The following is a 143,273-nucleotide window of genomic DNA, read 5'->3' as shown; positions in this document are numbered from 1 at the left end:
TTACGGTAGACTTTAGAGTTAGATAGGCGTATTAGTGGTATGGTTCAACCATCACAGGAGCCTTTCATGCTCAAAATGTTTTAGACCTTTTCCAGATCAACAAACTTTCAATGCGCTGTTGTCAAAGAATGGAAGTAGAAGCAATAATCTGGCCCACACACTGGTGGGGCTGATTAAAAATCTACACAGACCTCAGCAATTGATCATCTTCCCCTGCAGTGCTATAGATCTTTCACAAAATGGAAGAATCGCGCGTCACTACAAATGCATATATATCTAGAAGTGCTGTGCGATGATTACCTCTGAAACCTGGCTAAAAGAAACATGGACGCCACTAAGAGCAGAAAAGAAAGGCTGTGGATACAGGATTATTGTCCAACACTACTCCTCGTGATCTTTAAGCCCTGTTGGTCCTATGGAGACCTTTTTAGAGCTTACTGTAGTAACTCTCACTTCTTTTTCCATCCCTCGTAAACATTAACACCAGCACAGCTCTTACCCATCTGCCATCCATATTAAGTGAAAAAAAACCAGCACAGTTATCCTGATGGCGTTACATTGTTACAAGGATTTCTCTTCCACTTAAGCATGCTTTAAATATAGCTTCCAGCAGAAAAAAGGTACAGCCTACTAAAACATAAGCTGTGCTTATAACATTGCATCTTTCTCCTCACTTGGACCAGTCCAATCGTCCCCCTCATGAAGACCCCCAGAACTATACCAAGGGGAAACCAACAGAATCTGCCCCAGGAAGCCCTCTCTCAGCTCAAAGACAGCTTCGAGTGGAGTCATTGGGGATCTATTCACACATTATCGAGTATTGTCTGATCTTGGGTCTTCAGAAAAGGAGGATCCAATATGATATTCTCCAACCAAAACCCTGGATTACCACAGATGATAAAAAGATTCCTCAAAAAACAGTAATGCTGCCTTTTAGTCAGAGGACAATGAGCCGTAAAGAGCTGCTTGACGTTAAATGGGGAGAGGCATCAAGGGGCAAATCCCGCACACAGAAGAAAAGTGGAAAACCATCTGTCGACAACAACTCACACAGGATGCGACGAAGGATTAGAAAATTCAATCAGCTGCAATGGAAGCGAGCGCCTCATTGACTTAGTAGCTGGATCCCTTTGTGTCACAGCACAGTTAAAAAGGTTCAAAGCTCTTTGGCAGACCCGCTGCCTTGACCACATCCTGGCTGCTCTCGCTTCTGTAGGGACATGACAATGAGGCAAATGCTGACCCAACACAACCAAGAATACCAGATCTGATGCGATGAGATGAGATGAGGTGTTCAAAATGTTCTGGACGCCATCCCCCAGGAGTTTGCACAGAAATGTTATATGACCCCGTGTCATGCGGAATTGTATGTCTTCACTTTAAACCTCAAAAACAAGTTTATGGCCAAAGCAAATATAATCCATTCCCACTGATGCCAGTTGTCATGAAAGGCGTCGAGAAACTTATCTGACAACTCAAACAAACCAGTGTCCCAGTCTTGTCCCAGCGTCATCTGTCACAAAAGCAATACACTAGTCTACTCTAAGCAGCCCGTAACTAATACCTATATACAGTATATCCTAATACTTTTCATTTCCTACAGTTCAGCATTTAACACCATCATGCTAAACACTGTAGTCAACTAACATCCATCTGCAACTGGATGATGGACCTTTTCACAAGCTGCTCTCAGTTGGGCCTCACTTCTTATCCACCCTAACAACCCAATCATCAGTTTTATTCTCATGGAACACTACAAAAAAAGCCAGATGACTTCTGCTGGCTTTCCACCACATTATTGCATGGACGGAATTTACTTCCCACTCAGTTTCTAAGAAATGTAGGGCACCGTTTTAGAAAATCTCCTTGTTTTGGTTAGAAGATGAGAACATTTCTTCAAACTGTGATGTGATGATGTTTCGAAGGACAGCTTCAGGTCACATTTGCTAATGTTCTGTATTTAATGTGAAAATACAGGTAATTTTTTAAATAACTGCAGCTGCTGTGCAGAGTTCTGATGAAGGCATTATTCTATTGCAATCACATAAACAGTGTGAACACTTAATGTGTGTGTTTGTGTGTGTGTCAGCATGAGTGAACAGGCACTGGTGCATGTCGCTCCACCGTCACGTCAGGACTCGGGTCACCAGACGGCTCTGCACCGGAGTGCCATGGTGGGGAACAGCGACACCATCGCCGCTCTGATTAAAGGCGGCTGCGCTTTGGATCTAAAGGACAAGGTGGGTGGCGGAAAGTGGCGTGGTCATTTTTGTATTTTGTAAGATGAGAGGGTATGACGTGATTGATCTGTCCGCATCTTATCCAGGATGGAAACACGGCACTGCACGAGGTCTCCTGGCATGGATTTTCCCAGTGTGTGAAGCTGCTCGTCAAGGCTGGAGCTGATGTACATATCAGGAACAAGGTTGAATTCTCTTTTATGATATTAGGTGTTATTCAAATAACTAATTGAAGCTATTAATAAATCTGTAAATCAAAAATTGGCCAAATTGCCATGTCTGGATTGTGAAGCGACAGACAATCACTAGAACAGGGGAATATTTGTGGATGCACCAATTTACAAATACTCACATTAGTGTGAGTGTTTTTGAGTTTGTGCATTGCCCTGTTGTCACTTTTTATATTTCTTCATGATGTTTCTGGATGTCCTTGTATTCCATGTTATTCTAGTTTCAGCTTGCCGTTCCTCCTCCTCTGTGCTCGCTCTACTGTGCTATTTATCTGAATCTTTGGATAGTTTTTTTTTTTCTTCATTTTTATCTTCTTTAAATGTCACCATTGATCTGAACTATTTACTGAAGTGAAGTTTTCATTATTTAATCTAGTTTGCTACTAATAAGAATGATACCCACAAAAAAAGGAGAGAAACTTTTATTGAAGTATTCCAAAACAACAATAGTTAAAATTGAAATTTCAGGAATGTAAAAGCAGTTATGAGAATAAGAAGCTAATAATTTGCATTAATCGGAAGTGCATGTTTCACAATCACTGATCTGACACTATTACCTGTGATGAAAATTCTTTTCTGATCTGATCTGATCTCTACATCTGCACATAATGGTTGCCTTGATAGTAATGGAATTGTCATGAGAACGCCTGATTACAAATCTCTGATCTGAACACCACGTGATTTCAATATAATAATGTCTCGTCTTTCACTTCAACCAAAACGATAACTGTGACTCAGATTAGATTGATATCGCCTGGCTGTTTTTTTTTTTTTTCTTCTCCTGAGATAGGAGCCTTGACATAGTCTTTATGGCTTTCAACGACACACCTGTACATTATAGTAAAGCTGTCTTTGTTCTGTGGTAAATCTGGCATGTTGTTTCAGGCGGGAAACACAGCACTTCACTTGGTTTGTCAGAACGCACATGTTCAGACTGCTCAACTTCTCTTGCTTGGAGGAGCCACACCAGACACCAAGAACAATGTGAGTCCTCTTCTGGGAAACTAAATCCCACTGAGCGCCCCGGTTGCTTGATACTGATCAGCAGCTAATGATTTCACAGCGCACTTCATCCATCATGCTGTTATTTCGTCAAACATTGAACGATGACCTCTGCTTTGGTTCCAGGTGGGCGACACCTGTTTACATGTAGCTGCGCGCTACAACAACTGGACCCTTGTGAAGATCCTGCTGAAGTCACAGTGCTCTCTGATCGAGACGAACCAGGTTCACCGTTTATGATCTGCATAATCTTTAGAGGGATCCTGTGGTAACCAAGTCATAAAATAGCATTCGTTTCTTGTAGGGGAATAATCCGCATTTCTACCTGATGTGTCTCGATGTCAGCATGAACTAGTGTCTGCAATGCGGCAACATATTTTTCCTGACCTGCAGCCGGGCTTTTTTTGTTTGTAACTGTTGAAACTCACTTATTTAAAACAGATAAATTACTCGACACTGATTTGCAGTCAATCTTCTTTGTGGGAGGATAAATAGACTATCGGAAAAATACCTCCCACAGAATCTCTGGATTTATTTCATTTACCACTAGTATGTACACTGCGCAACGTTCTGGAATCCAGAAATGCCAGTGATGCTATTTTTCTTAAATAGAAGGTGAAAAGGTATTAAAAGTAGCAAAGACAGGGCATTGTTCCATACAGTGTCAAGAAAATTCAAAACAGAAATGGTCAATAGAGAAAAATAATTACTGTTAAATTGGTTTCTCAAAAAAAAATAATTTTAAAAAAAGCATTCAAAACAAATTAACTCACTGTTGATGACCTAAACTTTTAAGACAACTCTGTCAATAATATATGGTTTTCTGCATCAATAAGGATGTTCATTTTTAGAACATTAGTAAAAGCAGTTATTTAAAAAAAAAAAAAAAATAAAAAAAAAAAATAAAATAAAAAAAAAAGAGAGAAAATAACATTTTGCGACAAATGTCAGAGATGCACCACAACATTTCTGTGGTTATGTTTTCTGGACAATTTAAACCCAAAGTAAACTCCTCCAGCCCCAAGGACAAACACCAATCCAGCATCACATCCAAAGAGAGAACTGAAGAGAAACGGCTGGACTGCAAACTACGAGAGACAGTCCTGCTGTTGCAGGAAGAATTCCTGCAAATCTGATTGAGCCTGAAAGCATCACAAGTTTGAGGTTCCCAAGGTTGTCGAAACCAAACTATCGCGACTGGACACAATTTCTTATTAGCATTTATCGGCAGACATGTTTTTCATTTCTGTACTTCAGCGTCGTCGAGACACTGAGCGCTAGTGTGTACACAGACGTTTATGTGCAGCCCCCTACAGCGAACTGCTGAAAGGCAAAAGCGTAAACATTCATCACACAGTGCTTCACTGTCTCTGTGTTTGCGTGCGTGTAGGGAGGCGACACGGCTCTCCATGTGGCTGCAACTCTCAACCATAAGAAAACAGTTCAGCTCTTACTGGAAGCAGGGGCTGATGGGAAAATCAAGAACAGAGTAAGTTATTGAGCTGGAATTTGAAGTCAGCCTGTATTAGGTTTATTGATTTTCTTGTTTGTGGAAAAATCCACCCAACTTTGCCGTTATGTTTCAAACGCATTGTGGGACGTTCCTTTGTCGCATGGGTTCCTCTACCAGGCGGGGAAAAGCGCTCTGGACAAGGCCAGAGAAAACGACCACAAGGAAGTGGCACTCCTCCTTGCACGATCTCCTCAGGTTGGTGTTTTAAGCAAAAAAAATAAGCTGTTTTTAAAACATTTTGTTCGCAAAAAAAAAAAAAAAGTTTATTGGCATAGAAAGTATATGTTGCAAACTTTTTAGGTGCATCGCTTCCTGAGAGGAAGAACAATTGTGAAACGAAAGAAAAGACTGGTAGCAGATCACAGGACTCAAGCACAACCAGACAAAGTAAGAAAAGCAATAAAAGGAAACTTTCCAGTGCAGAGTTTATCGTGACGAACGTTCAGATGTTTGTTGCAGTTAATGGACTGCAGTTTTGACATAACATTTGAAGTGGGTTTCACGTAGTGATCCTTGACCTGTGTTTGCCGAGCAGGATGAAAGCTCCGTGGTAGAGGAAGCGCCAACCGATGGACGAGTAGAGAGCCGAACAGCAGTGAAAGTGAGAGTGCATCGGCAACACCCGCAGCAGCATGTTTACCTCAAGACCCCCGCCAGACGTCTGCTCAGCCGCAGCAGAGCGAGGAGAGTCAAGGGGCAGGTGGTGAACACACACAAGACGCTCCGAGGATGATTTCATGTGACAGACAGACCTGGAGTTTGGGGGTTGCCTTAAAAAAAAAAAAAAAAAAGTCTCACACTTGATGGGCTCTGTGCAGACTTTTTTTTAAAAAAATTTAATTTATTGATTTGACTTCATTGACAGAAACAACTTGTGTGGATGCCTTTTCTTATTTCAAGTAAATTTTTAAGTCAAAAGATATCCTTAGAACTAACTTTAATGTAAGTGTGATAGAGAAAATTATGATAAAATAAGCTTTAATGTATGAGTGCAACAACTATGACCAAAAGACATTTCGAATATTGATATATATATATATATACATACACACACACATTTGAAATTTCAAATAAAGAGCTTCATACTTTGACAACTCCTAATATTGGACATAGGTCAAAATAAAAGGGCCACATACACCTCTCTTGTCTTGACTAGTAAAATAACAGAGCACAATTCTTTTGGAATATCACCAGGAAAATATGAGCTCAAGAAAATGAGCAAAATTCAAAAACATATTTACACAATGCACTGGATTGTCAATCCTATTATAAATACCTGATTTTTTATTTATTTGGTTAAGTCTGAAATCCTTCCTGACAATGTGACTCCTTCACACTTACATGGGCAAAATCTTGCAACATCCAGCTCAGATATTTTCACAAACACACACACTCTTGCTTACGTCAACTGAGGATTGCCGATATGGTTGTTGGCGAAACTTAAGAGAAGGGGGAAAAAAGACTGAATGCAGAGGGTTCAGAAATTCTGAATAACTTATTTAAAGATATCTAAATAGCAGATTCTGAAACTTGATTCTGATTTATGTTAGAGTAATCGTAGAAATGTACATGTTGCTTATCGAAAAGCAATGCAATGAGTGTTTCTTAAGAGTGTTTCTTTGTCAATTTTAACGCATAAAATTGACAAATGTCAACACTGACGATTCGCATCTGTGTTGCGTTTGGCTGAGAGGAGAACTCAGGTGTTGGTGGAGAGGGAGATCAACGTGATTCCAACTAAAAAATGGCCAAAATAACAAAGTTCTTTAGAGTACAGGAGAAAATGACTGGGGCTCTGTTAAGCAGGACACAGGCTGATACACTAGAGAAGTACCCAGACAGAAACACCAGCTGGACACCCACTATATATACACCCCAGCCAACAGGTGAAGACAATCAGGTGAACATCAGAGAGAACAGCGATCAGACGTGAGGAATGGAAGTCAAGGAGCCTGAAATTAGTGACAGAAGCTCAAAATAACTCAAGAAACTAAACTCGAACCACGACATATCTGTGAATTTAGTAAATGTGTAGTATCATCGGCAGATTGATGATAGTGGAGGGATTTGTTCTCAGTTTCCCTGTTGGTGTTCAGCTCAGGAATAAAGTAGCAAATATCCTCAATTTAGCAGAATTTCAAGACTACTGCTCGACCTAAGTACATAATTTGTTCGTCCATCTTGGCTTGGATCTTAGTTGTTCTTAATGGAGAATTTTACACTGAGGTGAGCAACAACAACCAGATAACCACGATTAAAGGTCAATTCTCAGCTCCTAATCACATATCAGGTGAAAATCCTGAAACTGTTCATTAGGTAAGCTTATGAGGAACACCAAATAATGCAGGTTTTATGTAACAAGTTGTCTCGTTTGTCAGGTTTTAAATGATCCGTCTGAAGGCCAGAAGGATTTCCACGTTCAGAAGGATCGGCTCTATCCTGATGGAGGGGACAAGCCCACTCAGAATGGGAAAACCTATCAGCTTTACACTCTGTATCGGGACCGGGAAGGAAAAATCAAACAGGTTTCAGATCACTTCTTTTATGAAGAGTGTTTTAGGTCTCAAAGCATGGAGGGAGTCTTGGTGTAATAAAATAACCACAGCATTTCAGGACTTCTTGACTCATTGATTGAACTTTTAAAATAACAAACACATCGACTGTAAAAAAAAAAAACATGATGGACAGTGACTTGTGACTTTTCTTTCAAGGCACCAGCCAGCGGGTGCCACTGTAAGCCCGTGCTGAGGAAGCTGGAGGAGCAGGTGAAAGCAACGCAGGGAGAGATGAGGCTTCATATCCTCAATGTCCAAGAGGAGGTCAACAGTAGGCTGGGCAAAATGGACCGCCGCAACCGGCACCAGGTCTGCTTCTACACTCCACTGAGCCAGTATCAACAGTAGAAACTGTATTTTTTGCGTTTACTTTAATATTTTTCACAACGTTTTCATTTTCAATGAAAGTACACCTCAAGCAAGTTTAAAAAAAAAAGTTGAACTTGGAGTAGTAATTTTCAGTGCTCTTTCCACCTCTATTCCTTTCATGTTTCAGTTCACTATAAGAATATCCGGCAATAATGTGTAAAATATACATTTAAAGCACATTGTTTGCATTTTCTCAGTTTAAAGAATAAAAGTATTGGCTGCAGAAATACACATTGAAATATGCAAATATTGATACTAATTGTGGATGTATTCCGTACCAATTTCTAATTTAGAAAGTCCCAGAAAATGTAAATAGTTAAAATGTTAAAGTCCTACATATGGATGCAGAACAATGATTTGACCAAAAATTTGCCATAGACTGATTTTTTTTTTTAAACACTTGTTTGGATAGATTAAAGTGTTGGACATCCTGAACCAGGAGAGGGTGTCTGAAGAGAGGACGAACATGATCTCCAGGATGGAGCAGAAAGCTGCCCAGGTCAGACAGGAGGCCCAGTTGGAACAGGTATCACTTCAGACTTCAGGTTTTATTTCAGATTGGGCCAGAGGCTCAGTTATACTTGCTCTATTAGTTCAAAGTCTAATAAAAAAAGAAAGCCACAGATTTTGTTATAAATATTGGAATTTTAGTCTTGAATACCTTTGGTATTGTGGGCAGAAAGGCATAAAAACAAATAACAAAGGTATATTTACAGTCCATAACTCCTTTATAGTATATCCTTTTGGCACACAGTTTGGCCCGCTGGAAGAAAAGTGTGACAGTTTTGTGATTTACAAGACCAAGTCTTGGCCAATTTAAGACATCTGTAGGATTACATAATTACTTGTGTTTTCTTGTATTTATTTATTTTTTAATCATTAGATTATTATAGATAGTCTACCTTTAATCTCGACGCATTGACTCTGAGGACTCCATAAGTACAATGCTGAGCACCACAAGACCTGCTGAACTAACTAAGCATCTTCTTTTGACCTCACAGCAGCTGTGTTTTATATCTCCAGCAGGCAGCAGTGAGACATGAACTGAAGAAGTGGTGTGTGTCTAAGGTCAAGGACTTGGACGTCCACATCTCAGCTGAAGCCCAGTATTACAAGCTCCTACCCTCACCATCAATGGAGCGCTCTGTGGTGGAGGCTCAACTCGAATCTCTCCCCCTGCTGTCTGTGTTCTCTGGCGACAGCAGCACTTCGCTGGCTACCTATGTTAACATCCTGCCGTCCAAGTCCAGCCACAGTCTGAGGGGCCCTGAGCAGGAGCAGACACCCAGCGGGACGTATTTTGAAATGAAAGTGGACAGGTCGCCAGGTATGTGAAGAACAGCATGTACATTTTACCTGCGATATTTAAGTAAGTACTGGCACTTAAACAGCTTTACTCACTTGGTGAATCTCGTAATGCTGTGAACATTTTGTTCTTTTCTATGACATAGCTAGACAGAGATCCACCTCAGCTCTTTGTAGGCAAAAGAGTGTATTGATTATTTTCACAGATCAGTACATAGTTAGACAAGGTGACGTGAAAACACAAACCATAAGCTGCCTTGGTCAAAAACGAGGAAAAAGACAAGATAACAAAAGGTAAGAAAGGCTGGAACAACTCATCAGACCTTGTAAGTCCCTGTTCTGAGACGTGATTTACAAGGTCAGATGTGGCTGAAAACCCCCCAACAGCACACTGGTTAAAATGAATAGAGAAGTGTGGCTGGTGAGACAAGACACAGGTGTGCACATTCAGAAGGAGGGCAGCTGATAATCAGTGCAGGACACACAAGGGGGAAAACAAGTCAAACCTGCCCTGAAACAACGTGGACTTTTAATAAATTAAGTGCAACACTGCCACAGAAAGAAACAAAGCCAGAAAAACAAAGATAAACACTTGACAAATATTTTTCCAGTGATATGACCATAAACAAAGAAACAAGAAACAGATCAGTTCATTTGGTCCGTGTACTTGATTTGTTAGATAATTGTGCAATTAAAGAATAGAAAGGGAGATCTCTTCTTTGCAGGCATTGCACAAATTGTTGACAGAGTAATTTCTGTCTTTTATGTTATTGTCAAAGGGAAAGGGCGGGCTGTGAAACTATAAAATGTGAATAAAAATACCTCAGTTTAAAAACAGTGATCAGGGTCATTGCTGATGCAACTTAAGAAACAGTCATCAACAATATGTAGTAAAAGTAGAATCCATTCACCATGCCATAAAAGGTGAATTAAAAAACTAAAATTTTGACCTTTTTTTTAATGTGTGACAAAGAAGTTGAACTTGACAGCAGTTTCTGATAACCAATAATGCAAATGGTTCAGTCGCTTGTTATAAATTCTGCCAGCTTGATACTGCTGGGAACTGGGATAGTTTCCAGTTGGGGAAGTTCCATTTCCCAGTTTACTGAGTTCAGATAAGAGAGACAAACAAACAATATAGTCAAATCAAGCAGTGCAGCGTTTTAACTGTATCCACCACAAATAAGCTCATCGTCATATGCATCAGCCAAGAAGTGGATGAAATATAGCACTGGAGGTATGGTTTTTTCCCCACACACATTTCCACCAATTTTTATACAACTGTTATTTTTTGTGTGAAATTGCTGGTATGAATCTTAGCTTTGCGGCAAGCGGGAGTGGTGTTATGTATGTCTACGAGCGATAAGTGAAAAATTACTTTCTTAACTCTTACTAAAGCGACTGCGTTGTTGAGTGACCAGGTGGACAGCTTATGGATGCAACTTCCCACATTACTCAGGGACGCTCCATTAGCTCGTTTTTATTAAGAGAGTTTAACTCGTATGGCCCAGCCAGAAAAGACCAATTTTACACCAATGCATACAGAAAAGCTGATTTGTTGGAAACTGCTTCTAAAAAAACCAAACTAGAATGGACAATAATTTATTGATTCGTATTTCTCTGATCTCTCCCTTCTGCCCTCAGATGACTATGAGAACACGGCCCTGTTCCCTCCGCCTGCCAAAGACTCATCAGGTATCCTGCAGGAATCTACTGACCCCCGATGGCAGAGTCCAGGAGTGCAGGGGAATCCCATGGCAGCTGTGGTGCCTCTGTTTGAGGAGGGATTCTCAAGCAGCAGCAGCCAGTCCAGCATCAGCGGCCAGAGGCCCCAGATGATCCCATCACAGGAGCAGAGCTGTGGCACACAGCGCCGGAGAGGCTTCAGAGGGATGAGGATGCGTAGCTGCAGGCGTGCAGGGATACGTGATGATGGCACCAAAACACTGGAATTCTTCATTGACCGTCCTTCTGAACCCACATTCAACCAGGAGAGGAACAACCTCCATGCTATGGAGGTGGGCAGGAAACCTGACATTCAAAAAAACAAAAAAACAAACCATAATCATTCGACAAAATCTGATTTGGCTTCTCATTTAAACTGATCCTGAAACTACTAAAACTGACTGCACGTGTGCTGCTATCCCTCTCTGTCAGGTGACGCATCGCTTTTTTGAGACGGTGTCTACTCAGTTGGAGCGTTGGTGTCAGAGGAAGATCTTGGAAGTGGAGCAGCAGGCTGAACTCAGAGCCCAGCAGGACAGGAAGGAGCTGCTGCAGAGAATTGGTACACTGGAGGAGGAACTTCAAAGGCTGAGAACCAGTGAGAACATGGACGGGCAGCTTTCACACTGACAGTGATTAATGCTGCAGTGATGCTAAAAACTGGGGTCATGCAAATAATACATGACGAGCAAGTATATGGAATACCTGGGGTGAGATGAAGAAATGCACGTGGAATTGAAGATTAGTTTTGTATCTGAGCAAACCTCAGTTTATAGTTGTGAAATTAAGATTTAGAAAAAGAATAATTCAAACCCCCCTGTCTCCCCATCATCATATTGTACCTCATAGTTAGACTTTGAGACATTTGTAGAGGCCCCGGTTGAAGCCATAATTTATGTCAGTGCCTCTTTCATGCTTCAATAAAACACCCTTCATCCCTCCAAAAGAGCAGGAAAAGTCGACTACTTTGAACAAGCCTGCGATAGTGCGAGAGGAATTGGATGTCAAAGATTTCTGTGTATTGACACCACTACAGGAAGTGAAAGTCCTCTCACCCTGTGAAGGAGGTGACAGGGCACCCGACATGCGGGTGAGCCGAGGTCTGGCGCGACCAGAATGTCAGACCAGACAAAGTCCTGCCTCTGCTGCTGCTCAGCTTTCAGTCTGCCGGCTGGGTGGAGCTCCCGGTGAAGCTGGTTGTGTAACCCAATGATTCTGGTGTGACATCTGGCATTTGGCCTCAGCGGCCACAGCAGCAGCTTCTGAAGGGAAAATCAAATCAATGCTCCATTGACTCTGTCAGAGCGCGATGGAAACCTAATTAAAGGCCCTACAGGCACAGCTGGTCATTTTATGCAGCCAAGCAGCAGCGCTTTCAAATCAAGCCAGTAATATGTACTACTGCTTACACTGAGGGAGGGGGTCTGTGCACATAGACATGCTACAGGAGGCCTGGGGCGTTCACTTTGAGGGAAAAAGTGACAAATATTTTCACTTAAGTTGCACAAAATGCTTTCACGTCGATGCAAATGTGTAATTGTTTCATTAGGTTTTGAGGTTGTTTATTTCTTTAGCTGCAGAGTGATAAATTCATTTAGCGAAACAATGTTGTGATACACGCATTCTGTAAAAATATATTTTAAGCAATATTAATTAAGTCAAAAACATTATGAATATTAAGTGGTATGTTCATGCCTTTTGCGGCAGTTGTTCAGATAATGTGCAGTGCTTATTTGTCAGCATTGTCACCGGTAACGGCCTTGGGAAATAAAGGTGATTAAACTGGAAAGTACCAAACCCTGCAGTGTGTAGCCCTGAAGCTAAACTGTAGAGTTCACAGAGTTCCTATGTCGGGCCATCATGCAGCGCTCAACACTCTACATATGACCTTGTTGCAGCGGCTGTGCGTTACAGGACCAGTTGTTTGTGACCGTTTCCACCGAAACAGCGTGTGTGCTGAGTGTGGAGTAGAAGTGGTGTGTGGATGGATAGCCGAACCAAATTGTGTAATCCTAAATAATCCTTCACTGTAAACTGTTATTTAATTGAACTTGTGAGGTACTTGTGTGTTTGGATGTTGGATGTAATGTTTTTTTGTCTACTCTATGAAGAACACTATGTGTGTGTGTGTGTGTGGGTGGGTGGGGGGGGGGGGGGGTGCTAAGGTGGGTGGAGTGCTTGTAGATACAGCTGTTACATGTTATTACATTATATGTGTTGGAAATGGTCTGCTATGGTTGTCTGCCATCCTCGACACCTGCTGCAGGTCCTTCCTGTAAAACATCACAAGGCACAAGGCAAAGCATTAATCTGTTCATTATCTACTGTTATCATAGTTTTATTAAAATAATATCATAATCATTGTTGATTTTCTTTATAAAAAGGTCAACACCAAGGCACAAACACTTTCTTTTTCTTTTTTTACAATGTGCATGGAACGAGTTCACGCAGCAGGGGAGGTAAGTCAGGCATGCATGCATTGACAACAGACATCTCACACACACACACACACACACACACACACACACACACACACACACACACACACCTCAATATTACAGGGTGGCCCTGCTTGTGTTGCAGTGTCCGCATTGAACCAACTTCACTGACCTGAATTTAAAGCCTCCTTGTCAGCTCGCAGACACATCCGAATGTCGGGGGTACCGAATAATTCAGGGTGTTTGTAAAACACCGACTATGAACGCATATCACAGCTCTCTGTCACACTGGGTGATATTGATGGCGCTGGTTGGAGTTGGCACTGCTGGCATGGGAGAAGGGAGTGGGGAGGGGGCTTTGTCCCGTCGGGAGGCAATCGATGCTCACATCCTGTGAACCCTACATGTAACACGGGAGAGCACTCCCAGCACACAGACAGCCACAGAGCACACAACCACCCAGGGAGACAAAGACACCCGGGAGCAGAGGGATGTGGACTGCGGTTTGCGATCAGGATAAAAGAATCTCCAAAGCCCTCAATGGGGTAGCCACACAGACGCTGTCAACTCGTGAAGGATGATGGAATGAACATGAAGAAGTGTACCGAGAAGCCAAGAGGGAACTCCTACCAGTGATATGTAAGTGCTGCTGGTGGATGACGCATTGAGTGGAGTCATGTTGTTATGTCATGCCCTCAGAAACGTGCAGTGTTTATTTTCAGGAATGACAGTAAAGGCCTATTTCATGCTATTATCGTCAAACTCATATTTGATTTTTTTTTTAAAGATCTTATGAAGGAACTAGCTCAATATTGGGATGTTTTTATGGAAAACTTTGCCCAACATTTTATTTGAAGAAGATTGAGACATAAATTAAAATTTGCATGTCTGAAATAGAATCCATGTGGCTTCACATGGAGATAATGCACCAGTATTTTTAGACTTCGGTTCCAATTCGATAAATTCTTAAACCCATCTAAAGTTGTCCTTTAAAAGACATCAGTTGCCTGCTCACAGCTGTATTTGTATTCCATTGTATTTTTTTTGAAAACTGCAAAAGGCAAAACAATTTTATAGTATTGTCAGTGTTCTGTGTTTTTGTCTTTGGTCTGGCCAGGCCTGTGCTGGGACTGAGCTTGCGTTTAGATGTGTGTGATTGACAGTTTTCTCCAGCAACGTCTGATTGGACAGCCACCTTGTTTACAAGGTTATTAGGGGGCGGTTACAAGCAAATATGTTGTCAGTTTACTGACAAAGCTGCTTGTTGAGTTTGGATGGACGTTACATCCATTTTTAAACCGCCCTGTCCGTCTGTTGATGTGTTCGGTGTCAAGTTAGGATTACATATTATACATTTTATGATTCATAGCCTATTGTCAATAGTTAAACGGCCATTTTCACAGGGCTAATAGAAACACAAACACACACACACACACACACACACACACACACACATGACACCTTCAGGCAGTTTTGAATCACCCACTAACTCAACATGCATCCGTTTGGATTATGAGATGGAGCAAGAGTACTCAGGAAAACAAAACAAAAAAAACACATGCAAGCATTATAAGAACCTACAAACTCCACACTGAAAAGCCTGGAGCACATCACCACGATACATTCACTTCAGCAGTTATTGGATTTATCCAATAATTTTGTACCGTGAGCTTCATTTTTGTCAAAAAACTATTCGAAACACTAAAAAAACAAAACTGTTGCCCTGGTTGACTTTCACTTTGAAAAGCATGAAAAGACTTGAATAGATTTTTCACACATTGTCACACATGAAAATACTCCCAAAACAACCCCCTGAAAAGGCATTGTTCTCTCACTAATGTCTTTTTTTTTTTTTTTTAACAAACATCATACTGAGTAACAGCAACTTTATATTGAATGGAATAACTGGGTTTATTAACCTTACTTCATATTTTTTTAAGATTTCACTGAAAGTGACCGGCGCTATCGTGGTTTGTTGTAGTAGTAATATGTTTGGCCCTTCATTTGTTTACTTCACTGTCATTCAGCAAAGCTTAATTGAAGTATCTCTTGTGTATACCTCCACATTTTACCTTCAGGGTTGAATGGAAAAGTTATTATTTTTTTGGTTTGATTTAAAAGTTGAGGTATAAATAAAACCTAAATTGATATGATAAAACACTGTACTAACAATCGACAACAATATCTAAGGTCAACTTGATAAACTCCAACATGAAGATTTTAGAATAAACATACAACAAAGAACTATGAAGTACATTTGCAGCAAAAGAACAAATCCTTGCATGAAGTTCACAGATTATCACATTGTTGTATGTAAACATAATAATGCATACATGCATAGTAGAGATATGTGACATACTACATGACAACATACTGTACACTAAGGAAAGGGGTTTTTTTTCACTTGAAATTAAAGCTGCATATATATTATATATTTTTGGGGGGTGACTATCCTCAATAATCCAATTTGTTATTGACCCTAAAACTGAATGATCTCTTACAGTTATTATCAATATGGAGGTGTGCATTCCAGCAAATTGCCTCTTTAAGAATGCAGCAGTAACAGCAAATGAAATATTTAAACCAATAATGTGATTAATGATTGAACTGTTAAACTCATTCCACAAGATCATTAGTCTACAAACAGCTAATCTATAGCTTTCAGGGAACAACAGTTCATGCAAACTCCACCGATTACATGATTCTGATGATTCAGTCAGCCTGACTGACTTCAGGTGCAAAATGACAGCAGCAATTACAATGACATAAAAAGGTTTTGACTTTCGTGTGAGTTATATAGACTCGAAGGAAGTCAAACTTGAGACATCACAATGTATATGTGATGTGCTATAGAGCTCTAAGTTAATTTGACATTTTTAAGCAATGCAGCGTACGTGCAGCTATAGTGCATTAGCAATAGTATCTCTGAATAATGAATTTTGAAGTAGAAGTGAAGTGTGGAGATTTTTTTTTTTCCTACGAGCATCATTCAATTCATGGGCCAAAGCTATAAGTCATAATGTGGCATCTGCTATATGCGGATGATATTGTCCTCTTGATTCAGTTGCATGAGGGCCTTCAGCATCGACTAGAGCAATTTGATGGAGCACTATAGGTCTGATTTACCAAGATCCTTTATAAAACATACTAAATTGCATGCTCAAGCACTTTTTTTGAATTTTGAGGTTGATCAACTACAAATAATAATGTGATTGTCTTCACACGCAAACAGGAGCATTTCAATGAGGGTTTCATATACATTACATCATGTTTATGTGCTTTGAAATATGTTAGATATGGAGTTGGACGTCTTGGTGTTGTTATCAAACATATTTGAACGTTATAGCAATTACATTTGAACTTGAGGATGGGGTTGGGGGTTGGGCACCAAGTGAAGCCCATGGGGAAGAAAAGCAACACATAAAATATATTATAATATTGTCCACAAATAAATAGTTCTGAGGATCCAGGTGAAGAAATACCTCTTGACGTAATAATAAATGGATGAAACTGTTTTCATATGTTCTCAATCACATAGTATGCAGTAATCTGGCTTATTTAAAGTTATTAGGGGAGGGATCCTGAGCTTGGCAGCAGATTCAGTTGCTGTATGAGAGCTGTGCAAAAACCCAAAGTGTTTACTAGTTGATATGCACTCCCAATTTCACATTATAATCAAATAGAAAAATTGGCAAAAAGATTGACGTAAGTGATGGAAGTGACCAAAACATTTTTTTTTTTTTTTTTTTTTTAGGGCGGTGAACCTAACTCTTCATGATGAAGTTAGAAGGTACCTTATGTGAAAGAAGTTCATTGTAGAATTTGGAGATTGTTCGGGCATGTGATCAAGGTGCTTCACTAGACACATCCAACTAGGATGAGACTTCAAATTTGTCACAGGAGCTGCTGGAGGATTCTTTTGTTTGGTCTGGGAAATTCCCCCAGGGGAGGCTTAACGAATTCTTGAGTATAGGAGTGTCTGTACATCTCTGTTCTCTATTTTGGCAGCCTAACGATTCATCTTTCAATCTCTACAAACGCTTGTCTGCCAAATGAAGTCAATTGTATTTTTAGTGTGAGAAAGCAGTGCAAACCATTGCATATATATGGTTTGTACTATACAGCATATGTTTAATCTTGATGAGTTTTATAGTGTGCCATGTAAATGAAATAAACCATGATAAATCTATGAGCAACCCGCACCTGATCTCTGGCTTTGTGGTACAAATAACCTGTATTCGCTTGCTGTGTCTCCCCAGTTTGAGTATGTGGCAGTGAAGCTTACCATGGGTGACTGGAACCTGCTGGGCAGCATCCTAGAAGAGGTCCACATTCATTCCACGATCGTGGGCAAGATCTGGCTCACTATACTCTTCATTTTTCGCATGCTGATCCTGGGAGCTGCTGCTGAGGATGTATGGGATGACGAGCAGTCCGAGTTCGTCTGCAACACTGACCAGCCAGGCTGCAAGGCCGTCTGCTATGACCGTGCATTCCCCATCTCCCTCATTCGCTTCTGGGTCCTGCAGGTCATCTTTGTGTCGGCGCCCTCACTGGTCTACATGGGCCACGCTCTCTACTGCATCCGAGCACTGGAGAAGGAGCGCCACAGACGACGCGCCCAGCTGAAGGAGGAGATGGACGATGCCGAGCTGGCATTGGATGAACACAAGCGCATAGAAAGGGAGCTGAGGAGACTGGACGAGCAGAAAAAGGTGAAGAAGGCTCCCCTTAGAGGCTCTCTGTTGAGAACTTACATCATCCATATCCTTACACGCTCTGCGGTGGAGGTCTGCTTCATCCTGGGCCAGTACACACTCTATGGAGTCCAACTGGAGCCCCTCTTTAGATGTGAGAGGCAGCCTTGCCCAAACAGTGTAGACTGTTACATTTCCAGGCCCACAGAGAAGACCATCTTCATGGTCTTTATGATTGTCATAGCTGGAGTGTCCCTTTTCCTAAACATTCTGGAAATATCTCACTTGGGCATCAGGAAAATCAAACAGACACTGTTCAGAGAGAGGTACACAGAGGATGACAGTCTAATTTACAGGTCCAAAAAGAAGACGTCCTTACCACATCTATGTGTAATGAGCAATGCATCACCACACAATGGGCCTTTGACTCAGACCTTCAAAGTGATTCCAGAGGCAGACATGAAGCCTCCACATTACAACTATGGGCTGAAAGCCAACCAGGAGGCAACAAGACACAATAGCTTGGCTCATCTGGGACTCAGTCAGACCGGCTATATTGTCCCTCAGCCCAGGATGCCACTGCGGTGTGGCCAGAACGATTCAATCCAAACCCTGCACACCACAGAGGTCCACACAGCCATACTGGACCATCATCAGGCCTGGACTTCTGTGGAGGGCAAAGCAACAGGCCTCGAGGACACTGATGAGGTCAAATACTCTCACCCTAACCAGTTGGAAGCTCTGTTGACCAGCAGCGCCTTAAGGCCCAGTGCTATCCGAGACTGCGGTGAAGATGACAGAAGGGAGTCAATGGGGAGTGAGCGCCTGATCCCGAACCCCAGGAAGACCAGCTTCATGATCAGGCCACCATCCGAGAGCCTGTCCTCTATGAGCCGCTCCACCAGTCAATCCTTACATTCGTCTGAGGAGTCGGATGAACTGGGCTCCCTGCAAGGAGACATGCCCATGATGCCGCCTCCCGGAGGCCGGAGAATGTCAATGGCAAGTACAGAGCAGAAGATGTCTGACCCACATAACACAGCACATCAATCCACCAATATTCACTCTTTTGAATCACAAACTTATAAGAGTTAATTTGCTAATTTGCTATTCATTGGTTATTGGGCAGTCTGTGTTTATGCAAAATTCTCAGTTGAACTGAAGAGAATAAGTGAAACAGTTCAGACGCTACTTAAAATAAAGCTCTTAAGTTTTGACATGAAGGCAATCGAACACAAAAAAAAGTTCAAAGTAAAAGTAAAATAAAGTAAAAGCCAATCAAACACAAAAACATGCAATATGACTCGAACTTTATGTTAAAAATCGATTGAAAGATTTTGTTCACCTACGGCTACTGTGATATTTAGTAAAAGTACTATATGTTATAATACTCAAGCACAGGTACAACGTAATCCTCACATATCACATTGTAAATAGCAGGTATTTGGTTCAAAGCACCTAGATAAAATTTCTATGTTCATCCACATTTCTCTAGCAAACCATAAATTATATAAAAATAACTGGCTAAAAAAAGTTACCTAAAGTAGGCAATTTCTATGTTTGCGAATCAAAATGTTTTAAAATGAGTGTACTCATTAGTAACTTTTAAATCTATCATAAATTACATATATACCATTTGTACTTAGGTCTTAGTAAAATGACGTTACCTGCTTGACAAAAAAAAACAAAGTAACAGTACTGGTTGCCAAAATACTACATATTTAAAGCAATGTGAGAATTTGTCAGCTGATGCATCATAATCTAGAAGAAACTATCAAAAACACAATTGTGTAAAGCAAGTCATATAGGTCAAATAGGTTAAAATTTTTCGCGAATTTGAATGTGAAACCTCTTTGAAACAGCTGCAGAACTGCAATGAGCGCTTGCAGGTATTTTTGCATAAGAATTGCGAATCGTCAGTTGTTAGGTAGATGGCATTGTGCATAAAATTAATCTATCAAAGGTTGAATATTCTGTTTAACAGTACAGACCTGTGGAGACCATTTCAACATTATTTTCTTAATCTTTCCGTTTTCAAACTTTGAACAATTTTCCTCTTTGTCCTTCCAGAGTATGTTCCTGGATATCTCCTCTATCATGAAGAAATGAAGCTGGCACGCCGTCAGAGCTGTGTTCCACGGTCACAAAACAGGGGATGAACTGTATCAGTGATCCAGCCATCAACATTGATCCACATGCTCCGGTCACATGGTGCTGGTAAAGCCAGAGAGTCAGCCATGATGAGGCCAAAGCCTGTCATGTTTAGGAAATGAAGCACCTTACACTGTCTACGTGGTGGTACTACAAAGAGAAAGGTTTTTAAAACTGTGGACATTTTTCATTGCATTAACTGATTTTTTCAGATTGTGAAGAAAGAGCAAACACTCCTAAGAGGAGATGTTTCTGGACTTTAATGCTCTGTTTCTAAAAAAAAAAAAGGAAATCAATGGCTTGATTAGAATCTGCCTGTATGTATATAGTCATTTATATGCAGTCATTTCATTTAAAATGTGATACTTTATATTATATTAACATTAAATGCTTCATAAAAAAAAAAACTAAAAAAAAACAGCGATCATTTTCCAATGTATATTTCATGAAAACAAAGGCACACATCACAAAATGTTACTTTGTGGAATTCTCATGCTTTTCACTTTTATTTCTCAACAGAAAAAAATGGCCTTGACAAAATGCTGTAATTTTTTTCTTATTTCATATCAAATAAGCAAGACATAACATGTTGCACAATATTTACAAAAGTCTTTACAAAACACAGGTTATCGAACATTCAAAAGGTTAAAAAAAAAAAAAAAAAAAAAAAAGGAAAGCAAATCAAAACTGCTGCATCTGCACTGAACAGTCATGTTGCAGGAAAACAAATGAAAAGATGTAAAAAAAAAATAAAAAATAAAAACTGGCTCACCAAAATCTACAAATACAATGTAACCACTGTATAAAGTTAGAAACAATGCCACGGAAACGGTCTAAATGTCTATCATACAGTCCTTACCCTAAAGATGAGGTATGCTGAATCAGCCAGGTAGATAAGTGTGAGTCTGTGTAACTGAGCCATACAAAATACTTCAATCTGATTGAAGTGGCCCCGATCAACGCCTTTCTGGCCGGCCGCATTAAAGAGATACTTCCTGTCATCTGCCACTCTGTACCATCATTGGAAAGTGAAAAAAAAAAGAAGAAAAAAGAAGAAAAAGAAAATCACCCCCCAATTTTTTTTTTGTTTTATAGTGCTCAAAGTTTGCACAGCAAGTGCAAATTCAAAGTTGTCACATACATGTGGGAACTTTGACGTGAACCACTTCTTCTCCATCATCTGCCTCAACTACAGGCAGGGTTATCTATTCCTCTTAATTGTGGTTAATTGCTATCATTCAGAATTTTCATTAAAAATGGCACATGTCTCAGTTTTTTTTAAACACCACACATATAAACGTTGGGACACGTGTGTTTCGGTAGATGATTTCTTGGTTGTAACGATGCCTCTTTGCAGTAAAATTTACATAATTAAAGATTTACCTAACTGAGAGAGGATGGCATTCTCAACTTCGCTGCTCATCCCACAAATGCATATTCATTAAAAGTGTGGCAACTTTAAAATCAAAATAATCAGGCTTTCCAGCTTTCCAACTTAATGGCTTTGCCGCTAAGAAATAAGAGTCACAACGAACAAATTATCTACAGTTTCATGCAGAGCTTTTGGAACTGAAAAGATTCAAAACATTTTAAAAGGAAAGCATTTGAACTGCTTTATTTCTGGCCTGTGGCTTTAGAACAGACAGAGAAATAAAAGTTCACAATGCGGTAGTTTTGATTATCATGGCTTTCATGTTTAATATATATAAAATAAGACAAAAAGGGTTGCAATATTTTAAATTATGTATAATAATCTAAAACACTACATGGTCGTTTCACAGGTTTGGATAAACCAAACTGTGAAAAATGTACTTTTTAAATTGAGACGCACCTGTATATGGAAGAAAAGCAGATTTATGAATGGCAAAAAAAAATGCCCCCCCCCCAAATAATTCCTAAAATTTCTCATGACTTTAAAAAGAGTGCTCTTTTTATTTTATTTTTTTTACATTTTTCAAATATGGACTAAAACTAAATGAGTTCTTTTCACTAGTCCTGTGCAGTTCTTCAACTAGAAATAAAACAAAGGTATTTTGAGTTTCACTCATTCTGCTGTTGTTTGCAAACATGAATGTTCTCTGTCAGATGCGCTGAAGTTTTGTGCACATTGAGCTCCATGCCACCAAAAGATCCGATGCCCTCTTTTGATTTTGTTTCAGCTTTTTCTGATTTCCTTGAGCTCAATTACAGATATTCATTGCAACAAGACAATTACCCCCACCTTATTCAAGAGCACACTTACATTTGGCATATGGTAAAGTCTACTAAGATGTATTGTATAAGCATGACCTCTGAAATAAATACAGATATATGACCATGGATCTGTTAAATAATCGAATGCATCCCGATGTATTTCGGCTGACGATTTGGTAATATCTTTTCTTTCAGATTTCACATTTTCATTGTTCCCTGTGTAATATACCCACGAGGATACCTGATCGCTTTTTAGCGAGGGTGCTCCGAAACAAAAACCATAGGTTAAATAAAGTGATACTCTTTGCATTTCTCTCTGAGGAACAATCTCATTTAAATACGGTGGCCAGCAGAAGGATTACATGTGTTTCAGATTTCCCCATAAACAAAAACCTCAGTTCTCTTACTGGATAGTTTGGCCTTTTGTAAACCTCTAAGGCAAGAAATTGTAGCTGCTCCTGTTAGATTCCTAGTTTTCCTCATAAAATCACAACTTATATAAAGAAAGTAAACTTTATCAGTCTTATTTATCGTTACAAAAAAACCCCCAAAGTAACAGGTAGTACAGAACATTGTAAACATACTCACACACTAAAGTAAACAATATTACAACTTAAGTACTTGCACATAAAGGATTTTCCCCATCAGCTAACCAACTATAAACAAATTGCAACCATTAGGAAATGGAAAAAAAAAAAATAATGAAAAAAGATAAGTGATCTACACTGATCCGCAGCCCAACCCGCAACAACAAATAAATAAAAAACAAAAAAACTTCCTATTATCGACTGTGAATGAGCTGAGCAGAGTTCTTGGGTGCGTTCACACCACACGCTGTTTTCCTTCAGTGTCCTGTGGAAATATTGGAGCGTCTCTGATCCACTTTAGTTGTGAAACTACTCCCTCGAACAACCTTTAATTTCACATGCTTTAAACCAATATCTGAGAATAATAAGTGCAATTATTACCGTCTTAAAAAAAACAAAAAATTGAAAATCTAGTTTGACTAGTTCTCCTTCATCCTGTTTGATCCAGCAGTCAGACAGGGAGAGCGTGGCTCGGCGTGGAGCAGCAGAGTGATGGCAGACAGCGGCAGCAGACAGCAGCAGCAGCAGCACTCACCCCTGCCACGTGCCTCACCATTGACTTTTCAGCAGATGAATTTGGCATCTCTTTAAATCAATAATGTGCCAGCGTGTTTGTTTAGAGCCCTCATACCGTACACTGTTGAGGATGTGTTTCGTTGGGAGCAACTGATCGCTGGCTTGTAGTGTTTCTACAAATTTACGGGCGACGTCGGAGATTTTAAGCTGCCGCGCGCAAATGTGCACGTATTACTTTTAAAAGAGGAACAGCGCAGTTTATCGACCACAATGGGAAACAACATGAAATGTGTCGGGACAAGTTAAACTTGTGTTTAAACCAAGGGGTCACCGGTGGGGCAAAAACAGTTTGTGTACAAATTACTGCAAAAACATCTATGTTATTTCTCAATAAAAGTAACTGATGTTTCTAATTTATTCAGTGTGGATGGCACTGTCGAGAGTCAAGAGAAGCAGACAACACAACTCGAACACGAGTGACGCAACAGCAGCGTCAAAAACGTGTATGTAAAGTAGATAGAAATAACGTTTCCTTCTAAACAAAGGAGTTTTATTGGTCAATTAAGTCTATTTAGTATCAGAAGTTAAAATGTGAAATGTTAAAATGCCGTTCATGTTTCTTTAAAAATGTAACTTACAAAAAATTGGGAAAAAACATTGGGAATGGATATATCCTTATTTTTTTATTGTCCAGTCAACCGCAGATCATATCTGGCTTCATGTGGCTTTAAATGAATTTTAGAAAGTAGTGACAACTAATATTTATTACTGTAAAATGTGTTTTAAAGGCCAGAGACCTGAGCAACTTTCCCAATTAATTGTGACTGGACTGGAGTGTGTCCAAGTAACTCTCGACACAATGAGACTGGGGACGCACAGTGTCAGTGAATCTGTCTGCTGCTGAAGTCCTGCTGCCTAAGTTCACTTTTTAAATTAATGTCTGTAACACTTTCGATATATAGCGCATCAAATGTAGGTCGTTTTGCTCCACTGTGAAAACCCCCGCTGTAGAAAAAAGAATCAAAAACAGTGGAAGAGAGTTGGAAATTAGTTAGAATCTAATGAGTTATTGAGAAACTTTCGTCCTTATGTTGCATCTGCAAGAACAACACACATCATTTCTTTCCGTCCAGAAAGCTGAAATCGGTAGAAACTCCAATATTTTTCTGTCGCCATCGTTCCTCCAGGACACTGAACGTACGCAACTGAGCCGATCCAACTTGAACCAGCTGAGGAAATGTGTCAGCGTGCTCGATCTTAAAAATAGAAACGCACACCAGTATGCTCCTTTCCTTTCAACCGGACTCAAGATTTAAATTAAGTGCCATACGTCGCAATGCGTCCAACACAACACCAGGCGTGGCCTCTTGGAGGTCTCAGGCAGTGCTATATGTTTCACTGTAGCTTTGTCTTTTTGCACAAAGTGGAAAAAGGCAGAAGAGATGTGTAGAAAAAAAACCCCAACAAATCATCCAAATAAGTGCGCAAAAAAAAAGAAGATAAAAAGTCTGACGCCCCAAAAAACTAAACAAAAATGCTTTGCATAATGACCATTTGATCATTTCACCGAATGCAACCTTTTACAAATACATACCTTTGGTAACATTTTACTTTAAAGTCCTGTGTCAATCAACAATTACGGGATCGTTTGAAAATGGTGATCCACATACATAAACTGTTTTGATGTTGTTTTGATGTTGAACAGCAGTTGTTCTTCGTACTTGAAGACAGTTCAGTTTTTCCGGTGGCAGAATGATTTGTGTGCATATGTGTGGAGGAGCTACGGTATGTAACCCGTCTGTGTGTTAAAGAGTGAGAATATGTCAGCAGACCTTTGAGTAAACAATATGAACTGGGAATCAACATTGACGTTTAACTCCAAAACAACTTAGGCAATTAAACACTTACAATAACTGTGCTCATTTTTCTTAAGTGAAATAAAACGTATGTTATAGCTGAATGCAACATAAGTGAATTACAAAAACACAATAAGGTAGCAGGCGCAACGGTTGTGAGGCTTCATATGAGGCTTCCTCCGGTCGTTCTTTATTCGACTCGGGTCAAAATAACCTCTGACAATATATTTCATAGTAAAAATGTAGAAGGTTCAGCATTCAGCCAAAGATAACGACTTAACATGATGAAGTGAGCCTCTATATCAGTGGATAATGTATTAATTTCACGTGTTTCTTTGTCCAGTCTGCAATGTAGAAGTGTATTATTAGTATTATGAATGGAAGAATCTTTTTATCATTGATTTGGAAGTGTGGCTACAGAGATCAGTGGAGGGATATCTACTCCACACCAGCAGTTATTTACATCCTGACTGTAAATGTAAATGATCAAATGTATGCAACGATGCAGACTTTGGACGAAACGCAGAATACAGAGTGTGCTACTTGCGGGGGTAACTACATGGCAGTTGTTGCTATCTTGGGGAAAGTTTTAACAGAATACTAACTGAATTCTATCATGACGATGTGGAGTACCAGTCAAAGGTTTAGACATTAGTGATCCAACTGACTCTCCTTTTCATCCGTGTTTGATTTGTCTACGACTGCACCTGAGGATACTTTCGAAGTTCTAGAAATGTTCCATATTGACGGATCATCATGTCCTAAAGTACAGACAGGCTGGTGTTTCACTTTTCGTGGTTCTTAATTTAATGTGGATTTGGAGAGCGTCTGGAAAACACAACTTAAATAAACTGTAACAAGCCCACCTCTGAAAACCACCACAGATGGGATCAAACACATTAAGAAGGCATGAAACCCCACAAATTAACTAAGGTGTGTCCAAATGTTCAAGTGGTACCATCTGTGTTTTCTCACGGAACGTACAGACCTGAGGTTACTTTTACATCTAACTATTAGACAGACGGAGAACAAATGTAAAGCAGCTCCTTGAGTGAATTTGAACTGACCGATGCGGAAAATCAAAACCGACTTCAAGTGTCAGAAAATTGGCAACGGTTTGCACTTTTGTAACTGTCAAGATCAGGCAGGACTGGAAAGTAAAGTGCGTGTACGTGTTGACAAGAATATTACTGTACATTCTGTAGATTTCCTGAGTTTATCCTCCCATGATGCACGAGAGAGGGAGGGGAGCAGACAGGAAGAAAAAGTCCAATGAGACAAAACGAAAGAGAGGAAGAGAGAAAGACAGAGAGAGAAAGAGAGAGAGAGCTGCCAGTGCTTTAGTTTCATACCAGTCCAGAAAATACCTGTTGAACAGTATTGCTGATAAGACAACATTAGTGTCATCCATTTAGAAAAAAAGACAAAAACATTTTCAAAAGGGTGTCGTGTGTTTGCCAGCAGTTTTTTAAGCGCAGTCCTGTCCATCCTGCTCCCCTGTTGTGCATTTCGCAGTCATTTCCTGACAGAAATCCACCGTTACAGTGGGGCTACATACTTCCTCAGAGGATCTGAGCGCAGGGGAACGCTTTCGGTTCTTCTGGCTTAAACCCGACGCCTCCCGCCCAGGCTGCCTGTCCTGCGGCAGTCCCCGACGAGCACCCACCTCGGACTGACGAGCGGCCTCACTTTGCGACGCTGCAGGCGGTGTGTGCTGAAAGGAGCCGTCCTCGGACGAAGGCGACGGCGGGCTGGAAGTGAGGTCGATGCTGGTGGAGGCGGGAGGCGGCTGGCCGCCCTGCACCTCCAGACACACTTGCTGGGAGAGGAACGAGAGGTTCTGCCACAGCTCCGACATACAGATTTTCAGCTGGTTGCGCTCACTCAGCAGCTTGTCCTTCTCACAGACCTGCCGTGGATTAACAAGAGAAATGATGTGTGTCATTGTAGATGGAGCAGCATCCTTACTTCACGCCACACTGGAGGAGGATAGCTCCATGGTATAATGATCATTTGCAAACATTAAAGAAGCACAAAAAATGGAGAAGAAATGGCATATAAGTCGATAAGTATTTTGAATAGCCTGGAGAGATAGTTTGTTAATCTATAAAAAATTCCTTCACAAAACTCGAACTGCCTACTATTCCTCCTTAACAGAAGAAAACAAGAACAACCCTAGATTTCTCTTCAGCACTATAGCTAGGCTGACAAAAAGTCACAGCTCTCTCGAACCTCATATCCCTTTAACTTTGAGCAGTAATGACTTTGTAAACCTCTTTAATGACAAAATTCTAACTGTCAGGGATAAAATTAAAGACTCACTGCCCGAAGCTGTCGCAGACCTACCAGCCACATCTTTAGATTTGTCAGTGGAGCCTGATTTTCAGTTATTTAGCTTCCGCCCTATAGAGCACTTCACGTTATCCTCAAGGATTGCATGTCCCTCTGTCTGAATGGATGTGTGGGCAGGAGGAGCATTAGATGTTCATTGAAGGAGCCAGATGGAGAACTAGCTATAGTAGTAAATAAGGACATAAAAAAGAGGCCCTAAGACAGAGCCTTGTGGAACCCCTTCAAATGCCATTGAGGTTACTGTGTGATTGTAAATTGCCTTCAACCGTATGTGTGTGTGTGTGTGTGTGTGTGTGTGTGTGTGTGTGTGTGTGTGTGTGTGTGTGTGTGTGTGTGTGTGTGTGTGTGTGTGTGTGTGTGTGTGTGTGTGTGTGTGTGTGTGTGTGTGTGTGTGTGTCCTACCAGTTTGCGGATCTCACTCTCCAGGTTCTGGATGCAGTCCAGCTTTCGCTTGCGGCAGCGCTGAGCAGCGATGCGGTTTTTGCTGCGGCGGCGGATGTCATGGATGAACTCTAGCTGCTCTGACGTCAGTTTGTGCATCTTGATGAGAATCTGGAAGTCGTTGCGCGGCAGATTGATGATTTGGTCCACATGGAAGGGCAGTTTGACCTGAAAGATACCCAGGGGTTTGATGTCAATCCCATTTTCCTACGATCATAATTCATTGCTTCCTTTAACAGAATGACTACACACCTATCTCTTTAACATCAGCTTAACTGACTTTCCAGTTATAACAGTGAGAACACATTAAGCAGTCTGTTGTACTTTTACTCACTTATTTTTTAATAAATGAAATTTCAATGAAAAATTTTCTTTTGTTACTGCAATTTTCCATACAAGTAGGTAGGTAAAGATACACATTTTTAACACTAAGAGTACTTAAAATGAGTACTGTTCCAGCAGTATAATTTTACTTTACCAGTACTGTTATAAAAAAACAACAAAAGTACAAATGACTCTTCTCTAAAACTCCTAAGAGTATTAGTAATTTTTTAATGCATTGAATTCCAATATCAAAAACAGGTATTCCATTCTACTAATCTTTAGAAAGTGTCTACTTTTGAATTACATAGACACACAAAGTATATACAATGACACAAATATAAATTCATAAAATCAATTAATGAACTTGAAAAAATGAAGATCAAAAGGGTTAATTTTAATAAAACAATTGTGTATGTACTCAGTCACAACTTCTGATTTTAATGACAAAATATCAATTATACTTAAGGCTGAGTAAAGTTACACACTTTGTCATTTGTGAATTCATTTGTTAGTAATATTGGCAGTATTCCAATATTACGATGTCCATTGTTGTTGTTATCGTGAAATTTGTTGCAATGTGGTGGAAAATCCACTAGGTGTCAGAATTAGTCAGCACTAGTGGACATACTGTACAGCTCAAACACAAAGAAAACAGTATGAGCACTCATGGGGGCGAGTAGTGCTGACAAGACATCTCCAACATCTCCATACAATTCATTTCAGTCTCCACATGTATGATTTGATTAGCTCCACATACTTTTGGTGAAGTAACTTTTTAAGGAAGGACCATTGCAGGTATTTTTGTGATTTCTGCCAAAATTCTCGGTAGCTGGTTTCTTTAAAATAAATAAATAGATTAAATAATTAAACACCTACTTACTGAAATGACTTGAGAAAGGATTATACGTGTGCTAAATGCTTCTTTGTTTCTTCTCGACAAAATTGCATCAGAGGAGACTGAGCAGCTCAGCTCTGCACCGCCAGCAAACAACCATGACATCATTCACTGCTCTGACAAAGGAGGAGAGGGAAAAGGCAAGTGTGTGTGTGTGTGTGTGTGTGTGTGTGTGTGTGTGTGTGTGTGTGTGTGTGTGTGTGTGTGTGTGTGTGTGTGTGTGTGTGTGTGTGTGTGTGTGTGTGTGTGTGTGTGTGTGTGTGTGTGTGTGTGTGTGTGTGTGTGTGTGTTGCCTGTCCTCTACTCTATAGACAGCTATATATAGCTCCATGTCTCTCTGCAGTCACATAATAAGGTTGGAATGACAAAGTGAGCCTTGAATGGTCATAAATCCCCTCACCTTTCTTCCTTTCTCTCCTTCTCTAGTTTCCATTGTAACACTCTTTCTATCTGTTTCTAGCCTCCGAGAGCCTTTACTTGGAGATGTTGTTAAAAACAAAGCTTGTTCACATTGTTCACATTTGCATTGTCATCAAATTAAAAGTACAGTAGATAGATAGATAGATAGATAGATAGATAGATAGATAGATAGATAGATAGATAGATAGATAGATAGATAGATAGATAGATAGATAGATAGATAGATAGATAGATAGATAGATAGATAGATAGATAGATAGATAGATCACATCAAGTTCAGCTCACTCATTCTTCATAGTCTTTATGGCCATAAGAATGACTCCATCATCAGATATAAGGGACAATTTAAGTGTCATTAATAGTGTGTGTAAGCTGCAGTTAGTCTGCTTAAAACCATGATTAATAACTCCATCATAGTCCAAGCCCATTTCGGACTAAAATTTAGCGACCAAAGGTTCTACAAGCTGAGGTGACAAAGCCCAACATGGAGAGCTTTTTAATGTTGCACCGCCTCTTAAAAATATCAAAATGGAGTGAAGAAAACTACAAAGAAATCTCAAGGGTGATTGTTGGATTGAGCTAAATGTAGCAGATCTCAGGTCAGGAGTGGCAGATGGTGGAGGGAATGGGGACAGGACACCTTCCACCTGCGTACAGAGCACCCCAGGGTGTCTGTCAGCCCGCTCCATGGGCAGGACAACTGGGTCAGAACAAAGAAGTGGGATAGACCTCTCCTACTCCTACCCCCCCCCCCCCCCACACACACACACACACACACACACACACACACACCACACAGCCTCACTTGTGCCCACCTGCTAACACACATTTATTCCTAACTGTCAAACACGAACCTTGAGCTTTATACAACTGTAACCTGTCTCCCACAAGAAAAAGTGGAGCCTGACTTCTGCTTTCAGACTTCAGACAAAAAGAGTAAAACGAGGACCAACATACACACTCACTGACATTTGCTATTGTCGCGGATGAAGTAAGTGACTGCCATTTTGCAAAAAAGGGCTAAAAAACTGGAAAGACCTCTTCATACATTTCAATTTTAAGAGTTTCCAAATGATAAGTGGAGCTGACTTATAAAGCCTTTTTCCACTGACTTAACAGCCCACGAAGCACTTTACAACAATAGTCATATTCACCCATTCACACACACATTCACACACTAGAGGAAGTGTGTCTGCCTCCCACACAGAAGGCACTAATGTCATCAACCTGCTGTCATCTCATCTCATATTCGGTCATATATTGCATTTAGACATCACCTTAGCAACCGTAGAGGTTAACAATGAGCTGTTCATTGAGCTGGCCAGATGAGAGGTTTGCCACTGCTCAGAGGTTCAAGGAAGGATACGTGATCGTTAAATGATAAATTTCACTTGATAAAACCTCTTGAGTATTGCATCTGTGGCTATTGTGGCTCAGAACAGCAATCGCCAGCACAACGAGAGATATTTCTGGAAGATGTAAGTAGAGTAACTCGATATTCTCACAGACGAGGGCCATAAGCGCTCGGTAAATCTGTACATTGGCAATAGATTGTCATATAGAAATATATTCTGAATGCCAGCATATGATGTTTCATTGCATAACGTTTTTGGGGAGTTTGAATTGAGAAGGAAGTCAACAGTTGCTGAGCTGTGACTCAGTCAACACACTAGTATGTTCAAATTAAATGGTTCACACACACATACACACACACACAGAAAAAAAAAGTCAAAGGGCAAGTGAAAGTTCAGAGTGTTATCACTTCAACATTACTCTCACAATTTAAAGTGATGGGCACACAGAAAGTATATACGTAAAGCAAAGGACCGCACTAACCTCAGGGCCGGACGCCCTGGAGAAACCACTCTCGCTGTCTTCCTCCGAGAAAGAGCAGGATTCATCACTGGAGTTGCCACCACTGGCACCAAATCCTTGTTCACTTTTGATGTTGGTAAAATCCTGAGAGAAAACCGTCTCTCTGCTCTGGAGGCTGCTCTGCTCCACCACCCCAGCCAGGCAGTGAGGCAGACCAGAGATTGAGCCTGAGTGTGGGGATGAAGGGAAGTCAAACTGGGGAAGGCTGGTAGGTGAGCTACTACTGGCTTTGTCCTCTGGGAAAGAGAATGAGGAACCATAGCTGGAGACTTGGGTACGGGGTTCAAAAAGAGGGGGGGAATCTGGCGAGGGCTTGATGGAAACTGGGCAGCTGGTTGTGAGGCATAATGGATCGGAGGATGGGGAGTCATCTGGCACCAGAGCTGAGACTTTATCTTTGAGTTTCTCGTCCACATATGTTGGGGCCGACATGTGCCGCTCGCCCGTTGCGGAAGAAAAAATGACACTGCGTCTGTCGAGCTCCCCTTCATGCTTCGAAGAGGAAGCTTTGGACATGCTTTTGCTAATGCCCGTCAGTGCTGCTGGTATGACATCGGCGACGTCGGCCTTTGGATCAAACTGACCCAGAGATTCCTTCTTCCGCTGCCTATCTTTGACCAGTTCCCTGTAGTGGTTGAGAGACAGTCGGTTGGTGAGTAGCTGCTGAATGGTGGTGCTTGGCATTCCGCTGAGATCAAGACCGCCCCTCTGGAGGTAGGAACGCAGGCAGGAGGAGTTTGAGTCTTGGCTTAAGGAATGCTCGGCGGCAACTGGGACCCCTTCCACTTCCAGCTCCATCTCCAGCACCTCCTCAGTGCACAGCTCTGAGTTGCTACCATTCCGTTCGTCTCCTTCTTCCTCGAATACGAAGCACTCTTCTTTGATTCTGGAGGATGGAAGTAAAGTTTGTGGAGAAGCTCTGCTGTCGGCAAATTGCGAGTTCACAGGGCTGATTGAGGTATGGTTGGCCAGAACTACATCATCACTTCCATGATGGTTTTCTCCATTGTGCTTGCTGTCGCTGATCTCGTACTGATACCTTGTGTATTTAGGACATTGAGGGAGTTCAGCATGAAGTGGAGGAGTGCTGGCCACATGATTGGTCAGCTGCTGCCTTGCTTCTGAATCCTCCAGAGATGTTTCAACCGAAAATACGGGATCGTCTGCTGCGATGTCCTCGTCATAATCCACTTTACCTTCGCTGGCTTGTGGGCTGTCCTTCTGGAGCTGGGCTTGAAGAAAACGAAAGCATGAGTCCTCCAGGTTGTGAACACCCAAGAAGTTGGCACACAGAATCACTTCATGGATGTTTTCTCGACTTAAAACCAGCTTGGCAGTGTAGGCAAACTGGAGTAGTGGTGCAAAACCCTTGGCTGTAACCTGTAAGGTAGAGTAGAAAGCAAATATTACTAAATGAGACAAAGCAATAATCAAACACAAAATGACAACATTTTCAGGGGACTATAGAAGCTGATTAGACCAGAAAGAATCAACCGTGGCTTTTCTTATATATTGAAATGAACATTAAAGGAATGTCATTGAAAACTAATAACATGAGATGTTTAAAAATGGGCTCTTTATTGTGTTCAGTATGAAACAAACTGGCCCAAGGCTTTGATTTGAGTACAAAAGTAATATTAGATTTTTTTTATAGAACATCAACAATCAAAAGTCTGAACTATAGTAACTGAACTTGTGTTTTTTGAAAGGTAAAACTGAAGTTAGATTTTAGCTCTAAAAGGCCTTATTAAAAACTGTAGCTTGGACATTCACTGCTAAAAGGCTTCCGGCGACACACTTTTAGGGATAAGATGGAAATTAGTAATAAAAACCAGCAGTTTCACACCGCAGGTCCGCGAACACTTTGGTGAGGTGCCAGAAATCACATGAAACAGCCAGAAGCTTAGCCCGCTCTGGGATTTTTCAAAATTAGATTTGCCGATCTAAAAGGAAACCGTATTAAAGACACTTTTCAGGAGCTACTTGCAGTCACAGTTATCTGCCCGTGGCTTTTATTCAAAGGCTAGTGCTTTTGTTTGTTGGCCTTGAAGTGTTTGGCTTCAGCGAAACATTCTGGCATATTGGAGAGGGCTCCAATGGAGAGGAGGGAACCAGATAAAGAAAAATGTTATTTAGAAACTAAACCCACAAAACTCTACTAAGTGCCAGCGTATTAAAGCAGCATGGCCTTTGTTGACCTGCTAACACTAATTTGCTTAGCAGGGAGCCACAGTGACTTCTTGTAATTTATGAGTCGGTGACAAAGCAAGCGGCACAGAGGGTGTGAAATAAAACCATGCCGGGGGTGTTTAAGGGAGGGAGTTTGATTTGTAAAGTGCTGGAAGCCTGTGAGACTGATTACTGTATAAGGGTAGACTCACAGAGACATATTAATCAATATGACAGATCTGGGGCATTATATGGTAATACCAGCCAGTGGGTTCAGGAGCGCTTCCCTGATCAGCCCCGGAGGGTGAATGGAAGTGGCAGCAACTAACACGGCATCTCCATTAATATTCATGGCCAACATGTGTTCAGAAATTTATCAATTTGTGTCAACCCTACTCTATCCATGTGCTCCTTTCTCTTGTGCCCCATTTTCTTTTAATTGAAGGTCAAGTGAAGGACTCTTCTGGCCTCGCTTTGCATGCTGGCCGACTTTGACCAGATCCTCACAACTCAGGCTATATAAGCTCTGAACAGTATTTTCCTAATATTGTTTTACTAGAAAAACGTTTGTTTTTCACTCCCTGAATTAGTTATTTTGAATATCAAGCCTTGCATTCAGTCTTAAGTTGGTCTGACTCAATGCTTGACTCAAGCTCACCTCTGTTCAGTTCTTCATAACCAGCGACTGTACAACAGGCAGCATGAATAGAGTGAATCTGGAGTATTTTCTCTGTTAGTAAAGTGTTGTAAAAATGTTTTAAAACCTATTTGAGTAGAATAATAAGGCTGAAATAGTCCAAGCTAAGAGTGGATTGAGCACCTGCAACAAAAGGGTCCTATGGAGTGGTGAGTTTTTTCCCACAGTGATTTTATTTAGAGGGGAACTGTATGGACGGTCCTCACATTTTTCCCACTCAAGTAACATAGGCAACATAAAGAGTTTGGTTTCTGATTATAAGGTGAAAGTGTGAAACCCACCGGTGGGCCTTTGCCCCTTTACCTTGTCTGGCAGGGTTATGATGGGCTCCGCCTCTTCTGGAGACTTGGTGTGTCCGAGTAGGGCTTGCAGAAAGTAGCGGCTGCTCGCCGCCAGGACGGCCCTGTGCGCCCGCACCTCCCTCCCCTCCACCAGTATCGTCACATCGCACAGGATGCCCTGCCGCCGCTGCTCCTCCAGGCTCAGCAGCACATTGGAACAGTGGACCTTGGATTCGTACACGTAAACAGGTGCTGCTGCCACCTCACTGTCCAGCTCCTCGTCTGCCGACATCACTCCCTCTCACACCCTGCACAGACGAGAGAAAGAACAGAGCATTAATAACAAGCTGCTTTGGACTAAAGGAAACAAAATCAAACTTTCCCCTGTGGTCAGTCGGGTGAAGCCGCAACATCGCAGAGATTGTTTTGGCGCCATTTCAACAGAGAACGATGGAGAGGAGTTGGATTGTTTGGTTTTTGAAGATATGTGCATCCACTAAGAACCAGGGGGAAAATCAGCAGTGGTTTAGGTATAAAGATGCATCTTGAAATTAATCCTACATTTGAAATGAGCAAAAACATAATAAAAGTAACTGTAATTCATGCATACAGTGTATTTAAAAAATGCTAAAATTTACAGTCTGTGTCTCGGCATGAGGTATATTATTATGCTTTGTTTTACATGAGAAATTCTAATAAATTTGTTTCTTTTTCAATTTTTTTTTCATTGGATTTAACAGCTTAAGAGACTGTTGGACGCGTTGCACCATCTTGTGGTTTAACCTGGTTTTGCAAGACAGATCAGGCTGTGGCTAGCTGGTTAACTTTATTACATTTCTCAGCAATATCATGATGATTATTGGGAAGATTTCTTTTTTACTAAAAATATTACACACCACACTGCACCTTTAACTACTCTTTGGCCGTGTCTGCATCCTCATTACAGTAAACAAGTTCACTCTGATCTCTAAATAAGAAATGGCTTTTGGAAAGCTGAGGGGCTTGTCTCCCTCCCAACCCAGCTATTATAAGACGCCAGTATTATTTTAATAGACAGGACAAAGACAGGAGGGCATTTGAAAACAGGTTTATCACACTGACATGCATCGACTGCAAGAATGGATTTGTTGGGTTTCTCTCTGTTAAAGGCACAGAGGCTGTGTTGTATGTGGCGCGATATAAATAAAGCTGAAATGAATTACAAACATCAAAATGTATACATTGTACCCATACACAGATGTATATTATGGAACGGGATACAGGTTCATATAAAGTGCCGCAATTTTCCATTGATTGCACGGAGCCCTATCCAGAGGCTTTTCATTGTGTTTCACTTCCATGCTGTAGTACATAAAGCCCCCGACACAGACAGCTGAGCATGCAGTCTGTCTGTCTCATCAGCCAGCCCTGGGCTGTGTGTATGTGTGTGTGTGTGTGTGTGTGTGTGTGTGTGTGTGTGTGTGTGTGTGTGTGTGTGTGTGTGTGTGTGTGTGTGTGTGTGTGTGTGTGTGTGTGTGTGTGTGTGTGTGTGTGTGTGTGTGTGTGTGTGTGTGTGTGTGTGTCAGCAGGCAGCACACACAGTGGTTGCTTTCTGCTGATTCATGGCTTTTGAATAGGCTCAGCCCTGCACTGGGGGCTTGCTGGAGTAGTAGCAGCACTCCCTGGTTCTTCTCCCTGTGGCCCACGGGCCAATCATTCCAGCATTGTAGATCATCTCCTGCATCCCTTAAGGCTCAGACCATTCTCTCTTTGTGATACTTGCAACCTTTTCACAGCCAGTGTATACACCATTTTTTTCTCTTCCTCCTGCTGTGAATGAAAACAAAACCTAATTTAATAATAGAAAATATCACATGATTGCTTTGCTTAAGTATTTGCTGTTTTGGGATTTAACAGCCCATTTGGCAACCTTTTTTTTTCTTTTTCTTCCCTGTTCCTTTTTGAAAACAGTATTAGTATTGATATGTACTAATTTGTCGAACTGTGATTGTACATCAAAGATTTATCCACGTGTCCTACACTGGAGTCCATGCAAGTGCTTAATGTGCACCTCCTGTGTGCAGTCAGAACTGTCGTGATAGTGAACATTTCTTCATAATGTATTAGGTCCAAACTCAAAATCTACTGTGTTTTACCTCAGGGAATTGAAGTGTGGGAGAAAAAAACCTCAACACACTCTGGGGGGAAACAGCCGGTATCTCTCCAGCAGAGAGCTGCTGGATGAGCTCCGCAGCTGCACCAGCAGATCCAGCTACCGTCAGCAGCAAATCTTGGCCCACAGCTTTATCAACATGCTCAGATACTCGGCCAGCACTGGGCCTACCCATCCACCAACAACTAGCCTTCCACCACCAGACCCAAACCAAAGCTCCACCACCAACAGTAACTGCTCAACCGAAGAAAACTCAAGAGTAAAGTGATTTCAATTTCTTCTCAGACTCCCATTATGCCCCCTTAGGCAAAGTCAAAAGCGAAATCGGATAGGGAATACATATCTTGAGCACAGGATTCTGATTTGCAAACACAACAGAAATGAATCTGCACCTCTGAACCAGAATTTGTTTTTTTTTTAAGGTTTGCAGTATTTACAGATTCTTGCAGTTCTATGCAGTCAGACTCCTTCAAAGTGTCTGCTGGTTGTTCGAAATAAAATGGACTATTTGTAAAGAAAGCCTCGCAGGAACAAAGAAAAACATCATTGCGAGTTGCTTAAGTCAAACTTCAGGGTGTCACTTAAACTCCTTCAGCAACTGGATTGAAGAAAAAGGTTTTAAAAACAAACTACAAAACCTGAGGGGATTTCAAAGCAACAACTTAACTCCTAACTCTTTGCGCCCTCCACTGTTTCAGCATTCTAGTTTTTACACACAATACCTTTTTTCAACCGCATTTTTGTTGAAGCTCCACAAACCCTTGTTACATTTAATTATTCATACACGTGTTATTTCTCGCATTTACAGCTGAACCGAAGCAACACTATTCGCATGACTCGGTGCGAGGGGAGAAAGCTGAGCACTACCCAATTACATCAAACTACTGAAATTATGTAGAAAAATCGCATAAACACTTTCCACATTTTATATTTTCCCCGTTTCTGCTTTTGTGTCTTTGACAGTGAAAGTTTGACTTCTTTACGTCTTGCTTTGTTCTCCCTCAACCCTTACTGGATAAATTGTTCAGAGACAGTTGAAGGGCTTTGGTAAACAAGCTATTGCGAGTGGTTTCATCATTTTGTCTGGGCTGTGCTTTAATGTGTGTGAGGAGAGGATGGCATGTTTAAGCAGCAGCCACTGCTGACAGGCAGTTAACTGGTATCCATAATAATCTGTGATTACAATTGAATGAAAGAGGGCAGGAGAACAAACTTTTCAGAGTGAGAAAGCACTAAAGACACCAATAATATTCACTACAAACACAAAAGTACTACACCTTGCCAGAAGGGCACGATTAAAAGGTGATAAGAGGTACAATGATGAAAGACTGAACTGTTCATTGGACAGGGGAAAAGGGGGAGTTTACATGTTCTCCCACAATCCCCAAAAAATATTTGCTTCCGGTTATTTGGTGACTATAACATTACCTGTAGAAGTGAATGAGCGTATGTATCCCTCTAAGTGGTGGCTTGTCAAGGTGCCATCCTGACAGTTAGCTGGGATCAGAGTCAGCGCCCCGAGACATTAAGTTGGATACAGCGATATTGAAGATGGATCGACGCTGGATTGACGCTTGTCTAAAATGATTACAATTCTCCTGTTTCTTCATGTAATCCCAAACACAATTCATCGCTGGATCTGAGGGGGCCACATCACCTCTAGGAATCCTAAGTAGAGTTTATAGTCTACGATAACACCTAATAACATTGGTTTATATGAATTGGATTACTGTACACTGCTGCGATGTGAATCTGGAACTCACCAGATGTTAGGCTTGTGTACCAGGATTGAATGTATACTGGGCTCATATACATCTGAGACACACAAACACACACACACACACACACACACACACACACACACACACACACACACACACACACACACACACACACACACACACACACACACACACACACACACACACACACACACACACACACACACACACACACACACACACACACACACACACACACGCACACACCTCCCAACAGGTAGAGAAGTGGCCCTAAGGAGTGAATAATTCATCACATGCCAAACCCAGGCAGGGGGGCTCCCCTATAAGCTGTTACTACATGATAGTATTAATCAACACAAATATTTCACCAGTTGCACTCCATGCGCTTTTCAATGGATGTGCGCAGTTCAGTATACTGCTATGCCCTACTTTCCTCCCGTTTTCTCTCCTGCCCTGATTATGTCTCATTTTCGTCTCATGGTATCTGTGGGGTATACTCTGAGTAGTGCTTCTATATTCACTATCTGTGTGTGCATGTGCATTGAGGTACCTCGCTCACTGGGTCCTTGACATTTCTGGGACTAGTAGTCCTCTTTGGAAAAATACACCACAAGGGTGTGTGGGGGTGTCCATTGTTCCAATTAGAGAAAATAAAATGGTGAATTCTGATTAAACTTTGTTTAGTTTTTTTTAACGTTGTTACGCTTACAATTTTATGGAAACTAATTCAAAGGAAAGGTTTTACAGTCATTCATGGTCCATGACGAAGGTAATGGAACACTGAAATAAAAGTTACTGGAATAAAGGCAAGAAATATGAAAGTAGCTGCTTTTTAATAATTCAGAAAAAAAATTTCCTCTTTGATACATGCACTTTAGCTGTAAAATACATTTTACTGTACACTCGTAAAAATCGGAGTAGTTGAGTCACAGATCACAAAATTCTTGGCTCACATTAAGTCAGTCACTGCTTTTAAGTAAGAGTGATATATTTATGCCACGGCTCGACTAATCTACTTCAAGAAAGCAAAAAAAAAAAGTAATCCCAAGACTCTTTCCAGCTTATTTTACTGAAGTAAAAATGAATACTGCAGTGGTGCTTGCTGTCCACTCATCCATTCATCTTCCATACCTGGTTTATGTTACTTGGGCAAAAGCAGCTCACTACACTCATAATGTAACCCAACAAGCATATTTTTGCATTGCCGGTGGAAATTAATACTTGCACAGAGAGAACATATAAATAAAAAAGCAGAAGCAAAAAAAAAATAAAAAAAAACATCTCTCAAAAAATTAGAAATCAGTAAAACTTTCCCTTCGGTCAATAGATCCTGGACATGGAAGTATAACAACAATGACATCAGTGTCTGCCATTCAATAACGACTCTTTGTGAGGAGGCAACTCGGTGGAAGCTCTCACTTTCACTTTGCTCATTGTGTTCCTAATAAACGACCTCTGAGGTCACCGTTAAAGTGTCAGCTCAACCCCCGGCCTCCACCGTCACCGACGAACTCACATGCCCATTGTTATTTGAAGCAGCTTTTAGTGCGGATGAAACCCCGACATCCCTCGGGCACGTAGCCAGCTCTCCTGAATGAGTAAATATATGTCAGAGGTCCACAACAGATGCGTGTGTGTGGAGGGAAGATGACCTGGTGTGGGAGTGAAGAAGCATATGTAGTAAATGGGAAGAAGAAGAAGAAGAAGAAGAAACATGAAACATTCATGGAGTCAGGTCATGCAGTTTGTGTTTATAGGAGTAGAAAAGAGTGAAAAAGGTCTGCTTGTTGGATGTGCACCCGCGTGCATGCGTGCGTGCGTGTGTGTGTGTGCCTGTAGGATAAAAGGTGAAGATATTGATGAGGATTGAAGCAGCACAAGAACTAAAGTACATAGGTCAGCTATTCAGCGTCTATAGATTGTAACTTAATCTCCGCTCCAACACGCACACACACGCACGCACCCAATTCGAGCAGCACTAATGCGGCACTTTCCAGTCTAATCTGTCTCCATCAGGAGGCCATTTGTAACTGAGAAGAGCCCTTTAACTATTTGAATGATGGGATAAAACAAATAACATTTTCCTACTATGCACCAATCACACAAGATCACTGACTCTACGAAACATAAGATTACCTACGATAGTGAACCGGGACTATGACCTGCGCCTCGATTGTGTATTGTAGGAGTCTCTGCAGACTCCTATGTGACTCATCACTGTGAGCGCAAAGGGTTTTCCTCCTGGACCCGTCAGAGACGCTACACGGGAGAGACACACTGGTGAGCACCGCTATAGAAAAAAGCAACTTCACTCGGAAGTTTCACCGGTTCATTTTTAACGTAATTAACAGGAGAACAATTCCTAAGAATTAAATGAATCTGTAACAAAACAGATGAAACAGGCATCCCATGTATTGTGGAGGTTTTCATGGGGCTGTCAGGAGGACTGAATTAGTTCAGGATCAACGAGGAACTGACCACAGTAGACAGGAGGTTCACTAAGCAGCTAAAGGTAAGAAGATCTGCGGCTCGACAAGTGCTTTTATCACCAAACTAACCTGCACTGGGCTGACTGACTGGGATTACTGTACTGTAAGTTACTATATAAAGCAGCTTTATCAAGCAATATGATGTACTGTATCGGGGACAAATGTGTTGCATCCAAAGTGTGCAATAATGCACTACTTTGTGCTCTCGGTAGCCAAAATGAGTCATAAATGCAGAGCTGTTGAGCAAAGGATTATTTTGTCTCCTTCAAGAGGCAACACAGTGTGGGCGAGAAAATATGAGAGCACATGTAGGCTGATTTACTGTCGTAAAGTCCCAGAGAGAAAATCTGACATGATTAACATTACATTTACAAAAATACGGAAAATTCCTGAAGTGTTTCCAAAGTTCTGCAGCACACGAAAACCAGGAGCGGCTTCACGTCACTGGGAATTGGACACACGACACAAAGTCACACTACGGCACCGGCTTGAATGACTCAGATGTTGATCTCATCCTCAGACCCAGGGCTGTCCTGGATATTTCTTTCCCATGGTCCTCTGCAGTATGCTGTTTTGGCGTAATGTCACTCTCCTCATGCCTCCTCTCATTCTCACAGTGAATATTGTGGTGACACCACTGCCCTAAATTAACACAAAAACCAGAGAGAAGTCAGTCCCATTCCAACAGATTTGATTTCACTATTGGAGAGTTATGGATGTCACGAGAAGAGGACTTTCCTTCCCCAGGGAGATCGTCAATGGTCATCAGTGCTTCCTGACATGTCATTCTCTCCTTTGAGCTCGGAGGCTGGGCTGACATCACTGTGCCTCGGGGTGCCAGGGAGAGAGTAAATTGGATCAGGCTCGTCAGGTTTCACAGAAAGCGAAGCTAGGTTTTTGCTGTGAGTCATGTTCGGGATGGGGATTCTGCTAAAATTCTAATTCACTACCCTGGGAAGGCAGCCAAGCCAAACAGGAGTGAGTGAAGAGACGGGCTCAAAACAGAGAAGCTACAGATGTCAGCCCTCAGTGGTTCCTCCGGTGGATGTACCTGATACAGCCAGCAGCCGCATGACAATTAGCAGCATGATGTGTCATCCGGACCAAACGCAAGACATATTTCTTCAATCAACACTTGGCAGGTGTTTTCAGCAACTTTGCTGATGAATTCTACCAAACAATCAATCCAGTATATAGTTAGAAAGCTTATATCCAGCCTCTGTGCAAACATAAAATGCATAAAAGTGTCAGACATCACATTGTTACAGGGGCCGGGACTTTTCTCATAAATGAAGTATGACCACAGTCATGAAAATACTCAATTTGAAAACCTGCTTTTATGCAACTTGTATGAATGGTTAAGTTACAGTAGACTTAACAGTCTGGAGATGGATGTCCTCCAGCTCGTGTTGAGGGGACCCCCAAGGCACTCACAGACCATCTGAGAGATAAAACCCCCCCAGCATGCATGTCCCAGTTGGACGCCCTTGGTAAACCTCTAATCTGGGGACACGAGCCAGACGCCTGAACCACCTCAAGAGAATCCTCTCATTGTGAAAGAGTAGCAGATTTACTTTGAGTATCTTCAATGGATGGTCGAGCGCCGTGTGAGGCTACGCCACCGTGTGATGAAAAGAAATCCAAACGCGAGCGGTTCAACCACGTTGAGTCACAAATACATCCTCACTCCTAACTTTGTTTGGGTCCAGGAGCTGAATAATGTCAAGAGTATTCTCTCATTCATTCAAAATCATCTTATTTACAAACACAGTCATCAACACATATTGTGACTAAACCTCACAGTGGATACCATCATTGACTATTGTGAGAACAATATGATTTGCGATATTATGTTAACGTCTTTATTCTTATAGACATGCTCTTCTAAAATACAGTCGTAATTGGTTGCTTCTAATTCACACAAACATTAGATTAGGCCACATTTTTATGAATTCAATTCATTTTTTTGTCTCATCCCATGGGCATTGCAGTTCAAACCAGCAGCAGAAGAGGTTGACTTTTTTGGTTTTGGTCAGTTTTTCTTGATTATTCATGAAAACCAGCCATGGAATAATTAAGGCTGCAAATCAAATGTTTTAAAAATGCAGTTATTTGTGAGTTAAGTGCACACGGTTATTTCATATTTGATATTCTGTTCTGAATTTGCAGATATACATACAACATGTGCCTCATACAACACATATTTTACAATATGTGACGCACATGTTCATTTTGTGATCACAATAAACCCGAGATGGTGTTGAGTAGTACTAGTAAAGATTTCTTCAAAAAATTGCCCAAATAATGTCATTTAGTTGTCTCTAGGCATGACTAATCAATCCAAAAGTTTCTTCGTGTAGCGCAACACAAGTCAAACAAATGCACCTAATCAAACTAAAGTGCTTCTAAAAGCTTCTTGTAATGTTGAGCGATAAGCAGATCTTCAGCAAAAATATCTCTGAAACTGATTCCAGGTGAAATATGTTAATTTCATAATAAACACGCTCGACTCACACCTCTGAAGAGAGAAAAAAACAACAACAAAAAAAAACCCTGACACATTGTCATGAGGATTATCAGCTGGAAAACAACCGTTCACTGTTTTCCATTAACGAGTGATGGAAAAATAAAGACGTCACTCTATAAATATAGATTGTGGATAGTTTACACTCAATACCTTGATCAGTCCTCTTTTCACAGAATTTCCTTTATATAACGCTGGCACCGCTGTTGTGGCCCAAATCCGAGCACCGCTGTACATCAATCTGAGAACATATTTAATACAAAGGTTTAAAAGTGGCAACATGTCATACACACCACACTGGCCATTTAGTAGGAGATGGCAGTGTCTTGTAATAGACATCTGATTTATACACAACCAAAGTCAGCACCTTGGAGTTTGATGCTACATCAACTCTACACGCACCTCCACGAACTCCGATCGGATACTTTCATTAATGGTAAAATGCTTTTTGGCAGAGCTAAGCCTTGTAAAAAAGAATCCTTCAATCCATTACCAAAGCAGTATAAAACTACAAAACCATCAAAGTGGACTTCTCTTTATATACTCCAGGTCCTAATATCCTGTAACTACAAGCCCACACAGCGCCTTGCATTTCTATGTAGAGTCTGAGCCACATGGTCACAAAGCATGACAGAGAGCTTGTTTATCACTTCTGGCGCTGTAAATCCTTCATAGCGCACAAACGCTAACTGCATCACATCAAAGCCAGAGCCATGTCCTCCATTTGCAGACATGGAGATGAATGTGAGCGCCTGGTAATCTGTCTCGACAGGTGGAACCTCCACAGCATCCAGGAGCCTTTGCAGCTTCGCTGGCAGTGTTGCATCAGCCCACAGTCGGCTTCAGAAGCACCGCTCAGGACAACACACGGGGCTTTGTGACAAAATACTCAAGCGGGAAAGTGTTTGCTGTCAGTCGAGGAAAGATTTTAAGACTTCACGAGGGAGGCTCGTAACTCTTTACATCACTGGAGGCATTGGCGGTCCGACTGATTAGCCTGGCAGCTCTCCAAGAAAACAGAGCCGTCAGTGTGAGTCGGTGATTGAATGCTGAAGTTTTCAAGGTGCCCAACGTTTGTCCTTGGGATTCTTGGTTGTAGCCTTGCTGTGTGTTTTGAATTGGAGTCACTGTTTTTCGTCTCCCTCCCTGTTTCTGCTCGTCATTTCTTTATTCACACCGTGCATTTTCTCATCTCAGTTTACGACTTCCTGCGTCGAGTTTACGAGCAGTCCCCTGCTGCGTTTCACCTGCACCTCTACAGACGTCACAACAAATTTTAATTTAGTTCATTTTCTCAAAGTGACAAGAGCAAAGGTAGTTTCAGTCTGATAATAAACTGAGATGCACCACATGAGGTTGCATGTCCACTTCGTAGTTCTAACAAGAAAAAAAGTTCTATGATTTGCCGAGGACGAACAGTGAACTTTCAAAAGTAGATCTACAAGTTCATATTTGTTTTTCTGCAATATATATCGATCAAAAGTGCAGCAACATTTCATGTCTCAGACCACAGGAGTTTCATACAATAAATATAGGGTCACTGCTGCAGGATGAAGTACTGAAACAGCATTACCGTAATTTCTGGATTTTTGAGCGCACCTGAATAAAAGCTGCTTTGCTTACTGGGAGTTATATTTCAAAAAATAAGCTTCATCCATACACTCACTTATTATAACACTTTGTCTAACTTAGGGGGCTTGAACCGATCGCAGCCGGCATTCGGTAAAAGGCAGTGTACACTCTCACACGACAAACACACATTCACACTTAGAGTCAACAGAGAGACACCAACTGAACTAATCCCATGCCTTTGTGCTGGCAGGAAACCGGAGAACCCAGAGAAAACCAAGGAAGAACATGCAACCCCCACAAAGAAAAGTCCCTCAACCAAATTTGAACTGCAATACAATTGGATGAACCAAAGCACCGCCAATTCCTCCGACGGCGTTCATCTGTTAGGTTCATTCAGAATTTAACCATTACTCACTTGATGTGAGACACTCAGTATGTGGATCCAAGCAATTTCCCTAAAAAAAAAAAAAACAGCTGACCATAATCTCACCGTCTGCACCAATCACCATCAGCTGTGCCAGATGGTTTGCCAGATCCGTGGCGAGTTCATGCAGCAGACAAATGAGAAACAAACGCGGGGTTTCTGGGCAGTGAGACCAGCGAGTGTCGACGAGACAATTGTGTGTGTGTGTGTGTGTGTGTGTGTGTGTGTGTGGGGGGGGGGGGGGGGTTTGCAGTTGGTAATCTGGCTTGAATTTGGTGAAGATTGCAAGACATGCTGCGCTGTTAAGAGTCTGATGTCAGATTATCCTGTTGGCACACTAACATCCTTCACACTGCGAGGATACGAACATGCTCCTGTTGACAGATTGTGCCCTCATCAGCACTCCTCAGTGTGTCACAGGTCCCGACAATAGCTGCTGAAAGCTGCTGGAGCGCCGCAGCAGCAGCAGCAGCAGCAGCAGCAGCAGCTCGCAGCGCTGCTGTCAAGACTTCCACGTCAGAAATGCTGCCGCTCAGTGGAATTAGAAGATGGTCTTCTGCCACGACACATTTACCGAGAAGTGACACGTTTTATTGTTGCGAGGTGCGAACAGATGGAAGCGTGAAATATTGAGGCAGCAACGGTAAAAAAAAGGAAATGTTGATCCTTTTAAAGTATTGCTTGGAATCTGTTGCTACAGGAAATATGTTGCCGAGGCAAAAATCAACCATTTATTCGTATGACTTTATTCTTTGTCTTCATTGTATTGTTTTGTATTATTTCGGGTTGCTGCGGGAGCTTTCACATTGTTTGAGTGTAAAGCTATTTGACATGCTTGTTTTTCCACAAAACTGAAAGAAAAAAACATCTACCGGTATACAAATATTTAGTTTCACTTGCAAACTAAAACTAGATCATTTGGGATGTTAAAGTTATTTTAAATCTGTTTATTAAGGCAATTTTCAATTGCTCTGTCTGGATAAGCAAATTACTAATTACACTTATTTCAACGTTTGTTAGTTATTGATCCAAAAGTCGTCATATCTGCTCTCTTTTTGCACTTTTGCACTGAGCCCCTCCAGCTGAATGACGCCCCAAACACACGTGATGATCAACATTAGACTTGCTGTGACTGAAGGTACACAAAAACACTAGGAAGTAAAGCGTATGAATGGAGCGAGCTTTTTCAAATAGTGAACATATCAAGACAGATCTTTAGACAGACAGAGCAACCCGTCAAGGCGAAATTCCTACAGACAAAATGAAAGACATTGAAAGAATACTGCCTTCTGCAGTTTTCTGATAGAAAAAATAGAAACATATTCACCCTCTAATGCATTTTCAACCTTGTAACTCTGAAACCTGGAGTTTGATATGTGAAATCAAAAAGCCAGTGAACATGAATGTAGTCTACAACTATTAACTATTGTCATCCACACTGACACACGGCTCAGTGGATGTTACAGGAACATGTTTTATTTTTTTTCTAGAGCATTAAGCACTTCACCTGCAACCAAAGTCATTGTAGTTGGAAAATTCCATAAATGGCATGGAAAAAAACAACAACAATTGTATCCTCTTAACATCCAAGTTCACTGGATCTGGATGTGAAGAATCAACGAGTGCAGACGGTGAAAGCCAAAATTGATTATTTGGTACCACTGAAAAGGGTCGGTGTCTCTGAAGAGTTATTGTCTTAGTGAAGGACTTCACAAAAGCTTCATCTCCAAACCGCTGGGACTCTGAGTTTAATCTGAAATCCGAATTCCACATAATGAGACGGTCTTGATTATGTTTTTAGAAATTACAAAAAAAATGTAAAATTGTTTTAGGTGATTACTTCCTGCAAACACAGTGGAATCACAGATAGAGGTGCATCTCAATGTGTTAGAATATTATTGATAAGCTGATTTATTTCAATGATCAAGATTAAAAACTAATAAATGCCAGAAATAAATAACCATACGTATGATATATTAAATTTGTCTTTTTGAACTGAATCAATGTCATAAATCCACTTTTTAATGATATCGTCATTCATTGAAATGCACCTGTACACCGAGGGCAAGACGGTGCTTGTGTGAACGGGCAAATCGCCACAGTGGGACGACGCACATACAATCTGCGTGAGTCACTGAAACCCAACAAGGAGATGGTAAATGGCTACACCCATGTTTTGAAGGTGTTGCTGAATTTCTATCTGAAAGGGGACTTTTCTTGCACTTGTATGACGTTGCGAGGCTGAAATCCACAAACAGCATTCCCACATGGGTGTTTCCCCGGTCCTGTGGTGACTGCAAACCTCCGTCAGCCCGCTGGCTCAAAGTCTGCAGCGCCGCAAAAACTTTAATGTAAAGCAGGATGAGTTTCTCAAAACATCTGCGAATGAAGATGTTTTAGATTTCATGGTTCGATGATTCAAGACATGAATTATTACTGCAATAATAGCAGCTGCTATTGTGTTGTGGTAGTCTCCTATCCAACACTGTGGAATTGAAAAGGTGCCACACTTCAATAAGCTCACAGGATCGAGAGTCTATTGAAAAATATTGAAGGTCCATCGACGATCCTTGAAACTCCTCTGAATGAAAGATTCTGTCCCTTTGGGGGGGGGGGGGGGTCCCTGAGATTGGAGTGGCTACTCAGTGCAAATGAGGAAGTGACCTCACGACACTCTCAACATGAGAAACATCATTGCAACTAAACAATCAGATATTTCAGCTTCCAGAACATCTGATATCATTCAGGTACTTCAGTGCAGATTTATGTTGACGTTGTAAGAAACGTTTGTCGGTAATGTTGAGTTTGAACTGTAGTATTTACAATATTCAGCCCCCTACCTCTTTAACTGCAGCCAAGATGTTAGAAGCGTTTCTGAAGAGATGATCCAGTGCATGCACCTGAATAACATCCATAGGGGCCACTTCTAACAATCCATGGTCTTGAACTTGGGTGTGTAGATGTCTTTGTTTGCAAATACATTCACATGATTGGTCTTTATTAGCAAAAACATGCATTTGAAGATAATTGGTGATTTAAAATCACCCAATGACGGGGAATATGTGTGTGTACGTGCGCGCAAACTGTACTTAACTGTAGCACATTTCCAAAGCGGTTTAAAATATTGACTTAAAGACTGAGAAAGATCAGCATGTAACAACTAATAAACTGTAAATAATCACGTCATCGCTGCTGCGTGCGTGTATATGCAGACAGAGTAACTCTAACCTTTTGAACTATTGTTGTACGATCACATAATCAATGGGAAAATTCAGACGTAATCATTTTGAAAGCCGGCTGCCCTTCTGTGTGTGGCTCAGTCGTGGAAACAGATGATTACAAAGAGGCTATTTTAAAGACTGAATGCCTCCGCGTAGATGAAAGCAATACAGTTCACACTCTTCACAGGAAGCCAAACACCAACTGCTTCCATTCAGTAATACCAGTCTATAGATAGATTGAACACAGACCGACGCAAATGGCACTTGATCTGTTTATACCAGATCGATGCCCGAACAGTCATTCGCCGTTTTGATTCAATGAACAATGCCACTCCAACAAAACGCTAGACAGTACAGAGATCCTATTTCTTCAGTTAATTAATGTATTATAGTGATGTTTGTTTCATCTTTCTTTGGACGCCACGGGCTCCCTCGCCCTCTTCATCACAGCACAGCAGGATCTCTCGGTTTGCTCCTATGTGCACATGATTTTTCACTGTGAATCATTCAGCTGAAACATTCTGAGCTTGCATACACGATGTACATTTAGCTTATTAATTAGCAGGTCATACTGCCCAAGGACAGCAAACTTGATGTCATATTTCACTTCAAATACTAGGAAATGACCTCATCAAGTACAAATACAGCGGATACAATTGCAAAGCCAGTCCATGCTTAACCCTGTATATATTAATATTTAATATTACTTATTCAACTTTATTCTGCCGTATTGATATTTTCACTTCTATGGTTTTTATTATTCTGCGTGGAGCTTTACGACAAGAATTTCCCTCTGGGATCATTAAAGTATTTTTTCATTCTATTCTATTCTATAGGGCAATGCTATAAACAGATCAAAACAGTGCCTCAGACAGAAAGATATCTGCTCATGAAATTCAGCGGTGCTGTAGTGCATTTTTTAATTTACACTTGTAACATCCTTTTTTCAGCTCAAGAACTGAGGCCATTGTTTGATACCACAAAGAGGAGACGCTTAAATAATTCATTAATACCACAAACACACAGGAGAACAACTTTCATCCTTCACTAAATATAATCAAACCCATCGCAGGTGTTGTTGTGGAAATAAAGGGACCGATCTGGTGCTGTCGGGGGACACAAATACTAAATGTTGCTGTTACTGTGATTACGCAGTTATAACCAAACATTTACAATGTGGTCGCACGGCTTAAGCTTATCTGGACAGACAATCACACACACACACAAAGCTGTGTGTGAGCAGTGGAGGGTGGAGGAAAGGTCAGGAGAAGCAACGACTTAAAACTGAGTCATTGTCATTGCTGACAATAACACTCGGCTGAGCTGAATTTGGCCATGGTCCACCTTTTAAACAATTAGCCCAATTAAACCACCATCAACAGCACAACATCATCTGCATACACACGGTCTGACGTAAAGAGGAGGGAACAAAGGAAAAGTCATCTGCTCTGTGATTGGTTGCTTGATTGCACAACTAAAACAGCAGCAGTGATGGAGAGTAAGAAACATCGCTGTTATTCTTGTCATCTTTTGAATGAATCACCGGTCGAGGCTTAGGTTTGGTTGTGTCCCTCTACAGTAGGACCATGTGACTGGTGTGTGACCAATCATGTAATAATGTGAACCAATCAGAAAGGCTCATCATTTTCATAAGCGTCCAACCCAAATTCCACAAAGAATTTCTGAGTGTAATATTAATTTAAAAGAAAAAAGACTTATGTGACATTGTATATCTCATTGCATCACCCATCCATTACTTTTGTCTCATTACTACCATTAAATATTCAAAATCAGTTGCATTTACTGTGCAGTATTTATTTTCTCGATTATGTTTGCATTCAAGGTTTCTATCATTTTCTCTCTCTCTCTATATATATATAAGTTAAAGTGTCCATGTTGTAATTAAACAATGAGAAATAAGAACAGAGATTGACTTTGGAAAAGCAAATGTAATAATGTGATATAATCTTGATTACACCACCACAGGAAACATGAATGGAGAGATTCCATCAGACATCAGAGAGCCTCTATAATATACCTGCTTATCTTGCTGATGAATTTACTTATATAACCGGCTGAGAAATGAGACATCAGACATTATTTACGGGACACCATGGGAGCATCTCAGCTGCCTTTGCTCTAGAAAGCTGTCTGCAGCAGAGGTGCTGCTGGTAAATATTTCATTGGCTTCAGTCACCTCTCATCTGCTCTGTTCAGCTCAACTGTATGCAAACCATAAAAGAGGGGAGCGAGAGAGACCGAGAGAGAGAGAGAGAGAGAGTGGGACAGAAGTGCTTCATACACTGCTGCTGCTCATCCATTAGGACTAAAGAAGGAGGATGCAGAGGAGGGGAGAGTGGCTGTTTTGCAGAGCCCCGGAGGATGAAAGGATAACAAAGAGCTAATCTGTTCACAACAATCCAGGTTCAACAATGGCTTTAACGAGTGCTACAAACAGTGATTATGTACACGGTGTAAAAACCAAAGAGAGAGAGCGAGAGAGAGAGAGGGAGAGAAAAAAAGACTGGAGTTACTTGAATGTAGCACAATTTCTACGTGCATGGCTATGCATGTGCATAAGCTGAGGTTGCAGAAGAAAAAAGAAGAAGGGGAAAAAATAAAAACCACACTGGTGAAGCCCAGTGTGATCTAACCTTTTGTATTTGTAGGAGAGTGAAACAATGTGGGACGCATCAGCGTGCAGGCATCATCCCTGCCTTGTTGCAAGATGTTTACTGAGGCGGCTCCGGAGCGGTGCAGGGCGGGAATAAGGGGGTGGGAGGCAGGGTCCTTTGTCCCTCTCAGCCCCCTTCCTCCCCCGGCATGACAGGAGCTCGATCCCTGGCGATGGCAGCGTTTTTGTTGTTGTTGTTTTTTTTGGTCTTTCCGATCAGTCCATCCACAAAGTGCGTTTTCACACAAGAGAAACGATCCAGACAACAAATGACAACTTCCTCGTAGAATCAACGAGCGCGTGTGGTCTGTCAGAAAACCATCACACACACATTCACACACACACACTGTCTCTGCCTCTACTGTCAGTGTTTGCTGTTTTTTTTTTTTTTTTTTACTTATCTTTAGAAGAAAAAACAAACAAACAAAAAAAAAAATCTTAAATAATCATCCGCAGCCTGCACGGGGGCACGCGTTTCTCGCGGAACGCACATTTACGCACAAACACGCCGCGTCAGGTGGGCGCACCTCCCGGAGGAACCGTGGCCAGAGCAACTCGGATAAACACAACAAGAAGCGGGCAGACAGATTAGTACGAGCAAATCCGCTGCTGACGAGAGGTGGTGGTGGTGGGGGGGCTCCCTCCTCCTCTCGTAGCCTGCTTTATCCCCGGCGTAGTAAAGGAAGAAAAAAAAATCCCAGCGGCGGGGACTCACCCCCTTTTTCTTTCCTCGCTCGTCTTTCAGATCCTCACAAACAGCAGCGGCTCCACATCGCGATTCACCGTCTGCGCTCCTCCAACGGCCGGACCCCCGCTTTCACTGGACCTGGGGCATCGGTCGGTGTGTGTGTGCGTGTGTGTGTGTGTGTGTGTGTGCTCACACGGCGTGTGTGTGTGTCAGGATGAAACGCCTTTTCTCCTCCAGGAGCTGCATTGTTGACATTGGCTTCCTGACGTCATGCTGCTGGTGCTCATTCACAACAGCTGCCAGCCCCCCCCCCCCAATGCTCTGCACAGTGCCCCTCCTCCTCCTTCTCCTCTTCCTCCTCCTCCTCCTCCATCCTCCCTGCTTACAACACCCCCCACCCCCATTCCATCCTCTCACTACACCCCCTCCTCCCCCATCGACACTGCTCATTTCACCCCTCCTCCTCCTCCTCCGCCTCCTCCTCCCATCGCCCCTGCTCACAACTCCCCCTCTGGTTTCGCTTAAGTAACACGTGTTCCAGATCATTTTATCCCTATAACAGGCACATATCTTATTAGACAATGCATATTTCTATGTAAGAACATTTTTGACAGACTCTGTTGAGCTTTTATACATACATACATTTATTATTATTTTTTTTTAATCCATTGTAACATTTATTCATTTCAGAAAAGATCTCCGGCGGGCCACGAGGTGGACGCTGTTTCTGGTTTTCGTAATGAAACCACACACACATGCGCGCAGAGAACAATACCCTACGAAACTTTAACACAATCGAGAGTACCCAACGTTCATATCGACGGATGACAAATGAAACGCTATTTGGGGTGGATCTCGACTATAAAACTAGAATATGGACTCGGGGTCACGATGACGCTCCGGAGGCAGCCATGTTTGTTAGCCGAGCCTGAGCAGAACCAACGTGTCAGAACTCCATGGACTCCGGCTTGCGGCTTCACTCGCCTAAGCTGCACTGCCATCGTAGTTATTTTAGTGAAATGTGCTTACGTGACGTGTCTATGTGTAAATTACAAATATTGTCCGGAGATGTAAAGAAACCACATCAAGCAGCAGCAGCAGACGAGAACCGACTGACTGCTTATGATGTTTTAATCCTGCAATATATATCGCAACACGAAAAAATACAGGATTTTTACCAGATGCACTATATGTAAAGCCGCAGTGCTGCCATCTTGTGGACGATAAATCTGCACTGATCTCACCTATCTTTGTGAATGTTGTGAAAGTATGGCTTCCATCTATGCTTTAGAGACGGATACACAGGGAAGGCAGGGAGACCACAGGTGCCGCACATGAGTGCTGAGCAAGGGAAGAAGATGATAGGATAACTGGAAACATGAGGTGAGACACACACAGGGGCAGGCAGACAGAGACCTGGCACTGGCTTCATAGTTACATTAAGTAACTAACAATGAAGTTCAAACAGGTTGTTCAAAACTTTCATTCAACAACTGGAATAGTTTTAACAGGAAGTCTCCTATGAAGCAGCCAGCATGGTCGGATGTGGCAGTAGCTCTTTAGTCCTTTTGAATTTAGGCGCCTCGCAAAAAAGATAAACTGCTTTTTATATGAGGTGGAAGTTCAAAATCCTAAACTATTGTTTCACTTTTCTTGATGCATTTCACATGAAATGAAGAAAAAAAAAATCTATTTAAGACAAAACACCGGAAGTGTTGCCTTTTTTTTTTTAGATTGAAATAATACCCTAGTGGTGGAAAGTATCGCGCTTTTATGAAGCAAGTGAATGGAGAGCGCTTATTGAGATGACACTTTTATGAGCACGCTTGGAAACAAACACAAGCAGATACTTTATCAGGAAAAGAACTTTCAGAATGCATCGCCTCTTCTTTCATTTGCCAGTATCACTTCCCCCCAAAAATACGAGTCCCAATGCCTTTTGCAGGCCCATCAAACGTAAAACGATCATTATTTAGCACCAATTCCCACTTGAGACACCAGTGGAGCAGCATGTTACATCAATGGGAGCCAGGAGTGCAGCTGTCAGCCACATCTGGCCAGTCAATCGTCTCTGGTGTTTTCCCCTTTCCTAATAAAGTCTGCTCACGGAAATTATATTTGCACATATTCAAATTTATTTGTAAATAACTTTTGAGAGGCCACTTTTCTAAGAGAAATAAAAAAAAAGGATCCATGGGGGTGAAAACAAGAAAAACTCTTAATTTGAAATATCTGGTAATTCCTTTCGTAACAAGTATAATTTTTGGTTTTGCACTGACGCCTTGTTTGATTTTCACTCATCTATATTATACGTTCAATTAAAAACCATTCGGAAAATGTGTTTTTAAACGCTTCCTATAACAAAAAAAAAAGCACACAAAAAACAATGTTGGGCAAAGAAAATGGTACCCATAACCCACATTTCTGTGTAGAACTATGATAAAGCTGCAAAATCCTTATTATTTTCCCTCACCTAATCAAAACATAACATATATACTTCTGTATAAAATTTAATAGGATTGCAAATTACCAGGGGAGGCTCTATAAGCTCGGAGCAGCTGAAGACAGTCAGTCACATTGCATTAATTCACAAAGACAAGTAAATAGGATAGAACAGAGAGAGATTCCAGCGTCAAATCACAGCGATGCGATATACCATGTTTGCGACGAGCTGAGACCATTCTGACGAGGACAGTAGGTATGATATGGTTTCAAATACAAAGTATAATCCTGCCGGAGCTGGCACAGCTTTCGCGTTTTATCAGTTTGCCACAGACAGGCACCTCTTGGGCCTCATTCTGAGCCGCTGAATTCAGATCAGCCCACATTCTCAATGTCAAGATGTTATAAATAGCCAGAACTGATTCGTACTGCTCCTCTGGCAGCTAAGATCAGTGCAGCAGGGGGGGACGTGGTGTACTCAGGGATGGATCCATGAGTAGCCTAATATGGTTGGAATCACACCAAAAAATAAAATAAAATAAAATAAAATAAACAACCTTGCTGGCTCCAGCATATAAAAATATGCAAGCATTGAATATATGTTCAATCTTACTGCATACAGTAAAACCACTGTCCTCCTCCATCACTTTGATGAAGTACATGCCTCTACAAAAGAATGCAGTGCAATGCAGAGTGAGCCATTCATGCACTCAAATACAAACATTTACTACCAATAATAGTTCTCTTTTGCACACTTGACGTCTAAGAAATGAGACCAGGAAGAATCCCCGGGAGCTTGTTGACCGTTTATAACATGAATGGACGTTTTTTTTGTTTTGTTTTTTCAAAGAGTGTTTCATTTTCAGCTTGGTAGCAAGTAAATGTAGTTTCCCTGAAATTTAGATGAAAAATGATACGATCAATAACATTGCTTTACTTGTGTCGCATTTCAAAAGATGCCAGGATAAAGGTTGATTCAGGCATTAAATCTTACCTTCCCCCGGTTGTCTTTTTCTTTATTACTGCTGCTTATTGTGAGAATGTGCTCGGACTCGACATTAAACACTTATAAAAGCCTGCACTCCAGCAGGATATATAGGGATGGCATTTTATATTTTCGTTCCCTCTCCAGTTGCCATGGTGAATCGTAGTATCTGAGCTCCATTGATGATGGCTTTTGTTATATCCATCCCACACGCGCTGAACTCAGAATGAACGAACGAGCCGGGTGATACAGTCACTCTGGTGAGCTCTTCTGAGGAGAGATTTCCATCTCAAAGTTTCTAGGCTGCAGTCTGACTTTCTCAAACCGACATTCATTAGAAGTCAGAGTTCCACACTGAACACAAACTGAATATTGCAACGTGCAAAAAAAAAAAAAAGAAAAGAAGAAAAAAAAAAACACACACATGTACTCTATTCAAATGAATACATCTTTTACACTGCTTCATCCAATTCAGGGTCACAGACACAAAGAGACAGACAATCACCCAAATTTGGCTACAGGCAATTTAGTCGCCAATTAACCTCAAAAGGAGTTTTTCTTTTTTTTTTTTTTTACTTTATTGGGACTGTGTGAGGAAACACACACTCCATATTCAAGGCCCGGCCCACAACCTTCTCGCAATGACACAAGCGTGCCAACCATTACATCACCATCACACACACACACATGTTCCATACAGTGGTTGAGAATAAGATCTATTTTAGGGATTGCTGTGGTTGTTTCTAGAGAAACAGGCTGTCGGTTGGGGGGTGGAGGGGGGGGGTGGGGGGTGGAAGGGGGTAACCTGTGTTACAATATATCAAGTTTAATTTGTCGCCACCTTCGCAGATGAGGGCTGTTGAAGTTCTGCAGACAAGCAGAAAGATGATAAATCTCATATTCCCCGCAACGTCGCTACAGTCGGCCTCTTTTTAAAAGACAGATACAAGTTTCTAGTCAGGTGCTGATCATGACAGAGCATGGCAGGTTCAAAGACAGCTCAACATATCATTCTCTCTCTCTCTCTCTCTCTCTCTCTCTCTCTCTCCCCCCCTCTCTCTCTCTCCGTGTGTGTGTGTGTGTGGCCAAATCACCACAGAGCACATTGCACTGTTGTTAAAAGGAGTACTGGGATCTATAAAAACCACTGCATTGCTATGGAAACTGCGGCTTCGCAGTCAAGTGATTTCAGGTTTTCGCTCACATCTTCAGTGGGAAATGACTTCGAACATCAATAACCCGCCGTACCGTTGCCGCAGCGGCTGATAACGGCTCTCAGGACATATTGTTTCACCTAATTTGCTTCCCAATTTCCCCCACAAATCAAAACAATGCTCCCCATTCATTCACGCGGACCCGCGTCTCCTTACAACGAAACGATCTGTTTGAAGATGTAAATGAAGCTGAGCATGAAATGAAAGATTATAATGGCCTCGCGAGAATACAGCAGTTTAAGTCTTCAAATAACTGGAATGAAACTCGAAATGCATCCGTCTTTTTTTAGTTTTGAAAAGTGTGGTTCTCAAAGAGGCTCATAGTACATCGTATTTGTTTGCATTTTACCCCCCCCAATTAAACCCATTAATGTGAATATTGTCTTGTTGCTTTTGTTTGTCCACCATATCTCAAGGTGTGGTCATGAGCCGGTTGGTTTTTGCATTTGCTTCCTGCGGCAAAGCTTGATTTTAATTTAATTTATTTTTTATTTCCCCTTTAGTTGTGGTATCTGGACAAGCGGGGCCTTTGAGTGGCTGCAGGAATGTGAGCCGGGCACACTGAGCGTGGGCCGGCTGCCTGCGCGAGTGGGAGGTTCAGCCGTGGTGCTGCAGACAAAGCGGTTTCTCTGTGAGCTCGACTGCCCCGTCACTATTCCTGAACTCGCCCAGACCCCCCCCCAACGCGCACGCTGCACATGCCTGTGGTCCTGGTGAACGCTCGTGTTCGACGGCAGTTGTGTAACGTCTTGCACCGTCCCGTCAAATAGGATGGGAGCCCGGGAATAATATAAAATACATGGAGATAGCACAGCTGGGAAGAGACGGCGGTACAGAAGATGGATTGTTGAGTAAACGCAGTTTAAAAGTGGAAAATTAGACCAGTATATAAACAAAATTACTGAAAATATCACCATAGATAAATGCCACTAACATTTTGGGACCAAAGTAAATTGAAATGTAAGGTTAAAAAAAAAAAAAAAAAAAAAAAAAAAAAAAAGAAAGGTTCTGAGGTCAGAGTAACAAACAATTGAAATCGTTTTTAAATCCACAGATGCCGTGCACTTTGGACAGAGAGCGAGTCGTGCCATCAGCACACAATGAAACTCTTGTGTCTCTGATGGTATGAGGGGAGATCACACATCCCGGAAAAAAAAACCCCACCATGATTACTAACAAGTACAGTTCAGAAGGAAGAGTGGATGCAACAATTAGCAAATCCCACAAACCCAGATTTTATTCACAATAAAACAAACAGCATGTCAGGTGATGGAAGGGAGACATTTTTACGTATCATTAAAAAAAACCTCTTTAGTTCATTTTGAATTTGATTTCAGTAACACATCTCCCATATCTAAAGTGGGGAAAAGCTGATTGAGTGGATTGGTGACAATGAAAATAGGCATTTAAAAAAAAGCCTTCAAAAAACAGTGTAAAGATGGTCAGAATTTCATAAATGAGACAAAAATAGTTCTTTGAACCACCTGCAGCACATAGTCATTCCATCTCGCGATGGTACTGGGCTGCATTAGTGCCCGTGAGCAGTTTACGCACGCGGAAAAGGCACCGTCGACGCTAAACAGTACAGGGAGGCATTAGAACTCGGTATTCAGAAAACTTCTCGTTCAGGGAAGGACTTGCATAGTTCAGCAAGACAAACCACATTCATAATATTGCTTCAGCGTCGAAAAGTCTGGGCCTACAGCGCAGATAATTTACAACAAGTGGAAAATCAGCAGTGTTGAGCAGCTCCGATGGGACGCTACTCATGTTAACATTAAGAAGTGTCGCTGCCATCGAATTAAAGCGGCTTCTATTTTACATATTGTCCCAACTTTTGGAATTTGGGCTGTAAAATGCAACTATAAAATATAATTCGTACAATGCAGTCATTTTTTATTTCTTTTTTTAAACAGTTTTCGTTTTTGCTCTGAGGCAACATGTCTCCTAAGCAGTAATCCTTTGGCAACACTTTGTATTCACAGTAAAACTGGTAGAAAATTCATTAGTTGTAGTTTTAACCCCCCCCCCCTCCCCCCACACGACAGAATTACAAAAAAAAAGTAAAAATAAAAAATAAAGTTACTGGCTGAATGTCTTCCAAACCCTCGGGGGGGGGAAAATGCAGTCGTGGGTTCGGAGGGTATTTTTTCTGAATTAAACTCCAGATGAAATCAGTTTGGTCCTGTCATACCACTGTGAACGAGCCACATCATCAACACAGTGAAGATGTTCATCTTTTGAAAAGTGATTACCTGAGGAAACTCAAGGCACTCATATTTAAAGTCAGGCTGACTTGGGATACTGGTATGCATTATTTTTTTTCTTTCTCTCCTTTCTATTAGTGAGCAGACATGTACATGACGAAGTCTGCAGTGACAACACTACGTACATTTCCAATACAAACTAACAACGTTTGGACTGTAAGCAGCACTTTATCAGCGCGTACCCCCCCCAGATAGGAGCTCTCCGGAGCTCAATCATTTAGAAGTTACATGCAGGACTATTGAATACTGGAGGTATTTCACATTTAAAAAATATTATTAACATCTGTTGGGATCCGTAGGAAATATATCGCACAATTCCTCTGGTGCTAGTTCGATCTTGAAATATGCGGTAAATCTTTATATACAGCCTGCAACCGCCATAACTGTTACAGGTTCACGCCAAAGCTTCAGCGTGTGTCTTCTTAACATTATTTCATCGCAACAATTAAAAAGAAGATTTAAAAAAAAAAAAATCATGCCAGGCAAAGGCATCTCTCGGACCTCGAGATTATTTCTGCTGCTCTGCCTCCTTAAAGTCTTTTTAAATGACTCAACTGAGCAGCCAGCAGCTTTTATTTATTTATTTTGTTGTTGACCTTGAGTTGACATTACTATGCTGTGCTTCCTTTCCCCTCCTAACAGAGCAGAAGCTGCTGGTTCTGCTTGTGCCTAGCAGCTTTTCTAATCAGATTCCACTTATCAGGTGTGACTTGTTGTTTTACAACAAATAAAGAAATGTTGCATTCTGCAAACTGTCAATATGACCGGGAATAAAACGGTTTAATATGCTATCGCCCTCTTGGCTTTCAGTCCAGTCCAGTCATACACAGGGGTTGTTTTTTTTGTTTACATGACAAAAGTATCATGAATATAACTCAGATTCAAAATGAGTTTTTTTTCCCTCAGCAGTGTGATGATCACCTTCCCCACAGCTTCCCCCAACCTGTGGCTCATCGCATGAATCCGTTTAGGCTTTAATCTCCGCAGAGCAACGATCAGAAAGCTCAGTGTTTTTGGCTACTTGCCAACGATCCGAGACGAAAATACTAGATCCTCTTTCCGGAGCGATCATGTCGTGATTTTAAAGTTCACTTGGGAAAAACAAGAACTTCCATTTCAGATGAACTTTCTTTTTTTTTTTTTCTTGTACCGTCATCCTGATACATCGTTTTGTCTGACTGACTGCTGTTCTCAGGATAATGAAGCTCCCTACTTTTTGTTCTTGGGGGGTGGCGGGTGGGGGAGGGGGGTGGGTGGAGCGATGGATCCATCAGAGGAAGATGCAGCACAGATGGGAGCAGAGTGGACGTGTACAGCCTGCTGCAGCCTGTCTGATGGTCCTAGCTGTGGTTCTGACTCTTGATCAGACTCAGTTTGCTCTTCAGGCCCTGGCAGTAGATCAGGAGGTTGCCGTTGTCCTCCAGCAGCTTGCTGTGTTCCTGGATGAGCCGAGATGAGGTCTGCTGCTCTCGCTGGTCCTGCTCCAGCTCCGCCATCAGCTCCTGTCTGAACAGAGGCAGCAGTACGGAGTCATCTCCAACGATTCGCTCAGTAAATAAGAAAAGCAGCGAATTCAAACGCAGTTAGCTCAGGAGAGCAATCAAACCGCTCAACGATCAACACATGGACTTATTAGATGCGCAGATTTTGAAATTACACCGGATAATAACAAATCCTTAAGATGAATACAAATCGTGTCAAATCAGCAACATATAGAGAACGATTGACTTACTTTCTCCTTGCAAAGTGAGCAATGTCTGACTGAACTTTGAGGTACTCCTGAGCCATCATGATGTGCTGATCGAACACAGCCATGGACTCCTTGGAGTTGGGACATGGAGCAAGAGGCTAAGAGCAGAGACACAATGTAGTCACTTCATGGGACACTTAAAAGTTCTGGTTAAACGACAACATTGACATGAGAACCTAAAACTAAGATACAAAAACCATATCCGACTGTACAACACAGCCTATTCCAACTAAAGATAACTTAGAAATGACAAAAAAAACTATTTCAAACACAGTATGAAAAACACAAGATTAAAACTGTGTTTACAATATTTGCAAATCACCTGCCATACAATCTACACACATTCATGAGGCAGAGGTGTTGCGGTGGACTAAATATCCGTTTGTAAACTTTGAAGTAACGCCACGAGGGCAATAAGGTGCCAAACAAAAATGAATGACTGTGTGGGTGAAGGGTATTTAGATATTATTCAAAAAAAGAAAGTGCGATCAATCGTACATTTTGAAGTCTTACACTTTTTGCCAGGCAGAGGCGTAAACAGATGAAACTATTCAACTTAAGCGTCAGTGGCAGGGCCAACCCGACACACACATATACAATACAACATATATATACGTACATCAACCATCACCGACCGTGGGATTGAGCTTTACCAGCACTGGTCGACTTTAGCGCAGCGCGTTGCTGCATCTATTTCAAATTACTTTTCGGTTGTTATAAAGAAGCACCAAACATTCTGGCCACGGTGTACATTATCCATTGCGTGTGCGAGAAAACTAAATAAAAGAGTTAACAGGTCTAAGCGTGTCATTTCCTTGTTCTTTCAAAAAACGATTGATCAGCTTTTCAAAACCAGCCTGCTTGGTGTTATCGGCTCTTGTAAGTCCAAAAAAAACCAAAAAAAAGGCACAACAATGTCCTCCAATAATTCTCCACTTACTTGCAACTGATGATCCAGTTTCAGGTAGGCCATAGGAAAAGAGCTGTCTAATCCATTGGTAGCTAAACACAGACAGACACAAACACATGATGCAGCCATTGTGTATCGTAGAACAAAGCCTGGACCTGCAGAAAACACGCCGACAGCAGTATATTGCCCCTCGGTGGCACAGAGTGAGCGGTGCACTTTAACCGGAGCGCTGATGCTTTTGTGTGTGCAGTCACCTTTGTATAGTCGCGCACATAACTCATCCTGCGCCACAGAATATTTGGAAAGGGATTTTATGGGATTTGTCATGCGTGTTCATATAAAGAACTATTTAAAGGACGCGGGCTTACAGGAGGATCAGAGCTTATCCATACACAAAAGCTCTTCTTACCATTACATTAGATCAGTGGTTGTCAAAGTGTGGGGTGGGCTTTAGTGGAGGGCGAAGCAGCAGACGAAAACAAATCAGGGGGTCATGGGGATGCCCGTCCCAGCAAGATTTTGCCCTCTTATAATTTTCTAATATTCATGATAATAAAAAAGAAAAAGGGATCAACTATATATCGTTTCAATGAAACACACATTTCTTTTACAAAGATTTTGTATAAATAAGATGGTGACAAGGTTTTATTGAAGAGCAAGAATAGTGTTTAAACTTTCTATTGGCCCCAACAGCGATCAACAATATCATATAGAGTGAAAAATATCAGAGAATTCAGCTTTGAACCAGAAATTACTGCTTGATGTGAGGGAAAGCATGTGCAGCGTAAGAGTTTTGGGCAGCTGGTAGGACACAATGTGATTCATATAAAGGGAGACTCATCCTCCCACTCAACCCCTTTAGTGAGACATGTTATGCTTCTCATGAGGACTCATACCTGTGGGACTTAAAGTCATCCTCAGCTCTGATTGGCTGCTGCTGGTTCCTGGGCTGGTGGAGTACGTGGGGCTCTGGGAGCGTCCCGGTTGAGAATCCACAGTAGAAACCCTGGAGAGACCGGTCCGCAACGTGGCAGTCTGAAGTCATAAGATCATTCCTGATTAAAATGAATATCCAAGCAGTTGTGGAGTCTGCACACTTTAGTCCAGTTATGTTACCTTTGAAGGTTTGAACTGCAGCGGGAATTTGGACTCAAAGCTTTTCAGCGTTTCCTCTCTGCCGACTGAGTTTCTGTGTTCGGGGCTGTCATCACTCCGGTTACTGTTGAAGGTGCATTCAGCTAACGACCCTGCAAGCAGCACACGATAGATTAGAGCGCAACGAGACGCGCCGCAAAACTGTTGACCAGAGACAGGCCCAGAAATAGACGAAAACTGTATGGAAGTAGCAGTCACCTGTACTTGTGGCAGACGAGGAGCCACTTCTGTTGGCTGAAGACTGGTGAGGCAGGTTGAGGGGCTCCTCAGAGCCTGGGAAGTACTGAAAAAGATCCACACACACATCAGACAGAGCGCTGGGAAAAAAACAAAAAACTTTCCCACTGCGTATCGAAGGCAGTCATGTCACCCGGCTCCCATACATGAAACCCTCCCCACCCGCCACATTTTGCATTTCTCTAGTGCAGCATAAGACGATCCTGGAAGCTTTGCTAAGTTCAGATGTGACTCATATCTACAGGAAACCACACTGGGCTCTGGAAATACCGTAAGAAAAAAAAAAAGCAGAGAGGAAAACCTCACACCTGTGCAACCATCAGAGGAGAATTTGCTCTTGGCAACTTTCAAAACACCTTCACTACGGTGGCATCGTTTTGGATGAAGGGGATCAAGAAAAGCTGGAATTTTCTGTCAGAACGGTTCCATCGCACGGTGAGGACTCTTCAAGGTTAGTCCGTCATTGTCGGCTGGGGAAGCTGAGTCAGGCCGTGGGGCTGTACGGCTCAGGGGCATAGCTGGAGGGAACAGCAGGGGCGAGGTACTAAAGCCGATTTAGGGAAACATTGACAGACAGAGGTAATTAGCACAGCTGCTTCTTTAGGGAGAAGATAATTAATCATCTCCTCCTCTTATACTGCAGCAGATTAGAAGCAGAGGCTTGAGACGCACACAGACGAGCAGGCATGTATGCGTTACATGCAAACGGGAGACCTGCAAAACGTTTGTCTTTGTGCGTCTTGGCCTAAAAAAATTGAATGAAAATAAACCCCAAAACATAACAAATACAGTGAGGTTGGATTTAAGATGAAAGCGATCCAGCCGCAGGTTTTACACATGTGTGAACTTTCTTCCAGCTGCACACCAGCTGATTGTTTTCACTGGCCTGGGTCCTGAAACTCGAGACGAACTCAAAAGTTCCACGGTAACTCCTGTACCGCTTTGACAGCATCAGTGGTTTCTGGGTACCCCGCTTTCCTCATCCTGTTTGGGTAAATCGCTCACTGTAAATTGCACGTAGGTGTGGATCACTGATTCAAGGGAGACTTTTCTCATTCTCTTTGACGTTTACCGGATCAATCTTGTTGCAATGGCTTCAAGCCGTCCCCTCAGAGGCCCCGCCCCCACACTTTAGGAACTCCTGCCTTAGAAAAGTCTCTCACTGATAAATATTTAATATCACGGCATTGCTCTTACCTTAACATCACTACCGTCGGGACAATCAATTGACGTATTAAGTGTTCGAGGTGTCACAACTCAAGTTTTCATGACCTCTGAGACGCTTATTGGAAAAAACTTGGGACCATCCGTCTCTGGCTCATCCAGTCATATTCTTTCCACAATGCCATGCGTTTATCATAGACACAGATATTACCTTCATGAGATCGCTCATGGTGTTCTTGACCTCGCTCATGGACGGCCTCTGGCTGGGTTCTTTGTCCCAGCAGCGGGTCATCAGAGTCTCGATGGGCTCGGGAAGGTCTTTGATCAGAGGAGGCCGTGTACCTGCAGCACCGGAGGGCATTTTGATGAGGAGGGTATTGTTTGGAGATCGAGGTCCCGTGTGTGAATTCGACCGGGCAAAGAGCTACAGTCGACCTAAATTACTGTCACTGCTACCTTGGTACTGACTTTAATCAGCTTACGGGCAGTACACATGAATGCTGACTCTGGGGGATCCACTCACTGTTTCAGTGAGGAGGGACAGAGTGGAGGATCATATGGAAAGATCCTAAAACAAACAGCAGGTACGAAGACACTCATCTACAACTGCTCCTGTCAAGGACTGTTTGTATTGCGACTGCTTAGTGGAACCATCTCCTCTATATATATATATATATGGTACAGCATAGTACAGAGCCTCGTCAAAGGGGTCGAGCCCTACTGCAAAACCAAAGTATTATTATATAAGTCTGTGATGTTGAATTTTGTGCAAAAATGCTTTTTTAAGCGCACAGGTTTAGTTAGACTCATGTAATGTCAGGGCAGTTTCTCCTGACATCGCCGTGTGTTTCAAGAAAACCTGAAATCTGAATATGATACTGAAACCCAAATATTCCATATCAGTCGGTAACTATCATCAAGGTTGCACTAAGAGTTTTGCACTTACATTCACATTAAATATAATTGTAAAAGTCAGCGTTTTATTGTGACGTTTAACCCTGCAGCGTTTTCTTTCAATAAAAAAACACAGAGAAATGTTATGTTCTCTTGACTGATACATTCCTCCGAGGAAAAGTCTTCGGTTTTCTTCCTTGAGCCACATATGCAAAAACCATCCTCGGGCGCGTGACACAGACTTATCGCCACTTCATTTCCAAGCGGCATCGGCATGTTTTCAGGTCGGCACTCACCTCTGTGGACGGCCCACATTATGCAAAACGCAGAGCCACCAATCTCATCGAAGGGCTTCTTGCGGGTGATGACCTCCCACAGGATGATTCCCCAGCTGAACACGTCGCACTTCTCGCTGTAGTTACTGCCTGAAGATCACACAAAGAAATGATATTCACCGCCGTCAAAAAGCGAAAGTGATCCTCCATTTGTCTGGCAGGATCGACGACTCTCCACATTTCTCTCTTTCTTGAAGTAAGGTTCTATCTGGGAGCAAACTGACATTTTTAACAAATATAACTGAAGGAGCTGCTACGTGCGGCTCTCAGATAGGCAACCGTCCTCCAGCGGGAAAACCCACCTTCAAATACTTCGGGCGCCATCCAGGCTGCACTGCCTTTATTGTTGGTCATGTAGGTCTGAATGTCACACGCTGTTCCAAAGTCACAGATTTTCAGCACGGTACCTCGAGCCACCAGGAGCAGGCTGGGAAAGAGCGGACATTTAATGAGTTTTACTTCATTCAACAAAAGTTAGGGCGCTGCAGTGCAAAGCATACGTTCCAATGCAACACTGCACCACCGATGACACGTAGAACTAACGTCTGGTGTTTATTTTATATCCATTTATCTCCTTTTGACTTGTAATTCAAATGTACAGGAAAGTTTTACGGCCAGACATTCATCACAGTTCAAAGTGTATCCGACTAGATGCAAAGAATCGAAAATAAAATAGTAATCTGGTCGTTTTATTATTATTTTTTAATACTTTTAAGGAGCATGCAAAAACGGACTTTTGCATTTTACTGCCACCTACTGGACTTTTAAAAGTATGGCTTTAAGTAGGGTTAAGTTATTTAAAAAAAAAAAACAAAAAAAAAACTTGTGAAATCAGTCAGGATCAGCAGGGAAAAGAGGCGGATGGATGTGAACTGTTGACCTAGATGACATTAAGTACAAAGGTTTTCTTTTTCATTTTACTTAAAAAAAAAAAAAAAAAAAAATCAACCTTATGACTGAGGACCGTTAATGACAATGGAATAACAAACGCTCCGGTGTGGCGCTCATGTACTCATGTTTTCAGACTTCTCCACAGGAAGTCTGACTTGTTTAACTTTGTTGTGTTTGGCCATATATATATATATATATAAAAAAAAAGGGGGGTCTTACTTGGGTGGTTTGAGGTCTCTGTGAATCAAGGCCTTCGGCTTCATCGCATGAAGATAAGCGACTCCCTGGGCACACTGCAGACACCAGCTCATTGCGTGGGACGCCGTGTAGTTGGCCTGAGGGTCTGCACTGTGGAGGACTGAGACACAGTGAAATCACTTTAAAATTGTTGTGTGTGTGTATATATATATGAGGCTTGCTGGTTAATTCATTGGTGTTTTAACCTTATGTATGTATAATGAGACTTACGGTTATATAAAGAGCCGCATTCTGCATACTCCATGACCAGACAGACCTGAGAACACAAACGGCATGAGATTAAAGCACAGCAGTGGCGCTACAATACCAACATCACGGCGCAACATCCTGCAACGACCTGAAAACAAGGAAGATGGAAGATAAAGTGGGCAGACGCCACAATAATCTTCTAATGGGAGGAAAGTGTGCAGCAGGTTTAGGTCTCTTTTACATCAAGTCCCGTTGTAAAATCTCAAGTCAGGCAACCAGGAGATCTGAAAGAAACTAACTTCTTTCATCTTCCAATATCTCAAGACACGAAAACTCGGTGGCTATTTTTACAACCCTTTCATCGCCACGTCTCCTAATCCAACGACATCTCCGGAGACCGCGGTAAATATACTCTCTGTTCGGTGATCGCACCTCCTCCCCTTTTAAACAAAAGACGCTTTATGACAAGAGTGTTTTATCGTTCACACTGTACGCTCTGCACCGGGTTGGGTGCTTCTGTAGCAACCAGTCGTGGGTGTTTTGCACATCGTTACAGCCCCCCCCCCCTCCCTCTCACACCAATTAGTAATTTATGATTGACTGCCAGCTTCCCTGATATTTTCTACAGATATAATGCAAGTTTCTTTATCCAACAATTAAAGCTTCTTTTATTGTTTTAGTTTGTCTCGATGGCAGTTTCTGGTAATGAAAAGGTGATCTTAACAAATCATGGTGGACAAAGGCCCCTTTGGTTTCTCCCGTCGCCGGAGGTTAGCCTCCAGTAAGAAACGTCTGGGTTATATCGCGTTACCTTCTCCCAACACAACTGTGTGAATAGCTTTTCCGAAGACGGGTCTTTGCTCGCGCTATTTGCGACCCTTGAATATTTGCGCTTCCCTCATCGGTTTCTCCACCGGCGGAGAAAGCATCTTTCAGAAATAACGTCTGAATAATGGGAATCCAAAGTTCCGCACTTTAGCGTTTCCAGCTCGGAAATCCAGTGCAAGGAATGATGAGTTGATCACACCGGGGCTGCGCTGATGTGTTTTCCAACATGTGCTGTGTTTGCTTGGCAGTGCCGCATACTCACTGGATTGTCACAGGAGCCGTACAGCTTAACGATGTTGGGATGATTCACCCGGGAGAGCTGGCGGAGCTGCGTGTACACAAACACAGACCGGTGAGAAGAATAGAAACCGCACGTTGGAAAGAGAAGCAGAGAGGTCACAGTTTGGGAGGTAGTGTGGTGTTTACACTTTTTTTTTTTTTTAAATAGCCAATTAGTTGTTTTTCATTTCAAATTCATATCTGTATTTATTTACCATATTATTATTGCTTGTGACTGGATACTTGTACGAAGGCCAACCGAATCAAATGTCTGTCATTGACAATGCAAGCGTGAGTTGTTTTTCATTTAAATCAACGTTAATAAGGTGTTAGGAAGACCAATAGTAATTTCTTTTAATAAGCTTATAATTTCTCTTTGCCTACTATGTGATCACGAAAAACTCGTAATAAAAATAAAGTTTTACAAAAAAGAAAAACAAAGAAAAGGAAGACCAATAGTGGAATAGTAAAGACTTTTTGACATTTTAGGTATAGTACATGATTACAATTGTTAGATACATTCAGTATAATATAAGCAATAGTAGTAGCACTTAAAAATTCTGTATCAAAAACAGTTTTATGTACATATTTTTATAGGGGGGCACAATCAGAGGATCATTTTCCCGCTCAGTCATCATTGGTTTCTCAACGATCAATCGCTTAACGATAATCGTCACTGTATTGAAAGGTAATAACACTCAAACCTAAAAGTAATTTTAAAAGTGAATCAGACCACGTCCCTGACTTCAGGGAGTTTCACACGTCGTTCTCGGTTTTTCGCGACACTGCTTAGGATTGTGTTGAGACGCTGAAAAAGCAGACGGAGAACAATGTAACCGGCTGAACATGTCCGGCCTAATATCATTGTTGGCAGTGGATAAAAGACGTTAGAGTCACGTTGGGTCCAAAGAGTAACAATCATTTTTACTAAGAAGAAGACGAAGCTCGTTACAAAAGGCCACGGACAGCTGCTCCCGCTCACAACTGGGTAAAAATAAAGGCATAAAACCCAACAAATACTCCGGAATCTTACTTTTGTTTTAGAGCAATGAGGTATGAGTAAACTCAGAAAAAGTTCACATTTAATGTACTTTTTTTTTTTTTTTTTTACAAAACATGAGCTCTCCTAATTAAAAAAGTATTGTCCTACTAATAATTACTGATTATATAATAAACATTGAAAGACCTTTATTGTGGCCAGTCTTTTATTACTCCCAGTACTGTAAATATTAACCTCTTTAAACTAGATTTAGACTCCATAAATGAGTTAAAACTCTAAAATAGACACAACTAAGCAACACCTGAACACTTAGATGATGATCTCTTTTAATCAGACTAAGACTTTAAACTTTATTTTGAATCTTAAACCTTTTTTTTTTTAGGACTTGACCAGGACCTACCTGTCTTTTAATAGGCTACCCTGGTTTCTTTAAATAATACCTGCAACCTTTACTGTTGAACCACACTCTTTTTTATTTTCGAAAAGACTAAAACATCATTTGCTCTGCCAAATGGTTGCTGAACGAGCCAAAGACACATGCCAGTGACTTCTGGACAAAGTTTTAACCTTAAACTAAACACTTGATTGAACCCACCCCTGATCCCAGTGTCCAGATAAGAGAAGTGGTCAAACCATGACAGGCACGAGGAAGGTGGATGTTGGACAGAGGGGACAGTCTGCAAGTACCTCAACGAGGAAGGCGTTTCTCTCGTTGTCACTCTCGATGGTCTTGATGGCCACATCTTGTCCTTTCCACTGGGCTTTGAACACCACCCCGAAAGTTCCTCTGCCAACAGCCTGAGGAGAGCGAAGAGGTGAGAGAGGAAAGGGGGAGTGGGGGAGTGGAGGGGGGTTCACTTATTTTACTTTTGAGACCCCCCCCCCCCTCTCTTATTTTCCCACTGGTACAGTTTACGAGTATTCCTACTCCGTTGGGGTAATAAAAGCTTTTGTTCTGCTTCTCCGAGCCTCTCCAGCTGTCATGTTCAGGCCTTCTAGTACTTCTCATTAAAACCGCAAGGCCTTTTTCTGGAGTTCAGAGGGAGAGAGTGGGAGGGAGAGAGACCCCCTCCATATCCCAGCAGAGCTAACGTTAACCCCCCCACCACCCCCGTCACATTTACCGCTTCGACCTGGATGTCTTCATACTGGATGTCCTCGAACACGCAGGCGGCGGCAGCAGCAGCGGCGGCGGCGGCGGGGGTCTCCGCCATGGCGGCGGCGGCGGGGCGACTCTCCTCGGCGAAGCCAAAGCCGCTCCCGGTGCTGTGTTATCGGGGCTACGACGTCGCGCTGGCCGCAGTCAAACGGTCCTCATCTATCTGTTGCTGAGAAATCAGGAAGTGAGCTGCAGGAGGAGGAGGAGGAAGAAGAGGAGGAGGAGGAGGAGGAGGAGGAGCAGGAGCGGTGGACGACGCAGAGCTGTACACAATCACCGCAACCGAGCCGCTTCACGCCGACGGCAGCCGGAACCGGGGCCAGACTACACTTTACACCTCCACCCTGCGTCTGCTAACTTAATAGTACTTTTGTGGATCCGTACTTGACTTTAGGGTGAAAATCTGGCACGGATTCGGAGTCTTGAATGCAGCTTTGTTTGGTTTCTGCGTGTACCTCGTCCTCCACCAGGGGGCGACAAATACCACCGAAAAGCAGTAAATTACCTGTAATCACATTACTGTGGCGTCAATTGAGATTATTCTATGAATAAATGAAAGAATGGCAATTTATTGAGCAATTGCAGGAAACTGCATTGGTTCAGCAGCATGCAGACGCCCCATATCCCTCATTGATAAATAAATGCAATGCCCACAGTGAGCTGGGATTGAACCCAGAATAAAGCAGCATAAATGATTTATGGATAATCAATTACAATGCACACAACAACATAGGACACAGTGTATTAGCGGTTACCATTCTTTCGTCAGACTGAGATTGTTGAATGCAAGTTTTTCAGGTACTCAAGAACCTTTTTTAGAATGTACTCTTGCTTCTTTACACTAAAACTAACTGAAGACTTAAAGTTATTGTCATCTGTATGTTACTATGTTATCATTTTGCCAACGTGGCTCAATTGATATCAAGCGGTGTCGTATGTAACTCCTGAATTGAACTGACATTGATACCACTGATGTAAAATGTTCATCATTTTTAATTTAATTTGGTCAAATGCACTTTTCGCATAAGTCAGGAAAGACAATGGTGTGAGACGAAGATTTATTTTTCCAAAGTTATTCCAGTTCCTTGTAATTATTCACATCAACATGCTGAAAGTAAAAACTGGAGGAACAGCGTCCAGAAGAGATTGTGAGGACATTCTGAGTAGAGTAAGACACAGGCAAGTTGAAAACATATTGCAGCAGTAAAGGTCATGCATGTGAACAAACAATGCAAAAGACTGAATTGTATAGTTTTGTGTATTTTAATTCACGTGTTCAGTGTTCACAAGTCAAGTACACACTACCTAATAAAGACAATTTCAAAAACCTGTTTAAAGAGTCAGGGTTTAATACTGCATTGTGCGACAGTGCCACTTCTGAGCCATGGGTTTATAATGTTCCCCACTACTTTATTGTTTTATATGCAGTCATACAATTGACAATCGTCTCACCTGACTCTCAGCAGGCTGAAAAGCTTAATATACAGCAGGTTAGATAAACTGGTTTATTGTCTCCTTGGGGAAAAACAAAATCCCAGTGAAAACCATTGATACATTTGTGCAGTAATATCAACAATTCACAATCGTCAATGTAAACACATTGAGACAATACAAACAAAACACTATAAGATAACTTCCTTAAAAATGGCAATTTTTATGCATCATAAACATTGTTTTAAATATAATAGAAACCTTCTCTGAGGTCTATTTGGATTTCTGATTGACAATCTTATTATAATGATCTGAGCTGGTCTAAAACTCATCGCACAAGCGTATTTGAACATTTCCAAGTCCATGAATATTATTCCTTGGTAAACAATCAATGGTTATAGTTGTAGTACAAGATTAAAATCTATTAAATGTACTGACTTTAAATGATAGGCGTGACTTCACCTTTGGGTTGTTGCTTTTATCAGGGTAGATTCAAAAGGCAAATAGAAAACACTGCTCTGTACAGGTTAAAATTGTTACAGTGCACAAAATGAACAGACGATAGACGGTGCAAAAGTGCAGAAAGTGATCTGGCAGACAAATCTTTACACATCATTTTAAGTAGACAGTTTTTTGTTAAAATTTTTTATTTTATTTTATTTTAAAGTTATTTTTCACCTTTAATTTACCAGGAAGACCCAATGAGAACAGGATATCATTTGTTTTGAGAACTGGTCGAGGTAGCAGCTAATAGAGGAATAACAACAACAAAAAAAAAGATCACTATAGTCATATACAGTATTTAAATGTGCACTATTTTCCCTTTCTGGAGGGACACATGAATATCCTGCTGTTGTGTAATGCAGCTGGTAAACTCAAATAAAAAGCATAATCCTTGACGCAATCTACATAGAATTGGCTTCTGGTAACAATCTGGCAGAACCCTCGTAAAGGAAGTTTTATAAAGCGAAACAGTACTCTGTAAACTTTAATTACTAGTTTTTGTGATTCTCTCCTGCTTCAAGCCTAATCAAACCTCATTTTAAGACAAATACATTCATGGACACACACTCGCCCATGCACATCTACAACATGGCAGCTGAATGAACGTTCAAAGCTCTAATGTGGATGAAAAAGCAACAACATATAACGTGCAGAATGCAGCCTATTCGCTCCATGTTAAGTATTCCTGAGATATTCGTGCGTTTCAGTCCCACTCAGGTCCCGCTATTCGTTTAACTTAGTCACGGGCCTCTCCCGGTTGGTCTCAAAGGAGTTGTGCGCCCGCTGTTTTCTTCGAGTCATCTTGGACAGATCCTTGTCAAACACCTCCCCAGAGCGAAGGGCAGAGACCAGGTCATCAAACTCGCCACCCTCCTCTTCCCCATTTTCTTTGGCTTTCTTGGCTTTCAGCTCTCTGTCTCTCTTAAGCTGAAATCACACAGAGACATGGTGACGGGTGAGAACTTAGCGATGGTCGAGTCCGTGGGTGATCTGATGCCTCTGAACCGTCAAGAGTTTGTGCGGAACACTTCAATACAGAACAACTCAAATGGCTTCAATATCTCCCAGCATCGATAATGTCTGCCAACCTGTGCTTCCAGCAGGGCCCGTTTCTCCTCTTGCTCCTTACGTCTGGCCATGTTCTCGTTGTCCTGCTTGGCCTCCGCGAAGGCTGAGAGGAACGTGTCAAAGATCCTAAAAAAGTCATCGGGCTGCAGGTTGGAGGAGATTTCTCCAAAATGTTCCAGTGCCTTTGCAAACTGCAGCGAGAGACATGATGGTCAGTGTTTCATCGCCTTCTCTCTTCCGAGGCCACAAATCCACTTCCTGTTGTGTGCTTGACTTTTATAAAAACCCAATTCTAAAGTTGCTTGAATGTATAATTAAAATGAAGAAATATCATGTTCAAGTTGTTCAATGACGGTACAAAAATCAATGTATTCATCGTTTGAACTGAGTAATTGCAATGAGATTGAAAAGTTCATGTTAATCGTAATAAGGTGCAGACTGTATTTTATCGCATTTTTCTTTTTTATAATAAGTTTTCTTTTCTTTCATCACACAACACTTTGCAGTAGTAAAATGAGGGAAAAAAACCCATACAAAAGCACGCGTTGGCCACTCACCAGTTCTTTGGCCTCAGCGAGAGACTCCTCCACCTCAGAAAAGCTGAACGAGGCCACAGTGACAAACTGACTGACGACGGAAACAAATTTATCGGCAGGTCGCTGAGCAGTCTGAGTCTGCTGGAACTTCAGCTCCTGCGGATGGACAAACTGAAATCAGACCTACGTGCCCAGACAGACTCTAAATCATACATGCTATTTCCCAAAAACATTTGGTTATTTTCAATGAAAAAGAACTGGGCACACTCACCGCCTCAACGCTCTTCAGGCCAGATCTCAGACTGTTAATTTCTTTTTCCAACTCTGTCATACTGCACAGCAAAAAAAAAAAAAAGAGAGAAAAGAAACAAGAGAGTAGATAGCAAATGTCTTATTTGTAATTCAGATTCATGTTTTGGCAAATGCACTCGATTAGTTCCATCATGTATTCATATCAGTCGCTTCTTACTTGACTTTTGCAGCTTCTGGGACGTTCTGTAAGTCTTCACTGAAAGCGACCACCTTCGGGTACTTTTTTTCCAACACAGTGATCAGGTAGTGGAGGAGAGTGACATTTCTATAAAAACACACGCCACATACATTCATTGGGACCCGTTCTGCCTGATGGAAGTGGGCGTTACAGTAACAACACTGATGTGTGAGGATATGTCCTGAATTTGACTGTTTTACAGTGAATCGTACTTGTCGATGCTGGACTTGGTGTCAGCTATCTTGTTGAGACTGGCCAATTTAAATCCGTAGGCGTTTCCTCGCTGCCCCTTGTTCATGTAGTTTCCGAAGGCCAGCACCACCTCGAGGAGCTGACGTAGACCCTTACTCCGTACCACCTCTCTGGAGGCCAGCGATAGAGCTGAAACCACAGGGACAAACAAGGAATGACCTCACAAGCTCCTCAACTCAGTCAGATCTCAAAGTACCTCAACAGAACACACAACACAAGGCTGGAAAAGGCGTCAGAGCACGCCGATGTGGCAGCTCCACCACATTTACCACGGAGACCTCATATCATGGCAATGCTAACTGCTAACAAAGCTAAAGTTAAGCTCTCCTATAATCATGGATGTAGGAGTTGTTTGTGTTTTTGTGACGAGTGTAGACAATAAAGGACATCCCATGTTTGTTGGTCACCAGGTGAGGTGCTGTTGGTTCATCTGTAAGCGGGTATGTCTGCTGCTTAAAGTCCAATGACCTTTATGTATGAAGAGAAACCTCAGGTCTGTGGGAAATTAATTTTCAGTAGTGGGATGCATTTCAAAATTAATATAGCCTTCTTGTCATAGACCTATTTAAGTAGAACTTAGACCTGTCTTAAAGGACCTTTACACATAGTATATGAGTAGAACTATGTTGCATCAGCAAGGCCAGCATCTTGGATGAGGACCCAATTTTCCTCCAGTGGATTCACTTCTCTTGAAGGAAGTTTTTACCCAGTTAAAATAATCGTATTGTTATACCACCTATGTGAGATCTCATTGGTGTGAATCAGACCATTTTCTTTTGTAACTGTACCAAATTAGTTCAACTAGAATGAGCAAAATATTCATTATTTTGTATGCAGAAAAGTTATAATCCAATAATATTTTGCAGACAGCAGGTGGCAGTATGAGACTGAAACATGCCCAACAATCCTGCATGATCGGTTGATCACACCACTATGAAAAGGTCAGCAATTAAAAAAAGTTGTAACTTTGTGCCTGACATCTCTGTATTTCAAGATTTTTATATCTTTATGGGCACGACGGCCCATTTTACAAACACTCACTGAATTTACTGTATGATTTATGTCAGCCATTGAGATCACAACCTAGACTGACTAGATATCTGCTATTTGTACAACAGACAATCCAAACTGCTTCAAAATGTATTGTATATTCTGGGAGTTTTTATTATTTTAACTGTGTAAAAATCTGCTACAATAATAAGATTTACTGCAACAATATGCTTACATATATACAATATCTTTGTTGTCAGCTGAACCAGTGTGACTGGGAGGTTGTCAAGTGAAAGGAACTTTCTCTGGTGCACAGGAATGCTAAATGTTAACAACTGTACAACTAAAGCATGATTAAATTTGCTTATTGTTTAAAATGTTATTTTAATTAAACAAAATTAAAGTTTTGGCCCTAGTTTTTCATTTTATCTTTTTACTGCTAATTACAAGAGAAGTGGTACATGTCAAAAATGTTGCTAAACCCAGATATAGTCTGCCCTTAGTTATATAGATAAATGGGAAATAGTAAAGAAAACATGAGTTCTCGATTAGTTAACTAATGAGACTAACTTTCCCAGCTGTAACAGAAATTCAAAGCTGGACTGAACATTGGCTAAGATGGAACACATTTCATAAAAGCATTCCCTGTGAGTGACTATGGGGATGATAGAAATGTACCTTTGAGCTTAGGTTTGACATCTTCCACTCTCTCTGCAAACTTCTTTTTGAAGTAGAGGGACTGCAGCCTCTGCTGATAGTGGTTGATTCTGTGGGTGAAAACAGAAAATGCACAGAAAACTGTATACATTTTGTCCCAAGAAAATAATAGCGCAGAATTGTGTTATTTCATTAAAAGAGGTCAGTCTTTCTCTCACTGTATATTTAGATGTTTACCTGCTCATGTCAAATAGAAAACGGTCTGGCTTGGCCATACGATCCAGCTCATGCTTGTGCTCCTCCAACAATTCGATGTCACTCTTCTCAGGAACAAATTTTAGAAGCTACAAACACAGAAGAGTAAGGCAATGAATGAGAAAGAATAAAACATAATGTTATTGACAGTATTATTATCAAACTGTTCCTCATGTGAGCCACACACATTGAACAGCGATCCAGTTATATACACGCTAAAAGAGCCCAGTAATTCAGATGAGCCTCAGGACTTGTATTCTTGGTGCGGAAGTGATTATAGACGGCCATGTATTGTGCAAACATGCCCATTTACACTGCACATTAAAAGGTAATTGATTTTTAACGCAGACTGTGGTGGCTGATTAAATACGGTCCATCTTTAAACTGTGCTGTGTGTGTTATCGTGTGTATTGTAACACCTGCTCCAGCATGTCTTTTGGCAAGTCTTCCTGTTCATCCATTGTCATGATGGCCTGACGGATCTCGTCATTAGTCAGCTTCAGTCTGGAAGAGAAAGGTTGAGGATTTTTTTTTATTCGACAACGCTTCTGATGCTCTGAGTTAAGAAACACTAAATCTGTGATCCTGTGAGTTTGAGTACTAGTAGTCCAAGTAGAATTCCACCAATAACCAACACAACCACATGTAGTATTACCAGGAGTGTCGGTTTGAAGTTTTTCAGGACACTGGAAATGTCAGTGGCCTCTTAGAAAATAGATAAAAAGATTCCTCATTTCCAAGTCCATGCGTACAGTATTTTACTTTAATATAGTGTAAAATGGACAAATTCAATAAGATAATATGTCTCACTCCAGTTTATGACATTGTACCCGCACACACACACACGCACACGCACACGCACACGCACACGCACACGCACACACACACACACACACAGAAACACACACTGACCTTGAGAGCAGGATGTTACAGTTCTGTGCTCTGCGACCATCGATTACCGACAGCTCTTTCACTTTCTTCGCCACAGCGTGGTCGTCTTCGTTTTCCTTCTGCTATTACAGAGTAAATACCAACAACAGTAAATACCAACAACAACTGCATTACTATGATGAAATTTTGCCCCTAACGCAGTCCCACCTATTTATTGAAGGTATCGACATGAAAATTACGTTGTAATTGTTTTGTTTGTTTTTTTGCAATATTTATTGGTGTTAGTGTTTGCTGTCTTATCGTACGTAGCTTTATAGCATGTTATCATAAAACCAGATGATATGAATCAGCTGATAAAACTTTGTATTTGAATGGTATATAGTATGAGATGATTTTGTAGAATTTGGCACTATACTAAAAACTAAATTCTGTCAGAATTAGTTCTGGCTTAGTAGTGGGCAAGTCAGCATGTATGGGATGTATGTTACTTGTGGCTTCTGGTAGGCTGAGAAAGTCTTCTGGAACTCCTCAAGGTCTAAAACTTTAAAGGCATTCAGATCATCAATCTCTTTCCAGATGGTTCCTTCTATCTTGATCTGAAACAGAAAGTAATACAGTTAATCAACATGACATTTACTAAACACCCCAACGTCACAGAATAAACGCAAACATGCTCTGCTTTCAGCTTCAATCCAATCACTTCTTTTGGGAATGTGAAAAGTCTCAGTTTGTAAAATGTATGTTAAAGAAGCTCCATAAGATTGATAAGGGAAAAAAAACAAAGACATTGCTACTGTGAATGTTGATGTGGACGGATGATACAACAGCATCAGACAAGTAGGCTGAGTCCACTTAAGGAGTTTTCAACTATTTTGAATTGTTAAAAAAATGTTTTTTTTTCCTGAGGTCACACTGACTTCACGGTGGTTAAGTAATTGGACTTTACTGATTTATCACAAAATAAGTTACATTCACTCCATCAAACATTCACATACATGTTTCCAATGAGATTTAAAAAACAGACACGTGGTGATGAGGAACTTATAGTAACTGCCGTCCGAGCAATAAAGTGGATGTGTTGTATTTAGACAAGAAGAATTGTAGCAGAAGTAATGTCTTCTAGTAACAGCCTAGGATGTACCTCAGGCAGTTTGCTCCAGTTGTATGACTTCATAGGATTAGATGGTCGGGGGATATTCTTCTGCTTGAAGATTCCCAGGGGAGCGCCTGGAGGAGGTGGAGGGGGAATTGGACCATTGCCGAAAGCTGGTGGGCCTCCCGGGGGAGGGGGTGGTGGTGGCGGAGGAGGCGGGGGTGGAGGACCGGGGACGGATGAACCAGCAGGACCTGGAGGAGGTAAACCAGTCGAGGTGACTGGAGGTCCTCCTGGAACACTGGAGGACTAACAACCGAAAGAAGAGACTGAATGAATAAGTCGATCTTTAGTTCCTGCATCATGATATTTAGTCAGCAAATTAAAAAATTATAGCAAAAACAAACAAACAAAGACTCACAGAGGAGAGTTGCTGCAGTCGAGCCTGAAGTTCTGCCACCTGCAGTTTGGCTTGTTTGAGGTCGTTGTTCCCTCGTTCCAGCTTGTCTTTGATTTTGTCCAGCATCACTACCATGTCTTCTTTCTCTTTGTTCTTCACTTCACACTCCCTTTCTTTCTTTTCAAAACGCTGCTGTAAGTTCTGGTGCTCTGCGTAGAAAAGACCACGAGACAGCCAAGAATTTGACTTCATTCACAAACTCAAGTTGAAGTTAAGAGAGAGGTTGAAGGGAAAGCTGTGCGGCTGGTTGGTTCGTGACAATATATAAATCTAATATATGTTATTAACATGGAGATATTAATTAAACAAACTCAATTCAACCATTTATAAAAACATCAAAAATGTAAAAGTATTTGTGATTTATTGAACTTTCATTTATTATTTTGTGTGCATTTTTCCTTTAATACATTCCTACACATCAACCACACGCATATGAATGTCCATGTATGTTTACCTTTTCTTATTTTTTCAGCTTCATCTTTCCAGTGTTTTGTCTCGTTCTCCTTCACCAGTCTGGAAACACAAACACATCGAATGTAAGCTGACATCAACCCCTTACATGATAAATCGGTCCAATGCAGTTGTCAAGTGAAGAGCTTTGCTGAGGCAAATCAGTTCATCCTCTATTCAAATGAAACAATACTCTGCAAAGAACAAATAAAATACAGATGAACAGAACGGGCTCTGGTCAGAACTAACTTTGTTTTTGGTTTTGCCACTCTAATACAACATGGAATAATTCCTCTTAATAAGATAATAGAAAATAATTAATGAATTAATAATAGAAGAAGAAGATGAAGAAGAAGAAAGGGAAACAGTCATCAGGGTCAAAAAGTTGCAGATAAGAAGATAAAACAGGAGGCCCTCTTACTTGGAAACAATTTTTTTAACGTTGAAGTCCTCCAGCGGGGCGACGTCGGGGTTTTCACCTTTGTCGTCCTGCAGAACCACCTGCTGAATGATGCGGTCCAACAGCACCCAGTACTGGAGACTTACACTGTTCTGCTTATCTGTCCACAGGGAGACAATAGTCAGGACACTGCCAAGCCTCTACGAGCAAGCCTCAGTGTAGACCACCAATCAAGAAAGAAAGGGAGCTGCTCTTACAGGGCATCATGAGGATGTGCTGCAGCGCAGACAGAAGGTGAGGATAAGCTTGGGTGTGGTTCACTTTCTTCTTGATCAGCTCAAACATCTGGCTGGCACTTTTAGTTTCTATATGGGTCTGAGTCGAATAATTACAATCAGATCCATACACAGGAGCAGGAAAACACAATATACATGTGTGCGAGTGAGCTTACGTGACATCAAAAAAAGAAATGTAATATTGAAATTCATATTGTGATGATGTGTTTTCTCAACAAGGAACACTAAAAACAAAACATCTTTCTCATGTCATTTTCAGCACTAGGCCCAGGTTGCTTAGATTTTGTAGTTTAAGTTTCAGTGCATTCACAGTTATGTGTGTTGAATCAAGAACGCTTTAGTAAAATAAGACACTCGGAACCTTGAACGATATAAAAACTCACAGAATCAAAGCGTTTGGACATCAGAAGTTCATCTTCGTTCCTCAACAACTCAAAGTAGTCCAGATGCCTGGAGGAAAACAACACCATTGACATAAAAATGATTTGAACTGAAGCAAAACAACCGACTACTTCTTGTTTGATCAGCATTTATGAAGGATAGCACAACTGTGTGCAGTTCTCTACCTGTCCAGTGTGGCGTTTTCATGGGCGCGTAGTTTGTCGATGACAGGCTGAATCCCCAACATCAGAAACTCATAGCGCAGGTGGGTACGAAACTCTAGACTGGTCTGAAAACATGCACAGTGAAACCGTTGGAATGTCGATACTCATCATGTTCAATATACAATCTGTAGTAAATTCCAGATGATTTCTGACGGTTTCTGCTGAATGAGCCGGCGGCGAATCGTGACGGTTGCTCACCTCTCCCGCTCCCTGGCTGAGCACGGCATTCACGAAGGACATGATGGCCGTCTTCAGATTCACTTCATCTCGATAGCGACCCGTAGATCTGTCCAAGTCTGTCAGAAGGTTCTGCATGGAAACACAGAATCAATTTATCAGTTCAATCCAAATGTGGTAAAAAAAACCATTTTGAATAAGTGTGAATTTGAGATTGAAATTAATACATTAATATGTAAAGTATTTATTCAGACCTCCCATCAGTCCATCAGTGGATGTATAAAAACTGAGGTGACAGCAGAAAAATAAAAACAATCTGTTTGAATAATGGCAGTATATTGTTCATTGCATGCACACATGTTTAGAACAAACTATATATCTAATTGTTTGCATTTCGCACTGTCACTTGAGCTTTTTGTTGTTTTTGTCAAGCCCCAGCAGGTAGAGGTCATTGGCAGATCAGCTCTGGCTTTTAAAATCCCGTTGTGTGCAGCATTGATTCGTGCTGCAAACTTGTTCCAATGCAAATAAACATTTTTAATTACGTAAACTGAAGGAATCCCACAAATGACCAACTGACCTGGAAACGAGTTCTCTCTGCGGCAAATTTCTGATAGTGCAGCATGGCTTCAAGGACTTTTTTATGGCCTCCTGGCACCAAACACACGGCACCAAGGATTTCCAGAACTGCAATCTGAGGAGAGAAAAACACCATCATCATTCACACATAAGAACGAAATAATTTTCGAATAATGTGCATTCCAATTGGATTCACATCTGACTGAATGCAGAAGTCTTTGTATGTGTTAAAAAACAACCAAAACATGTGATCTGGTCCAATTATTCCAAATAATTAGGACACAAAAGCCAGTTTTATTTAGTAAATACAGCAAATAGGAAAGTTTGGATTCATTTTGGTAAAAGTACAACTCTCAGACGAACTAAACTAGAAGATTAGGAAACTAAAAAGCGCTTGACGAATATTATGGAATAATACAACTGTGTTCAAGCCGATAATACTTCTTACTAGAATAAAAGTGGAAGTTGACATATGCAAACTACAGATGGAGGAACAACCTTAACTCTTGGCAGAGATTGCTGATAACGTGTGTTTTAATCTTCATTTTGATAAAGACAAATACATTATCTATTGTCACATTTTTCATCTTTTAGACATATTGAACACAAGCTATTGGAGGAAAACCGAAAAACAAATGTCCTGCATGTACACACCTTGGTTTTGATGTTTTCAGCTGCCAGGCTTTGTGCGATGATGTTGATGCTTTCGCTGTGTCCGAGGACGTGAGCTCGGCCCTGAGAGTTGTTCATCAGCGCTTTGATGGAGCCAATCAGTGAGGTGTGAATCGGCGATTCGCTGGTCTCGTAGTCCATTGACTTGAGGAAATTCAGGATACAGGACAGGCCATCCAAGTCAATGAACCGTGTGACGAAGCTACGGATCAGCCAGAGTGGTCGGTTAGGGTTAAGTCTTTTTTTTTTGTGTGAGAAATGTGTACTCCAGAACTCATGGTATACCTCATTGGCTGTGTCCTCAGTGCTGTTTTCAGGCCTTCTACGACTTGACGTCTCCCCTGATCATTTTCATTATCCACCTTTAGGATGGTCTTTCTCTGGAAAGAGAGAAAGAGAAATGAACCCCTCGCAATTTGTCACTTTTTCTTTCAAAAAGCAGTAATGGAGGGTTGGCAGTCTTCGTAAAATATGTGTGTGCATGCATGTGTACGAGAAAGACTGGATGAAAGGATGAATATATGAATTACTCACAGCAGCCATGGTCCTGAGCTGGTCAATATAAAACTCTGGCCACTTGTTTGCCCCCATTTGCTCCTCTGCTTCCTGAAATGCACAAAGAGCAGGGCTTCCTTTAACTTGGAATTCTTCCTCAGAAATCAATAAACTGATTGATCCCGGGAAAAGGCATCGCCCTGATCGGGGTTCACATGTGCTAATGAGCTGAGGAGACATGTATGTTGTATCTCGTGTTGAATTGGCGAGGCGGTGAAGACGCCTCGGGACACTTCAGGATCGGTTTCAGTATGTCGACATGATGGTTTGTGTTGGTATGTGTCAGTCATTATTACAGGGAGGTTTAGACAATGCTGAGTAATTCAGTGGCTGTTCACGACAACAATGAATGAATGTCAAAACAAACTTGAAATTCTCTCATTTGTCCATTGATGCAACTGCTGCTATTTGTGTGTTAACAGCGACGCGTGTTGTTGCAGTTCAAATTGTCTCACCATTTTCTTACTACAGTAGATGTGCCATTTTTTCTCTGCTGGCAAAGCAAACATGGCCGCCCTGTGCTCCTCAGACAGGTCCAGCTCGCCCTGTCACAGGGAGATATATGGCGGGGAAATTAGGAAGATCAAACACAAGACATTCTGGGTGTTTGCAGACACAGAGAAAGTCTCGGTGTCCACAATACAAGCATGGACTGTGTTCATACGCACCACCAGCTCGGCGAACATGGAATCGAGCTCTTGAGCAGGGGGCATGGGCAGGGTGGGCTCCATCATCGGCATGGCGCTGGTGTTCACTTGGAAGTGTCTGATTTCTGGTTGATCACTTTCCTTGAAGCAGCAGGAGAATATTGATGACAGGCCTCGCCCCTCAGGCTGCTTTTGGCGAGAGGCCATGGTTACAGCAGGGACCTCACCTCAACTACTGATCGGACAGAGGGACAGATAGACAGACACATATTAACATTAAGTATTGCTGGTAGTGAGGGAAGCTTGGTCGAGACACATCGGCAACTCTGAGATCTTGACCTGTGTGATTTGATTTTTCACTGCGGTCAATGATGAAATCCAGTTTCATTCATAATATAAATTACTACAGAATTAAGTTGGTTTTTTTTCTCCTTTTTCTAGGTTTAAGGTTTATCACAATGAGATTATAAAGTCAAAGAAAACCATGATAACACCCTTAAATGAATCAAATTCAAACTTTGGAAACTGTTAGAGTCCAAGTGTCTCCAAGAATTTGGCTTAACTGCAAAGTTTTGGCAAATTAGAAAGATTGAAGATTGTTCTACAGCCTTCCTTAGATGCTCGAGGATAAAATACTGGTTTAGAAAATAGCACTCTGCCCAGTCATTTTTATTATATATCTCGTAATACTTTGCAACATATTAAATTCCAAAAAAACAAAATGCTGCTGTGTTGTTCTACAAAATCTAACAATCGTCAAATCTATCTTCCTTTGCTCCTGAAACATTTCCACTGGTATGAAAGGCCAGATTGAACTGTGTTTCAGGGTTGTTGTTTTTTCCAGATTTGATCTACTTCCCAGTTAAATGTAAATACAAAATAATGTATTATTTACGCTGAATGACACACAAACATGCATGCATGCACACACACACACACACACACACACACACACACACACACACACACACACACACACACACACACATACACACACACACACACACACACACACACACACACACACACACAAACACACACACACACACACACACACACACACACGCACACTGGGTGTGATTAACACGACGAACAACTGGAATAGTTCTTGTTCTCCCAGTTGAGTCACAAGGTGTGGCTCAGCGCATTTCCATCGCCGTCTGCGTTTGACTTTTCTTTTGTTTTTCAAGGACTTGATTTATGACACAAATGATCCTCTGGTGGTTTTTTTTGTGTGTTTTTTTTTCAGAAAATCTGAGTAATTATTGTGAAAAACCACCAAATGACCTTAAATAGAAAACACGTCTCTCTTTCCAACTAACGAATAGATGATAAAGGCTCCATGGTTTATTTTCCAGCCTTTGCATCAATTTGTTGCTTTCAATGTTTTAGGCTTATATTGTTCAGTTTTTAAAATGCAGTTTTTGACTTAAATACCACTAAGTGCCGTTAAGTCATTTATGACTTATAAACACATTAAAGTCAAGACACAACAACAATAAAATAGAAGTCAGCAACAAATCAACGTAAGTAGACGCTGTCTGCTCGACACTGAACTGATCTGTGGTTACTACAGGAAGAGTTGATCATTGATGAAATCATGACTTGTGTCAGAGCGCTGAGAGTTGGCACCAGTGCCAGTAGGAGACAACAGGTTAGTGTTTCGTGTGGAATGGGCTGACGGGCCCTTCAGGCGTGGCAGAACTGTTACGTGAGGCATGTAGTCCAGACACACAGGGAGTATCAGACACACCCTCGCCATCAAAAAAGTTGCTCCGATCAACCAAACTTGTTGGAAGTGATGCTTAACCAGAATTAGATCTGAAGCTTTGCCAGTTTTCAGATGAAACCCATGTGTTGGAGGATTGACCGAGAGTCAATTTTTCAGACTGAACTGTTTGTGAATGCTTGAAATTTTTACAAATCTACGTGGAAATAATTGCAGAAAAGATGCATGGATCACTGTGCTGCAGCTCAGGGTATTCACAACGGAGAGGAATATTCTACTGGGGTTTACAGAGAAGAGTTATAGAATTCCGAAGAGAAACCTCACAGTTCAGATACTCCATATACAGCAAAATGCCACCATCCCAAATCATTTCTAGAATAGAAAGGAAATTAATGTGCTCCGATAATCTTTTCAAAATTTATTTAAATGTACTCTTCTGTTTTTGCCGTCCATAGACAATAATCAGAATTTATCTAGAATAAGAAAAATCCTTCAAATATACAACAGCACCAATAACACAGATATTTTCAGCCGCCACATCATTTGTATCGGTAACAATGACTGATATTGTCTCAAACACCCACTGACGCAGTGATGATGTGTCCCAGCGGATGCTTTTTTTGTTGAGTCAGAATATTTCCTCATGCAATTTGTTAGAGTAAATAAACTCCTACAGCAAAGGTTTTCTTCTGAACTATTTGCTGTAATTGTTTTTTACATTCCATAAGTTTGTTTCAAGCTTACTCAAATGCATTTTGCCACCAAATCACAACATGCTGGTTCAAATCGAACCAATTTATAGAGATTTTACTGTTACTGTCTTCGCCACGAAAATAAAAATACCATACGAAAGATGGACTTTATTCATTTCTATAATTAAATGATCTGATAAGTGGAGTATATTTTGCTCTTTCTTGATCCTGGTGAAGCTTTAGGGTTGTAATAAACGTTGAAATGTGGACAGCACAACAAAATCAAATCCCCATCTGCAAATATCACTGAATTCAAACAGACAATATGACCACAACTACAGACCACAGTAAATTCAACCCAAAAAGACTCAAAAAGAGGGGCATAGGTTTTGAAATTTGAATTTTGATTTTAGTCTGTAAATAGTTCTTATATTCTTTTGTGACGAAGTATATTTGTCCACAGTCAGACTTGACATAAGAGCAAAGAAAATAGACAACAATTAATACAACAGGTTAACAAATGCTACTTAGCATTCCTTCTGGAAAATATATGTCTAGACAGATTAGTCAAAGCATTGCTTGGTATTTTAGTAACAGTGAGTGTGTTTGAACTAAAAGAAAATATCTTGACAGGAGGGAAAATCCCTTAATTACTGATAAACATGATGTCTAATGTGTCTCGGTTAAGCTTGATTGAATTAACACTTCTGGATCAAGGAGAGCCAAGAAATATTTCATCTCTCTAAAAGAAACATACTAAAAGTAAAAAGAGAGATGGAATGTAATTCAATTCTTTAGTCAAGAATTTCATTCAGAAGAAATAAAACTGACATATTGAAGGATAAAACATGCAAACCAAAGGAAGCATGTATTCCATTGGCTGTTCTGATGTATTCCAATATCTCACAACTTATTGAATTTGTGCACTCTTTAGATTTTTGAATATTTCACGCCTATATATAGGGACTATTTCAAACAAGATCAAATTCTGAGAACGACGGCAAAACATTGTTAAAACACGTCAAAAAGGTTTGTTGAAAAAAAAGCCGATTTGCCTGAACAGAAGAAATTAGAACAATTGTAAACGAACTCAAGGCACAATGAACCGATTGAACTAAGATTAAATTCCGATGCTCCAAAAAGGAGACGTTTTTACAGGATATGTGAGAAGTCAAATGGATTGACGATGAACTCTTTGTGCGACCTATTAGTCTGTTTATATTTGGGAACTCTTGGAAGTCCAAATTCCAAAACACTTTGTAAGCAGCGAGAGGCCAGTGGTCAGCAGCATCTCTCAACTCCCCTGGATCGTGGTCAAAGGTGATAAACTGTATACCAGTCATCATGAGAATTACATGTAAGTTGTCCTTGAATTCTCACATTTGGCCACGTTGGCTTCATTGATCTGTACAGAGCTCGGTAAACGGTTCTCAGGCAACTGAACGACAGGGCTATAGAGGTACTGTGAGAAATGGGATCCTCTTTGGAACGTCCTATTGCTGTTTGTCGAAGCCAAGATAGACCATCGCAGAGTTGGTTTGTGATGGATTGGTGCCTTCCCCAGCCGAGAGTGAGTCACAGGCAGGTGACATCATAGAACTGCACAGAGCTGACGCACCAGTATAGACCCACAAGAATTCAGAACTCTAGCTAGTTTGGATTCTCCTGATCATGATTGTGATCTGGATTTTCTACTCTTAAGCCACCAAGCGAACTTCCCCGTGCAGTTTCTGTATCCAAAATCCACTGTCTGATCCTGCCTTCCAACGGAAAAAGCAATGGGCTACTTTCAACAAACGTCCCTCGGTGTGTGATGGTGTTTGATAATGTTCACGTGGTATCCTTGCTGCGGTCACATCAGTGTTTTTTTTTTTTTTTTTTTTTTTTCTTTACATAACAGAGCATCAATGTTTCCTGCCGGCCTCCGATTGTGATGAGTGCAGTGGAAGTCTGTTCACTTTGCGAATTGATGGACGCGGTTCACAGGGTTTAATCGATAGCGTATAGATCTTTGCAGAGAACGTCGGTGATAACTTGGATCTCTACTGCTTGAGGTCAAAGGTCGGTATCGGCCCCGGGGAGGTGGGTGGGGGCACTAGTTTCACTGAAAGACAGTTCTTATGGTAAGTGTTTGATAGTTTTTTGTTTTTTTTTCTGCCCGAGCGGATATCATGCAGAAACATGGCCACTGTCACTGCTCAGCAGGACATGTAGGATCCCGACTTCATCGCCTCTATCAAAATCGGTTAGCTTGCTGTTTGTGTCCAATTTGTTTGTTTTTTGTTCAATATTCTCGCCTTTCCTCTCATTATTACTAAACCTGCATTGAGAAGAGGTTTCTTCCGAATAAAAACCTTTCCATTGTTGAGTATGCCTGCACTTGTCATGGAACAGCTATTTTGTTGTGGTGCTATATAAAAAAATAAAACTGTATTGAATTCGTAAGGTGTCCGCCTTTTATTTACAGCTTCCCAACGAGTTAAAAAATTTTTTCAAATGGCCTCAGCAGACTCTTTAAACAGACGTAAAGGATTGATTGATGTGTATTTCTTATAAAACCGATCACCACAACTGATAATGAACAGATCAATGTAAAAGTCACACATAGCCTGAAGTTGCCTCTCAGCAGCTATTCAACATAATTACTATTTCTCATCAGTGCATTTAGACCATAGATTCATTTGCGTCACGTCACACGATTTAACCGTTCAGCACTGAATCTGTTGTCTGACTCTGCAATAAACTCTGCATTTGAATAACTGTGCATTGAAGATGAGCTATGTCGAGACCTTCTGGATGTATTTGAAGCTGAGAAACCAGATTTATTGAAAACATAAACTGCAATATTACATTAGATCGTTATATATATAATTATAACAGCAACCTCCCACACTGTTCAACAACATTTTCTGATTATTTACAGTGTGACTGATCAGAGGTGTCTTACCTTTGTGGTTCTGTGTAACTCTGTAAAAGATTTTTTTTCCAGCAGAATATGAAGCATCAGTCACTCTGTTGTCGCCGCACGTCAAACTCCAGTTCAACATCTTGTCAGCTGCTTGTCAACGAGGTCAGCTCTGGATCTCTTTTTAGGTCAGAGCTTCACATGTTTTTTGTTCGTTGTCCAGGGGAAAAAATAAAAGTGGACAAAAAAGACAAAGCCAATTAATTTTGGATTTAGTTGTTCAAAACTGAGTCGACGGTCATAATCCACTTTCAGTCTGTCCGGGTCCAAACTGCATAAAACATTATTCCACAAGTCAAATATAAGTTACAGAGAGTTGATTCTGAAGGCAGGTTTTCTTGTGGCAGTTCAGCAGGTTTGACAGAAAAGTTCAGACTTCTAAGTAATAAAAAAAAAAAAACCCTCTCTCTTAACTTCTTTTAAGTATTACAGTGTCATTTTTTCCTCAGTTTTTGAAAATTTTCCTAACGTCCTTCTGAGAGTCAGTTTCTGCCGTTTCAGTGCACCGAGCTGAAGGTACAGTGAAACTGAGCGATCAGAACTGACTGAGAGTGTACAGTCTGTCAGTATGTGCAGGGCTGGAACCACACACTACTGCATTCCTAATGGGGACGGTCACACCCACAGTTCTGTGTGTGTGTGTGTGTGTGTGTGTGTGTGTGTGTGTGTGTGTGTGTGTGTGTGTGTGTGTGTGTGTGTGTGTGTGCGTGTGCGTGTGCGTGTGTGTGTGCGTGCGTGTGAAGCAGAGACACTGAGACTGCACCCTGACAATGTTGTGTCTGATAATCAGCAGATTTGGTTATTTTGGACGAGTTGTGCAAAATATTTTGCAGTCATTGTTGACTTTGGTGAATCAGCAGGATCCTCTTCGAGGACCACAAGCAGCTTTTTTCATTTCCCCAGAAAACGTTTGCAAAGAAAGTAGCTCAGAAAATACTCAACAATTGGTGATCTCTCCCTTCATATAGCAGCCGAACACCTCTGCCACACATTTTACAAATGTAATATTGCTTAGTTTTGTTTGATAGGACAGGAGACTTTTTTTTTTTTTAACTAGTTGCACTTGTGTTGAGTTAAACTGCATTATAGTGAGATTTGTTTCTGATTTGTTTCAGGTGGCTAAGGCATTTTTTTCTTCCAAATTTTAAGTGAGCTATATTCTGTCAGAAAGAAGTGCAGCATTTCATTTCAGGCTTGGGGCCCTTCATAGATAGTTGATGGATCTTCTCTTTGGAAAAGCCAGTGAAGAAAAACACCTTCGTATTGCTGGATTTAACTCGTCCTGCAGCTTCCCAACAGCTTCACCTTAACTCACATTTACTCGACAAAAGTTCTTGTTCAAAATCTATTGGTCATAATCAGATTTCCTTGTTCCATTCGAGACCTGTAGCACCTCCAGTGTATGTGGAAACAAAGCAGGCCCATCAACATGATGGTACCTCCACCACTTTCATGAGCGAAACTCTAATTCATCTCCAACGTCTTTAACAATGTGAATAAAAGAAATTGGAAACGTGAATAAGCTCTATCTTTCTTTATTTGTCTTTCGGTTTTTTTGAACATTTTTCATTCGAAAGTAAATGTTATCATAAGTCTGCAGCCAGCAGTTAAGTGCAACAATAATTATGTTCTTTTGTTTGCTCATCTGCATTACGTCGGCCTTTTCTGCATTGTTCCTCATATGCCAGCGGTGTAAAGAGTCCTAAAAATATCTTCAGATGATCATCTGGCCCCGTGTGTGCGTGCATGTGGGTCTGAGTGACATGAAGCCCGGTGACATTCCTGCTCACTTTTGCTCTCGGCTGTCGCACAGCCGGAAATGTTGTTCTTTGGTTTCGCAGTCTCAAACTGCAGGTAGCGCCAGAAGAGCAACGATTAAGCCATCATCTCAGATCCTTATCGGACCAACAACCGGGTACACGCCCAGATGTTGTGGTGCGTCAGGTCTCGTGGAGAATTCGACGTTATGCGGCAGCCTACCGGGCACAGAATTCAAAACTTATTGAACACAATATATATACTGCATATGCAGCTGCGACACCAGCTGTTGGTGGTGGACATCAACAAAGTGCAATGTTGCACAACAAGCTTATTATGATCTGGCTGAAGAGTAGTACACACACCCAAAAAACTAAACAAAGTTGGTTGTTTTTTAGGGTCGATAAATACTTTTTTTTCTTTTTTCCACTTACAAAGAATGGACAGGTCTGTAATATTTGGTACAATTCAAATGTGAGAATCAATCTGAATAAACGGAAAATCCAGAAAATCACACTGCATGATTTACAAAAAAAAAAAAAAATGGTTGCATAAAATAAGTATTTAATCACCCATTCTTTGGAGGTGGGAAAACTTACAAATTCGGCATTGTATCAAATAATTAATATCCCCACTATATGCAGCGTCACTCTAAAACAGATTCTAGTGGGAAGACGACTCTCATCTCACTGAGCTGGAAGCGCATTGCACCACCTCAACCCTCAGGCTGCATTCAAAGGAATTCCTTATCTTTTTCATTGTGAGATATTCTCAGTAATCTCTGTTGGGATCCACAGCCAAGAAATAGCATAAAGGTATCACTGTGACATTTATGTTTGATTTGAAATGTCTGGTCAGTATTTAAATATAGTCTGCTTTTATCGCCGTTAACTTCATGGTCTGAAACTCATTTTTATCATTTTGATTTGATTCCATTAAGCTCACAGTTAAATTTACTTGTTAATAAAGTGTTTTAAAGTTAATGAATAGATATGACCCACCCCCATATATTACTAAAAAAACAAAAAATACCTGCTCAGACTGACTTTGTAATCATCAGGAAGGGCTGAAGTCATGAGCAGGGTCAGATCACAGATTAATGCAGAAGCCAGATGAAGTAAAGTCCCTTCAAAGTAAATGTCATTCATCCTCTAAAGGCCACTGGGCTGTCCTGCGGGATGTCCACTCTTTCAGTAGAAAAGTCTCGAGATTTAACCTCAGCTTAAATTGAGGAAGGCAGGCTGACCTGCTTTAGTCAGCCCCCTTCCAGTATGAGCTGACGACACCGGTGTAGCGACGCCCCCTAGTGTCAGCCGAGAGAAAAACACCTCTGCGTCATTCCGACTCCTGGTTTAGATAAAAAAAAAACATCTGTTGTGGAAAGTTATCGGCATTATGTTCAGATTTAGTGCCTATTACAGTTGCATATAACTAATGTTTCCATCTCATCAAATATGAACATAAGATAAATATCTATAGTGAATGTCATATTCAAACTTTAAAGATCAATGCAGAGCTTTTCAGCACCTCTATAAAAAGATATTTTTTTTAGATTTTTAATCAAAGTTGCCGAACCAAAAATATAGATGAGTTAAATTTACTTCAACAATTTAAGAATCAGGTATCAATTTAATTTCACAGTGTTGCGCTACATATTAACTACATAAACAGGAACATGCCAACCCCACACGGTAAGACACGTCTGATACAATGCAGAAGCAAAACTGAATTGTTCAACAGTGGTCATAATCAAAAAGTACTTAAGTACCACAAAGGTTAATTTAAAAGAGTGAAAAATGGAATTTGCAATTAGAAAGTGTAACAAGCTTTTTTATTATGACAAAGGATGATATAAAAACACATTTACACAGGAAGGGCAGGCTGAAACGTTCACATTTGCATCCTGCTTGGCACAGAAATCCCATTGATGGCAGCACTTATGTGGCACCGGCCGAACCACTCGGCACGTTCACAGCTGCGCTCGGCCGCGGGTACCAGAGTTTGTGTGGTTCATTCCTTGTCAAACAATCCTAACACATTTTTTTTTATAGAAAACTCTGCGTCCCTCCCTCTTTAACTTATACGTCTTCGTCTTTCACACCAATGGTTGGTTGTGTGTACATGAGATATTTTTGCGGGGAAACTGTAGACCCCCCCGATGGAAACATTGATGGACATTTATTTCTGCTCACAAACATACAAAACTGTACTCGGTTTATGGATTTAGTGAAACTTTGGCTTCTTCTGATGAAAGGGAAGCCGTTAAAGATGCATAAAACACAGAAGTTCACCCGTTAGTGATGCCGGGGGGGACTCTGAATTTTCATGTTTCAACAAATGAACATAAAACACATTCAATGCTTTCAAAGATCACATTCCTTTAATTTTAGAATGTTTCATCTCCTACTTTTGTTTATTGAACCTGCATAAACACTATGAATGACTGATTTTGCCCAGGTGGTCACAGTTATAAGAAATCGCCGTTGATTTGACTGCAGGATGTCCAAAATACACATAGCAAATACCTAAAAGTTATCTTGCTATACTCTAAGAGTCCATCTATTGTCAAGCACAGGACAACAATCATCAGTACGTGTGCCTTAAAAAATAGCCTACAGCATTGGTCATCAACCTCTTGCAACCCGACAGCTATTTCAAGGGTATTGAGAAATATGAAGGGCTACGAGTAATGGAATTAGTTTTGAACCGTGTCAGAAAATACAGTATTCTCTACCGTGCTGGCCAAACCTGGTTTACAGGCCTCCTGGATGAGATTTCTTCTAGGTTCAACAGTCTTACTGGTCGTCGTTTTACCATCAAGTTGGAATGACAGGGATTAGATGGAAAATTGTGACCTTAGGTCTTTTTGGAATCAAAACCATATAAGGCATGTAGAGTACATACATGTAATATGAAGTATCAAAGACTGAGGAAATCTAACTTGCTTCCTCAGTTATCTAGATTCACATGCATTAACATACTGAAATGAAGTCTTCCGACTGTCATTGATAAACCGCTCCGTGCTCTTTCAATGGGCTGTGACAACTTGTTGTACACACAAAAATGCAAGAATCCAACTGAACTTGTACTTTCCATATCTCACACGTATGTTGCACGAACATAATCTGAACTTCCGGTGAAATTAGGGTCAAAATTCGACTGGACGGGAACCCAACAAACAAGTGCAGATGACTCACGTTCTTCAACTTCTAATTGACAGGAACTTATTCGGTTGGAATTTAGGAGATCTAAGAGAGAACTAATAGACTATACTGCAATAATAAAAGTTTTACATGTTTATAATTTCAGCCAAAAGATTGCAAGGCCCTGCAACACATACTAGATAATATGTAATCCCTGCATTTGTTTTCAGATATTTTGGGAAATACTTTGCAAAAACCTCTTTGCAATTGGTCGCAGCCCAGAGAGGACTGGTGCTTAACCCCTGCTATCCCCCACATCTGATCACCTGGGGGATTTCAGAGTGACCCCGTGGGGTTTTGATATGATTTAACCTTGTTATCCTTGTTGGTTTGCGTCAACCATTTTGGCACATCAGTAAACACAATTCGTTAAATTCTAAAGAGAAAAATCATCAGACCTCATAAACATTTAGAATCTGTGATGTGACAGGACACAAACACTACCAGCTGTTATAAAACTGATTTACACCAACAAAACAGAAATAAGATCAAAAAGCCAGTGAGACGGTCAAAACACGTCACAGACTAGTGTCGGCTGTCTTCATCTTTGGAGAGCCCGCGGAGTTGGGTAGTGCTGCGGTGCCGTGTTGGGCATCCCTGCAGAAGAACACGGCAGGGTTTTTACAGGCCCACATCGCCACCTCTCCTCCGGCTCCTGCTTTGCCCGGACTTGAACTGGACAGCCGGCTGTTATTAGTCATCCCCACCCGGCTCACGTAGCGGTCCCTGATCCTTTCGGGTTGGTTGAGACGAACCTCGCGGTTCTGAGTGTGGCCCGAGAGGTAGGCGGCAATATTCCGGGTCCGGTAGCCTTCCTCTCGGCTTCGGCCAAGTAACATGGAAATATTAGGGTTCCTCAAAGCGTAAATGAGGGGGTTGATGGCCCCATTTGCCCAAGCCAGCCAAATCGCTATCGTGTCCATGGCAGGGTTGAACGTGTAGTCCCCTATGGCTGTAACCAGTCCCATCAAACAATACGGCCCCCAGCAAAAGATGATGAAAACAATCATGATCAGAACTGTGGTGGCGGTCCGCATTTCACTGTAGAAACGCAGCAAGTACGCGTACGTCGTCACCGGTCGGACTCGTATTTCAGAGAGTCGAACCGTCTTGCAGATGTTGTAATGGCAAAAGCACATCAGGGAAAAGGGCAGTAAGTAACACACAACAATCAGACATATGCTGTAGGCTGTGCCCACGCGTGACGTACCCGAGTGGAACACATACATACAGTGGTAGAAGCCCTGCTTGTGGATTTGTGTCGGGGTTGAAATTAGCAGATACCACGGCAAAGAGAATATGACCGCAGTTAACCACACAGCTACCAGCAGCTGGGTTGCTTTTTGACGCCCGATCTTGGCCTGTGGCTGCCTCACGATGGCATAATACCGGTCAAAGGAGATCAGAGTCATAGTCAGGGTGGAGATAATCCCAAAACAGGTGTTGAAGAATCCATTGGCCACGCAAAAACGGTCCCCGAACAGCCAGATGCCGTCCTTACTGAAGAGCATGATGAAAGAGAACGGCAGGCACAAAACCGCGGTGAGGAAATCCGACAGCGACAACGACATGATGAAGGCGTTGGTCACTGTCCGGAGCTGTCTGTGTTTGATGATGACAACGACAACCGCCGAGTTCCCAAGACTGGACAGGAGAAAGATGGCAAGCAGCACCAGGGCCTGGGCCGCCACCCTGATCCCCTGCAGGACAGAGTTGTTGTTGGCGGCGCTCAGCACCGAGGGCGTCGATGCCTGCTGGACCTGGCTGAGCTCACTCCCTCGTTGGTCGCTGAATGCTGAGAGGTTTCCTGTGGCGAGCACTGTGGCCTCTGTGGTGGCGGTCACCAAGCTGGTCACTATGGAAACAATCCTAAAGAAACCCACCGCCCCGCCCCCCCCCCGAAAGAGCGGACAGGAAAAATTAATCTACAACATCATGCATACTTTGAAAACACATACGGTTGAGAGGCGACACACACTGGGACAACAATACTTCAGTACCGAGAGAATCCTGCAGTACTTCTTCTTGGCCTGAGATGCATTTCTGCAGTTTTTGTATTTTTCAGTTTGTCACAAATGAGGCATGACCGACCTATATAACTATAACAAGCAGTGGCTCGCATTTTCCGGGCCCCTCACGTGCACATTGGGACCGTATGAGGAAACGTCGTGAGTGAATTACCTGGGAACAGCAGGCGAGGCGGTGCCCAGCTGGTTGAAGAAGCCCTGGCCCGAGGAGTCGGCGGTGTAGTTGCCGCCACTGCCGGCCGGCAGGGCGGTGCTAACAGGCGAATCCATCGGCGAGGCGCAAAGACCGCAGAGGAAAAGTCATCCCTCGTCTCACGCGTCAACATTCGGGGAAGCTTTCCTGGATCTAACCGGAGCAGCTGATAACCCTTCCGTCTGCAGCTCTCGGGTTTTAATCAGCCGACGAGGAGAAAACACACGGGGAAGCAGAATCTGCTTCCACATGCTGACTGTCTGTAGATGTTTGACTGATGGGAACAGTTAGCACCTGGGAAATACTCCTCAAAATGTTGGGGTTTTTTTGCGATGAATACATGCAATGAATTCTGCTTGTAAACGTTTTTGTTAAATTCCAAAAAACTCACAGTGACACTCCTGTGTTGAAGTCACCTTCTCGGGACAATCATCATCCCAAAGAAATATTCAAAGAATGTCCAAAATACTTGTCTAGTTGTCCCATTTCAATGCTGCTGGTTAAGAACTTATCAATATTTTATCGTTTATACTGTCAAACATGTTGCTATTTCATATCCACTGAAGCAGCACAGCATGGCTTGTTATTCCTGCTACTCCCAGGAGTAAGTAAACAATTACCACGACTCACATTACTGTGATTACGTTGTCTTGCGTGATTTTTTGGGGGGGGTATTTTTCACATATGTAAAGTTCATTCTTTAGTACAATATGCACCATCTGACTGACTTTCACCGTTTTTAAAATCGGAACTGGCGACTGAATATCTAAGACTCTGTTGGTTGCTTTTTGCTTGTTTCTGTCTTTTACTTTTCCCTCTTTCTATCGTCTAACCCCAACTGGAACAACTCAAAGTCTCGTCCTCGAAGCCTGGTTCTATAAAAATTCTCCACCTCTGAGTCTAGTTCTGTGGATTTTTTTCCTAATAAAACAGTTTATTTTTTCTTTCCAATTGTTGAGATTCTCTTTATAAAAAAGTGCCTTGAGATTACTGTGTTGTATTTGGCACTTTAGAAATAAAATAGAATTGAATATCTATACGAATTAATATTCTACACTCTGGGTATGAATTTAATGTTCAGACAGAATAAATCCCCAATGAACGTATCATTTAATTTGCTTACTATAGGATTACTTCGAAACAATCCATTGTTTGTGTTATAAAGCAAAATCTACCCGAATGTCTGCTATTGCAACAGCCCTATTTATTTGTAATCAAGTACAATATCTAAACAATGCGACTGGATTGTATTTAATTAACCATTTGAATTAGTCTCATCACCTTTGGCTTACAGTCATTTGTCACGTTGCAACAGAAGGATGGAGATTTGTAAATGCACCTTTTGTTGTGTTTATCAAACCTGCCTCAGCTGGTATTTGTTTACATCTGGAGGAGGGGCGGAGCAGTCAGTCAGTCAGTCAGTCAGTCAGTCAGTCGGTCAGTCAGGCTCTGTGAAAGCAGGTTAGCCACATTAGCAGTGGAAAAAGCTCCCGGTGTTTCTCCATCCACCCTGAGAAGCCCGGTCACCAGCTCTCGTTCAGGTCGGTCGCTGTGTTTTCCTCCCAGCACATCTTCACTCCTCCTCGGCTCGGGGCCTCACGAATCCTCCCGCAACACACACACACACACACACACACTAAAAAAAAGAAGAAAAAAAAGAAAAAAGAAGGAGAACCTGGAGTCCAGACCGACGGCTTCCGCTGCTCCTCCTCGGCCGCCGGAGGAGGAGGAAGAAAAAAAGAAAGAAAAAAAAAAGAAAAAAACACCGTCTGCGGAGGAGTGAGAATTAAAAAAAATAAAAAAATCACACATAAACAAGAAACGACAGCAACTATTCGCATCGCCGTATTCCCGTGTGTGAAGCCACGCCCCCTCTCATAAACGTGCTCACGGCTTTGCGTGACGTCCCTCGAGGTTGCCATGGTAACTGCTGATCGAATTCGCACCTACTGTACGTCCATGTGAAACACACACACACACACACACACACACACACACACACACACACACACACACACACACACACACACACACACACACACACACACACACACACAAAAAACACCATTATGACTTTATAATCAACAGCGAAACAGACTGTTAAAAATCTTGCAGCAGAAAGGACGTCACCTAGTGATAATTTCATTATTAATGACATATTAACTATAAAGTGTCTGCAATCAGGTAAAATAAATCAACACTATCAACAGAGTCTATTCTCTGTGTGCAGCTGTAGCGTATATAGTGTATTTAACTATTTTGTGCAATGTGAAACTGCTTCTGTGATGACCGAATATTCCCATGTGGGATCAGTAAAGTCTGATCTAATCTAAGCGAGCAAGGTAAATGCAACTCATATCCAATTAAAACTCCTGCAGTACTTTGTAATTCATGTAACCAACTACAGAACGATCGTCATCAAGTCACTCTGAACTCTTCACTGTAAGATTTATAACCATGAGGACAGAAATAGTATTTGGGAATATTTTCTAAATACTTTGAATAAAGGGTAACGCGATACAACCAGAAAACGTATCTGACAGGCTTTGAATTGACCATTTGATATGAACAAATTGAAAAACTACTTAAATCATCTGTTTTTAAAAGGACTCTTGCTTTGCATCGTTTTTTTCCGTCTGCCCCTGTAATTCCCACACATGTAAATTCAGAAACCTCAGTTATGAAAAGCACGAACATGAACGAACAGCAGATGGCAGCATTACATCGTCGCAGCATTCTGATCTGCCAAGCCAGAAGAAGACGTTTCGCCGGTGCTCGGACTTTTCCGTCCGCTTCCGGTTCGAGAAAAAGAAACGACACAACGAAGAGGAGCTATCTGATTAATATACTCGTTATCCCAACATGGGTACGTTGTGCAGGCTTATTTTCCTATCTTCACCTTATGACAGAAATCTTAAACGGTTATTTGACACGAATGACAGCCACGAATATTATATCAGCCAGGGGTAGCCTGATGCTCGGTGGCAAAGCTAACAACATTCAAGTGCCTGGATGGTAGAATTGTTCCACCACTGTGCGTCCATCGAAATTATTAACGTTCTGCAGTGACAGTTTGAACAGTCGACTCACAGTGATGTGTATGTCAACGGACAATGATACTAATGCTGAGACACAGGGATCCTGGAGCATCCTGATGTGTATGTCTGCCTCAAACAGAACCTTAACAGTGTGTGCCTGTCCCTCCAGCTGTGGCCATGAGTTCAACCTGCCCCGGCCTGTACTGTGGGAGGCTGATGGTGAACGGATCAGTGGAAGGAGAGTGTGGCGTGAGTACAAACATCAACCTCTGTCTCAACTCCTTACAGTAATAAGGAAGACATTACAATGTTTTGTACGGATGCGTCTGGGAAACTGAGTGTATTGCAGCTGTATAGCCTGTATCGTGTGGTTGTTTCATTGTGATCATTGCAGTAAAAGTAGTGTTTGGTGCACTATGGCAGACCTGAGCATTGCAAGGTTCTAGCCGACCCTTAGGCAGTTCAATAGGAATATATGAATAGTGTGAACATCTGTGTACATAAGGCATGCAGTGTTGCAACTGGTTTACTATTATTTTGAAGGTGGCATATTTCTGAATATACTAGTTGTTGGACCTCTGTTTACATTAGATGACACTTCTAATGTCATGCAGGAATTGTCGCTAATCAGAACTATGTAACGTAATTTAACCCGAACCTTAATTTCCTTTTGGAAAATGATTTGGATTCATATATGAAGGATGGCATATTCGTTGTTGTTATTGCTTTCTTCTTTAGTTGATGTGCTCATATGAAATGTCAATTCACAAATTTGAAAAATCTAAGATGTTAAATATACCACTAAGTCCTGTTCACGGCAGACCTGCAGCGCTGAGCTGTTTCTGCACGTTGATTCTTAGTCTTGTCTGGCTGCACTGAGTCCATCATGCAGTCGTTTTAAGCCACTTCCTGAACGCAGGGAAATATCGTTGCAGTAGATGTGGGAGTGTCTTCTTCTTCTCTTTCTCTGATCGCTGCCATGTGTCTCCTGGCAGGTTTGTCCTCGAGGAGAGCGGGCCAACATCCAGAAGGTGTGTGAGCGTTGCACTGAGTCCCCCGAGCTGTATGACTGGCTCTACCTGGGCTTCATGGCCATGTTGCCTCTGGTGCTACACTGGTTCTTTATCGAGTGGTACTCTGGGAAGAAGAGGTTAGGAATGAGAACGCACGCATTACGATGGGGCCAGTGCCTTGCGGCTTCTGTTGGCGTTGATGCCTGTGCTCTTGTGTCCAGTTCCAGTGCCCTGCTGCAGCACGTGACGGCCATGCTGGAGTGCAGCCTGTCTGGCGTGGTCACCCTACTGGTCACCGAGCCGGTGGGAAATCTCAGCATCCGTTCCTGTCGAGTCCAGATGCTGTCAGACTGGTACACCATGCTGTACAACCCCAGTCCGGACTACATCAAGACGTTACACTGCACCCAGGAGGCTGTGTACCCTCTGTGAGTACCAACAACACAATATATTCCTATATCTGTAGATCGGGGCAATACAGCATCCACTGGTTTTACAAGTGACACGAGGAGGAAGGTCATATTAACCACATTTGGACCAGATCGCAGGCTAATAATAAAGTGGTGCAGGAGACGGATGTTCCAATGTCTCGCTGATTAGAGACCGATGTGTACTTATCGTTTGTCTCACTTCTTTCCTTCCAGCTACACCATTGTGTTAATCTACTATGCCTTCTGCCTGGTGCTGATGATGCTACTCCGCCCTCTGCTGGTGAAAAAAATTGCGTGCGGCTTGGGCAAATCCGACCGCTTTAAGAGCATCTACGCGGCGTTGTATTTCTTCCCCATCCTCACCGTGCTGCAGGCCGTAGGAGGAGGACTGCTCTGTGAGTACGAGGATTTGTCGCACAGAAGCAAAAAGCGACGGGAAACTCGTTTCTGGCTTTGTCTGGTTGGCGTCCACTGTGTAATCTGTACATTAGCTTTTATTAAGAGTAGTGGAATTGCATACAGAAAATAAACCGTTCAGGATTCTTGTGGTGCACAATAGTTTGTTTTAATCCAACCAAATTTGTTTAGTAGGAACTGACAAGGTGCCAGAGCTGCTCTGCAAGATTCCCACGATTGTTTATTTGGGACTAATCTCTCTGTGTGTTTCAGACTACGCTTTCCCCTACATCATCCTGGTCCTGTCTCTGGTTACTCTGGCTGTGTACATGTCTGCCTCTGAGATACAGGTAGCTGCACTCACTGCACCCTGCCTTCTACACACAGCGACACGAATAACCTACACTGAAATTTACTTTTTTTTTTAATTACTCGTAAACTCTCCTTGCATAGTTTAATCCTATGACTGTCTCACGCCAACAGTCTTTTAAGAATCTGGTTGCCAAGAAGAAGCGTCTGGTGGTCCTGTTCAGCCACTGGCTGCTGCACGCGTACGGCATCATCTCCATCTCCCGGCTGGACAAGCTGGAGCAGGACCTGCCGCTGCTGGCCCTCGTGCCGGGGCCCGCGCTGTTTTACATCGCCACGGCCAAGTTCACCGAGCCCAGCCGCATCCTGTCTGAGGGCGGCAACGGCCACTGAGCCGTGGTGATTATGTACATACTGTAAATACTCGTTTATTTATGATGGGCGGAGGAACGCTGCGCTTTGAACGCAGCCGGCTCCTCCTCTGACCGCGGGAGTTTAGCGGTTGTCGTCAGTGAAGCTGAGCTCGTCCGCAGACTCCTGTCGCAGGCAGACAGACAGACGCACCTCCGGAGGAGTAATCCACGTTTACGTAACCACACACGTGATGACAACTCTAAAGACGCCTTCACTCCTGATTCAGCAGTGGGAAAAAAAAAAAAAAAAAACATGCTTGTTTTGCTATGTGGAAATATTTGAATGTGTTTGAGAATTTTTTCATTTTTTATTTTTTTTTGTGCTGAAAGTTATGACTGCACAGATTTATTGTTGCTGGAAACATCAAACTACGAACAATAAATTCATCAAATAAGCTTTTTGTGTTTTTTTCCCGTTGACACTATTGAGAGCATAAACGGAGTTTAAAAGTCATTTATGTCTATATTTTTAGTTTTTTTTTTTTTTTAATTTTCCATTTTTAAGAAATTTTTTTGTAGTTTTAGCCACTTTTACTTTTATTTCTTCTTATTACCTTTTCAAGTGATTTATTCCATTTCACTATTTTAGCAATTTTAACAGTTTTGATTGATAAGTTAGTGTTCTTGTTTTGTGTCATTTGAGGCTACTTTTCTGGTTTATTTCAGTTGTTTTTAGCCCTTTTGACTATTTTGGAAATGTTGTCTGTTCATTCCTTTTTTGTACTGATTTGAAGCATTTCAGCCAGTTTAGCTGCTCTCCCACCTTTTTTTTTTTTTTTTTTAATTTCAGCCACAAGATAAGTCCTTTTAAAAAAAAAAAAAAAAAAGTGCAAATAAAATCTAAGATAAATGCTGTACATTATATATTATGATAGCTTTACAGAGGAGCTGGAGCCACAGGTTACGGACCCCTTCTCTAAACTAATTGTGATCAAGATGTATCCGTTTTATTTGTCGGGTCTGATAGTGGGTAGTCCTGTACGCCTCCCAGATAATCTCACTCTATGACGAAGTTACAAGTACAGTCCTGGTTTGACACTGACTCGGCACGTTTACCGATCACGACACTTTATAATCATCCGACCCTTCCGGTATCAGTGAAAGAAAATGTATGAATGAGGACTTCTGCACGAGACGTGTCGGCGTTTGACAAAGAATAATCACCTTTAATCCCACACACACACGCATGCCATAGACTTGAGTTCAATCGTTTCTCTTCCAGGAATGAATCAAAACTTGTCAGTGCAAATCTCATAAACAATCCGTGTTTACAGGAGGTTATTACAGTTACACTTGGGACAAATGCGGCAAACGGTACTGTGAATCAGCAGTGACGATTCCCTCCATATCAAACTCGGGTTCGGTTTGATATGGACATTTTACACATCTGAATAATCCCAGCACAATGTGATAAAATCAGTTTGAAAAATAACCTGAGACCAAAGCCAAACAGGGACAGCGTTAACCGTTATTCTACCCCCCCCCAAAAAAATAAATAAAATAGGACCTTCCGGATAAAATGAAAGTTGTTCTCGTGAGTCAGTAGTATTCATGCTGCTGTGCTTGAAATCAGGAGCTTGAACCATGCGTCCCCCTAAAGCCCGCCCAGGCTCTCCGCTGCACTCACGTTGTGTCGAGTTTACTATTTCAGTTGAACGGCACTCATATTGTACTTGCATATATAGTCTGCGACTCTTGTTAAGCTTCGGATTCATCTCTGTTACACTTAATATAAGCTCTGTTTAGAACGTATTTAAATAAAAATTCATACAGTTAGTTGCATTTATTTTCTTTCTGAAATAACGAAAACATGATGCTGGGAAAAGGCATCGACCTGACCGCCAGATGAGAGTACAATCTTAGGAATTTCATTAGTATTTCTTCTCTCCATTCTGTGTGATAATGCTGCACTTTATTCTCCTGACAATACAAGAAGAGATGCACAAACCACATCCTCCTCAGGGGTTAAATAATGTAGGCGCGCTGAGAACGCAAATAAGGAAAAACATACTGTTTGCACAACTAAAGAAACATGTTTTAAATTTGGAAATCTAAAAAAAAAAACTAACGATATAACATGATGTAAGCACATTGACATTGTTTTGAGAGAAACGGATTGTACTGTAATCAATCTTTAGGATTAAAAAAAAAGAAGTAGCCCATTAATCCCAATTACACAAGAAAACATTCACGTAAACATTTCCGTCGCTGTGCAATCACACAAGACTGAGGCACTGGTGAATCACACCAGTATCAACACTATTTTAATTAGGTTTTACATTGAGAGTTCTTATTTCACCAGCTCAGTATCTGTGCAATTCAGCCGTTTCAACCATTTTACTTCTTTATCTTTTGTGCTTCTGACTTGTGCTCTGAGGCCTGGAGGGATTAAATATAACCCAGGATTGCCAACAGATTACAATTTTTAACTTCTTACGAGTTCAATATATATATATATTTTTAATTACTGTGATAAAATTGCACTTCTCTTTCATATTGAAAAGTCTGACTTGGCAGAACACGAATGCATAGAAACATCAGTTTTCAGTTGGCTGATCTTTCTATATATGGCGGAAGTTCAATAAAAACACGTTTACAATATGTTGCGCATTCCAAGCTCACACAGTAACAAAGTGGAGCAGAAAACCGCAGACGTTCTCAGCAGGAGTTCAACACAGAACGCGGGTTCTGTAGGTTAGAATTTTCCACTTTAGTGAATCCGTTCAAACACTCTGGGAGTAGCAGTGCATATGCTGTACAGATTTGAGACTACCTTCCATTTTGGTTTAATTGGTCTCGAACCGGCGTTATTACCCCCCCGTCCCTGAGGATTACTCTACATTCATACTCATCTACCTTAACTGAAGAGTGAGAAATAATGCTGACAGTGAGGTAACTACCCCGTGATGACGTCTTATGGTCAGTGTGACGCATTGCATACGTTCAAAGTGGTGGCGTCGGACCGATTTAAAGCTTTTAAATACGACGATCCTCAGCCGTGTTCGCTGACGTCGCTTCGCTGCCTCGTCTGATAACGTAATATCGCACTGTAGCTGGAAAGGTAAATACCAGCTGGTCAACTCTCCCAGGAAGACATTCCATTAATAGTTAACAGGAGAGGTGGATTTGAAGAGTGAATCAAACTCTTAACATATGTGGCTATTCATCAAAATGTGCATCTCACAAAGTAAACTCTTACAGCATAAATATGTCACAGTACAAATCCCACAAGCCAGCTTTCAATTCAGACTGACTGCTGCGCTTGCACATCACATTAAAAAAAAAGAAAAACAACAACTGTTAGTGTAGAAATCTCTCATTTTGAAGGGATTCAGGCCACGTTTGCAATTACCCAGGTATTAAAAAAACCCCGTTATAATTCTCTGAGTTTGGGCGGCAGCTACGAGTCACCACAAACAATGATTTCTGAAAACTCTGGGCCACAGGTGAGAGTTTGAAAAACTCTTGTCTTTGTTTTCATCTATAGAGGGGTAGGCGGAGACGAACGTCACAATATGCGACGGAAGCATGCTCACAGCAGCTCTGAACCAGGTGTATATATGTGGATCCATGAAGGTTTATTTGTAAACGATCAGGTGTAAATGAAGATTTCTTTTTTTGTGAAAGTAGAGGTGTAAATAGTAATTTTTGTAAAAACCAGGGTACACGTAAACGTGGCCTCAGATAACACAGGGATGTGTCCCCGTCTTTCTCTGTCAGTTCTGCCTCAAACCAAAAATAATCTAGTCACCACTATGTCCTTTAAATCCAGCTTGTAAACGACATTACAATATGACTAAACAGCAGGGTGCTCCTGCTGAGGCAATACAAGCTCTAAATCAAACTAAATTTGCCCCCATCTTTCCTCTATGTGAACACGCTTTAAGCAAAAACTTTGTTTACATGACTCCAGAAGTAGAGTGCTCTCTCCCAAATCGCCTGATAAAAAAAAGCACAGATCCACCGCAGAGCCAAATCAAAAACCCTCATCAATATGGAATGAGTCCCACATGTGTAAGTGGTAAGCAAAGAAAGCAGCAGGCTCCTTTATTTTCCTTTCTTCACTGCTACTTCTGGATATAGATGATGATGATGCACAGAGTTCCCACCAGCCCCAGGGCCTGGATTCCCAGGAACCAGAGCAGCATCCAGAAGAACACGATCACCACCGGTTCCACTATCTTGTCCCCAAAATACATCTGGCTGAAGCCCATTCCTCGCAGGCACTTGTTGAGCATCCCAAACAGAGTCCCCATTCGCTCGCAGTCGTCCAGCTGCGGCTCTCTGGTGGTGGGATCATCCACATGAGGCCATCGGGCGGTGGGGTCACCGGCGGGTCGCATTAGAGGCTGGGCGATGTCACCCTGTGAAATGTAACATTACATACTTAGAATTTAAAAAAAAAAAAAGCTCATAGAAATACAGGTAAACAAACGTAGTACTGCTTAAGTACATTAAACTGAGTTTCTTTATTACTTATGTGATAATTTTAGGACTTCAATACTAGTTTCAACTTGTATTGAGGCTGAAAACTCACTCAGATCTGGCAACTTGATGGTAGGCACTGGGTGTAAACAACGAGTTTAGGGTGAAAAACATTGAGAGAAAAATTGTTATTACTTTAAGTATCCCTCCCAACAAATCGCCGTCTCGTCCTCATTAAGCAATGAGCCCGTTGCTGATAGAAAGTTGCGTCTTTTTAAGGTAGAACTGGAGTCAGATTTACCAAACTTGAACTGTTCTGACTTCCTGAGTGCTGCTGAGCTCGGCCCTACTGTCTACCAGCCTGAAGTGTCCCACCCCAGCTAGCTTGTGCTCCGGTAACGTTTCAGCTCCTACCCGGTTTCTCTGGGGCTGTAGCGCCGTTTGCCTCCCACCGAGCTCCGGCTGGCCGTGATGCCGTCCCCTCGGCGCCTCCGACGGAAGCTCCTCCAGTTGCCGTCGGTGGAAAACATAGTGGTCGTTCACACTCGGAGGTCCAGCAGACATATTTCTGCTAGTGCACTGACAGCAACTTTCAGAACTCCGAACATGCGAGTGAATGTGAAGGTTCAGTCTCCTTCGGACTTGTTGAACGGTCCCACCCGGCACCCACTCACTCCCCTTCCTGTCACCGGCTCCCACACACTGGCAGCCCGCGGGGTGTTTGGTGGCAGCGGTGTTTATAGCTCCTCTCACCCGGACTATCGTCTGCTCCAAGCCGGTGTTTCGGATTAAGTGGTTTCTCTGTTAGCTCGTGACCGACTTCCTCTAGCGTCCCTTGTTACTCGCGGTTACGAGTTGTAACAAGGGAAGCAGAAGGAAGTTGGTCACCAGTTAACAGGGAATCCGCTTATTCCGAAACACCAGGCTTAAGAGGCTCACTTCCTGCAGGTGCAGCCCATGCTTTCCGTCCGGAGTGCAAGAGTCTCCGCTCACCTCTTCAAACAAGTTCCATTTAGGGTTTTTTCCCCCCCGTGATTTAAATCTGTGCAGAAATGCCGTACTGCTACCAGTTCAAATATCTGAATACACTTAAAGCAAGCTGTAGAAACAATATTCACAAAGCTTCCAGCGTGATGGTGTTTTCACCACCTGGACACAGGAAACAGACACACATGGAAATGAGTTAGTCAAATGAACCCATGACTTTAGAAAATTCAGGAATAGTTGTTGGGAAAATTGGTTACATACATACATACATACATACATACATACATACATACATACATACATACATACATACCCAGACAAAAACATAACCTTCCGCCCCAACATTCGTTGGCTAAAGTAATAAGAAAGGCATGAAAGAGGAGAATAAAGAAAAAAAGAGAAAATTATGTTTTATGGCCTGATTTAAAAGAAGTGAGTGCCTCAGCTGTCCTCAGGTGTTCAGGAACTTTGTTCCACAGGGGAGGAGCATAATAAATAAAAACCCACCTCACCTTGTTTGCTCTTGTCTCTGAACATTTGTAAGCCTCTTCCTGAGTACGTACCTGGGGCATCTACACATTTCATATTGTACCAGTAAATCTGATACATATATTTAGGCCCAAGACCATTCAAAACTTTATAGACTAGAAGTAAGATATTGAAGTTGATGCACAAGCAGCTCAGACGGTGGCTGAGAGGCCAGAGGCATTCATTCAACAGCAGTTAACACAGTCGTTAACATTTTTTTTTTTTACTTTTTGCCTGTACTTTAGTCTAGCAGTATCTCTGAAACCATTCACAGGGTGAGAAGGTAACATTGTCTTTGAGGTCCCTGCAGGTCGGATTTAGCCCTGATGTTGTGATTTGTTACTCTAACAGTGAGACGTGGGATTACATGCCGCTTGTAAACTGTGTAATCCCTGCTAATCTGGGATTCAGTTTCACTCTGCAACATGGGCAAAACCTCACTGTGGAAAGGTCTAGGAACATGGAGATATCAAAGAGCTTTGCAAGTAAAGGGTTTGTCTGATGAAGGATGTATCTGCTGGTGTTTCTTCACTTTCTGCAATCCCTTCTGATGGCGGTCCACTCCTGCCCAGCCTCATGTGCCTGCACGTACGGGAGCAGTGGAATAGCTGAGCTCAGGTGCAGTGAGGCTGACTTTAATTCTATCTGAGTGTCTTTGTGTGCACGTGACCTGTCAGTCTATTACGAGCACTTTGATTTTTCCTAGTGTGCTGAATAATTTGGGAATATTTAGATGCTGTGGTTTATAGTGTTTGGATTGTAGTGGACACCACTCAGAGGAGCCGATTTGTAGGAATCTTGTGGAAATTAAACTTTGTGCATGCTGACAAAACCACAGACGTTTTTCTACATATCTTACGTCAATGATTTGTAATTTAAGAGGATATTTTGTTCAAGCAATAACATCCCATTCATGAATGTAAATGTACCTCTTGCGGAGTCTTATCTGCAAGCGGTTAAAAGTTTCTGTCTCAAATATTGTACCAGCGGAGTTTTCAGGAAGAGATTTGAATAAAATTCTAACATTTAAAGCTATGAAAAGAAAAAAAGAGTTTACTTTTCATGTTCAAGACAATGTTTTCCTAGTACAAAGATTATATGATTTCTTATTTCACAATAAATTAATTAAGCTTCCCTGATGAATGTTAAAGGAGATACTTTTAAATTTATTTGCACTTCATTTACAGACCGTCCCACTCAGCCTGTTAGCAGAACCTCAGCTCATGTCGGTGTGCTCTGAAGTACTTTAAAGTCCCATTCAATCAAAGAGTCTGGCTTGCCTCAGCTGGTGATGTACTTTGCTAATGTGATTCACTTCATTTTGATCTTTGTGTTACATAATCTCGACTCCAAGTGACCAAGCAGCAAAAAACAAATAGTTAATTAGTAAGCTTAGCGGGGTTATTTGAAATTTGGACCGAGCTGGTCCAGCTGTACTGTCAGTCTTTTTGCTGAGCCTAGCGAACGGGGTAAACAAGACATAATGATGCCCTAAAGACACATTACTGTCACTTTGTATCTTGTTTTCATGTCACTGTGAAGAGTTTTAACATTTCAGCTCTGACAGGAAGTGGATCAAAAGCACAAAATAATTAACGAAATGCAGAAATGAGAAAAGTAGAGACGGTTAAAAATGTAGTGAAATAAATACACAAAACAAACTTGCAAAAGGTGAGCACCAATCAAGCAGTCATTGCATCCACCTGCTGCTGTAAAACCATATACGTAAACTCACAGGGTAAACGTTTCACAACAAGGGCCCTTGTAATTGCAAATGGTGAGTAAATGATTCAGCGAGGGTTGCACAGTGGTGTTGTATCTGGCGCTGTTGCCTCACATTGACATTAATTCTAAGTCGAGTCTGGGCTTTTGAGCCTAATGTTATTCCTGTTCCTGTGGGAATTTCATTGCCGTTTCCTTCCACTGTCCAAAAATATGTATTTGAGGTTAATCATTGATTCTAAATAGCCTGTAGACATGAATGTGAGTGTGTGTGTAAAATTGCCTCTCCTATGATGTACCTGGTGAACTCTGTCAGCATCGATTTGCTTCAGTCTCCAGTGACCCCAAGATGGATAAAGCAGCATTGAATATGGATGGATGATTCAGCTGGCATTGATTTTTAATTTTTTTGTAGCACAACAAAGTTACACAGAAGAGCAGTGGGACACCGGCGTGTTTGTGCACTCCTCACCTGAAGGAGAAAGGCTTTTGAACATATGACTCCATACAAAATCTCCCCAAACAATTTCTGAACAACAACTGCAATATATAAGCTCGAGTGTTTCTACTTCGCATCAAGGAGCCCTACAGGTTAGAGAAGCTTGCTGATTTATGTCGACGTGTCCAGTACACATCACGCTTTCAAGAGAAGCAGTCAATAGTTCATTGACTACAGCAACGGGACAAAATCCTATTTACCAAAATTAATGGAGGAACATTTTCCATCTGGAAAATATTTTGCCTTAGTGGATATTTACCTCTGATCTTGGTCACACTGTGCCACAGATGTCATATTTATAAATGCCATGTGACCGTTTGTTGCTACTGTCCTGAAATATGTCAATACAAAATAGTTAACTGTCTTGAAATATCCGTCAATACCACCGTCACATTGAAATATTAAATGTCTGTGTAATTCAGCGAGTGCAACTCCACAGGTTGACAGGTAAGGTATACAGCTAAAATATCCATTCACATTGATCCCATGTGGCGATTCCAGAAGGGAGCAGCAGAAACTATACCTATTTTTGACTTTCAACTTTTAGTACGAATGGGGAAGACATTTGCTTCAGCTGTGTCTTTTCAGAAGATGACTACTTTTTGTGTGTGTATGAATCCACTCAGGCAGTTTATTTGTGTGTTGCGGCAGGCTGGTGCAGTGCAGTGACCCTGGAATATCCGCTGTACCTGTGAATGTCCCCGCCGACACGGTCAAACTGCGTCTGGAGAAGACTCTGATCTCTAGGATGCCTCGTGCAGCTTTTTACAACCTGTCAGAGCTGCGCTACTTATGGCTGACCTACAACACCATAACATCCATCCACCCCAGCAGCTTCGTCAACCTGAAGGCTCTACGAGAGCTGCGTCTCGACGGGAACCTCCTGACTTCCTTTCCCTGGGAGGGACTCAGGGACATGCCCCGCCTTCAGACTTTGGGCCTTCATAACAACCGTCTATCCAGCCTTCCTGCCCATGCAGCTCTGTTTCTCCCCAACATCACCTTCCTCGACCTGTCCAGCAACAGGTGGCTTCTTTTTTTTTTTTCTTCTTCACACATGTACAGGGCTACAGAATTGTTAGTACTGTAAAAAACTGGGATAAATAAAGCTGAACTGAACTGAACTGATGAATTCTTCTCTCCTCAGGCTTACTATATTACCCGCAGAACTGTTGGACCTATGGTTTCCTCTTCCAGGACAACAAGGAGTATCAGTACAGAGAAGAATTTTAGGTATTTTAAGTTTTGGAACAACACATTATCGTATGGCCTATTGGAATGGTCTAAAGTTGGAGGTGTGAGTGCAACAATACATGTAATTTCAACCACAGATAAAGTCTTGCAGCAAAGTCCAATGTAAATAATTGATATACTTAATCAAATATGTGTGAGGCATGATGTAAGATAAACAAATCAGTTGGACGGAGCCAAATCAATCACAGAATCAATATTGTGTTGGCACATAGTCCAAGCAGTAAGGAAAGAGAGAGTTGAAGTCTTGGACAGCAACTTCATAGCAAATACGCAGTCTTTTTAAATGATTTGCATGACTTAATTTAAGCACAATTAGAGCAGAGCTTAAGTGTTTATTGCATGTATTTCTAAAGCAAACAGTCAAAACCATCAGCGACACGGAATAGCATAAATAAAAGTTGATTTTGTACAACTGAAAACCTGCTAGCACTTTAATCTCAGGCTATTCTGTCACGACAATCACCTAAACAGATCGTGTCATGTTGGTACCCAGGTCTCCATGACAACCCCTGGTTGTGTGACTGTCAAATCTCCATGCTCATGTCGTTGTCGTCGTCCCTGGGGAGTCCAGTAGTCCTGATGGATCAGATGCTGATGTGTAGCAGGTCTTTGGGTCAGGCGGGGATGCTCTTGACCAAGGCTGAGCTGCCTCGCTGTATGAGGCCGTCGGTTCAGCCTGCAGCTACCAGGGTCATGTCTCCACTGGGCAGCAATGTAATCCTGCGCTGTGATGCCACTGGCTACCCAACACCAACATTGACCTGGATCAAAACCTCAACCTACACCGGTAAGCAGCCCAGAGCTTCTGTGACGTAATGAAGTGTTTCTAACATCTGATCACCAGTTGATTCATGTCTCAAGTCTTATGATTTGACTTTCTCTACAGGTTGTTGCCAGCAAGGCCTTTTTGAGAACTCTGAAGAGCTGCCTAAGATTTTGGAGAGCTGTGAGTGGAGATGTCTTGTGTGTTTGATAAGCGTACAGTTGACATTCACCTTTTCTTAATAACTCTATATGTGGACCAGATTCTACCAGAAGTTAGGAGTCAGGGGAGCCAACATGTCTGAGCAGGACTGTATGTAATGGCAATAAAGTGAAAAGGCTGGTGTCAGATGCTGAGAGCTCATACTCTGCACCTCTTTATTTCCCAGTTATGCAGGAATCTCCTCGAGTTGGAGTCCGCTGGTCGATAATCAGCTTGAATGGATTATCGTACAAGGATGCTGGAGAGTATCGCTGCCAGGCCCGGAACATGGCAGGAATATCTGAAGCACCAATTAAACTAAAAGTCATGGGAATCACAAGACTGTCTCGTCCTCTCAAGAAGAAGGTCCAAAAGACTCCGTCCAAATCATTATCAAAATTCAAGAAGCCAAAACAGACCCTGGTTATTTCCAAGTCCCCACCTGTGCTGGAGAATAACATACTCACAAATATCCCACCACCTTTTAACAATAAGACTAAAAGAGACAGTAACCTTCTGTCCAAAGTCGTTCAAGTGTATCAAGTGGACAAGCATGTGAGCCAGCGCAAAATGAACTCAGCAAATACAAAGAAAAAAAATCAGACTTTGATTAAGTCGGTATCCGAAGCCCCTGATAATCCCACAGGTGCTCTCTTGTCAGCTGCACTTGTATGATACTCTGAGGTTGGCCAGTATCAGGCTTATAGCAAACTGATGGGAAAAACAAACCTCCATTCCATGAAACATTTAGTTTAAATGTGGTAGATATTGTGACAGTTTTTGCTCTACATGCTACAAATATTTAACAACGTAGTTGTCATGTCCAGTTTCCTTATATCGTTTTTTTAAAAATCTCTTTTCAAATCCCAGTCTGATAAAGTGAATTAAATTTGATACAAATATTTATGTGCCACACGTTCCTTCCTATTAAATTAAAAATAGGAGAATTATTGTTTCAGTTCCTCTGTCCACTGAAAAGCTATTAAAACTGAACAATTTTGTTTATCTTGTTAATATTATTCATGTGGTATTCATGTTGTCACTCAACAACTCAGCGAACTGACCTTCCCGATCTATTCATTTACTTCGAATGTTAAATCATGCCACACAGAAATAGACTGTATTTGTTTAGTGTTTCTGACAGTGTCATTGGAGACTTTAACAGGACGGGTTCATTCATGCATTCAGCAACTCACGATCAAGACCAAGAGGTGTCTTCGAGACTAAATTTGAAGGGACACACACAAATGTGATCCAATAATAGCCGTATCCTAAGGTTTGTGGATTAATTGTGGGATAGAGACATGACATTTTATATCTCAACCAACAGTCAATGAACAAATTATATAGATGTTTCAAAATGTCAAATTTTTCCTCATAGATTATCATTAACACAGAACATTGATCCATGTAAAAACAAAGCAATAAGCATTTCACCCAAACGAGCAATATTTAAATTAAACAAGGGAATGCATAATTTAAAGCAAGCTTATTGAAATGTTTGTGTCATGTTGGGTGAAACATTTTATTTCGGTTACTATGTGACTCTGCATTTCCCTCAATGCAACATGCAAACATTAATATGTCTCTAAAGCCGCAATATACACCCTTACAAAACATGTTTAATAAATACTGAGTGAGCGACTGTAAAAACCCTTTGTGTGTCTGTGATGTCGGTGTGCCACTCTGTAACCTTCGTAACATAAATTGTTTTGCAGATTAATGTGTTGCACTGGCGCCAAGTAGACAACATCATGTGACGTGTCAGGCCTGTGTGACCTGCCCCTGACTGTAAAAAGATCTGTCTGAAAAGTGTGCGATAACCTTTTTTTTTTTTTTCTTTGCAAAACTGAGTGCTTATAAACACAAATCACCGATGCCATGTGCATTATTTTCCCCTCCATACCAGCACACATCTTGGATTTTGTGCACCAATAATGAGCTGGGTGGTCCTGGTTTCATTCTGAAGGTGTCATTCTGATTTTAAAACAGAGCCTATTTTTTAAAGCTTTGGCTTAAAAATTAAAAATCCAATATAAAAAGAGTGCAGCTCTGCAACTATAAGGTCTATTGAACTAGTCTTTCTCTTAAAAACAATGTTAGCAGTGTGCTAATGTAGCCCTACGGTGCTTTTCCCCAAAATAACAGGGTTACACTAACATTCAAAATGAAAGAAGTGGAAAAAACTAACACTACATTAATTTTTTATTTTTGGTAATAGATTTAGCTCACATTGGTAGTGTGTTTGTAGCTCGTATTCTTTGATTTGTTTTCACATGATTAGTATATCGTTTCATTCAGTTTGTGGCAGAGCCTTCTCTCAGACAGTTGGTGCTGTGGCTAATTTTCAAATGCTTAAATGAGCTTAAACGCATCGAAAGTGTCAGCATTTCAGTTCTTTTCTTCTTTTTTTGTGTCAAAAAGCAACAGGATTTCCTCCATTGTGCACAAACTATTTTACAATGTGCTGCAAGGATGCTGCACTTCTGAAGCCTGTCATGTCCTGCGTTTGATGTGTTCACAACTCTTTGATCTGTGCTGCGTTAACGCCTTAAAAAAAAAAAGAAAAGAAAAAGACACTTTAAATGAGCAGCACCAGAGCTGATCTGGAAGTAGACTGAGACCTTGTTTTCAAACTCTCCTGGTACACTTGTTAAGTGTGCATTGGGGTGTGGATGATGGGTGTAGCTTTCACACAGCTTTCCTAATTTAGACCCTATCAACCAAATGGCATCAATGAAGAGTTTGTGTCCTGTCTCTTAATTGCAGCCTACTGTGCATTTGTTTTGGGACACCAAGAGGTTTGGTTTCAGGAGTGCACGGCATGAATGAGTCATTAAAATGTAAGATTTATTGATGGAAAATATTTTCCATTGTGATATGCGTGCCACATCAAGGTGCAGTAAATTAGCACACGTCAGTGTTACAGCAACAACATTCAAACTTTCCTTTACAGACTCTGAACTGTAACAATGCTTACGGCACTGTACGGACCTGTTTAATTTTGGAAGCAAGGCCACACAAAAGTAAAAGCAACCAGAGTGAGTGAGTGATGCAAATGAAACACAACGTGACGATAGTTCTGCAACTTTACATGACTCTGTTGTCAGAGTTAAATGCCAGAGTGCTGGCAGGGAATGGTCGGTTCTCACACCACCTGCATCCAACTCTGTCACACTGAAAGGTAGCCAAACCTGAAGGTCACTTAATAATTCGGGTCTCAGGAGAAACATGCTGCATCTCATAAGCTAATTCATAGCGCCCTTTCTCAGTTAATTAGTTTGTTGCTTCAGAAATTATTACAGGACTCCACGGCTCCTCACCTGTGCACAATCCCAATGGATATTGATGATTTATCGTTATGTAGCAATATTGATCTTTAGGTGGATAGTAAATTAAATCACTTTTTAAAAAGACACTCCGCTTAAACTACTATTATTGCTTTATTTTTTATTTACCTTCAACACAGTGACACAACTGGAAAAGTGGCTGTAGGTATGAAGATTTTTCTTATTTTCTTATCTGTTCTTCTTGTCCTTCTTCCTTTTTTGGGGGCAGCGTGGACAAGATATCTTTCATCCTATTGTTAATTGCAGGTCAAGGATGACTGAGCGGTGCCATTTATGACGGTCTTATCTATATGAAACTGCAAAGGCAATAAAGACGCAAAATGCACATGGTCAGCTGCATTGTTTGCCAAATTACTTTGACTTTTGATCTTCTCTTTTGTAATCAAGCTCAATGTAGAAAAACAAATCCTTCTTCCTTCAGACTGCAGCTGTCAACATCTGGAAAGAAAGTAAATGCTTCCATGCAGAACATAACAGCTCATTTAAGCCACGTGTGGTAGGACATAACACACCGTTCTCTTCACCACTACCACCACTTGCAAGTTGACGGAAGAACAATATAAGATGTTGAACACCTCCAATGTAACTTTTATTGAAGGTTTATGTTTGAGTTGTTATTTTAGCTTCAGAAATGTTTTTCTCTCTGTTACGGTGTTTCAAGAAAGTGCAACACTATCGCAATGAGGAAATCCTCCAGTTTAATGAAACTAAGTAACAAATCTAGATTTGTGGTTATTTATTGCTGTGGCTTAAAGTGACACTGTTCCCACCGCTCACCGACCACATCACCTATTCAAAGGCAGACTCAGTTTGCTCTTTCACCTGATTGTCCACATCTGATGGCTTGGATACCATAAGAAAAAAACTGAAATGTTCTCATTCAGGATTTAGACTTCATCAGAACTGCTGCTTGCCTAACCCTAAAACCACAGTCTTCACTTGAAAAATGATTTTTCCAGATGAGAACTTGCTTTATGTCCATATAAGGATGACAAATCCACCAAAAGATGACAGGTTCAGGCACTCACAACAGTATTGGACACACATGCACCAAGAACATAAGTTCATGGTCAATTACTAGCATTAGTCACACTGGGAACAACAAACTACCCACAGAAAGTTTGAGCTGTTGATTTACAGATCGTAGATGTTTAACAGGCGGAGGCGTGTTAACAGCATGAGGGACAGAATAAATCTCTCACTCGATGTGTGAGATTCTCTTTGCTGTCTGACAGATTTCCTCTCCTCACTTTTCTTCTCTCCACCCCTCGGCACCACAGAGGCAAAGCTTTGGAGCGGCTCACGCAGCTAATTTAAAGCCTGCAGCTCTGACTCATGGTCAGCTTCAGAGCAGTTCACCCCTAGAAAATCCAGATTTGCTTGCTTGGGGTTTATAAGCGACCATGGTTTACGACATGGAGGTGGACAGGGAAGAGAAGCGCTACTGCATTCGAGGTAAGCATGTAGCCATCATCTGTGTGACCGTGGTGGTGTGCGCTTTGGCAGTGGGCCTTGGGGTGGGCCTCACTGCCACTTCCACAACCTCCACAACACCAGCTCCGTCAACAGCGCCCACCCAGCCCCCTCCTCCCGACAGAGGACCCTGCACACCTTCCACTGACTCCAGTGGAGACTGGAAGAATTTCCGTTTGCCCGAGTACGTGAATCCGGTCCATTATGACCTGCACCTGGAGCCAGACTTGGCGAGCGACACTTACACGGGAACCGTGGATATCCAAGTGGAAGTGAGCAAGAAAACCCGCCATCTGTGGCTCCACACCAGAGAGACGTTTGTCAGCGCCGCTCCCAGGCTCAAGAAGATTAACAGTCAAGGGCAGCAGATAGAGATGGCAGTGAAACGCTGTTTTGAATACAAACCCCAGGAGTACGTGGTGGTGGAGGTCAAAGATGTGCTGGACATTACGACTCCTGGAGAGTCATACGTACTCAGTCTGGACTTCTATGGTTGGCTCAATGGATCTGTGGTGGGATTTTACAGAGTTATCTACACGGAGGAGGGTATAACCAAGTAAGTTCTCTTCTTTGAGTCAATAAACACTATAGTACACACGATTATATGGAAGACCACATAAAAAGTGCATTATCAGCCGAATGAAACAATTCTTATGGTTTCACTAAACGCTATTGTTCGTGTAAAACTTTCATTCAACACAAATGACCAATAAGTTGATTTATAGATATTAGTGAATCAGTAGATTGTATTACACACAGATATTCCATTTCATCTCATATTAAAAATGCGAGAAGGTTAAAAGAAAAAAAGCAATTTATTATGAATAATGATCCAATAATGCCACTGCCACTCCACATCACAGACAATTATGAGCTTTATTTCGTTGTAACTGTGAGCAGACACCTGGATATATTGAACATGTTTTAGCTTTTGTATCAATCACGTCAGTTTGCATGATAATCAGGATCAAACATGAAGTCAGATGGAATAGTCTTGAGAGTCTAGGAAAATTTCCAGAAGAATGACTTTGAAAGGAGTAACTGAAGAAAAATTAGCATTGGGGAAGTCCAACTCTTAGTTTGAACAGGATTTTTCAGCCTGAAATTACCACTTGATTTTGCTGTTCTAAGTTATCATAAGCTGTTGATTATTAACTTTATAACTGTTCTTGAAAGATATTTGTAAATAAATTAGCTGCCAATGCAGAGAAACATCACTCATATGTTCATTACGTGAACCTCATGCGATGTTTGACACAGTAATAAACACGCTGCGTTTTTGCTCCTTTAGTGAAACTTCACCTTAATCTAATAGAAATAATATTTGGTTATGTTTTGGCTGCATCGCTATCTTCAACAGCTTCTCGTCAAACTAACACTCATGAGCAGGATGTGGTTGTACAAACTTTGTAGTTTGCAGCTGGCAGCATTGAGTAATCACATCAGCCACGGTGGGTTCTGATAAAGACATCTGGTTAGATTGCAGAAAATCTAAACCCCCTGTCCAATATTCCTCAAACCAATTCTAACAAATCATCCAACATGTGTCCGGGAACTGAATCCCTTCAGCATTAAACTTCAATAAGATCCAGACAAACTATGCTTAAAAGCCCTCAAAGCATCTGGTTTCAAATACATTCAACAATGTTTTGTCTTTTTTTTTTGGCCGCCAGAAAGATTGCTGCGACCGATCATGAGCCAACAGATGCCCGCAAGTCGTTCCCCTGCTTTGACGAACCCAACAAGAAAGCGACCTACACAGTCTCCATCACTCATGATGACCAGTATAGCGCTTTGTCCAACATGCCACCGGAGGTACAGTGGGACTTCAGTTGTAAATACGTAGATTTATTCTGGTGGAAATGTGAAACTTTTAACTTGGCAAGGGTGGGTTACAGGTTTGCAAGGGTTTACTGTGGTTGGACAGTATTCAAGCTGCACTGGTTTTTCAGTGGGTGTATGAATTCCTGGGGTCTCGCGGGGCTCCCACCTCACAGTGAGGATATCTCTGGTTTGAAGATGGGCTGCTCAGGTGTTCGAAGTTAATTTGTGACTCTAAATTGCCTGTAGGTAAGATTGTGATTGCGTGTGAGTGGACTGGTGATCCAACTTGGAAATGTTCCAGTCTTATTGAGGTGCTCCAGACAGTCCTGTATTCGAGGATACAGAACCAAAAGCATTGACACTATTTCTCTCTACTTCATGTTAGTGAGTAGAACCAGTGCTGTCTTTATACACACAAGAAAAGATGTCCTCCACATGCCACTGCAGCTTAAAGATCCCAATCAGAAATTCTAAAATACATGTAAAATTAAATTAATACTTATTTATTCCTTAATTTCTCCACTGCTTTTTAGCTAACAAACATTTGTTGATGTTCCTTTTCGTTATACATGTCAAAATCTATGAACATGTGACCGTATTTCAATTTTACCTTCATAACATCCCAACCAGTTACTCCACTCTGAGAAGACACAACCTCAATGGATTATTGATGGGCGAGCAAGACAGAAAATAACACACAATGCAGGTGTAGATGCCAACTAAACATAATGCTCATGATCATGATTCTTTACCAAGTTTTTAAAGAATATCTCTCTGGAATTAATAAGATATGTCTATTCTATTCTATTCTATTCTATTCTGCCAGTTAAATAAATGCTCTGAGTAATTTCTATAGAATTGCTTTACATTTTTATTTGGATTTCACTGAGTGACCTAGCTTTTCTGAAATTGTGGTTATGAGGCAATAAAAGTTAAAACCTTTGAAATGATTGTATGCAAATCAGTCCATAGTTTGCAAAACCTCCTATCAACCGGTTCTTCTTAAGAAATTCTTCACAGCTCAAGACACAAGGTCAGGTTCCCTGACATGATAAGATTCACTATTACTCACTAAAGCTCTGCCAATCTTTGCATTCAAACGTTTCCAGTTTTTTCAGAGCAAATTCAAAACATTCCCCATTATCAAAGCAAGCAAACAAACAAATGGAAACCAGACTGAGTAAAGAAACAGGAAGCCAGGCCCAGAGTACATGTTGTGAATGCTGAAGGGGGTGGGGGAATCAATCGTGCGCCTCTGTTTGTTGGACAGCGACCCAACCACCTCTGCAGGCCCAGAGACGTCCACCATTAATCCATCAGACTTTTGTTCTGCCTCCCCAGGGTGAACCTCAAAAACAGCCTGGCAATAAGCTGAAAACCTCCTTCCAAAAATCAGTTCCAATGAGTACCTACTTGGTATGTTTTGCGGTGCACCAGTTTAAATATGTGGAGAGGAAATCCAAGAGCGGAATTCCGGTGAGTTTGCCGTCACTTGTCAAAAAAACTTTCAGGCACAAATTTGGCACAAACTCACAATGTTGGATTGAGACTGTTCATACAATTGTCTGTGTGTGTGTGTGTGTGTGTGTGTGTGTGTGTGTGTGTGTGTGTGTGTTTTTTTGGCAGTTGAGGATCTACGCCCAGCCGACTCAGCTGAAAACAGCAGAATACGCAGCCAACACAACCCAGATTATATTTGACTACTTTGAGGAATATTTCGACATGAGTTATTCCCTCACCAAACTGGGTATACAAAGTTATTTATATGTACATACAAACATGGACACATGCAGTAAATAGTTACTCTTTTTTACATGGACACTACTGTTTATCACACATTGTTCAAGCTGTTCACTCTCTGATATGATCATATACCAGATCATATGATTAGAATGGGGGTGCAACATTCATTTAATTATAATAACAGCTTTTTTTTTTTTCCTGTATGGAGACAAAGTTACATGTAGTCATTAGATTATGAATGCAATGACAAAAACCCTCTATTCATTGTGCAGACTTTAGGGAAAGCTGGTTTACCACTATCCCGGTTAATTAGTGTTATTTTCTACCTTCGGTGAGATAACAACATGACATACTCTGTTCATGAGACATTAGGTCATACAAACACACAAACAAACCAAACAGTCATGCCAGCACTTCTGCTAAATGGCCCCAGTGTATGTGTACCACTTTTCTCTTGTTGGTAATATGGGTTCAAATATTAATCTGTTACTGTAACTCCAGTATCAATGGCAGTGGTGGGAGTAGTTGTCTTGCTCCACACTCACTTTCTTTCAATTAAGTCACTTAAAGCAATTAAACCTTCATTAGGCTGTTGGCATCGATAGACTCACTGTGCTGTTTTTGGTCCAGATAAAATAGCCATTCCTGACTTTGGTACTGGTGCCATGGAGAACTGGGGCCTTATCACCTACCGGGAGACCAACCTTCTCTATGACGAGAATCAGTCATCCTCCTACAACAAGCAAAGAGTGGCCAGTGTCATCGCCCACGAGCTCGTTCACCAGGTAATTGTGTTATTTATTACCTGATCTGAATATGTTTGAGGAACAGAGCCTATAATAAACCCCACATGTGATTAAAGCTGGGTGGTGTGTGTGTGTGTGTGTGTGTGTGTGTGTGTGTGTGTGTGTGTGTGTGTGTGTGTGTGTGCGCGGACACTCTAAAGAGTAAAGAGCGGTTATCCAGGGAATATCATGACATTGTTATTGAGTAGCTCGGAACTAAGAATAAAAGGAAGTCTGACGATCGTACAGTATATCTCACACATGCGAGAGTCACGTGATAAATGTCTGTACCAGATGATTCTTTATTACGACTAGCAGTAATTTTGATTATGATTCCAGAGTTCAGATACAGATTTCGGGAACATTTTATTCTAACATATCAGCTGTTTTACAACGACAGCAGATAAGAGGACTGCAAACAGTCTATAAAGATTTATGAACTGATTAAAGCCACACGAACGAGAACTGCTTGTAGTTCATTTTCCACTGCTGCGGAAGATTTACAAGGCCTGTTGTTCTGTGTGATAAACTTTACACCGTTACAGCATGTTGTTAAGATATATGTGATTTGTGGAAGGGTGAATGACTCTGCAATATTGTGCTTTTCCTATTTCTGGATATACAATATATTTGAAGGAATTGTATTCCTTTGTTATCTTATTCAGCTTTCTCCAGTAATAAGTAGCCATTCATTCATTAATGAATAAACAATATTAATATCAGAGGAGTGAGGATTTATAGAATGAATTAAAATTGTGGAAGTGGGAACTTTACAGAATTTAACATTCTGAAACAACCAGCATGATAAAAAAAACCTTTTAACAAGTGAATTAACCAACAACCAGGATGAAAAGAGTTGGGATAGATTTAGAAGAAGTCAGATATATGTAACTGTGTTTTCCTCTATTGATACAGCTTAAAGTAACACATACTGTTTACATAGTGACTCACTCAATGACTTTATTTAGTGTCTAAATAACCAACTCAGCATATCACCTTCTGCCAACCAAAAGAGGTCAGGGTTATTATGTTTTTTTTAGTTTTTTTTAAAACAAAGCAATTCTTAAATCATTATACAGTGGATAATAGAACATGAAATGAAATTCATCCTCCACCAAACGTAAGTCACAAACATTACATAGCCTGTTCTCTTCAGAGACCCCTTTGTAATGACCCACCTCTACCTCTAGGGGCAGCACTCCTGCTCCGAGCTGAGCACACAGACCTCTGCCCTCTTTAAATCACAGTTAACATAAAGTTCTGTGGAAAAACAAACTTTCAAATGAACGTAACTTCTCAATTTAGGTTTATTTAACAGTTTGAGCTTCCACTGCTCTTTGTAATTATCAACTAATATCTGCAAGGTGTCTCTTTTCAGTGGTTTGGGAACATTGTAACCATGGATTGGTGGGATGACCTTTGGCTCAACGAGGGCTTTGCCAGTTTCTTTGAGTATGTTGGCGTGGAGGAAGCGGAACCAACCTGGGGCATGGTGAGTCCTGACATGAAGCCACAGAATTACATACAACACACTGCTGGTCCCAGCTCATTCCAGCCTCATCTCCGACTCCCTCTGTGCTCCCCTGGGTTTCTACAGCGCGACATCATGATCATCAGTGACGTACTTCCTGTCATGGTGAACGACGCGCTGCTTACCTCTCATCCCATCATTGTGGACGTGTCAACGCCAGCAGAAATCACCTCTGTGTTTGATGCCATCTCGTACAGTAAGGTAAAACACCATCACGCAACATCAAAGGCTTTACTCGGTAGTCCAGAGAACCTTGCATACACAAAAAATTCAAAAGAAACACACAAGATGCAAGAAAACTACTTGGTTGTGTTTGATCATTCTAGGGAGCGTCCATCCTCAGGATGTTGGAGGACTGGATGGGAAAAGAACAGTTCCGAGATGGATGTCGAGTAAGTTGGCTGCACTGAACTGCTTTTGTTTCGTGTCAAAGTGTTCCTCTCGCTGACATTTTTTTTCTTCTCTCAACAGAAATATTTGGTGGAATACCACTTTCAGAATGCCAAGACTGCTAACTTCTGGGCATCCCTCGCCAGTGTACGTACATAATCGAAATAATTTTTTTAATCATATTTTGTTTTAAGTTTAGAGTATAGACCCGAAAGTAACTGAAAGAAAAATAGATTTTCTTCAGTTGTGGCCTTAGAGTTTTAGCACTTTGCTGTTCATTAGTAATTCACAGGATATTTTCAAAGTGGCTTCATTATCATTGTCTGATCGGACCATCAAAAAAAAAAAAACAACAGTTCACTTCTTCTCAATGACTACAATAAAAAGTTTTATGAGGGCAAAAGGCTAAAAATCGAATGTTAGGTGGGTCTCATTACATTTAGAATGGCAGCTATCTTGTCACGTTTCACATCGTCACAGAGTTCATGGCTTGATTAGCTCCATTTTTGGCAATAAAACAGTTGCATCAAAGTTGTAAATTGAGTTCACCTCTCGCTGGACGATAGATGATGAGATAACTAAGTTAACTGACTACTACAATAAGTTTTAAATGTCTGTCAAGTCTGAAGAAAAGTGTGAAGAGAAAAGTGATTTTAACAGCTACATAAAAGGTAAAGCCAGCAGTAACTTCTGTTCTTTTTCTATTTTAGTGTATAATGCGTACACCGAGCACAATAAAGTTAGGTTTTTATGTCTGTTTGAAAAATAGAGGTGGAGTGACTGAAAGAAATGAATTACATAAAAAACATAAATTTATTTAGCAGAGAGCCATAAGTACAGGATCGGTGATGTCAAACCTAACAACCATTATGAGCCGTGTGTTTTCATAAGCACAAGTGCGTTGTGTATCAGAAAGCCGCTCACACTCATTGAGGATATTACATGCAGTTGTTTTGTATGATCAACACCAGACTCACTTTTATCCCTCACCACAACTTGACACTAGGTTGACCAAAGTAACCAAACAACACAGATATTTTCCTCTTTATTGAAATTTTTAAAAAAAGCAAAAAAGTGTCATGTTCTTTGACACCCCCTCTTCTTTCAGGTGAGTGGCTTGCCAGTGGCAGATGTGATGGACACATGGACTAAACAGATGGGTTATCCCGTGCTGGACGTGACCGTCTCAGAGACCGACGCCAGACTGAGTCAAAGACGTTTCCTTTTAGACCCTAATGCCAACGCCACTCTTCCTCCTACGCCTCTTGGGTATGTGATGTCAAGAACACTCTTCTTTGAATGGGATCGAGATAATATCATTTTGCATGAGTACTGATCAATCTGGACAAAATGTCTAAAGGTGTCTTCAAACTGTAAATACGATGTGGTTAAGATATTGGCCAGAATGGATGCAACGTGCAATGTAGAAACTATTTGAATTCATAAGTAAGTAAGGTATCACCCTAATATGGCTTGAGGATGTAATGATTGAACTGTTATGACAAGACATCAGACCTTTTAAGCGTATAATGACCATAAACGACTCAAGTGGGAAAATGTGCTATATATTGAAGTAACCCTCACAGAAAAACTTCATGGATTCTCCTGCCCCTCTCGTCTCTGTTAAGCTCTATAGCAACTTCGGATGCTTTTGCTTTAGTGTCGGAGCTTGATGGATGATGGATCACAAAGTGGCCCAGTCAAGGCCCCATAGCACTAAGCTGTACACCAACTGTTCTTGTTCCACTTTAGACAAAGAAAACTTCTGATCGCCAAGATGGAAGACCTCAAGTAAAATGTCACCTAAAATAATAATAAAAAAAAATCTCCATCTCTATCTGTATTTACTGATATTGTGCACTAATCACCAACGTAATGAACTAAAAGTAAGATTTTTTGTACCCATTCAATCACACAGCGCTGAGATCAGAAACTTTCTCTAAATTACAATTTAATTTGTTAAAATGCTCACGGTGGAGCTTTTTCTCTATTTTTCCTCTCTGATCTCATAATAGATTACACCAAAATCAGATAAATGGATCATTCATATGATGATAAACTTTATCTATGTTGCACCAAATACAAGACAGTCATTTCTTGGTGCTTTTTACAGAGAGAAACCCAACAAACATATGAGCATAACGTATTTAACAGTCTTGTTATTGTCATGTTACAGGTACAAGTGGACAATTCCAGTTAAATGGCACTCAGTGGGAAGCAACAAGAACCAGTTGATAATGTTTGACAAGAACGTGACAGGTAGTGGTTTTAGGAGTGATTTTCTTCTGAGATAAGAGGATGGAGAGCGACGGAACAATTATAATTTGCATATATATTTTCAGATCTTCTCATCTCTAACTACACACCAGCAGAAGACGGCCTCCTGAAGATTAACAATGATCACATTGGATTCTACAGAGTAAACCATGACGACCAGATGTGGAATCGCATTCGTCAACAGCTTCAGACCAATCACTTGGTAAGGCCGGTCGAGCAAATGTAATTCTTTTCTGTTCTGTTATTTGATTTTATATGCACAATTTTGATGTGCACCGGGATTATTTATTTATTTATTTATTTATTTATTTATTTATTTATTTATTTATTTATTTATTTATTTATTTATTTATTAAATTTTTTTAATGGAAGGCACCATATATGAAAAGGTGAATGAAAATAATACTGTATTGTATTGCTACAATCTATTTCTCATGTAAACAGGGTTAAACCCTGACACAACCCTTATTTGAATATTTGCAGGTGATGTCCCTTTTTGTGTTATTCTTAGTTAATTGCTCATGTGAGGCATGTAAACGGAAAGCGCAGGGACGATATACAGGATCTCTGTAAATCGGGCCCTAAAAGGGTAATACAGTATTAACTAAGGTAAACACAATGTACTTTTGTTAAGAAGCATTAGAAAATAATGGATAATAAAACTTTTTTTGTAAAAATCTTTAAAAATTAGACATGACAAGAGTTTACAGAAAACAAAAGCCTGAATAAATGACAAAAGACTTTTCCAGACAGTTCATCCTGTTCACACTGGGAATGTTAAACTGTTCTGTTGTTTTGTGTCTGAACCGGATAAGATAGAAGATGGACGTGTGGGTGGATCGGCTTGACCATACAAACATCACTTTAAGTTATTTAATATTCATATTGCATTTAATGTAATTAGGACAAAGTAGGTCAAATGAAACTGCAGTAATTTTTTTTCTCCAGTAGACAGATGTGGTCTAGCGATACCGATTAGGATTCCAGTGAGTGTGACTGCTTCCTTCTTGATATGGAGGAAACGAGGAAAAACACTTTCCACCAGAATCAAAAAAAAAAAAAACACACATTCCTCTTCATGTTTTTACATCTTCCTCTATAATCAACTACAGTTCCAACATGCTTGTCTGACCGTGATCAATTTTCTTTTGCATTAACAGGAGTTTGACGCGGCTGATCGCACAAGCTACATCGATGATGTCTTTGCTCTTTCAAGGTAGAAATTCAGCCAAGATTATAGTCTGCCAGCAGTCGTTTCATAAATCGAACCTATTTCTTGTTTGATTTCACTGTTCAGGGCTGACATTATAGATTATGGCAATGCTTTTAATCTCACAATGTACCTGGCGAATGAGGCTGACTACATAGTCTGGGACCGCGTGGCCTCCTCTATCAGCTATCCTCGGGACATGCTGTCGGGACATTCACTCTACTCGAAGTTTCAGGTAAGCAGGCAACAACTCTCTTCAAATCAGCCCAGATGGATGCATTTAGTCTTGTTGTTCAGTCTCTCTGGTACCTTCATGGCGCCTCATGCCTCTTTTTATGTAGTGTTGTGGTCTGGCCGTGCCTCGTTTTGTCACACTTCAATCTTGTTTGTCTGCTCAGGTTTATGCTTCTGGTTTGCTCTTGTGGCTCATTTCTAAGTTCATGTCTGACTGATGTTTCTCCTTCTCAGGTGTCTTGTTGCTTCACTCTCATTGTGTCTCATTCACCTTCTCCGCTGCGTCTCTTTACTCCTTTTTGTTTATCTGCAGTTTGTCCTCGTATCCCTGTTGGTTACATTGTTTTTACCAGTTTACTCACCTGCTTGACTTTTTCTGCATTTTTTCCCCTTGACTTTGGTTTCTTATAATACATTTCTGTGTCTTCTTGTTATCATGCAACTTGTAAATATGACTGATGTTATTGCTGCTTTTCTTCAGAAACTGTTTCGAGGCCATGTCGAAAAGATTTCAAAACAGCTCGGGTGGAATGATGAGGGAACACAGACACAGAGGTACAACAGCAAACTCACATTTCTACTTCAGGGCTGAATTTCATTCTTGGATAACTTTATTCTTAAGCTTTATAGACCAGAAATATATAAATAAATCAGGCTGTGAGGAGGCTCTGTATTTGCTCTCTCTTGCTCCCCGTGGCCTCTGTATTTGTTGTCCAAGATGAGTCTGTTCAAGAGGACATTATTTGTGTGTTTAGAGTGTCCTGAAAGCAGGATTCATCTGTACCCAATCATTTGCTGTTAAATGATGGTAACACCATGTTTCAAGCCTCTGATGATGATGATGACGATAATGATGATGATGTGTTTGACAGGTTACTCAGAGAGACTGTCCTTGGCATTGCCTGTCAGATGGGAGATCAGGATGCCCTGAACCACGCCTCAGGCATATTCAACGATTGGATTGATGGAATAAACAGGTATTCCCCTCGATACGTTACAATCCAGTTAAAAGACAAGCAGTCTATCTTACTCATCTTAAAAAAAATGTTTGATAGCAGTTGCTGTAGAATGGGGGTTAACACTTTGGTAACGTGGCATTTCATTTTTGTTGACCGGCAGCAATGTGGCAGTGAATCTCAGGCTGCTGGTATACCGGTACGGCATGAAGAACGCGGGTACTCCCGAAAAGTGGAACAAAATGTTCCAAACGTATCGAGAGACTTCTTTGGCTCAGGAGAAGGACAAGCTGCTCTATGGACTGGCATCGGTGAACAATAAAGATCTTCTCTATCAGTAAGTAAACCATTGACATCGGTCGTGGTCTTGTATTGTTAAACTGTCACATTTAAACATGTCAAATGAAGAGTAAGTGTAACCTATACTTAACGTCAAGGATCTTCTGTGCGACAGGCTCCTGGAGGCAACAAAGAATGAGAGCATAGTGAGGAGTCAGGATTTGTTCACCGTGGTGAGATACGTGTCCTACAACCCCCAGGGCCAGAGCTTGGCCTGGGACTGGACCACGTTTAACTGGGACTACCTGGTAAAGAGGTCAGTGCTGCTACGAGTTCCATGAATGTTCCGTGAATGTGGGACTTTCAGTCTATTTCCTGGACACGTCTCTTGATGCTTCAGCCCTCTCGCTTTGAAGCTCCTCCAGCTTTCTTGAAAAAGACTTTGCTTGGATTTCTTCTCCACGCCGCAGCTCGTCCCTGCCGCTCATCCACCAGCTTTGATCTCTGAGAATTTGGCTCTGCAGCCTTCCTTCGCAATATGGAGACTGTCAGTGAGAGTCAAGTCAGCTGTCCGGGTTGAACCTAACCTAAATACAGTTTGTGTGGTTTATACGCTGCAGAAATAGTGATCGGCTCAAACTGGACATATTATAACGTTGCGCTTTAATAATAAACACTGCAATCCAACATCAACCTGTGTAAAAACTCTAACAGTTGTTTGAATGGGTTTTACTGAGACACATTGAGAAAAAAAAATCATTGTAAATGGCCTGAAACCAAGATAAGCATAATCTACCAACAAATGCCAAAACAAATGTTTGATTACATTTATCGTTTGAGTCATTCAGATAAGATTCGGTTTTTTTTTAAATTGTATTCAACTCATGAGGTTAAACATTCACTGTCCTCCATATTGAGATAACATGCAATATGGTATCAGCAGATAACAGGAACTCAGACAAGGAAGTTGTGGCTAATTTGTCAACTCTCCAAAGCCATTTACTTTTTGATGTCATAACAATCTGGACCTTGTGTGTTTAATGTTTCACACAAACGCGATTGAAAAGTTGTTTTTTGTGATTGAGAAACAATATGAATTGTCCAATTATATAAGCCTCTTACATTTTACAGTCTTTTTTTTATTTTGCATAATGAAGATATGCATGCTTTCATTTTTTTAGCGCACATACAATGCTTGCAGAACTTCAGTCACACTCAGGTGTGCACTGATGGTGTATCTCGTTGGTAACGGCGGTGACTTCTCTGTTGTTCCAGGTACACCATCAACGACAGAAACTTTGGCCGCCTACTGAATCAAATCAGCACCACCTACAACACAGTTTATCAACTACAGAAGGTGAGCATTGATTTTCATTATTCCGAAGAGCTGATGTATATTTTACATTTGTGTCTCTATAGAAGTCCGAATTGCATACTTAACTCTTAACATAACATTCTAGGATTTTTTTTTTTTTATGCCCAGTCCTGTTCAGTAAAAGCTTTTGGTTTCAAGCAATGCTACTGTGATAAATACATCGGATGGTTTGTCATTGTTTTACCTAAATAAGTTTCTCAAAAACGTCCTGGTTTGATAAAGAAATGCTTGTGAGGTCTTCTTGCTATGACTTGCTCCGGTGATTCCCTCAAAGACGATCAGCTGAATATAAGCATTCCTTGCGAAAGCAAAGGAAGCAAATATTAGAAAGATTGTTCAGAATTGAATGTAGAAATTCTTCTTGCATCCTAGCAACAATCACTAAATTCAATGCTACGACAATACAAAGAAAAAAACCTGATTTCACATTACCAATACAAACATTTTTTTAGGATGCAATAATGTTAGTGAGAATGAGACATTGAGATGGAATTAGTGTCAGTGTACCTGCCTACATGCCTATATGTGCCCCCTGGACATATCAACGCATCGGTTTGACCCCCTCCGTGTTCGGAATTCTCCTTCAATTGTGGAGTTCAGTGTAATATTTTGATATTCTCATGCAAAGAAGCAACTTCAGTGTGTCAGATAACTGCTGAAAAGGGTTGTGAATATAACCTCCGTAGGTTTTGCGTCGTATTTTCCCCCGATGACACAATGCTAAGATGTCGACAGTTTCTGTCTTTTGGCTTCTCATAACATCATTTTCCCCGCCGATCTTTCAGATGGAGAACTTCTTTCGGTTTACACCAAATGCTGGTGCTGGCGAGATGCCCAGGGATCAAGCACTGGAAACTGTGAAGAACAACATTGAATGGATCAAGAGGAATGACCAGGAGATCAGCAGTTGGCTGGAGAACAACGTTGCTTGAAGTTCCTCCGGGGAGCCACAGCAGCTGTACCCCTGTACAAATATGTAGCATTACCTCATTCAGTGCATACAGGGATTTATTTATATATTTTCTGGAGGCCGAAGTGAAAGATACTGCAGTTGTCAGCAGCAAGAGCGATGCCTCTTGTGGTCGTCAGCGACATATTATTACACTTTAGACTGATTTGACATGAACCTCTTATCTATTTTTGTAAAATAATATACAATTCAGTTTGTGGGCCAGATTAAAATCAAATGAATATAAATGTGATATCATTATTGAAATTGAGGGAAATCAGAGGTGTTGGAATCATCGTGAACACCTTCTAACTTCACGTTTGGTGTTTGGCTCGTGTGGTTACCACAAATACATGTGTCTCCTTTTATTTGTAATAATTGCACATCAAACCTAAATATGAGTTGTGTTCCTCAAGATCACCAATTGAATAAAAAACATTTTTACTGAAATGACGCTTCAGTCTTGCATTAGTTATTATTTTCACCTGTAATGAGACTGTGAACATGTTGTGCCACTCAAAAACTGTAGTTTTGTACTGTCGCGTTTATGCAGGGTGCACTCTTGGAAGAAAGCAGTCATTTTATTTAGTGACAAACATATGCTAATTTATGTTCTAGTAAAGGTATATAAATGGAGTAATGCAGACTTAATGAATTGAAAAGTCATAGTAAATGTGACTTCTGCATTTTGAGTGAAGGCCTTTAAGTACCAGCCATTTAAAACAATATCTATTTACTAAAATACAGGATATTAAGCATTTAACCAACATTTACTTCTTAGTGTGAGTAAATTTAGATTTCAAAATATTTCAGAGGCATCACCTCTGCTAGATTTTAAAGACATTAATTTGACAGTTGTTGCTTTTTTCCCTCTGGTCTACTGTCAAAATGATTTAATGACCTTACAGGGGAGGTAAATGAAAATATTTTAGAAGAGTTTATTTTTCTAATGTATTGCCAGGATGAGCACTTGTTATCACTGTGGTCAAATGGCGAGTACTTATAGGTTTGTATTGGAGCAATTGACATTAAGTGAGGGGTTTGCATATTTTCCTCGATGTTGGCTTTCACTTAATACTCCAGCTTTAACTCAAAATCCAATGACATGCTTGTTAGATTAGTACTAAGCCTCACATTTGTGTGCATATTGAAAAAGTTGTAACAAAGAAATAAAAGCCCATTTATTTAAACTCAGTGTCTTTCTGGAAATGTAGTTGTATAAATAAGTAATATCGCTGCTGCAGACTTTAAATTGGATGGACTCATTAGTTATGATTGTAAATCAGCCTCATTTGTCTTGTCAGGAGAGAATTATATCAGCACTGAAAATGACACTTTATTTAACACATATTACGTCAGTCCTCTATTTCTAGATGAATCATTGATTCTCAAACTGTGGTTCCCTCTCGTGGTAAATAATGGAATGTCATAGTTGCTTTTATTGCTTTTATATAATTCTTTAAACAAGAATGATCTTTGCCGAACTCTTTTTTCAACATCACTTTTATTTGTCGATGGCAAATTTGCATGTTGGTTATGTTGGTTTTACTTCAGTTTTCCCAACATTTTCTCAGGCGGTACACTGTGTGGAAAGGGGAACCACTGCTCTAAATAACAGAGACACTTTATCTACTCTCCTTTTAAAGCTTCCCTCTGGATTTTCTCCCAGCAAAATATTCTCTCTTATCACACTGCCCCGGGGGTCCATGCATTGGAAAGGGTTAGTCCAAAAATGAAATAGAAATACTAATAAGATCGTCTAAGTGAATCACTTCTGTAGTTGAGTTGGAAGACGTTTTTAATCCCAGCCTGAAATAAGTTCAACATAATTTTGACAACATAATAATTTTACACGAGACAACTGAAAGAAAGAAAGCTGTATCATTAAAGACCCCAAACTGAACATTACAACTTTCTCCAAAAAGAAACTAACACTTCAGGGTCTTTGCAAATAAAAACAAATAACTACAACTAAAGATTCTCTACTTATAAGTGTTTTGTTTTTTGTTATTTTTGACATCAAGCAACAAATATAATTGTGAACTTACGTGCTTAATAAACGTAATAAACGAATTAAGTGGCATGTGCGATCATGATCCAATTCGGTACAAATAACAATGTTGCCACCAGGTGTCACTGTTCCCCATCTAAACAAGCTTTGGGGCTGCAGTTACTGCAGCACATAACAATTCAATTCAGTTCAATTCAAATCAATTCAATGAGACAGGATAAACTAACTGCTGAAAACACATTTATTTGTTATTTCCCAAATACATTAAAACTGAAAGGAAAACAAAGGTATAAATTACAAGTTCACCGGCACCTCCACACAGTTTCTGCCATCAAGCTAAAGCATGTCAACACTATACAAAATAAATGCATGACAAAAGAAGATTGCTTTAGCTCTGTAGTCTGAATAGAGGAATTAAGATTCAAACTATGTTCTCTGTATGAGAAATCACAAAACTCTCCAGTGTCCTCTAGAGTAACCCTCCTTTGATGAGATCATACACCAAGGCTGGAAGAATATGAAAGCAATGAGAATGTAAAGTGACTTGCAGTGCATGGATAATATATCTTTGCCAAGTTCATCCCTTGAATTATCCAAATGCCTCAATTGTCTACTGCAAAACACATTTCTCAGGTTTCTTAGTTAAGTCCATTTCACTCTTCACTTTAGCCTTCAGGCTATTCCTCCTTTGCTGTTCTGCTACCTTCAGCTCCTTTGAAAGCCTCCGCTTCTCTTTCTTTGAGGCCTTTTTTGCCTTTCTGAACATCTTTGATGAGTAGTGTCTTCCACCATTCTCCAGCACTACTGCGTCAATTTTCTCCATGAGGCCAGTGACTTGCACCGGATCTGTCGCTTCGTTATTGAAGACGTGGTATCTGCAGTGGTAGGTCTGAATGAGCTCTTTGAGTTTTTCGTTCTTCGAAATGAAGCTTTCAATAGTTTGCCTCTTAAGTTTGTCTCCGTGGGTGAACAGCACCAGGGAGTACTTGGCTGCCTCATCGCCGAAAGTACTTTGGATTTTGTTGACAGTGTTTTGTTCTTCTAGGGTGAACCTGCCGAGCCTGAGAACTACCAGGAAGACGTGAGGACCCGGAGCCGACAGAGAAATGCACGTTTTAAGCTTCTTCAACACTTCGTCTTCCTCGCTGACATTGGTGTCAAACAGCCCCGGGGTGTCAATGATGGCGACCTTTCGACCTTTGACCTCGCCCTCAGCTTTCTTGCACCTTACGGTCCAGGACGATGGAGACAGCTCGGACTCAAACGCCTTCCTTCCCAAGATGGTGTTTCCTGTGGCACTTTTCCCTCCTCCCGTCTTCCCCACCAGAATAATCCGCAGTTCATCCGTCTTCTTCGGCTTCACGGATGCTTCTGAAAGAAAACATCAGCGACACATTTATGTTTTTGGTTTTTGGCGGCGGCGCTGCATCATGTTGATCATTCTGGTGAAAAACACCATCTTTGTCATTCCAAGAATGTCAACCAACCAACTTTAGGGAATACTGCAAAGTGAAATGAGGCCACTTCCTTCAGGGAATCTTCACTATAAAAGCCTCACGAGGTTAAGACACGAGGAACTTATCAAAATACCATTCACATGAGCCAAGGTTTTCCAGAATGGTTTTTACCAGATATTATCGGGTGGCTCCATCACGCGTTGCATTCTACTGGCACGTATTTCAATGAACCCAAACTGACGTAGATAACCACGTTGTCCCGCTGCTGTGTGAAGTGGTGAATATGACTCATCATGTAAAGTGTTTGAAGATCACGAGAGCAGCTTTTCATGGCGATCTGTGTGTTTCTGATCTTTTTAACAGTTATTTCTGTTACTTCTCAGCACAAAAATCTTCCTATCCTTCAATCAGTTAATTCATTTTTTATTTTTTTTTTACTTTATTCTTAGACACATCATACTTAGCCTTCTCGTGAGGGTGCGAGTTTAAAGGATTTTATAAAATCAGTAGAATAAAAAAGCAAACTTTGAAAACCTTGTTTACCTCCCACAGTAAACTTCCCACTGCCTTCAGAAAAAGCAAAAATGGTGTTTAAAAAAAAAAAAAAAAAAAAAAAGGTTTTAACGCTCACCAAACTCTGTATAAATATATAAACACATTCTGGTTTGGAAAGTTTTCAAGTTTAAATGTGGAGACAGGAATGTTGTACAATCCTTAGCTCTTCTGAAATATAGTACACTAAGTAAAGTAGCTTTAATGGAAATGTATTTCTTACATTTACTGAAAAGGGTGCTTAGTTACCTTCCACTCCGCGAATGAAATCAGTTTTGAACCAATTACAGCTTGATTTTAAGAATCAACTCACTAAAGATGATGCCGTACATGTGTAATGTAAGTGTCCACTTCTCACTTGTACTTTCATCATCTGGCTGTTTTAGCTATTTTACATACAAAGAAATAAACGAATACCCAGGGTTTCTATGATGTCCAATTAACTTTATTTGAAAGCAACAAATGCATACATACATTTTATCAGTAGAATGCTTTCTGGTAAGTTGAACAATGATTAAACCTCATTTAGAAATGAGAAGATGTGATGATTGAAACACAACAACATGACTATGAACTACTGCAGTATTATTAAAAGCAGCTCAAGGCTCAAGGTGATGGAAGGTCTTCCAGGAATGAAAATTTGAACATTCGCACAGTAAATCTTTCTTGCATGCAGGTGGAGAATCTGATGACTTAAACATATTTGGTGATATTAATATACAAACACTACTTATTTAACTGGATGCTGCGCTATCCTCACTGCACGTGGCATTTATTCGAAAGCCCCACCGCCACAGCGCCGATAGCAGCTCCGGCGGCGGCTCCAGCTGCGGCTCCGACAACCATGCCAATTGGACCTCCTCCAATGCCAAGCAAGCCCCCGACAGCAGCCCCATAGACCGCCCCTATAGCCACCGCCGGTGCAGAGGTGAACTTGTTTGATCTCTCAGCCTGGGCTCGGGCAGTATGCTCGTATTTCATGTGCACCCGCGTCTCCTCCCTGCGATAGACACTTCCTTTGCACCTTGCTCTCAGTTCATCCAGCTCCATCTTCTTCGCCGCTTGCATCTCCTTCAGGATTCGCTCTTTCTCCTTCTTTATGGCAAGCTCCGCTCGCATGAACATTGCGTTGCTGTAGTAGCCTCCGCCATTCTCCATGATCATGCTCTCGATTTTGTCCATGAGAAGGCTTGTTTGCTTGGGGTCTTTGATTTCGTTGTTGAAACTGTGGTATCTGTTGTGGCACTGTTTGATGAGGATCCTCAGATCAGGGCTCTCCGAGATGAAGCCCTCGATGCTTTGCTGCTTCAGCTGGTCTCCGTGTGTGAACAGCACCATTGAGTAATTTGCTGCGTTCTCGCCAAAAGTGGTCTGGATCATTTTGACAGTGTCCTTCTCCTCCTGCGTGAACCTTCCCAGCTGAAGCACCACCAGGAAGGCGTGAGGGCCGGGGGCAGAGAGAGAGATGCACATCTTGATCTTATTCAGGACTTCTTCCTGCGTGAAGTTTGTGTCGAAGAGCCCCGGAGTGTCGATGACGGCGACGCTTCGGCCGGCCACGTCCCCTTTGGCTTTCTGGCAATTAGAGGTGAGGGAAGACGGCGACAGGTCAGACTCGAAGGCTTCCCTCCCCAGGATGGTGTTTCCTGCTGCACTCTTCCCCACTCCAGTCTTTCCGACCAGAACAATCCTTCTTTCGTCTTGAAGTGTGGCATCATAGTACCCTGTCGGACAGAAATACCACTTCTTTGTTACAGGGTGGGTGCATTCTCCGGAGGAAGATAGAATCTCAGTTCACTACATCCCTGAAACAGTATGGACATTTCTTGCATCCATTACACTACCCAAGACTGTTTCGCTGTCTGCTGATTAAATCACACGTGATTGTGCTTGAAAGAAAACAGGTTATGTAGATATACAGATTATCCTTTCAGTCCGTGTTAGCTTGTATTGTCTAACTCCATATCACTCGTCTGTCCAGGTTTTTAATGCTGCAATACCACGTGAGGTTTCTACAAGTCATGTTCAAAGACAAAGGAATGGGACACTTCAAAATCAGTCATTTCACAGTTTTTGTTATGAACTCATTTTTTCCCAGTAGAATCGCCTCCAGCACAATCCAATAAGGGATCATTAATAAAAATTGCATGTGATGACAAGTCTGCAGGCACCTCTGATGACGCTCCTGTGTAAGCAGAATAATTATCTGTCCAGTTTAATTTGGTCTTTTATTTATTTATTTTTTTAAATCTCTGACCACGTCTACCTTCCTACCTGGATCTTCATATTTTACTTCACGACTTTGGTACAAATTCAGTAACTAGAGTTATTCTTTATTTCAGTTTCTGTTTTAACAGTAAGAACAACACATACCATGTGTAAACGTCTTCTGAATGAGTGTGGGACTGCTGATCTGACTGAGGAGAAACCTGTTAGCCTGGAAAAACTCCAGAGGACCCGCAATCTTAAGTTTGATAAAGCAGTATATAAGATTGAAGGATGGATTGGAGACCTGAATTTAAAAACAAAAACTAAAAAAAACTTTGCTTTTCAATTAGAACGGCATCCTCGGCACACAGTTAGACGACATATGCTTGATGTCGGCTGCTTATCAGAAGAAGAGTTTCATACCAAATGCAAATTGAGAAGGTACCTAGAAAAGTTTCAAATAGGGAAGTGAACCTATGACCACAGTAGCATACACAAACAAAGCAAAAGTCAGAAAAGATAAGTTCATATTTTTAACTCAATTCAATGAGTGGAGAACAGTTAATTTAACTATAGGATTTATTTATTGATTTATGTTTTTACATGTAATTGGGTAGTGGCTTGTTGTGCCACCACTATGTTCAGGAGGCTTATAATAAATCTGGAATAAGAAGCATAGCAAAAAAAAACAGGCTGCAAAGTTAGGAACAGTGAAATTATGAACAGTGAATGTCTTCCCCCAAAAGTCTACTTACATTTTCTATTGATAATTTTGCTTGATCAGCAATCAAAAGAACTGCTTCTTTTTCTTAAGCGCAATCTTCACAGATAGCCAACTGATGAATATACCAGAGAATTACCAGACAGTATTTTCCTGTTGTCGTTAACCGTTGACCAAACCAGCCAGTAACCAAGCTGAAGTTGTAACCAAGGCATTTCAGATTTTTCTGATGATTCAGACAGCCTCCAGAGAAATTCACTCCATCAGAGGTCATGTAATAAAAAAAAAGATAAATAAAAAGCAAGGGTCTCTTACCGGGATACATATATCCACTCATCTTGAAAAGTGAAATCTCCAAAGGATCCTGCTCTGGCTGCTGATCTGTGTTATTGCCGGTACTGGTTTTTCTACTTGGTGCTTTACTGTCAGCGCCACATGGGCGTTCCTCTTCCTTGTGTTAAGATAAGAGTGACAAACAAGGGAGTTACTTGCTTTTTAAAGCTGAGAACGATTCCTCACATGGTGGATGTTATGTTGTCCACGTTTCATGAATGGAAGTTAATTCGCTCGGAATTAAACCGTATTAAAGCATCCAGTCACACACATCTAAATGTTTATCTTTTAATAAATCAGAATGATTGTCTACCCTTTCACACAGTCTAATGCTCAATTTCCATTGCTTAACTAGAAAATCGACGAGTCATAATGTGGGAAAATTGTGACTCATCACACAAACGAGCAGCTATGCATAAGTCGCATTAGAAGTAAATCATCACCTCTGTAAACAAGTGGAATCTTAGTTGAGGTGTGTCGACATGCCAGCACTTCATTTCAGTCTTTAGAATAACACCCACAGTTTCACAATGTGTTTTGTTGCAAAGACCTCGTTATAAACAGAAAGAACACTCATGAACACAACAGAAGAGCAAAACCACAACATATCTATTTTTTTAAAAATCTTTCTCAATCACAATAAATCACAACCATAGCACATAACTTGAGAGAAAATGGCAGTTTGTATGACAGATTGAAATTTCAAGACATAGCAGAGCTTATGATGGCCATTTTCTTGTCACTGGCACTCGTGTGTATATACGTGTGCCAGTGATTGTGGTGCATTTTACTTTTATACATTTTTCACATTTTCCCCCAAACCTTTTGAAATCTGTTTGTGCCTCACGAACACATCCAAAAACATACCCACTGAAATATGAATGACTTTGCGTGTCCTCCCACCAGAGTAATCAGCGGTTTGAATTTGGTTTATGTTGGCTACTTTCCCCGCACAAGCAGCTTCTTACAGAAATGACATTGGATAATAGAACCCCGATTAGTAACTAATCTTTGCTTGTAGATTTAGAGTTAACCCTCTGCCATGCTATGCATGCGTGATTACAGGTCAGGGCGGCTCAAGAAAGCATGCCGCTAAACTTGTTCTACTCGTCTGTCTTTGCATCTTTCTGGCTCCGTGAGCGTCGGTTAAGCGGACCTCTTTCAGCCTCCAAACAATTGTTTCTTTAGTTATAGTAAGTCATGATGCCTCTGTATGCGTGCTGAATGCTGGACAGCAGTCCGACTCCAATAGGTATGACCTGTTGTGGAAACCTCTTTCCTCCTGGTAGACCTTGTTGCAGACATCAACAATTGGAAACAGTTCACCAGTCTACTTTCTGTCATTGATAACAGGCTGAACATAATGGGTGCTCTGAAACCCTCTTGATGGCTGCTAACGAGCCATTTGTCTGACGGTGCTGAAGCCAACGCTCCAAAGTGCTGAAGTGTCTGCAAGTAGCCACATGATGTCAGGATTGTCTCCCCCATAAGCACTCAGAGAAAAAGGAGAAAACTACAAACTCAGCCTTTAATGCATAAACGTGCCTCATTTAACATCAGTTAAAGAGTTGGAACATTTTCTCATACTTCATAAACCCTTCCTCTCATCTCAGCGGGAGCCCAATCTAAGCAGCTAAATCGTTCTTCTGTTTCGATCGCCTCACATGTTTCTATTTGTGTGAAGTAATCAGCTCAAGACAACAGAAGGATTCGAAAGATTGGTTCACAAATAAGCAGCAACACATCGGGGATCCGTCACCGTGATTCACCTTAACGCTGCACTTGATCTTCTCAGAATTGTCTCACTACTAAAATAAAAATTAAATATGTTTCTGGAACTGCTCCGAAATACAGTTTTAGCCTGTCACAGTCATTAATACATTAATCATCCACAGAAATCTGTTACTGACGGCCATGAATTTAAACTGGGGATTTTTATTAGTTGTAGTCATGGTTAGTGTTCAATCAGATGGTTCCTGCAGCAATAACAGTATTAATTTGTTATATTTTCAAATATATTGTGTAAACCAGGCTTTTCAGAGTTTGGAAGAATGAACTTGAACCACACTGCATAGTATTAAGTCATCGCTTTTACACTCACAATGAATTCTAAAAAAAAACCAAAAACGACGTGCATCAGTTTTTCCCCTCTTTATTTCTTAAGAAAACATCAAATGAAAATAACATAATAAAAAGGATCAAAGACACATGAAAAAGAAAAAGAAAAATTATTGAACCATTAAGCTTTAACACCTTGTGTGAATTGAGGACAACTTTGACAAACAACAGGATAAGTTAAATATACAGTATATATTGTATAAATGAAAGTAACGTCTGAGTAAAATGGATTTCTGTGTGTCAAAAATAACGAGGGACTTTACTATGTGGTCTGCCTTGAGGTTTCTCTATTGTTCTCCACGATCTGCTTTTCTGATTCTCTTCCCTATAAGTCACTTGGAAAACAGTCTTTTTCCATTCTTCTCGTTTCCTGTCATTGAAAAACAAACCCCTAAAAGCTTGCAACTTGTTTAATCTGTTACATTAACGACAGAACTCAGTCACTAATGTAGCGCAGTTTTTCTGTCTGACTGGTTTCCACTCTTGATGATACTGGAGATAAATGTGAACTAGATCAATGTGCTGGATTCCTTAGCGTCTCATCTATATTCAATTTATGATAATCAGTGTTTCAGCTTTAGCTCCTGTCATACACTTTTTAATCATATCACTATCGACATGCAACACAGGAAACACAGGCTTTTCTAGAACGTCTAGATTTCTCAGGTTTTTACATTAGAGCTGAATGACTTTCATCCAACTTTGTATGGCAGGAAGTTCCCGTAATGCATGTAAAAAGACTTTTGCGTAAGATCTGTTTAATCAGTCACGTTTGCCTGTTAATGCAGATATGAACACTCACGGGTGGGAAATCCAACCATCAACCGTTGGATGTAACACTGACCTGCTCCAAAAGCCAAGCATAACCTTTATTCTGGAAAGTGACGCGTTTCATATCAGCAAAGTAATCAAGTTTATTAACCTGCTTTAGTGAAGTTGAAACCTCAAATATCTTTATCCTAAACTACATGTAAAAATGATGTGGAGTGCTGCATTTTCAAAGAAGGCAGATGAGAACCTCCTAAATGTCACGTGCGCCCCAGTATCAGACCATAAAGGGACTAAAACAGCAACACACACACACACACACACACTCGTCCAGTCAAGTGTCCCCTATATACTGTTTGTAATTGTCTTTTTGTGAGCCTGAAAGGCTCTCCAGCCGGTCAGCGTCTCAAGAGGTCACACGCACTTGGTCCCAAATTGATTTTTAGACTCACTGATTGATGAAATCTTTTATTTTTATTTTTTCCCCTTTTCAGCTGGCAAACCCGTCCACCAATAAAGAATTTGGAATAAAATTCTTTAGTTTCGGTCACTCGTTAAAAACACTTAGGTTTTGAACATGTTGGAAGTATTTTTGCTGCTGTTGTTACGGTGGGGATCTGTTTGGATGTTGAAAACAGTAGTTATTTCAAATTATGAAGCATTTGCATACCGTGACATTTCGGAGCTGGCGCTTTTTGTGTTGGGGGCTGCAGCCTGTCAGGAGACTGACTGCTGGCACCGCTTCACTGTGATTTGGCTTTGCCATTTGTGATATTTTTAGACATTCAGCCAGGTTGTTCCTTTGTCTTATTTTTTTCTCGCTGTTTCACTTCGGGGCTGCTACTTTGTCCAAGTTATGATTTTGTTGACTGCAGCCCACTTAAGCTGTGATTCACAGTCTGTCTTGTAAAGTGAAGTAAGTGGCGGAATCACGCGGCTAACAGGAGCCAACACACCTGGATCATGACTGAAATCTTTTGTTGCTTCTGTCAGTTTCCACTCCGAACTATGGCAGCCTTGGTTGGGGATGAATGAAGGCATAAACAAAGTCATGATGATACTCATTAAACACAAGCACACGCCACAGAGAGACAGATACATCGACAGAGCAAAGCAGAAGTTTGCCAGACGATGAGAAGTGAATTCAACAGACTTTGTGCTTGTCGTTCTTCTCACATGCTATTCTTGCCCTCCAACAATAATATGCTTTGTCAATTAAAGGGGTTTGAATCTTCCTAGAAATGACTGTGGGCAAGTTCTGTGTTCACTGACCCACACAGATGATCTGTTCCTCACTCTAAACTAATGTTTAAAATTAAAGCTGTATGCCGAATTCATTGAAATCTACAGTAACACTATTCAATGTTAAGTTCTTTAAGGACTAATGTTTGAGTTTTGAGCTCAGTGGCTTGCAAAAGTCTCCATACCCATTGAACTTTTCCACATTTTGTCACATCACAAGCACAAGGAAAAAAGTGTTTTATTAAGATTTTATGTGTATAGACGAACACAGCGGTCCGCATAATCGGGAAGCGGGAGGAAAATGATACGTGGTTTGTGCGATTTTTTTCACAATTAAAAAACTGAAATCTTTTGTGGACAGGTTTTCCTCCAAGATGGTCCCGTATCCATCCATTGTCCCATCAACTCTGAGCAGTCTTCCTTTCCCTCTGAAGAAAAGCATCCCCACAGCATGATGCTGCCACCGCCGTGTTTCACAGTGTGGATGATGTGTTCAGGGGGATATGCAGTGCTAGTTGTCCACCACACAGCATTTTGCATCTGACCAGAGCACAGTCCTCCACATGTTATCTGTGTCTCCGACGTGGCTTGTTGCAAACTGCAAACAGGGCTCCCTGAGGCTTTGTTTCAAAAATGAATTTCTTCTGGCCACTCTTCCACAAAGGCCCATTTTATGTAGTACATGACTGATAGCTGTCGAGTGGACCGATTGTCCCACCTGAGCTGTGGATATCTGCAGCTCCTCCAGAGTTCCCGTGGGCCTCTTGGCTGCTTCTCTGATCAATGCTCTCTTTGCCTGGCCAGTCAGTTTAGGTGGACGGCCGTGTTGTCTTTGTAAGGTTGCAAATGACGGATTGCGCTGCGCACCGTAAGATGTTCAAAGTCTGGCATATTTGTTTCTTTACAACTTTACTCTGGTGGGCTCCTTGGTCTTCATAATGCTGTTTTCTCACAAATGTTTTCTAATGAACATCTGAGGCCTTCACAGAACAGCTGGAGTTTTATACTGACTTCAGAATGCACACAGCTGGACTCAATTTACTAATTAGGTGACTTCAGAAGGCTCTTGGTGTCACTGGATTTAATTTCGAGGATCAGAGTAAAAGGTATGAATACTGTTGCATGCCTCACTTTTCAGGTTGTTTTTTTTTATTTTCTTTTATTTGTTAACGTGAAAACCACGTATTATTGTCTTCCACTTCACAATAATACGGCACGTTGTGTTTGCCTATCATATAAAATCCTAATAAAACACACATACATTTGTGGTTGTAATGTGAGAAAATGTGAAAAAGTAGAAGATTATAGCAAAGAGTATGAAGACTTTTGCAAGCCACAGTATGCACAACCCTTACAAACGCCTGTCAATCACTCTTATTTAATATTGGGAATGTTGGGAAACATTCAAAACATGGAAAAGTTATAATAAATACAGAGTAAATCAGACATAGTCAATATGCGAGTTGGTTACGCTGATACCTTTTTTAAAAATATTTTGTTCAACTCACTCATCCTCAAAGTCAGCTTTATTTACATTTACATCTGTAACACCATTCATCTTAAACAGCTCCCTCAACTACATTACATCCATAACAAACCCTTCTCTTTCATTTGGCCGTAGTGAATGTCAACAATGTGGAGTTAGCAGTCTGCCTCTTT

The 143,273-nt window shown here is 41.2% G+C and overlaps 10 protein-coding genes across 11 annotated transcripts; 4 read left to right on the top strand and 6 right to left on the bottom strand.

Annotated features, from left to right (window-relative positions):
* Positions 1–13,807: 13,807 nt before the first annotated feature.
* Positions 13,808–20,183, top strand: LOC308119694 (gap junction alpha-10 protein-like; the record flags this gene model as incomplete). The annotated part of the gene is made up of 4 exons (XM_080479844.1): positions 13,808–14,016; positions 17,637–19,076; positions 19,937–19,963; positions 20,145–20,183. The coding sequence occupies exons 2-4, from the start codon at positions 17,664–17,666 to the stop codon at positions 20,181–20,183; spliced, it is 1,479 nt and encodes a 492-aa protein (XP_080335970.1). The 5' UTR covers positions 13,808–14,016; positions 17,637–17,663.
* Positions 20,184–26,845: 6,662 nt separating this feature from the next.
* LOC308119693 (transcription regulator protein BACH2-like) lies at positions 26,846–35,123 on the bottom strand (the record flags this gene model as incomplete). Its single annotated transcript, XM_080479843.1, has 4 exons — positions 26,846–27,286; positions 28,132–28,338; positions 31,646–33,064; positions 34,854–35,123. 4 exons carry the CDS (start codon positions 35,121–35,123, stop codon positions 26,846–26,848), a joined length of 2,337 nt encoding a protein of 778 aa, XP_080335969.1.
* A 23,057-nt stretch (positions 35,124–58,180) lies between these two features.
* On the bottom strand, positions 58,181–70,727 carry LOC308119894 (mitogen-activated protein kinase kinase kinase 7-like). The gene is made up of 14 exons (XM_080480170.1): positions 70,240–70,727; positions 69,803–69,913; positions 68,099–68,164; positions 67,030–67,075; positions 66,781–66,919; positions 65,973–66,097; positions 65,632–65,760; positions 64,653–64,783; positions 63,239–63,323; positions 63,002–63,132; positions 62,782–62,920; positions 61,916–61,977; positions 60,958–61,073; positions 58,181–60,731 (listed from the first exon to the last, which is right to left on the bottom strand). The coding sequence occupies exons 1-14, from the start codon at positions 70,327–70,329 to the stop codon at positions 60,566–60,568; spliced, it is 1,536 nt and encodes a 511-aa protein (XP_080336296.1). The 5' UTR covers positions 70,330–70,727; the 3' UTR covers positions 58,181–60,565.
* Positions 70,728–71,318: 591 nt separating this feature from the next.
* Positions 71,319–89,238, bottom strand: daam1a (dishevelled associated activator of morphogenesis 1a). Of its 2 annotated transcripts, none has more exons than XM_080480059.1 (26): positions 88,651–89,238; positions 83,304–83,517; positions 83,091–83,180; positions 82,615–82,686; positions 82,366–82,460; positions 82,063–82,282; positions 81,410–81,523; positions 80,851–80,961; positions 80,614–80,717; positions 80,431–80,497; positions 80,009–80,126; positions 79,773–79,911; positions 79,356–79,414; positions 78,863–79,050; positions 78,490–78,750; positions 77,837–77,944; positions 77,370–77,470; positions 76,877–76,961; positions 76,440–76,546; positions 76,224–76,312; positions 74,516–74,684; positions 74,283–74,390; positions 74,085–74,145; positions 73,835–73,969; positions 73,298–73,468; positions 71,319–73,136 (listed from the first exon to the last, which is right to left on the bottom strand). In XM_080480059.1, exons 2-26 carry the CDS (start codon positions 83,487–83,489, stop codon positions 72,933–72,935), a joined length of 3,162 nt encoding a protein of 1,053 aa, XP_080336185.1. In that variant the 5' UTR covers positions 83,490–83,517; positions 88,651–89,238; the 3' UTR covers positions 71,319–72,932. The 2 variants fall into 2 exon arrangements, with proteins under 2 accessions (XP_080336185.1, XP_080336186.1); XM_080480060.1 differs by having other exon boundaries at positions 83,304–83,514; positions 88,651–89,236.
* Positions 89,239–92,244: 3,006 nt separating this feature from the next.
* gpr135 (G protein-coupled receptor 135) lies at positions 92,245–95,926 on the bottom strand (the record flags this gene model as incomplete). Its single annotated transcript, XM_080479842.1, has 2 exons — positions 92,245–95,498; positions 95,811–95,926. The coding sequence occupies 2 exons, from the start codon at positions 95,924–95,926 to the stop codon at positions 94,148–94,150; spliced, it is 1,467 nt and encodes a 488-aa protein (XP_080335968.1). The 3' UTR covers positions 92,245–94,147.
* Positions 95,927–98,600: 2,674 nt separating this feature from the next.
* Positions 98,601–101,846, top strand: jkamp (jnk1/mapk8 associated membrane protein). The gene is made up of 7 exons (XM_080479313.1): positions 98,601–98,715; positions 99,057–99,136; positions 99,883–100,037; positions 100,122–100,328; positions 100,545–100,726; positions 101,001–101,077; positions 101,211–101,846. Exons 1-7 carry the CDS (start codon positions 98,712–98,714, stop codon positions 101,427–101,429), a joined length of 924 nt encoding a protein of 307 aa, XP_080335439.1. The 5' UTR covers positions 98,601–98,711; the 3' UTR covers positions 101,430–101,846.
* Positions 101,847–102,590: 744 nt separating this feature from the next.
* Positions 102,591–106,645, bottom strand: fam241a (family with sequence similarity 241 member A). The gene is made up of 2 exons (XM_080480694.1): positions 106,289–106,645; positions 102,591–105,813 (listed from the first exon to the last, which is right to left on the bottom strand). The coding sequence occupies exons 1-2, from the start codon at positions 106,436–106,438 to the stop codon at positions 105,517–105,519; spliced, it is 447 nt and encodes a 148-aa protein (XP_080336820.1). The 5' UTR covers positions 106,439–106,645; the 3' UTR covers positions 102,591–105,516.
* A 1,146-nt stretch (positions 106,646–107,791) lies between these two features.
* lrit3b (leucine-rich repeat, immunoglobulin-like and transmembrane domains 3b) lies at positions 107,792–114,381 on the top strand. Its single transcript, XM_080479464.1, has 6 exons — positions 107,792–108,007; positions 110,262–110,636; positions 110,758–110,843; positions 111,358–111,651; positions 111,751–111,810; positions 112,016–114,381. The coding sequence occupies exons 1-6, from the start codon at positions 107,898–107,900 to the stop codon at positions 112,501–112,503; spliced, it is 1,413 nt and encodes a 470-aa protein (XP_080335590.1). The 5' UTR covers positions 107,792–107,897; the 3' UTR covers positions 112,504–114,381.
* A 1,997-nt stretch (positions 114,382–116,378) lies between these two features.
* Positions 116,379–131,391, top strand: enpep (glutamyl aminopeptidase). Its single transcript, XM_080479395.1, has 20 exons — positions 116,379–117,207; positions 118,325–118,466; positions 119,817–119,951; positions 120,102–120,222; positions 120,849–121,003; positions 122,382–122,495; positions 122,601–122,735; positions 122,861–122,926; positions 123,006–123,071; positions 124,033–124,193; positions 125,101–125,183; positions 125,267–125,403; positions 126,362–126,417; positions 126,499–126,646; positions 127,127–127,200; positions 127,518–127,622; positions 127,765–127,938; positions 128,056–128,196; positions 129,156–129,237; positions 130,041–131,391. Exons 1-20 carry the CDS (start codon positions 116,582–116,584, stop codon positions 130,185–130,187), a joined length of 2,868 nt encoding a protein of 955 aa, XP_080335521.1. The 5' UTR covers positions 116,379–116,581; the 3' UTR covers positions 130,188–131,391.
* Positions 131,392–134,650: 3,259 nt separating this feature from the next.
* On the bottom strand, positions 134,651–137,623 carry LOC308120070 (GTPase IMAP family member 9-like). The gene is made up of 2 exons (XM_080480462.1): positions 137,469–137,623; positions 134,651–135,948 (listed from the first exon to the last, which is right to left on the bottom strand). The coding sequence occupies exons 1-2, from the start codon at positions 137,488–137,490 to the stop codon at positions 134,981–134,983; spliced, it is 990 nt and encodes a 329-aa protein (XP_080336588.1). The 5' UTR covers positions 137,491–137,623; the 3' UTR covers positions 134,651–134,980.
* Positions 137,624–143,273: the final 5,650 nt, after the last annotated feature.

Source organism: Lipophrys pholis (genome assembly GCF_963383615.2).
Source record: "Lipophrys pholis genome assembly, chromosome: 14".
Lineage (NCBI taxonomy): Eukaryota > Metazoa > Chordata > Actinopteri > Blenniiformes > Blenniidae > Lipophrys > Lipophrys pholis.
Note: the sequence above shows the minus strand (reverse complement) of the source record. Positions and strands in the feature narration are given on the sequence as shown.

What these genes read in the sequence shown, in the direction of transcription:
- enpep (XM_080479395.1), top strand. Translation starts at nt 116,582, where the DNA reads ATGGTTTACGACATGGAGGTGGACAGGGAAGAGAAGCGCTACTGCATT. An exon ending in GATGTCTTTGCTCTTTCAAG is followed by an intron (nt 126,418 to 126,498) that starts GTAGAAATTCAG and finishes TTCACTGTTCAG; the next exon opens with GGCTGACATTATAGATTATG. An exon ending in CAGTTTATCAACTACAGAAG is followed by an intron (nt 129,238 to 130,040) that starts GTGAGCATTGAT and finishes CCGATCTTTCAG; the next exon opens with ATGGAGAACTTCTTTCGGTT.
- daam1a (XM_080480059.1), bottom strand. Translation starts at nt 83,489, where the DNA reads ATGGCCTCTCGCCAAAAGCAGCCTGAGGGGCGAGGCCTGTCATCAATA. An exon ending in TGTCCAAACGCTTTGATTCT is followed by an intron (nt 80,127 to 80,430) that starts GTGAGTTTTTAT and finishes TATTCGACTCAG; the next exon opens with ACCCATATAGAAACTAAAAG. An exon ending in TGTAACATCCTGCTCTCAAG is followed by an intron (nt 76,962 to 77,369) that starts GTCAGTGTGTGT and finishes TTTCTCTTCCAG; the next exon opens with ACTGAAGCTGACTAATGACG.
- LOC308119894 (XM_080480170.1), bottom strand. Translation starts at nt 70,329, where the DNA reads ATGGCGGAGACCCCCGCCGCCGCCGCCGCTGCTGCTGCCGCCGCCTGC. An exon ending in CTCGTCTGCCACAAGTACAG is followed by an intron (nt 63,133 to 63,238) that starts GTGACTGCTACT and finishes TGCTGCTTGCAG; the next exon opens with GGTCGTTAGCTGAATGCACC. An exon ending in TGCAGTTCAAACCTTCAAAG is followed by an intron (nt 62,921 to 63,001) that starts GTAACATAACTG and finishes TTATGACTTCAG; the next exon opens with ACTGCCACGTTGCGGACCGG.
- jkamp (XM_080479313.1), top strand. An exon ending in TGGTACTCTGGGAAGAAGAG is followed by an intron (nt 100,038 to 100,121) that starts GTTAGGAATGAG and finishes TCTTGTGTCCAG; the next exon opens with TTCCAGTGCCCTGCTGCAGC. An exon ending in CAGGAGGCTGTGTACCCTCT is followed by an intron (nt 100,329 to 100,544) that starts GTGAGTACCAAC and finishes CTTTCCTTCCAG; the next exon opens with CTACACCATTGTGTTAATCT.
- LOC308120070 (XM_080480462.1), bottom strand. Translation starts at nt 137,490, where the DNA reads ATGAGTGGATATATGTATCCCG. An exon ending in GAGTGGATATATGTATCCCG is followed by an intron (nt 135,949 to 137,468) that starts GTAAGAGACCCT and finishes TCTGTCCGACAG; the next exon opens with GGTACTATGATGCCACACTT.
- fam241a (XM_080480694.1), bottom strand. Translation starts at nt 106,438, where the DNA reads ATGTCTGCTGGACCTCCGAGTGTGAACGACCACTATGTTTTCCACCGA. An exon ending in TACAGCCCCAGAGAAACCGG is followed by an intron (nt 105,814 to 106,288) that starts GTAGGAGCTGAA and finishes TACATTTCACAG; the next exon opens with GGTGACATCGCCCAGCCTCT.
- lrit3b (XM_080479464.1), top strand. Translation starts at nt 107,898, where the DNA reads ATGTATCTGCTGGTGTTTCTTCACTTTCTGCAATCCCTTCTGATGGCG. An exon ending in CTCGACCTGTCCAGCAACAG is followed by an intron (nt 110,637 to 110,757) that starts GTGGCTTCTTTT and finishes TTCTCTCCTCAG; the next exon opens with GCTTACTATATTACCCGCAG. An exon ending in CAAAACCTCAACCTACACCG is followed by an intron (nt 111,652 to 111,750) that starts GTAAGCAGCCCA and finishes CTTTCTCTACAG; the next exon opens with GTTGTTGCCAGCAAGGCCTT.